This window comes from Cherax quadricarinatus, chromosome 44 (genome assembly GCF_038502225.1).
Source record: "Cherax quadricarinatus isolate ZL_2023a chromosome 44, ASM3850222v1, whole genome shotgun sequence".
Lineage (NCBI taxonomy): Eukaryota > Metazoa > Arthropoda > Malacostraca > Decapoda > Parastacidae > Cherax > Cherax quadricarinatus.
The window spans coordinates 6,854,387-6,965,880 of NC_091335.1; the positions used below are offsets into that span (position 1 = coordinate 6,854,387).

Genomic DNA, 111,494 nt, shown 5'->3' on the forward strand with positions numbered 1-111,494 from the left:
ATCAGTATCAAGGACCCTCCCCTAAGATTAAGTGGAAATGTTAGTTTGATGTTAGTTTGAACAAACTTTACATGCAAAACATCTATAGTAGAGTGCAGGTACCTCAATGTCTGGAGAGGGTTTCGGGGGTCAATGCCCCCTGCGGCCCGGTCTGTGACCAGGCCTCGTCGTGGATCAGGGCCTGATCAACCAGGCTGTTGCTGCTAGTTGCATGCAGACCGACGCACGAACCACAGCCCGGCTGGTCAGGTACTGATTTCAGGCGCTTGTCAAGCTCCCTCCTGAAGACAGCCAGGAGTCTATTGGTAATCCCCCTTATGTATGCTGAGAAGCAGTTGAACTGTCTTGGCCCCCTGACACTTACTGTGTTGTCTCAGTGTACTCGTGGCTCCCCTGATTTTCATTGGGGGAATGATTTCGTGTACTAAATTGGGATACATGATAATATATACTTGGAAAATCCAAGTATATATTATCATGTATCTTTCTCGCCTGAGTTCCAGGGAATACAGATCAAGGGACTTTAACCATTCCCAATAATTTAGGTGTTTTATCGTACTTATTCCGTGCCGTGAAAGTTCTCTGTATATTCTCCAGGTCTGAAATTTCGCCTGCCTTGAAAGAGGCAGTTAATATACAGCAATATTCCAGCCAAGAGAAAACTGTATTGTTACAGTATAGTGCAGGTACTGTATTGTTACGGTATAGTGAAGGTATTGTAGTATAGTGCAGGTACTGTATTGTTACAGTATAGCGAAGGCATTGTATTGTTACAGTATAGTGCAGGTACTGTATTGTTACAGTATAGTGCGGGTACTGTATTGTTACAGTATAGTGCAGGTACTGTATTGTTACAGTATAGTGCAGGTACTGTATTACAGTATAGTGCAGGTACTGTATTGTTACAGTATAGTGCAGGTACTGTATTGTTACAGTATAGTGCAGGTACTGTATTGTTACAGTACAGTGCAGGTACTGTATTGTTACAGTATAGTGAAGGTATTGTATTGTTACAGTATAGTGCAGGTACTGTAGTATAGTGTAGGTACTGTAGTATAGTGCAGGTACTGTAGTATAGTGCAGGTACTGTAGTATAGTGCAGATACTGTAGTATAGTGCAGGTACTGTAGTATAGTGCAGGTACTGTAGTATAGTGCAGATACTGTAGTATAGTGCAGGTACTGTAGTATAGTGCAGATACTGCAGTATAGTGCAGATACTGTAGTATAGTGCAGGTACTGTAGTATAGTGCAGATACTGTAGTATAGTGCAGGTACTGTAGTATAGTGCAGGTACTGTAGTATAGTGGAGGTACTGTAGTATAGTGCAGATACTGTAGTATAGTGCAGATACTGTAGTATAGTGCAGATACTGTAGTATAGTGCAGGTACTGTAGTATAGTGCAGGTACTGTAGTATAGTGCAGATACTGTAGTATAGTGCAGATACTGTAGTATAGTGCAGATACTGTAGTATAGTGCAGATACTGTAGTATAGTGCAGGTACTGTAGTATAGTGCAGGTACTGTAGTATAGTGCAGGTACTGTAGTATAGTGCAGGTACTGTAGTATAGTGCAGGTACTGTAGTATAGTGCAGGTACTGTAGTATAGTGCAGATACTGTAGTATAGTGCAGGTACTGTAGTATAGTGCAGGTACTGTAGTATAGTGCAGGTACTGTAGTATAGTGCAGGTACTGTAGTATAGTGCAGGTACTGTAGTATAGTGCAGGTACTGTAGTATAGTGGAGGTACTGTAGTATAGTGCAGGTACTGTAGTATAGTGGAGGTACTGTAGTATAGTGCAGGTACTGTAGTATAGTGCAGATACTGTAGTATAGTGCAGATACTGTAGTATAGTGCAGATACTGTAGTATAGTGCAGGTACTGTAGTATAGTGCAGGTACTGTAGTATAGTGCAGATACTGTAGTATAGTACAGGTACTGTAGTATAGTGCAGATACTGCAGTATAGTGCAGATACTGTAGTATAGTGCAGATACTGTAGTATAGTGCAGATACTGTAGTATAGTGCAGATACTGTAGTATAGTGCAGGTACTGTAGTATACTGCAGATACTGTAGTATAGTGCAGGTACTGTAGTATAGTGCAGATACTGTAGTATAGTGCAGGTACTGTAGTATAGTGCAGGCACTGTAGTATAGTGCAGGTACTGTAGTATAGTGCAGGTACTGTAGTATAGTGCAGGTACTGTAGTATAGTGCAGGTACTGTAGTATAGTGCAGGTACTGTAGTATAGTGCAGGTACTGTAGTATAGTGCAGATACTGTAGTAGTGCAGGTACTGTAGTATAGTGCAGGTACTGTAGTATAGTGCAGGTACTGTAGTATAGTGGAGGTACTGTAGTATAGTGCAGATACTGTAGTATAGTGCAGGTACTGTACTATAGTGCAGATACTGTAGTATAGTGCAGGTACTGTAGTATAGTGCAGGTACTGTAGTATAGTGCAGGTACTGTATTACAGTATAGTGCAGGTACTGTATTGTTACAGTATAGTGCAGGTACTGTATTGTTACAGTATAGTGCAGGTACTGTATTGTTACAGTACAGTGCAAGTACTGTATTGTTACAGTATAGTGAAGGTATTGTATTGTTACAGTATAGTGCAGGTACTGTAGTATAGTGCAGATACTGTAGTATAGTGGAGGTACTGTAGAATAGTGCAGATACTGTAGTATAGTGGAGGTACTGTAGTATAGTGCAGATACTGTAGTATAGTGCAGATACTGTAGTATAGTGCAGATACTGTAGTATAGTGCAGATACTGTAGTATAGTGCAGATACTGTAGTATAGTGGAGGTACTGTAGTATAGTGCAGATACTGTAGTATAGTGCAGATACTGTAGTATAGTGCAGATACTGTAGTATAGTGGAGGTACTGTAGTATAGTGCAGATACTGTAGTATAGTGCAGATACTGTAGTATAGTGCAGGTACTGTAGTATAGTGCAGATACTGTAGTATAGTGCAGGTACTGTAGTATAGTGCAGATACTGTAGTATAGTGCAGATACTGTATAGTGCAGGTACTGGAGTATAGTGCAGGTACTGTAGTATAGTGCAGGTACTGTAGTATAGTGGAGGTACTGTAGTATAGTGGAGGTACTGTAGTATAGTGAAGGTACTGTAGTATAGTGCAGATACTGTAGTATAGTGGAGGTACTGTAGTATAGTGAAGGTACTGTAGTATAGTGCAGGTACTGTAGTATAGTGCAGATACTGTAGTATAGTGGAGGTACTGTAGTATAGTGAAGGTACTGTAGTATAGTGAAGGTACTGTAGTATAGTGCAGATACTGTAGTATAGTGCAGGTACTGTAGTATAGTGCAGATACTGTAGTATAGTGCAGGTACTGTAGTATAGTGCAGGTACTGTAGTATAGTGCAGGTACTGTAGTATAGTGAAGGTACTGTAGTATAGTGCAGATACTGTAGTATAGTGCAGATACTGTAGTATAGTGCAGATACTGTAGTATAGTGAAGGTACTGTAGTATAGTGCAGATACTGCAGTATAGTGCAGATACTGTAGTATAGTGCAGATACTGTAGTATAGTGCAGGTACTGTAGTATAGTGCAGGTACTGTAGTATAGTGAAGGTACTGTAGTATAGTGCAGGTACTGTAGTATAGTGCAGGTACTGTAGTATAGTGCAGATACTGTAGTATAGTGCAGATACTGTAGTATAGTGCAGGTACTGTAGTATAGTGCAGGTACCGTAGTATAGTGCAGGTACTGTAGTATAGTGAAGGTACTGTAGTATAGTGCAGATACTGCAGTATAGTGCAGATACTGTAGCATAGTGCAGATACTGTAGTACAGTGCAGGTACTGTAGTATAGTGCAGGTACTGTAGTATAGTGCAGGTACTGTAGTATAGTGCAGGTACTGTAGTATAGTGCAGGTACTGTAGTATAGTGAAGGTACTGTAGTATAGTGCAGGTACTGTAGTATAGTGCAGGTACTGTAGTATAGTGCAGATACTGTAGTATAGTGCAGATACTGTAGTATAGTGCAGGTACTGTAGTATAGTGCAGGTACTGTAGTATAGTGCAGGTACTGTAGTATAGTGAAGGTACTGTAGTATAGTGCAGATACTGCAGTATAGTGCAGATACTGTAGCATAGTGCAGATACTGTAGTACAGTGCAGGTACTGTAGTATAGTGCAGGTACTGTAGTATAGTGCAGGTACTGTAGTATAGTGCAGGTACTGTAGTATAGTGAAGGTACTGTAGTATAGTGCAGATACTGTAGTATAGTGCAGATACTGTAGTATAGTGCAGATACTGTAGTATAGTGAAGGTACTGTAGTATAGTGCAGATACTGCAGTATAGTGCAGATACTGTAGTATAGTGCAGATACTGTAGTATAGTGCAGGTACTGTAGTATAGTGCAGGTACTGTAGTATAGTGAAGGTACTGTAGTATAGTGCAGGTACTGTAGTATAGTGCAGGTACTGTAGTATAGTGCAGATACTGTAGTATAGTGCAGGTACTGTAGTATTGTGAAGGTACTGTAGTATAGTGCAGATACTGCAGTATAGTGCAGATACTGTAGTATAGTGCAGATACTGTAGTATAGTGCAGGTACTGTAGTATAGTGCAGATACTGTAGTATAGTTCAGGTACTGTAGTATAGTGCAGGTACTGTAGTATAGTGCAGGTACTGTAGTATAGTGAAGGTACTGTAGTATAGTGCAGATACTGTAGTATAGTGCAGATACTGTATAGTGCAGGTACTGTAGTATAGTGCAGGTACTGTAGTATAGTGCAGGTACTGTAGTATAGTGCAGGTACTGTAGTATAGTGCAGATACTGTAGTATAGTGCAGGTACTGTAGTATAGTGCAGGTACTGTAGTATAGTGCAGATACTGTAGTATAGTGCAGGTACTGTAGTATAGTGCAGATACTGTAGTATAGTGCAGATACTGTATAGTGCAGGTACTGTAGTATAGTGCAGGTACTGTAGTATAGTGCAGGTACTGTAGTATAGTGGAGGTACTGTAGTATAGTGGAGGTACTGTAGTATAGTGAAGGTACTGTAGTATAGTGCAGATACTGTAGTATAGTGGAGGTACTGTAGTATAGTGAAGGTACTGTAGTATAGTGCAGGTACTGTAGTATAGTGCAGATACTGTAGTATAGTGGAGGTACTGTAGTATAGTGAAGGTACTGTAGTATAGTGAAGGTACTGTAGTATAGTGCAGATACTGTAGTATAGTGCAGGTACTGTAGTATAGTGCAGATACTGTAGTATAGTGCAGGTACTGTAGTATAGTGCAGGTACTGTAGTATAGTGCCGGTACTGTAGTATAGTGAAGGTACTGTAGTATAGTGCAGATACTGTAGTATAGTGCAGATACTGTAGTATAGTGCAGATACTGTAGTATAGTGAAGGTACTGTAGTATAGTGCAGATACTGCAGTATAGTGCAGATACTGTAGTATAGTGCAGATACTGTAGTATAGTGCAGGTACTGTAGTATAGTGCAGGTACTGTAGTATAGTGAAGGTACTGTAGTATAGTGCAGGTACTGTAGTATAGTGCAGGTACTGTAGTATAGTGCAGATACTGTAGTATAGTGCAGGTACTGTAGTATAGTGAAGGTACTGTAGTATAATGCAGATACTGCAGTATAGTGCAGATACTGTAGTATAGTGCAGATACTGTAGTATAGTGCAGGTACTGTAGTATAGTGCAGATACTGTAGTACAGTGCAGGTACTGTAGTAGAGTGCAGGTACTGTAGTATAGTGCAGATACTGTAGTATAGTGCAGGTACTGTAGTATAGTGCAGGTACTGTAGTATAGTGCAGGTACTGTAGTATAGTGCAGATACTGTAGTATAGTGCAGGTACTGTAGTATAGTGCAGGTACTGTAGTATAGTGAAGGTACTGTAGTATAGTGCAGATACTGTAGTATAGTGCAGATACTGTAGTATAGTGCAGATACTGTAGTATAGTGAAGGTACTGTAGTATAGTGCAGATACTGTAGTATAGTGCAGATACTGTAGTATAGTGCAGATACTGTAGTATAGTGCAGATACTGTAGTATAGTGAAGGTACTGTAGTATAGTACAGGTACTGTAGTATAGTGCAGATACTGTAGTATAGTGCAGATACTGTAGTATAGTGAAGGTACTGTAGTATAGTGCAGATACTGCAGTATAGTGCAGATACTGTATAGTGCAGATACTGTAGTATAGTGCAGGTACTGTAGTATAGTGCAGGTACTGTAGTATAGTGAAGATACTGTAGTATAGTGCAGGTACTGTAGTATAGTGCAGGTACTTTAGTATAGTGCAGATACTGTAGTATAGTGCAGATACTGTAGTATAGTGCAGATACTGTAGTATAGTGCAGGTACTGCAGTATAGTGCAGGTACTGTAATATAGTGCAGGTACTGTAGTATAGTGCAGGTACTGTAGTATAGTGCAGGTACTGTAGTATAGTGAAGGTACTGTAGTATAGTGCAGATACTGCAGTATAGTGCAGATACTGTAGTATAGTGCAGATACTGTAGTATAGTGCAGGTACTGTAGTATAGTGCAGATACTGTAGTATAGTGCAGGTACTGTAGTATAGTGCAGGTACTGTAGTATAGTGCAGGTACTGTAGTATAGTGAAGGTACTGTAGTATAGTGCAGATACTGTAGTATAGTGCAGATACTGTATAGTGCAGGTACTGTAGTATAGTGCAGGTACTGTAGTATAGTGCAGGTACTGTAGTATAGTGCAGGTACTGTAGTATAGTGCAGATACTGTAGTATAGTGCAGGTACTGTAGTATAGTGCAGATACTGTAGTATAGTGCAGATACTGTAGTATAGTGCAGGTACTGTGGTATAGTGCAGATACTGTAGTATAGTGAAGGTACTGTAGTATAGTGCAGATACTGTAGTATAGTGAAGGTACTGTAGTATATTGCAGGTACTGTAGTATAGTGAAGGTACTGTAGTATAGTGCAGATACTGTAGTATAGTGCAGATACTGTAGTATAGTGCAGATACTGTAGTATAGTGCAGATACTAGTATAGTAGGTACTGTAGTATAGTGCAGATACTGCAGTATAGTGCAGATACTGTAGTATAGTGCCGATACTGTAGTATAGTGCAGGTACTGTAGTATAGTGCAGATACTGTAGTATAGTGCAAATACTGTAGTATAGTGCAGGTACTGTAGTATAGTGCAGGTACTGTAGTATAGTGCAGGTACTGTAGTATAGTGCAGGTACTGTAGTATAGTGCAGATACTGCAGTATAGTGCAGATACTGTAGTATAGTGCAGGTACTGTAGTATAGTGCAGGTACTGTAGTATAGTGCAGGTACTGTAGTATAGTGCAGATACTGCAGTATAGTGCAGATACTGTAGTATAGTGCAGATACTATAGTATAGTGCAGGTACTGTAGTATAGTGCAGATACTGTAGTATAGTGCAGGTACTGTAGTATAGTGCAGGTACTGTAGTATAGTGCAGATACTGTAGTATAGTGCAGATACTGTAGTATAGTGCAGATACTGTAGTATAGTGCAGGTACTGCAGTATAGTGCATGTACTGTAATATAGTGCAGGTACTGTAGTATAGTGCAGGTACTGTAGTATAGTGCAGATACTGTAGTATAGTGCAGATACTGTAGTATAGTGCAGATACTGTAGTATAGTGCAGGTACTGTAGTATAGTGCAGGTACTGTAGTATAGTGCAGGTACTGTATTATAATGCAGATACTGTAGTATAGTGCAGGTACTGTAGTATAGTGCAGATACTGTAGTATAGTGCAGGTACTGTAGTATAGTGGAGGTACTGTAGTATAGTGCAGATACTGTAGTATAGTGCAGGTACTGTAGTATAGTGCAGATACTGTAGTATAGTGCAGGTACTGTAGTATAGTGCAGGTTCTGTAGTATAGTGCAGATACTGTAGTATCGTGCAGATACTGTAGTATAGTGCAGGTACTGTAGTATAGTGCAGGTTCTGTAGTATAGTGCAGATACTGTAATATAGTGCAGGTACTGTAGTATAGTGCAGATACTGTAGTATAGTGCAGGTACTGTAGTATAGTGCAGATACTGTAGTATAGTGCAGATACTGTAGTATAGTGCAGGTACTGTAGTATAGTGCAGATACTGTAGTATAGTGCAGGTACTGTAGTATAGTGCAGATACTGTAGTATAGTGCAGATACTGTATAGTGCAGGTACTGTAGTATAGTGCAGGTACTGTAGTATAGTGGAGGTACTGTAGTATAGTGGAGGTACTGTAGTATAGTGGAGGTACTGTAGTATAGTGAAGGTACTGTAGTATAGTGCAGATACTGTAGTATAGTGGAGGTACTGTAGTATAGTGAAGGTACTGTAGTATAGTGCAGGTACTGTAGTATAGTGCAGATACTGTAGTATAGTGGAGGTACTGTAGTATAGTGAAGGTACTGTAGTATAGTGAAGGTACTGTAGTATAGTGCAGATACTGTAGTATAGTGCAGGTACTGTAGTATAGTGCAGATACTGTAGTATAGTGCAGGTACTGTAGTATAGTGCAGGTACTGTAGTATAGTGCAGGTACTGTAGTATAGTGAAGGTACTGTAGTATAGTGCAGATACTGTAGTATAGTGCAGATACTGTAGTATAGTGCAGATACTGTAGTATAGTGAAGGTACTGTAGTATAGTGCAGATACTGCAGTATAGTGCAGATACTGTAGTATAGTGCAGATACTGTAGTATAGTGCAGGTACTGTAGTATAGTGCAGGTACTGTAGTATAGTGAAGGTACTGTAGTATAGTGCAGGTACTGTAGTATAGTGCAGGTACTGTAGTATAGTGCAGATACTGTAGTATAGTGCAGGTACTGTAGTATAGTGAAGGTACTGTAGTATAATGCAGATACTGCAGTATAGTGCAGATACTGTAGTATAGTGCAGATACTGTAGTATAGTGCAGGTACTGTAGTATAGTGCAGATACTGTAGTATAGTGCAGGTACTGTAGTATAGTGCAGGTACTGTAGTATAGTGCAGATACTGTAGTATAGTGCAGGTACTGTAGTATAGTGCAGGTACTGTAGTATAGTGCAGGTACTGTAGTATAGTGAAGGTACTGTAGTATAGTGCAGATACTGTAGTATAGTGCAGATACTGTGGTATAGTGCAGATACTGTAGTATAGTGAAGGTACTGTAGTATAGTGCAGATACTGTAGTATAGTGCAGATACTGTAGTATAGTGCAGATACTGTAGTATAGTGCAGATACTGTAGTATAGTGAAGGTACTGTAGTATAGTGCAGGTACTGTAGTATAGTGCAGATACTGTAGTATAGTGCAGATACTGTAGTATAGTGAAGGTACTGTAGTATAGTGCAGATATTGCAGTATAGTGCATATACTGTATAGTGCAGATACTGTAGTATAGTGCAGGTACTGTAGTATAGTGCAGGTACTGTAGTATAGTGAAGGTACTGTAGTATAGTGCAGGTACTGTAGTATAGTGCAGGTACTGTAGTATAGTGCAGATACTGTAGTATAGTGCAGATACTGTAGTATAGTGCAGATACTGTAGTATAGTGCAGGTACTGCAGTATAGTGCAGGTACTGTAATATAGTGCAGGTACTGTAGTATAGTGCAGGTACTGTAGTATAGTGCAGGTACTGTAGTATAGTGAAGGTACTGTAGTATAGTGCAGATACTGTAGTATAGTGCAGGTACTGTAGTATAGTGCAGGTACTGTAGTATAGTGCAGGTACTGTAGTATAGTGAAGGTACTGTAGTATAGTGCAGATACTGTAGTATAGTGCAGATACTGTAGTATAGTGCAGGTACTGTAGTATAGTGCAGATACTGTAGTATAGTGCAGGTACTGTAGTATAGTGCAGGTACTGTAGTATAGTGCAGGTACTGTAGTATAGTGCAGGTACTGTAGTATAGTGCAGATACTGTAGTATAGTGAAGGTACTGTAGTATAGTGCAGATACTGTAGTATAGTGCAGGTACTGTAGTATAGTGCAGGTACTGTAGTATAGTGCAGGTACTGTAGTATAGTGAAGGTACTGTAGTATAGTGCAGATACTGTAGTATAGTGCAGATACTGTATAGTGCAGGTACTGTAGTATAGTGCAGGTACTGTAGTATAGTGCAGGTACTGTAGTATAGTGCAGATACTGTAGTATAGTGCAGGTACTGTAGTATAGTGCAGATACTGTAGTATAGTGCAGATACTGTAGTATAGTGCAGGTACTGTAGTATAGTGCAGATACTGTAGTATAGTGAAGGTACTGTAGTATAGTGCAGATACTGTAGTATAGTGAAGGTACTGTAGTATATTGCAGGTACTGTAGTATAGTGAAGGTACTGTAGTATAGTGCAGATACTGTAGTATAGTGCAGATACTGTATAGTGCAGATACTGTAGTATAGTGAAGGTACTGTAGTATAGTGCAGATACTGCAGTATAGTGCAGATACTGTAGTATAGTGCAGATACTGTAGTATAGTGCAGGTACTGTAGTATAGTGCAGATACTGTAGTATAGTGCAAATACTGTAGTATAGTGCAGGTACTGTAGTATAGTGCAGGTACTGTAGTATAGTGCAGATACTGCAGTATAGTGCAGATACTGTAGTATAGTGCAGGTACTGTAGTATAGTGCAGGTACTGTAGTATAGTGCAGGTACTGTAGTATAGTGCAGATACTGCAGTATAGTGCAGATACTGTAGTATAGTGCAGATACTGTAGTATAGTGCAGGTACTGTAGTATAGTGCAGATACTGTAGTATAGTGCAGGTACTGTAGTATAGTGCAGGTACTGTAGTATAGTGCAGATACTGTAGTATAGTGCAGATACTGTAGTATAGTGCAGATACTGTAGTATAGTGCAGGTACTGCAGTATAGTGCATGTACTGTAATATAGTGCAGGTACTGTAGTATAGTGCAGGTACTGTAGTATAGTGCAGATACTGTAGTATAGTGCAGATACTGTAGTATAGTGCAGATACTGTAGTATAGTGCAGGTACTGTAGTATAGTGCAGGTACTGTAGTATAGTGCAGGTACTGTAGTATAGTGCAGATACTGTAGTATAGTGCAGGTACTGTAGTATAGTGGAGGTACTGTAGTATAGTGCAGATACTGTAGTATAGTGCAGGTACTGTAGTATAGTGCAGATACTGTAGTATAGTGCAGGTACTGTAGTATAGTGCAGGTACTGTAGTATAGTGCAGATACCGCACATGTGCTGTATTCTTTTCAAGATTGATGGACTGACCACACTGACTCAAGGCTGAGGGACTGATTACCTGAAACTCCTCCTGTTCTTCACCATTCTCCTTTGTATGGACTGATGAAGCCACTGTGTGGCGAAACGTTTCCTTATTAAAGATACCCAAGTGCTGCACATGTGTCTAATTTATCAATTTGTCGGTTCTCTGAACCATTCATCTACAGGTACTGTATAGTTACAGGTACTGTAGTTACAGTATTGTACAGGTACTGTATAGTTACAGTATTGTACAGGTACTGTATAGTTACAGTATAGTACAGGTACTGTATAGTTACAGTATAGTACAGGTACTGTATAGTTATAGTATTGTACAGGTACTGTATAGTTACAGTATAGTACAGGTACTGTATAGTTACAGTATTGTACAGGTACTGTATAGTTACAGTATTGTACAGGTACTGTATAGTTACAGTATTGTACAGGTACTGTATAGTTACAGTATTGTACAGGTACTGTATAGTTACAGTATTGTACAGGTACTGTACAGTTACAGTATTGTACAGGTACTGTATAGTTACAGTATTGTACAGGTACTGTATAGTTACAGTATTGTACAGGTACTGTACAGTTACAGTATTGTACAGGTACTGTATAGTTACAGTATAGTACAGGTACTGTATAGTTACAGTATTGTACAGGTACTGTACAGTTACAGTATTGTACAGGTACTGTATAGTTACAGTATTGTACAGGTACTGTATAGTTACAGTATTGTACAGGTACTGTATAGTTACAGTATAGTACAGGTACTGTATAGTTACAGTATTGTACAGGTACTGTACAGTTACAGTATTGTACAGGTACTGTATAGTTACAGTATTGTACAGGTACTGTACAGTTACAGTATTGTACAGGTACTGTATACAGTATTGTACAGGTACTGTATAGTTACAGTATTGTACAGGTACTGTATAGTTACAGTATTGTACAGGTACTGTATAGTTACAGTATTGTACAGGTACTGTATAGTTACAGTATTGTACAGGTACTGTATAGTTACAGTATTGTACAGGTACTGTATAGTTACAGTATTGTACAGGTACTGTATAGTTACAGTATTGTACAGGTACTGTATAGTTACAGTATTGTACAGGTACTGTATAGTTACAGTATTGTACAAGTACTGTATAGTTACAGTATTGTTCAGGTACTGTATAGTTACAGTATTGTACAGGTACTGTATAGTTACAGTATTGTACAGATACTGTACAGTTACAGTATAGTACAGGTACTGTACAGTTACAGTATTGTACAGGTACTGTACAGTTACAGTATTGTACAGGTACTGTACAGTTACAGTATAGTACAGGTACTGTATAGTTACAGTATTGTACAGGTACTGTATAGTTACAGTATAGTACAGGTACTGTATAGTTACAGTATTGTACAGGTACTGTATAGTTACAGTATAGTACAGGTACTGTATAGTTACAGTATAGTACAGGTACTGTATAGTTACAGTATTGTACAGGTACTGTATAGTTACAGTATAGTACAGGTACTGTATAGTTACAGTATTGTACAGGTACTGTATAGTTACAGTATAGTACAGGTACTGTATAGTTACAGTATTGTACAGGTACTGTATAGTTACAGTATAGTACAGGTACTGTATAGTTACAGTATTGTACCGGTACTGTATAGTTACAGTATTGTACAGGTACTGTATAGTTACAGTATAGCACAGATAATGTATAGTCTGGACCATCTCCCTCCCTCCCCCCCCCAAAAAAAAATTATTAAATATATTATTTTTAACATTTTAATGGTTATTTCTTTTTATTAAAAGCTTATATTATTGTTATGTTCATGGGGAAGCACTAAACACGTAAGGGTCGTAGAGCATCAGGAGGATGGAAGGCAATCTACTTCAATCCAAGGAAATAATGTTATCAAATTGAAGTGTAAACACTAAAGTATCATACAGCCCAAGGAAATAGAGAGTAGCTCCAATTTTTTGGTTCGAGAGCCGTTCACCGACATCAAGGCATCTCTCTCTTAAGGAACCACATGTTTACACCAAGCACTCCAAACTTATGCAGTATTTTTTTTATCTTAAGTCATCTCCTGCCAAGGCAGAGTGACCCAAAGGAGACACATTCACCATCATTCATTCAATAGCTGTTTTTCCAGAAGTGTGCCAGCATCTCAATCAGATTACCCTCCAACTGTCACATTTCCACCAATCCTTCCGAGTGTAGCCACTGCCCTTCCTACCTCCAAGACTCAAGTTCAGCTAACTGGTTTCACTAAATCCCTTTCATGTTATCTTACACTCCAACAGCACCTCCATTAAACAACCACATGTCTCCATTCACTCCTATCTTAACATGCTTACACAAGCCTGCTGGATGCTCAAGCCACTAAAACTCAAAGCCTCCTTTAAAACTCTGCTCAGTTGTTTGTTGATCAATGTACATATACAGTTGTATAGTTCGAAAATACAATAATAGGAATTATACAGCACCTTGGGGAATGGGAGGCAATCAGATTCAATCCAAGGAAAAGGAAATCTCCAATTCTTTGGATCAAGAGCCCTTCACTAGCATGAGGTGTCTAACCTGAAGGTTGACAATGACATGTTCTACTTAACTAGCAAAACAAATTGATCTCAAGCCTTCAATGTACTCCTGACATGTGCTCACCCGAGTAACTTCTCCCTTCCCTTAAGAAGTACTGACTGTACTGAAGGCATCTCACTACCTCTAAAACATGTTGCCTCATTATGAGGAAAACAGTATACAAGGTGCAGGTACTGCAGATAGATTATGTGTATATTTACTCTCTGAACTCTACTTGCCTGTACAGTGGACCCCCGCATAACGATTACCTCCGAATGCGACCAATTATGTAAGTGTATTTATGTAAGTGCGTTTGTACGTGTATGTTTGGGGGTCTGAAATGGACTAATCTACTTCACAATATTCCTTATGGGAATAAATTCGGTCAGTACTGGCACCTGAACATACTTATGGAGTGAAAAAATATCGTTAACCGGGGGTCCACTGTACACTATCGTGTTCTGCTGGACTGACAGGAGCTATGACTTGACCCCTGCAACCACGTATAGGTGAGCACACCGGAGGTCAAACACTGTTATCTTAAGACTAAATTTATTTTGCAAAATACCATATTTTTATAACACCCAACAGGTGATACTCACTGCACAATGCATGTTACATTTTCTAAGCTGAGTACATTCTCAGTTTGTTTAAAATAACACGTGATAAATTAGATTACCCTAGATTCAAAGAATAGCAGAAATGTGAATTTAAATATGTTGGCCCAAGTCTTGACAAAAAACAAACTGCATACAAGAGGCTGATCATATATATATAAATTATACATATTGCTACCTTTATACCTTCATGTTCATGTTAAAGATAAAAATTACATCAAAATTATTTATTTCCTATGAAAATTAACAAATAAAGGTTTATCTCAATATGTCCAATGTAACAAATGTCTTATTAACTCTATATAGAGAAAAGAACACAACAAAGTTGAAAAAAATATCAATAAAAAGGCCAAATTTATATTACAGAAAGTGTCAAGCGCTGAGTAATGTATACACGAAGAGCTGTAGTTGAGATGCTTGAGTTGAGATTACAGTGTTACTTGTACACAATGATATAATGATGGTGTGGCTCATGTAGGAACTCAAGATATACTTGTACACAATGACATTATGATAGTGTGGCTCCAGTGGACCATATACAGTGCCACCACCCCAATAAACCTCTCTTTAAAACAGAATTTATTGTGTTTCACATAACACAGGCAATGTCAGATGTAACAGGTCGAGCAACATGCTCTGTCTGTCAGTAGAAAACAATATCTGCCTCACACGTGACTTTTTTGACTCGCTTGAAAAAGCTTTTGATGTACTGCTCGGCTGCATCTTCATCTGTAAAAATCAAAAGAAAAAATTAAGAGTATGTGCAAATTTTGAAGGCATGAGTACTCTTGGAGTCATCTGTGTGTGCACATGTACATGGCTAATTCATCAGTATGAATGAAATTGAGAAAAAAGAGCACTTGGGAGGGATTAAATTGCAGGAAAGGATTAGACTGCAGGGAAAGATTAGACTGCAGAGAAGGATTAGATTGCAGGGAAGGATTAGACTGCAGGGAAGGATTAGATTACAGGGAAGGATTAGACTGTAGGGAAAGATTAGACTGCAAGGAAGGATTAGATTAGATTGCCATTAAGGATTAGACTGCAGGGAAGGATTAGATTGCAGGGAAGGATTAGACTGTAGGGGTTCTTAACCTTTTTTACCCCAATGGATTTCCCCATGTGTCCCCATACCCCCTTTGCCAGACTGTGAAATAATAATCACTACCAGCACCAGTCCTACTGACTTCAAAAGATGTCAAATTTTTATATGGACAGCTAGCAACAGAACAGCTGAAGGTTTGTTCTAATCTAACAACTTTTTTTAAAACAGTTCAGAGATGGAGTCCATCTCCCCATTATTTGATTTCTATACCCCCTCCAAGGGGTATGGATACCCCAGGTAAGAACCCCTGGATTAGAGGAAAAAACAGACAGAACACAGGGATTTTAAGAATGTAGGGATTTTAAAATATGAACTGAGAAAGAATCAATCAGTGTTAAGAATAGTAAAGAGAGAAAAACAAAGGGAAACTTCTTGGGCTTTAATGGAGATCAAGGGGACACAATAAGGTGGATTGTAATGCTGTTCAAAATAGTTTAGTTTTTATGAGACTCTGTCACTGCCCAAATTTCTTAGCCTGGGTAGGGAAGGTACTTGGTCATGATAGAAAAGACTGAAATAAAAAGTTAAATGTATTCCCAGGGTTACCTTCACTTTCAACCTTCACTTTCAAAATACCTTCCCCACTCAGTAGTATCACAGGTAACAGCACTGTAGCACATGGCTAAGCAGTACAAAGTAATGATACATTAAAAACTGATTTTAAAGCAACATTAGCTTGACTTTCTCCATAGGGAAGTGGAAAAGAATGCTTCCTCCTTAAGCCATGCATATCATAAGAGGGGATTAAAATGCCAGAAAAGGGGGGGGTAGTAATTCCTTATACTGTATAAATTACTATATATAAAAAGAAACTTTTTTTCCTTTTAGGTCACCCTGCCTTGGTGGGATACAGCCAGCGAGATAAAAAAAAGTTATCTTGACTTACCTCTGCCAAGCTCCAACTGTGCAACATTGTGCGATATCTGCCTTGCCAGTGACTTAAAAAGGTCCTTCCCACTTATGTTATTATTCTTGTAATGTGGCATGAGATGTTTGACTACCCAGTCAGCTATCTGCTTTCTGTCTGCAAGCGATGGTGCTTCCTTTGTGTTGGGTGATGGTAGTGATCTCGAAGAGGTTTTGGATTCAGAGTCATTTTTGGAAGATGGTAAATTGAGTGATTTATTTGTCATTCTTAGAGTACTTTGTGGCATATTAGATATATCAGTAATTTTTTGTTTTTCTACTGTTTGGTGGATGGAGCTTCTGTAATCCTCTGTAAACAGATTTTCCATCTTACTGACTCTCCTTCTCTCATTGTCTTCACTCATTTTTCTTTCCTTATAAATCTTATCCTCATTTTGCTTCATGTATTTATCTGACTCCATCCATGGTTCCTTTGAGATCTTATGTGATCTCTCACAGTTTCTTTCTTTATCTTTTCTTAGTTTTACAGACTCCTTCTCACACCTCTCCAAATCTCTCCTTGATTTTTCTGAATCTCTTCTAGGTTTATCTAAATTCCATTCTGATTTTTCTGAATCCACAGTAGGTTTCTCTGCATGTCCCTCTAATTTTTCTGAATGCATTTCTAATTTCTCTGAACCACTCTGAATATTTTTGGAATGTCTTTGCTTGTCAGACTCCTTGTTGTGTTTCTCTGAGCTGCTTCCTGACCTCTCTAAATGTCTCTTAGAACTACCTGACTTCTCTTTTTTCTCATATAATCCATCATTCTTTCTTGAACCTTCCTCCAATAATCTATCTTTATTCATACTCTTATTAACACACTCAGTCTGTTTTTGCTTACTTGGAGAACTGACTGAACCTTTACTGTCAGTACAAATTCTTTCTTCTCTTTCTTTGTGCTTTTTTTCATTTTCTTTTGAGCTATCCTCTGATTTGTGTTTTCCTCTGTTTTGTCTGTTATGCTCATTGTGCTTGTCTTTTTTGGTAGGTCTATCATTAACTGTGTCACTGAACTCCATGTGGTAACTATTATCACTATGTTTGAGCTTCCCTTCACTTTTCTCTTTCCTTTCAGAGCTTTTGTCATAGTTAACACAATTACTCTGCCAGTTGTCCAGAACATATTTGCCTTTATCTTTCTCCCCCTGTACGTAAGGTATAGCCACATTTTTAGCCCCCGTGCAACCTTCCTTAGTGTCCTGATTAGAAGGTTCAATTTCGTTCATTTCACATGTATCACCAAATAAATCAATCATCTTTACATTTTTACTTAATTTACATTTCTTGCTCTTTGATCTATTTTCAGATTTTTCAATGGTTGGCCTCCATTCCTTTCTTTCTAAACTCAATCTGACAGCAGCAATACAGGAGAGCGAAGATCCAGAAGGTGGAATATCACTGGAGGAATCAAACGATAATTTTGCTGTGTGTGTTGATTGGCTGTCTTTACACACTGGTTCCCTTATCTCACATTTTACTTTTTCTCGAGAAAACACACTAACATTATCACTTTCCCCAAACATACATCCTGTGCTCTGATTCTCTTTAACTGCAGAAAAATTCCTTGGATATTCGTGCACATCCCCTATATCAACAGAACCTGCTTTATCTTCCGACACATTAACATAATTTTCTTCAGCATTACTACTGCATATTTCAGATGCCAAACTCATCCCATGACACATATTCTTGGCAGAATTTTCATGTCTCTCATTTTCAAAATTCATTTTTCTCTTCCTATCATTTTCTTTTGAGGAGGATACAGTTTTAGATTCTATGACTGAATGTTCACTATCACTACTATCACATTTATTATCACATTCAGCAACTGTTTTAACAAGAGGCAATTCACCTGAGTCTGCTGCTTTATTCTCACAGTGATTATCACTATGTTTGTCATCTTTATCTTCATAACTATCACACTCTAAATCAGACCAAGACACTTCCTCCAAATCAAATTCTTGATTTTCCTCGGGATCATAGTTACTGCCAGCATCAGATACACCATCTTCTGTGGCCATTACATCTAGTTCATTATCCTCATTGTTCTTTATTTCTCCTTTGGCTTCATTTCCACCCTCTTCCCCATCTGATTCACTGTCTGATAGCTGATGATCAACTTTATTACTGTTCTTAGGCTTGCCACTCTTAATAAAATAGGAACTCAGGGAGGTTTGATGGTTTGGCGAACGCTTGAGAGCAAAACCACGTCTGGTGCTTAAACTCGATGGCTCTTTCTTCTTCACTTTACATTTCTCCTCCATCACCTGACTTGCAGTTTTGAATCCCAGGCTCGCAGCTTTCCGGTTCTTGATGTCATTTTCAATCTGCTTAGCTAACTGGCCAAGACTCAGCTTTGGCTCGTGTTCAGCCAACTCACAACGCAAAATTAATGAACTTGTGTCTTTCCTGATGCCCATCATCTGAAATGTAATATTGTGGAGTGAGACAAATTACTGTATAACAAATTCTAAGGTAATTATACACCAATTATTCAAGTGTGCTAACTGATCACAGAAGTAGTAAGGATGCACACAAAAAAATTATAAAGGGTAAATAATATGTTCTTAACTGATACTGTATGTACATTCTGGGACCCATCACACTGTTTACATATTAAATAAAATGCTTATATATTATTTTATGTGACACTGCAACATAAAAATATACTGTATAAACAACAAAAAGGTAAACAAAGAAACTATGCTATTACATACACTGTACATACCTGTGATCAGTGTCAATGTTTTCCTGTCTTTCATAGTTTGACCTGATGCTAGAATAATTAGTATTTAAACTGATATAAAGTCTGAAAAAAGTATAATAAGTAATATCTTGAGCCAAAAGTATGAAAGAGTAATACCATACATGAGAAATATAAGGCCACAAACCAGTGACATCATGCCTTTACGATACATCATTAAGACATTGGTGGAGGTGAAGATGCTGTACTCCAGCTTCACCGCAACATCTTCAATATCGGATTCTTTTAATCTGTTCAAAACTGGACTCGAGTCACCACACGCTTCATAGTTCTTAACAAGTGCTTGAAACACCATCTGAAGGTAACTCTCTCTCGTCTGAAGGAAAAAAAAAAACACATGAACACTATTCTTACGCAGCACATGAAAATTTTAGTATACAAATGATCATTAGATGATCATTCCAGCGCCAAACAAAAAAATACAAATGGCATATTAGCATATTCCAAAAGACTTAGTATACAGTGGCTGAGATGTTGTGAACGGTAAGATACGTTATTTAAATATTCAGTGTATACTTTGGAATGTCTTCTATACTCTACAGTATCACATTTGAAAACAATTATTATTATCTCAACCGCTCAAAAATCAATCTGAAATTAATTTATTTTTATCACTATAAGTAGAAAAATCTTATGGAGTCCAAAGTCTCAAATTCTGCCAAGTGTTTTAGTCTACTGATAAATATGATCTGTATGTTCAGTACAATCACAAACAGACAATCTTAACAATGCATAACATGGGAGGGAAATCTTTAGCTCTAGATCTTTCACACTCTTGTGCATCGTCAGGAGCTATGCAATGTTGCAAGATAGCAACAAATAGGAGGGAAAATTCTCTGAGGCAAGACAGAAGGTATCAATGGGAGCCCATGACACAGCATGCTGTGTCATGGGCTGCCATTGATACCTTCTGCCATTCCTCAGATAATTTCCCCTCCTATCTATTGCTGTCTTGCAACACTGCATAACTCCTGATGACACACGAGTGCGAAAGATCTATAGCTAAACATTTCCCTCCCATGTAGCTTGTTCTGCATGCTCTACTGTTACAAACGCAGGAAAGAGACAATTGTGGAAGTGGTTGATTGAGCACTTCGGCGCTGCTGCCAGACAGGAGTACCCAGTGTAACGTCATCGCACTTTATGTCGAGGCTGATGAACCAACCTCACATAGTGTGTCCACTACTGCTCACTGAGTCTGACAGCCTCAGTTACCTGATGGCCTCATACAGTGTGTTCACTACAGCTCACTGAGTCTGACGGCCTCAGAATTATCTGACGGCCGCATTCGGTGCACTCACAACATAGTGTGTTCTGCACAGCACTGAGAGTGAAGACCTCATACCTAGTGAGTTTAGCACGGCTTCACAGCTTGACTTTGCTGATAACGTCTCCTGCTGACAACGAATGTTTCCTGCTGGGAACTTGGACTTAGTTTCTTGATGGCAATGACTGGACTTAGTTTGCTGCTGGGAATGACTGGACTTCGTTCCTGATGGCATCGAATAACTTAGTTCCTGTTGACTATGATTGGACAGTTTTCTGATGGCAGCGACTGGACTTAGTCAGCTGGCCTCCACAACGGTGTTGGTGACAGACACTGCAAGTTGTCTTGTGTACACGTTGTGTTATAATGCGGAGATAAGGGTGTCTTGTGGACACGGTAGCGAAAGAGTGTAGATTTACACGGAGATAAGGGTGTCTTGTGGACACGGTAGCGAAAGAGTGTAGATTTACACGGAGATAAGGGTGTTATGTGAACACGGTAGCGAAAGAGTGTAGATTTACACGGAGATAAGGGTGTCATGTAGACACGGTAGCAAAGGTGTGCAGATGTACACGGTGACAAGGGTGTCATGTGGACATGGTAGCGAAGGTGTGTAGATTTACACGGGGACAAGGGTGTCATGTGGACATGGTAGCGAAGGTGTGTAGATTTACACGGGGACAAGGGTGTCATGTGGACACAGTTAAGATGGTGTTATAACGCTGAGAAAGGTATCGTGTGACACTGTTATAAAGGTGTCGTGTGTCGTAGTTGACACGGGCGTGTCTGTAACATTGTAGTCAATTACATGTCAGTTGTGACACGGGTGAAATTGTAGTAATGTAATGTCAGTAACGGATAGTCATGTTTGTGATACGGTGCTTTGTAATGTGATAATTCTTGTCGTGTTTATGATATGGTAATATGATAATTCTAGTCGTGTATCTGATATTTTAATGTGATAATGAAACCAAACAATACACTTTGTCGTCTATAATGTTTGTTGTTTATAATGCTCTTATTTTATAATTTACTAGTAAAGATTAAAAATATTATGTGTATTTTTGTACTCCCGGACAAATATTCTCATTACAGTTTGGTTGATCTGCTAAGAATAATATCGTAATTAACAAGCTAGTTGAAGCTTTAATTATCCAGATTGTAATATTGTAATATCTACATATATATCAAGTACAGTGGACCCTGCATAACGATCACCTCTGAATGCGACCAATTATGTAAGTGTATTTATGTAAGTGCGTTTGTACGTGTATGTTTGGGGGTCTGAAATGGACTAATCTACTTCACAATATTCCTTATGGGAATAAATTCGGTCAGTACTGGCACCTGAACATACTTCTGGAGTGAAAAAATATCGTTAACCGGGGGTCCACTGTATATTCAATTTAGAAAAGAGAGACGGACATAATCCAGCTTACCGAAACGTTAAGCCCTGCGATCTTTGATGAAAATTCTGCATTTGTGAGTTTTGATCGCTGAGCTCGTTCATTCTCTTCTTTTTCTAACTTTTCTTTTTCTTTCTGTTCTTTCTGACGTTTGCTGTAAGAGGAGGAAGATGTGGAAGGTGCTTTACCACGGCGAAGAGCTAACTGTTGCTTTATGAAAGCTGTCCGCTGCTTCTTAGCTTCTTGCTCAGCCGCTTGACCCCTGTCTCCCCTGTCTCCAGTCTGATCATAATCATTTTGTTCTCTGGAACAACACAATATTATACATTAGTGTTATTGTATAACTAGTTAATGGTCCAAGTTGGACCGAAATGTCATCATAAGTTTCCTACATGAGACGTGTCGTAAGAGGCAACTAAAATGCCACAAGCAAAGGGCTAGTAACCCCTTCTCCTGTACAAATTACTAAATGTAAAAAGAAGAAACAAAAGCATTTCTTCTTTTACAGGTAACCTTGCCTTGGTGGGAGATGGACAGTGTTAAAACAAAAAAAAATAGCTCACTTGTTGATCCTAGTCTTCTTGCTCTCTGGAACATACAGTGCAACACCTTATCTTAATTAAAAAAACTATCAACTAGTTACAAGTGGCCTCCACAAGACACCTAAAAACATTAATCATCTAAAGTCATATAATTTTAATTACAGAGTGAATAAGGCCTTTACAAAGCCTTGGCCTGAACTACACCATTGAGTAATTATGCTGCCCATTTCTAGTCTGCCTGAAATACATATGCATGTTAGTGGCTATCTTTGTGCTTAACAATATTTTATTAAAAGTAAACTACACATTGTATACTACACAAAGAAATAAAGTTGTTTGTTTTGTTCATATTATACGTATTTATATTATAAAGTGTCTCAAATAACAGTGCTTTTAATTTATACTTTGGTAAGCAATGTAAAATACCATGTAAAATACAAACATGTGTGCATCTACATATTTTTTTTTTTTTTTTCAACAAGTCGGCCGTCTCCCACCGAGGCAGGGAGACCCAAAAAAGAAAGAAAATCCCCAAAAAGAAAATACTTTCATCTACATATACTGTCAATAATTATTATTTATATCTGCAGTAACTAGTAGGTAGTAGGTTGGTAGACAGCAACCACCCAGGGAGGTACTACCGTCCTGCCAAGTGTGTGTAAAACGAAAGCCTTTAATTATTTTACATGATGGTAGGATTGCTGATGTCCATTTTTCTGTCTCATAAACATGCAAGGTTTCAGGTATGTCTTGCTACTTCTACATACACTTAGGTCACACTACACATACATGTACAAGCATATATATACACACCCCTCTGGGTTTTCTTCTATTTTCTTACTAGTTCTTGTTCTTGTTTATTTCCTCTTACCTCCATGGGGAAGTGGAACAGAATTCTTCCTCCGTAAGCCATGCGTGTTGTAAGAGGCAACTAAAATGCCAGGAGCAAGGGGCTAGTAACCCCTTCTCCTGTATATATTACTAAATGTAAAGGGAGAAACTTTCGTTTTTCCTTTTGGGCCACCCCGCCTCGGTGGGATACGGCCGGTGTGTTGAAAGAAAGAAGAAGAAAGATCTGCAGTAACTGCCATTTAATTTAACTCTTAAGTCTAACTGGCCACCTATTTAAGCTGAGGGACTGATCACCTCAAAATTGCTTCTCTACATCTTCTAGTGTCTCCAATATTGCAAGCACCTTCATATTTGTCTGACAAAGTCTAATGCGTAGGTAAAGCATCTTGTCAATAAGAATAACTATGTCTTGCATGTGTGTTTACATAGTTAACATTGGTTATGTTATTTATCTTACCTTTTCAACCCTCTTCTTCCTCCACCATACAAGTCAGGGTCTTCATAACCGTCCTCAAATGCAGCTGCTGCTTGAAATCTGTAGCTAGTTTTACGCACCAGTGAATCATTCCATTCGACTACTTTTTTCTGTGTTAACTGAGGATTGGTGCAGTAATCACAGTGCTTCTTACAATCTGGTTTATCATCACCGAAGTACAGAGCAAAGGAATGGTGTCGGCAGCTACCAAAAAAAGAGGTCGCATTTCACATGGTGGAATATAGATCATACGTATGCATTTTAAGTGATTTAGTAAGACACTGCAAAGTTAACTGGCTGATCTAAGTTAGGCCCATTTTCAGATGACTTAAATACCCCAATGACAGTAGATTAATGCACCACAGTAAAGTTATACAATATTAAAATCACAAACAGGATATTGTATATATACAGTTTCTATTACAAGGTTATTTAACTTTTATGCATATCACTTACATACAACACCATTACAATTTATATTCTTATAAGTCAATAACATTTAAACATCCCTGTATACAAATTTCATATTAAAATGGTATACAATGTCAACAAGTAAGACATGTGCAACACTCTGGAATCTGTTGCAACAATTTGTTTGTACAGGAGGCATCTTCAGTCAAAAACAAGCAATTATAACACTGGAAACAGTAGAAGTGAAGAGATAATTTTAAAGTGATCAGTCCCTCAGCCTTTCATAGAAGGTATTGACCAAACTAAAGAACCTACCATAGAAGGTATTGACCAAACTAAAGAACCTACCATAGAAGGTATTGACCAAACTAAAGAACCTACCATAGAAGGTATTGACCAAACTAAAGAACCTACCATAGAAGGTATTGACCAAACTAAAGAACCTACCATAGAAGGTATTGACCAAACTAAAGAACTGACCAACCTTCTATCAAGATTGAGGGACTGATCATCTCAAAATTATCTCTTTACTTCTACTAAATTCATTTCTTCAAGTCCTCAGAAAACCAAATAAGCAAATAAAAATTCTATAATGTAATAATGTTAAATAATGAAAACAATTGTGGCATGATCTACCACACACCTGTTGTGTGGTAAATAGGTAAATAAACAATATACACAAAGTATAATATACACAAGTGTCAAATACAAAGAGGGTACTTACAGTGGAGCTTCACAAAACTTGACAACTGTCTCGAAGCTTTTTATTGCAGTCTTGGCCTGCTCCTCCTTTTTGGGCTTGCCAGATTTCTTAGCCTTCAACTCGTCCTAAACACACATTACGATGAGACCACGTTAAGAACGGCATCCTAGATTTTCACCCACCCACATCTCAAATTAGCACATTCATAAGGAAACACTAAACCTGTATGTGTCTTACAACACTTGAGGAATGGCAGAGGTAGAGGTAACCAGGTTTGATCTGAGGAAAGGGAGGATAATTCTCTTTTCCTAAGGGGAGTTTCACGAACCTTTCACCAGCAACATGACATCATATACATCATATACATCACAAAGTATATTTGGCATTTAGTAAATACAAAAAAAAGTAATTCATGTATTTACTAATTTTTTAACAAGGACACCACAAACATTTTCATGGCCTGTGCCATCTCAGCTTCAATGGAGCACAAGTGGAAAAAACTAAAATTACTAAATACAGTGGACCCCCAGTTAACGATATTATTTCATTCCAGAAGTATGTTCAGGTGCCATTACTGAACGAATTTGTTCCCATAAGGAATATTGTGAATTAGATTAGTCCATTTCAGACCCCCAAACATACACGTACAAACGCACTTACATAAATACACTTACATAACTGGTCGCATTGGGAGCTGATCGTTAAGCGGGGGTCCACTGTATAATGAATGGAAGATAAAAGACATTTATGTGAATAAGGTGCCTTCATTATCAAGTGAATAAGGCAAAAGTACCATTAAAAAGTGACTTGCACTTGCCCTATGATAAAGTATCATCAGTAAGAAGTGATCTCTGAAAGTTCACAGAAAAATTAATATTATATAATCTTGCCTTGGATTATGGCCAAGAGGGCTAAACAGAAAAAATGAAAAAGTACATAATATGCAGTACGTATATTTTACTCAATAAATGAACAGATGTTGCTTATGAATGAGGGGTACAAACAATTATGGTGATGAAAGACTGGATATCAGATTGAAAGAAGGGAGTATGAAAGAAGTGAATGCATTCAGATACTTGAGAGTGGAAATGTCAGTGGATGGGTATATGAAAGATGAGGTGAACTATAAAACTGATGAGGGGAAATAGGTGAGTGGTGCACTGAGGAGTTCCTTCACTGAGGCACTGTGGAGAAAGAACATTATCCATGGAGACAAAAAGGGGAATGTATGAAAGTGTAGTTTTATCAACATTCTTACATGGGTATGAAATATGGGTTGTGAATGTTGCAGCAAGGAGGGAGCTGGTGGCAATGAAGATGTCATGTCTGAGGGCAATGTGTGGTGTAAATATTATGCAGAGAATTAGTAGCTTAGAGATTAGGAGGTGTGGGGTTACTAAAAGTATTATCCAGAAAGCGGAGGAGGGATTGTTGAGGTGGTTACGACATTCAGAGAGAATGTAGCAAAATAGGATGACTTGGAGAGTGTATAAATTTGTAATGGAGGAGAGGCAGGGTAGGGACCACCCTACAAAAGATTGGATGGAGAGGGTAAAAGAGGTTTTGTGTGTGAGGGGCTTGGACATCCAGCAGGTGTGTATAAGCATGTTAGACAGAAGTGGAGGCAAATGATTTTAAGGACTTGACATGCTGTTGGAGTGCAAGCAAGGTGACATTTTGTGAAGGGATTCAGGGAGTTCAGCAAGCTGGACTTGAGTCCTGGAGGTGGGATGTACAGTGCCTGTACTCTACTCTAAGAGATGGGGGGGGGGATATTTGCAGTCTAGAGTGGCATCTGAACTGCAGTAGTGGCACACCTCCCACCTACCTCGGTAGGAGATGGCCAGTGTGTTTAAAAGAAAAGGTATCTTACTTGTCTCAAGAGGAATGACACAGTATCCCTTTCTTTTTTGCTGTAGTATATTCTACACCTGGAAGGTTTTCCATCACGTCCAGCTCGACCAGACTCTTGGTAATATCCTGCCATAGACTGAGGGACACTCCAATGAGCTACAAACCTGTCATTGCATTGCATATTAAGCTTTGAAATGTGCTCTTTTAAGGAAATTATTTCTTTATTTTGCAGATAATACAAATACAGCATAAAAAATTAACAATGTACAATGAGAACATATTTTTTATAATTCATGTTTTCTCTAAAATTTCACTAAAATCCTTTCCAACCATTATTATATACTATACTCTTTTAAATAAAAATCAACTTGATAAATTAGGCACATGTGCAACACTTGGGTATCTATACTGAGGAAATGTTTTGTCACACAGTGGCTTCATCAGTCCATACAAAGGAGAATGGTGAAGATCAGGAGGTGTTTGAGGTAATCAGTCCCTCAGCCTTGAGTCGATGTAGTCAGTCCATTATTCCATCATTCTTTTCAAGACTGATGGACTGACTACATCGACTCAAGGCTGAGGGACTGATTACCTCAAACACCTGTTCTTCACTATTCTCCTTTGTATGGACTGATGAAGCCACTGTGTGACAAAACGTTTCCTCAATATAGATACCCAAGTGTTGTACATGTCTCTCTGAACCATTCATCTACAAAAATTAACTTCTTAATTATTTACTGTGAGATGAGAATAGTTTGCAACTTGTGGCTAACCTGACTGAAGCTTTGTCAACTCCCATACCAAAAGATACAGTTGCTGTAATGATAGGCACTTTCCCATCCATCCATTCTTCTTGTACTTCAGCTCGCTCTCGGTTCTTCAAACCTGCGAGAATAATGAAATACAAAATGATTGTCCACCAACTAAATTAAGAAATTCTTCCATACAGTATAGTAATACCAAACATAATGTAGATAAATGGTTCAGAGAACCAACAAGTTGACAAATTAAGACATATATAGCTTCATCAGTCTAATACAAAGAAGAGTACTGAAGATCAGAAGGAGTTTGAGGTAATTGGTCCCTCAGTTTAGAGTCGATATAATCCTTCTGGTCACCACTCTTCTTTGTATCAGACTGATGAAGCCACTGTGTGAGAAAACATTTCATCAATAAAGATACCCAAGTGTTGCACATGTGTCTAATTTATCAACCAAACATAAGGTAGCAATCTGTAATTCTCTGATTTCCCCAGTTCACATTATTATATTTAATGGGAAGTGCTAAACCCACAGAGGTCACAAAGTACCTAGGAAATGGGAGTTGTAATCATTATTTAATTTAATTCCTTGAATCAAAAGCCTGTCACCAGCATTAAGCAATTGCCTTCCCTCTTGAAGGCTTCATGGCTCACAATCATATCAGATATTACTGGATAAAGAAAACTGTACAGGAGTAAATAAAAATCATCTGTAACACCTGTATATCAATCAATTTATTTTTTAACAAGCTGGCCATCTCCCACCGAGGCAAGGAGACCCAAAAAAAGAAAAAAATTCACCATCATTCACTATCACTGTATTGCCAGAGTCACACCAATACTATAGCTCAGATACCCCTCCAAATTGCAATTATCCCCACCCATACTTCAAAGTGCAGGCACTGACCCTCCCAACTCCAGGGCTCAAGTCCAGCTAACCAGTTTTTTCTGGAATTAAATTTACCAGAGTATACAAAGCTCAAATTACAGCAGTCTTGTCATCGCACCTATTAGTACCTTGTATGTAATGGGTAAATTATTATTATTATCACACTGGCCGATTCCCACCAAGGCAGGGTGGCCCGAAAAAGAAAAACTTTCACCATCATTCACTCCATCACTGTCTTGCCAGAAGGATGCTTTACACTACAGTTTTTAAACTGCAACATTAACACCCCTCCTTCAGAGTGCAGGCACTGTACTGGAGTCCTGGAGATGGGAAATGGGCAAAGTAGACAAAAATTACCTGCATGGTAAGCCTTGGTAGGAATACCTTTCTTGGACAGCTGGTTGGCCAGTTCTGTTGTTGCATCTCTTGTGCGGCAGTAAATAATTCCACACCCAGAGTTTTCCTGTTGAAAGACTTGTTTTCAAACTGTAAATAGCTCCAGTGCTTTCTGGTAATATTAAATTATAAAAAATATAGTTACAATACTCCATTATCCTCAATAAGTACAGAAGCTCTACAAAAAAAAAAAAATACACTGAGAAAATAAATGCATTACTAACTTCCTAGTCACTTGTACAGCATTCTGAATATGTAATCAAGTATAAAAGACAATGCATATCAAGTGAATAACAAAAAAAAGGCACAATACCGTGACTGGAAAGATACACAAATAACCCGCACATAAAAGAGAGAAACTTACGACGACGTTTCGGTCCGACTTGGACCATTTAAGGACTTGACATGCTGTTGGAGTACAAGCAAGGTGACATTTTGTGAAGGGATTCAGGGACCATTTACAAAGTCACAGTGTGACTTTGTAAATGGTCCAAGTCGGATCGAAACGTCATCATAAGCTTCTCTCTTTTATGTGCGGGTTATCTGTGTATATATCAAGTGAACCTGCAAACTCTGATATACAGAGAACATGTTCCCGACAGAATATTGCTCATACATTGTAACTCTTTAATATCTTTTATCTGCAGTACTTCCTGCCTTGAAACTGTAATAAGCTAGAGATCTGTGAAAGGTAGTTATTTGAGTACAAACATCCACAATGCTGTTTTATGCAATTCTCTCAAATTTTGTGATTCTAGCTAAAAAAAAACCTTCATATCCTGGTTTACCTTTCTTGTTAATTTCATTATTTAATTTTTTTTGCAACCTTCAATCTTGATTTTTAACACTCTAGCCGTCTCCCACCAAGATAAAGTGACCCGACAAAGAAGAAAACACTTCCACTCTCATTTATTCAATCATTGTCTTGTCAGAAGGAAACTGACCTCACTATTCTTATTACCTTCCAAACCACACCATTCCCACTCCACCTCAAGAGTGCAGACACTGTACTTCCAACCTCCAGGACTCAGATCCAGGTTCCCTGAATGCTACCTTGCTCACACTCCAACAGCAAGTCAATTAAAAAACCACTTGCCTCCACACTCCTATCTAACACTCTCACAATCCTGTTGGATGTCCAAGCCCCTAGCACTCAAAACCGCCTTTATACCCCCCAACTTTTCCTAGGACAATTCCTACCCCTCTTTCCCTCCATCCCTACAGAAACAATACAGCACCTATAGAATGGGAGGTAACCAGGTTTTATTCAAAGAACAGAAGGGTAACTATTTCCCTGGATCAAGAGCCCTTTCAACATTAAGGCACTTTTCCTTGAAGGGCTTTGAATCCTAGCCTTTCCTCCTTCACAAAAAATTTCCTATTCCTCTTTTACTTGACCAAGAAGCTATAACTTACCAATTAATAACACTTACTGTTCTATTTTTGTCCCAATCACTTCCTAGGGATTTATTAACAAAATCTTTCAACTCTTCAAACGGGTCGTCCAGGGCATCCTTAAACTGCACATCGTAAAACAAGTTTGATCGGAAACAAGATGACTTGAACTTTGCAACTGGTTTCTTGAGTTTCAACTGAAGATATATATCATCAACAACCTGAAGATTTCATAAATAAGAGTCACTGTGTTAAAAGAATGTGACAGTTATCAAAAGTGAATATTTCAAAACAAAAGCAGAGGTAAAAAAAAAATTAACTCTCTAATTTATTTTGTTCCATTTCTCTGGGATTTTTATCAGGTTCTTAAGAAAAGCAATAAGTATGATTGCATGTATATGTATGTATGTATTAATGCATAATTTCATGTATATGTACTATATGTACCTATATATGCGTGAATATACGTACATGTGTGCATCTTCTTCTTTCTTTCAACACACCGGCCGTATCCCACCGAGGCGGGGTGGCCCAAAAGGAAAAACGAAAGTTTCTCCTTTTACATTTAGTAATAGTATATACAGGAGAAGGGGTTACTAGCCCCTTGCTCCCAGCATTTTAGTCGCCTCTTACAACACGCATGGCTTACGGAGGAAGAATTCTGTTCCACTTCCCCATGGAGGTAAGAGGAAATAAACAAGAACAAGAACTAGAAAGAAAACAGGAGAAAACCCAGAGGGGTATATGTATGTATGTATATATATATATATGTATGTATATATATATATATATATATATATATATATATATATATATATATATATATATATATAGTATATATAATATATATCATATATATATATATATATATATATATATATATATATATATATATATATATATAGATATATATATATATATATAAATGTAGTGTTAGAGTGTTCAGCAGAAGTTTGTGGTTACAGGAAAGTGGGTGCAGGAGGGAAGAGGAGCGATTGGTGGAATGATGATGTAAAGAGAGTAGTAAGGGAGAAAAAGTTAGCATATGAGAAGTTTTTACAAAGTAGAAGTGATGCAAGGAGGGAAGAGTATATGGAGAAAAAGAGAGAGGTTAAGAGAGTGGTGAAGCAATGTAAAAAGAGAGCAAATGAGAGAGTGGGTGAGATGTTATCAACAAATTTTGTTGAAAATAAGAAAAAGTTTTGGAGTGAGATTAACAAGTTAAGAAAGCCTAGAGAACAAATGGATTTGTCAGTTAAAAATAGGAGAGGAGAGTTATTAAATGGAGAGTTAGAGGTATTGGGAAGATGGAGGGAATATTTTGAGGAATTGTTAAATGTTGATGAAGATAGGGAAGCTGTGATTTCGTGTATAGGGCAAGGAAGAATAACATCTTGTAGGAGTGAGGAAGAGCCAGTTGTGAGTGTGGGGGAAGTTCGTGAGGCAGTAGGTAAAATGAAAGGGGGTAAGGCAGCCGGGATTGATGGGATAAAGATAGAAATGTTAAAAGCAGGTGGGGATATAGTTTTGGAGTGGTTGGTGCAATTATTTAATAAATGTATGGAAGAGGGTAAGGTACCTAGGGATTGGCAGAGAGCATGCATAGTTCCTTTGTATAAAGGCAAAGGGGATAAAAGAGAGTGCAAAAATTATAGGGGGATAAGTCTGTTGAGTGTACCTGGTAAAGTGTATGGTAGAGTTATAATTGAAAGAATTAAGAGTAAGACGGAGAATAGGATAGCAGATGAACAAGGAGGCTTTAGGAAAGGTAGGGGGTGTGTGGACCAGGTGTTTACAGTGAAACATATAAGTGAACAGTATTTAGATAAGGCTAAAGAGGTCTTTGTGGCATTTATGGATTTGGAAAAGGCGTATGACAGGGTGGATAGGGGGGCAATGTGGCAGATGTTGCAAGTGTATGGTGTAGGAGGTAGGTTACTGAAAGCAGTGAAGAGTTTTTACGAGGATAGTGAGGCTCAAGTTAGAGTATGTAGGAAAGAGGGAAATTTTTTCCCAGTAAAAGTAGGCCTTAGACAAGGATGTGTGATGTCACCGTGGTTGTTTAATATATTTATAGATGGGGTTGTAAGAGAAGTAAATGCGAGGGTCTTGGCAAGAGGCGTGGAGTTAAAAGATAAAGAATCACACACAAAGTGGGAGTTGTCACAGCTGCTCTTTGCTGATGACACTGTGCTCTTGGGAGATTCTGAAGAGAAGCTGCAGAGATTGGTGGATGAATTTGGTAGGGTGTGCAAAAGAAGAAAATTAAAGGTGAATACAGGAAAGAGTAAGGTTATGAGGATAACAAAAAGATTAGGTGATGAAAGATTGAATATCAGATTGGAGGGAGAGAGTATGGAGGAGGTGAATGTATTCAGATATTTGGGAGTGGACGTGTCAGCGGATGGGTCTATGAAAGATGAGGTGAATCATAGAATTGATGAGGGAAAAAGAGTGAGTGGTGCACTTAGGAGTCTGTGGAGACAAAGAACTTTGTCCTTGGAGGCAAAGAGGGGAATGTATGAGAGTATAGTTTTACCAACGCTCTTATATGGGTGTGAAGCATGGGTGATGAATGTTGCAGCGAGGAGAAGGCTGGAGGCAGTGGAGATGTCATGTCTGAGGGCAATGTGTGGTGTGAATATAATGCAGAGAATTCGTAGTTTGGAAGTTAGGAGGAGGTGCGGGATTACCAAAACTGTTGTCCAGAGGGCTGAGGAAGGGTTGTTGAGGTGGTTCGGACACGTAGAGAGAATGGAGCGAAACAGAGTGACTTCAAGAGTGTATCAGTCTGTAGTGGAAGGAAGGCGGGGTAGGGGTCGGCCTAGGAAGGGTTGGAGGGAGGGGGTAAAGGAGGTTTTGTGTGCGAGGGGCTTGGACTTCCAGCAGGCATGCGTGAGCGTGTTTGATAGGAGTGAATGGAGACAAATGGTTTTTAATACTTGACGTGCTGTTGGAGTGTGAGCAAAGTAACATTTATGAAGGGATTCAGGGAAACCGGCAGGCCGGACTTGAGTCCTGGAGATGGGAAGTACAGTGCCTGCACTCTGAAGGAGGGGTGTTAATGTTGCAGTTTAAAAACTGTAGTGTAAAGCACCCTTCTGGCAAGACAGTGATGGAGTGAATGATGGTGAAAGTTTTTCTTTTTCGGGCCACCCTGCCTTGGTGGGAATCGGCCAGTGTGATAATAATAATAAAAAAAAAATATATATATATATATATATATATATTTATATATATATATATATATATATATATATATATATATATATATATATATATATACACAGTGGACCCCCGCATAACGATGGCATCACATAGCGATTAATCCGCATACCGCTTGCTTTAATCGCAAAATTTTTGCCGCGCATACCGATTAAAAACTCGCTCACCGATTTTCGTCCGAGACCCGTCCAATGTGCGCCCTCAGCCAGCCTCACATGTGCCGCCCGTGCCATTGTTTACCAGCCAGCCTCCGCGGTAACATCCAAGCATACACTCGGAATATTTCGTATTATTACAGTGTTTTCGGTGCTGTTTCTGGAAAATAAGTGACCATGGGCCCCAAGAAAGCTTCTAGTGCCAACTGTACACCAATAAGGGTGAGAATTCCAATAGAAATGAAGAAAGAGATCATTGATAAGTATGAAAGTGGGGTGCGTATCGCCGACCTAGTCAAGTTGTACAAGAAACCCCAATCAACCATCGCTACTATTGTGGGCACCAGAAAGACAATCAAGGAAGCTGTTCTTGCCAAAGGTTTAACTGTGTTTTCGAAACAAAGATCGCAAGTGATGGAAGATGTTGAGAGACTCTTATTGGTGTGGATAAATGAAAAACAGCTAGCAGGAGATAGCGTCTCTCAAGCGATCATATGTGAAAAGGCTAGGAAGTTGCATGAGGATTTAATTAAAAAAATGCCTGCAACTAGTGATGATGTGAGTGAATTTAAGGCCAGCAAAGGTTGGTTTGAGAGATTTAAGAAGCGTAGTGGCATCCATAGTGTGATAAGGCATGGTGAGGCTGCCAGTTCGGACCACAAAGCGGCTGAAAAATATGTGCAGGAATTCAAGGAGTACACAGACAGTGAAGGACTGAAACCTGAACAAGTGTTTAATTGTGATGAAACAGGCCTGTTCTGGAAGAAAATGCCAAGCAGGACCTACATTACTCAGGAGGAAAAGGCACTCCCAGGACATAAGCCTATGAAAGGCTTACTTTGTTGATGTGTGCCAATGCTAGTGGTGATTGCAAAGTTAAGCCTTTATTAGTGTATCACTCTGAAACTCCCAGAGCGTTCAGGCAAAAGAATGTCCTCAAGGATAATTTGTGTGTGCTGTGGAGGGCAAACAGTAAGGCATGGGTCACTAGGGACTTTTTCTATAACTGGTTACACCATGCATTTGCCCCCAATGTGAAAGATTACCTAACTGAAAAGAAATTAGACCTTAAGTGCCTCCTGGTGTTAGACAATGCCCCTGGTCATCCTACAGACGTGGCAGAGCGACTTTATGGGGACATGAGCTTCATTAAGGTGAAGTTTTTGCCTCCTAATACCACTCCTCTCCTGCAGCCCATGGACCAGCAGGTTACTGCAAACTTCAAAAAACTGTACACAAAAGCTCTGTTTGAAAGGTGCTTTGTAGTGACCTCAGAAACTCAACTGACTCTAAGAGAGTTTTGGAGAGAGCACTTTAATATCCTCAATTGTGTAAACCTTATAGGTAAGGCTTGGGAGGGAGTGACTAAGAAGACCTTGAACTCTGCTTGGAAGAAACTGTGGCCAGAATGTGTAGACAAAAGGGATTTTGAAGGGTTTGAGGCTAACCCTGAGAGGATTATTCCAGTTGAGGAATCCATTGTGGCATTGGGAAAGTCCTTGGGGTTGGAGGTTAGTGGGGAGGATGTGGAAGAGTTGGTGGAGGAGGACAATGAAGAACTAACCACTGATGAGCTGATAGATCAACTTCAACAGCAAGAGGCCAGACCTGAGGAAACTGGTTCAGAGGAGGGGAGAGAGAAATTGAAGAAGTTGCCTACTACAAAGATAAAGGAAATCTGTGCAAAGTGGCTTGAAGTGCAAACCTTCATGGATGAAAATCACCCTCACACAGCTATTGCAAGCCCTGCTGGTGATTATTACACTGACAATGTTGTGAAACACTTTAGGGAAGTCATAAAGGAACGAGAGGTACAGGCCACTATGGACAGATATGTTGTGCGAAAGAAGTCCAGTGACTCTGAAGCTGGTCCTAGTGGCATTAAAAGAAGAAGGGAAGTAACCCCAGAAAAGGACTTGCCACCTCAAGTCTTAATGGAAGGGGATTCCCCTTCTAAACACTAACACTCTCTCTCCCCTCCTCCCATCCCATCAATCATCACCAGATCTTCAATAAAAGTAAGTGTCATGTAAGTGTGCATGCCTTTTTCAGTTTGTGTGTATTAAAATTAACATTTCATGTGGTAAAAAAAAATTTTTTTCATACTTTTGGGTGTCTTGCACGGATTAATTTTATTTCCATTATTTCTTATGGGGAAAATTCATTCACATACCGATTATTTCGCATAACAATTACTCCTCTTGCACGGATTAAAATCGTTATGCGGGGGTCCACTGTATATATATATGGAGAAGTGGAACAGAATTCTTCCTCTGTAAGCCATGCGTGTCGTAAGAGGCGACTAAAATGCCGGGAGCAAGGGGCTAGTAACCCCTTCTCCTGTATATACTATTACTAAATGTAAAAGGAGAAACTTTCGTTTTTCCTTTTGGGCCACCCCGCCTCGGTGGGAGACAGCCGACTTGTTGGAAAAAAATAAATAAATAAATAAAAAATGTATGTGTAGTGTGACCTAAGTGTGAGTAGAAGTAGCAAGACATACCTGAAACCTTGCATGTGTATGAGACAGAAAAATGGACACCAGCAATCCTACCATCATGTAAAACAATTACAGGCTTACATTTTACACTCACTTGGCAGGACGGTAGTACCTCCCTGGGCGGTTGCTGTCTACCAACCTACTACCTAGAATATGTGTGCATACATGCACGAATACACACTCTGAATCACAAGACTGCTGAGGTTATGCTGCCTCTCACTCAAGACTTACCCTAGCTGTGGCAGTAGCAGTTAAGGCTACCCAGGGAATTGATGGAATCTGGCTCCTCAAGCACCCCAGACGCAGAAAATCAGGTCGGAAATCGTGGCCCCACTGACTTACACAATGGGCCTCATCCACCACAAAGTATGAGAGTTTTTTATACTTGTACAGGCGATCAAGGAGTCCCTGGAAAAATAATTGCACTACTTGATTACAGTGCACTTTACATTTTATAAGGAAGGTAATGTTAAAGTTGTATACTATTTGGATTCACATAAAATACTGACTTAAACAAAATGTTGAAAAATAAGACACTGGCCATTTAGATATGCAGGACACAACAGTATTAGATGTGCTGCATGATTCTGATAACCTGGCCTTTTTTATCAGGGAACACCCATCCATGAGATGACCATGGATGAATCTGGTATTTTATGACTGTATATACCTTTGATGATTTCTGAGAGATTTTCTACTCCCAGAGCCTAGCCATAGGGTAGGCTCACCTGGTGCTTTCCTTGTCAACCAGGCTGTTGCTGCTGGTGGCCTGCTGACCCACATATTCATCACAGCCTGGTTGGTCTGACCAGTCTCCCATCAACACCAATGGTGCAAGGACAGAAAAATAGCCTGTTGGTCATTAATGAGAACTAACGAAGTTGTCAATAAGTATGAAACACTTATATAAACATCATAATCCAAAAGAGAGTGACTGCATGATAGACATATCAGGTCACAAACTCCTGAACAGGCAAAAATCAATAATTACCCAAAATATTTAATGACTATTAACCCAGCATAAGACAACTATTTTGTGTCTACTACAAGCAATAGAGGATGATAATAAGAAACAGACATTGTAGCAATATGGATGATAGATGTAGGCACAGTATTAGAAGATTAAATGTAAAAATTTGCAAACACATGCAGTAACAGAAAATAATAAAATAAAGGTTTATTTCTTTGTAAAGGTTACAATGTGTAATTACAGTTTTGGTTTGCTAAGTATAAAGAAACCCACTATCATGCCGAGGCATTTCGGGCAGACTAATCTTAATACATAGTAACTTTACTTAAAACTAGACAAGACAGTAGCGGTTAAATGTATTACAAGTATATTTAATCTTAATATTAATGCAAGGTAGTCAAGGTGGAAGTTTATAAGAATAATAATCTTGAAGTTGCACATAATAAAAACAATATTACAAATAATGGTTCAGGTAGTAATATTTCATGGACTGGCAGAGGTTTAAAAGTCTAGAAGTAACATAACTAATTAGCAGTTGTTTTAGTTGATTTGGTTAGTATTGAGAGATAAGACGATTTTTTTTAGCAAAGTCCTAAATTTATAAGTAGTCAGGGGATAATCTACCAGTTCCGGTAGCGAGTTCCAGATCTTTGGGCCCTTTATGTGCATAGCGTTTTTGCACAGTGAGAGACTGACACAAGGGATGTTGAAGAGTGCCTTATGCCTTGTATTGTGACTGTGCATTCTGTTGTAACTATCAAGGAGTAGTTTAAGTGGAGGGTTTGGAGTGGAATTTAATGTTCTGCATATGTAGTAGGCACAATAATATGAGCGTATGTCTCATATATTTAGCAAGTTCAGTCTTTTGAAAAATGGTGAGGTGTGTTGTCTAGCACAGGAGTGAGTAATCATCCGCACAGCAGGTTTCTATTGGCTTATTAGAGGTTTAAGGATTAGGGGAAGTATGTAAAAATAAGTTTAACAGTTTAATGTTGCAGTTTAAAAACTGTAGTGTAAAGCACCCTTCTGGCAAGACAGTGATGGAGTGAATGATGGTGAAAGTTTTTCTTTTTCGGGCCACCCTGCCTTGGTGGGAATCGGCCAGTGTGATAATAATAATAATAAAAAAAGTTTAACAATAGCCTAGTTGCAATATCATTTTTTTCTCCTTTGAAATTAATTATGTACCCATCTCAATATAATGGTACATTATGACTAGTAATGTGCATACATCACTATTACCAGAATTAATACACCGACTGATCTCAGTCATTCACTGACAAAGCTGTAGAGACAAACCTGATGCTCATTATGAGTCTTGCTATTTAAAATAAGAGAATATGACCAAATATCAGTAACAAGAAGAATCATGTCAACTACCTACTTTGAAAAAATTAGTTGATGCTTGTTCTGGTGTGATGTACAGTAGCCGTGTGTTAGGTGTCATGCATGACAGATCTGCCAGCACTCTCTTACGTTCCTTGCTTGTCATCTTAGAGTTGATGGACTCGGCAACAATGTGTAGCTTCTGGAGGTGTTCCAACTGATCCTATAAGAAATTCACTGTGCAGTACAACATTACAAGTCGACATTCTTCTACATATTACAAAATATGAATAATCACTGGGTCACCACACAGACAAGACCAGGGCTGGGACTATGCAAGTGAACTGAATAGGAATTCACAAAAAGTACTGCAGGTAGCCTTGATAAATATCCAAAGGGAAACCCTAAGTTTTAGAATAAAGACAGTGTCTTCTTCCTAAAGCTCTCCATCCTTAACTAGCATTCGTAATTTTCAGCAAAATAAATATTATAGTCATTACCAACAGTTGGCCTCACTTTCTTGGGCTCCACATTTTTCGTTGAATCACTGTTTCCCAAGGCCCTTTCTAAACTTTCTTCTCCACTTTTTTCTGAATGGAGAGTAATTAATTCACATTACCAGTGAGCCCAATTGCATTTTTACTTTCAACATAACTGGGCAAATATCTAGTGACTGAATGACTGTAATAACGAGTGTCATCCTGTGACAGGCACACTACTCTCGTAGCCAGGCTGTGCCTGGGAAGAATCACATAAAATTATTATTATTATAATCAAAAAGAAGCGCTAAGCCACAAGGGCTATACAGCGCTGCAGGGTAGGGAAGGAAGCGAGGGTATTGGGCGGCAGAAGGGAGGAGGGATGATCAGTAGGTTACAGAAAACAGCGGGGCAGGGGATAGTATGGGGGAAGAGGGTAGCAAGAGATTGAGGTAGAAAGGGCAGAAGGTATCAGAATTTGTGAAGTAAGTCAGTTGTTGTCAAAAAGTCAATGAGAGAGTCCGAATGAAAGGTGGGTCCATCAGCGAGAAGGGAAGGTAAAGAGAGAGCAGTGGAGCGAAGACGACGACGGAGGTAAATTCTGCATGCTCGTTGATAAAGTGGGCAGTCCAACAGAATGTGGCTGACTGACAATGGAGCCTGGCAATTCTCGCAGAGAGGAGCAGGGCACCTCTCCATGAGATATCCATGAGTAAGACGAGTATGGCCAATGCGAAGACAGGAGAGAGTAGTCTCCCAACCTCGACACTGGTGATAAGAAGACGGCCAGTAACCTATACTCGGTTTAATAGATTGAAGTTTGTTACCGAGCATAGTAGACCAATGTTGTTGCCAATGGGTGTGAAGGTGGGAAGATATTGCAGCAAATTAGTCCGTAAATGGAATACCTCTATATGAAACTGGTAGGTCATGCACTGCTGACTGTGCAGCAGTGTCTGCCTGCTCATTGCCCTGTACGTCAACATGACCAGGGACCCAACAAAAAACAATATCTTTATGCTTGGTAAAGATGCGGCATAGCCAAAGTTGGATACGGAGGACTAAGGGGTGAGGTGTATCAAATTTCTGTATAGCCTGTAAAGCACTAAGGGAGTCTGAGACAACCACAAATGATGACACAGGCATAGATGGAATACGGATAAGTGCTGCAAGGATGGCATACAATTCAGCAGTAAAAATACTAGCCGAAGATAGTAAATGCCCTCGTACGACGCTGTCCGGAAACACTGCTGCGAATCCTACGCCGTCAGAAGACTTAGAGCCATCTGTGTACACAGCAATGGCATGAGAATGAAAGTGGAAGTGGTCAAGAAAAAGAGAGCGGGAAGCGACCGTAGACAGTTGAGCTTTCAAGCAAGGGAGAGAGAAAGAACAGACTCGAACAGCTGGAACTTCCCAGGGGGGTAGGGAAAAGTGAGATGCTACATGAACATAGAAAGGTGGTAACTGAAGAGAAGACAAGAGCGAATGAAGGCGAAGAGAGAAGGGACAGAGTAAACAGGGGCGGCGAACAAATAAAGAATGTCTACTAATATCAGTGACCATTCTATAAATAGAAGGATTGCGGAGATCATGAGAGCGTACATAGTAGCGAAGGCAATGGGCATCATGGCGATCGGATAAGGATGGAACGTTCGCTTCTGCATAGATGCTCTCAACAGGGGAAGAGCGAAAAGCACCAAGGCATAAACGTAATCCTTGGTGATGAATGGGGTTAAGGCTAGAGAGAGTAGCAGGAGATGCCGCTGAATAGATCTGGTCACCATAATCAAGTTTCGATAAAATGAGGGTGGAATGTAGGCGAAGGAGGGTTCGACGATCAGCTCCTCATGAAAGATGAGCAAGGGTTTTAAGAAGGTTCAGCCGGCTGTGACAAGTTGCCTTCAGAGAGGTAATGTGAGGTTTCCAGGATAACCTATGGTCAAAGAGGAGGCCCAGAAACTTGACTGTATCACGTTCAGGGATACGGGAGCCATAGAGGTACAAAGGATGATCGGAGATGACAGAGCGTCTAGTAAAAGTAATTTGGTGGGTTTTAATGCTGGAAAATTTAAACCCATGTGTGGTGGCCCAATTGGAAACACGGTCGACCGCATGCTGGAGAGAAACTGTAATGAGGTAACAGTCAGCGCCTGTATAGGCAATAGCGAAGTCAACAACATAGAGTGATGACCAAATATTGGATGGAAGACTAGAGGCCAAATCATTAATAGCAAGGAGAAAAAGTGTTGTGCTCAGAACACATCCCTGGGGGAAACCTTCAGCTTGGATAAAGTCCGGGAAGAGCACATTATTAACCCGAACACGGAAATATCTATCAGTTAAAAAGTTCTTAAGGAAGGATGGTAGATTGCCTTGGAGGCCTAAGGAGTGGGCTTGGGCCAAAATATTATACCTCCAAGTTGTGTCACATGCCTTCTCAAGATCAAAAAATATGGCAATAACTGAGTGGTTATTCGCAAAGGCATTATGAACATACGTATCCAAGCCTAGTAAGGGGTCTATGGTAGAACGTCCCTTACGAAATCCATATTGACGAGTGGAGAGACTGTTGTGTGTCTCTAAATACCACACTAAACGTCTATTTACCAGGCGTTCCATCACTTTGCAAACTGCACTGGTAAGAGCAATGGGACGATAGTGGGAGGCTTCATGTCCCGTAGTGCCTGGTTTGCGGAAAGGGAGAACAATGGCAGATTTCCACACCTGTGGAAAAACTCCTTGTGACCAAATAAGATTGAAAAGGCGTAATAGGACTGCAAGGGCTGACTGATGTAAATGTTGTAGCATACGAATATGAATGTCGTCAGGCCCAGCTGTCGATGATCGGCAAGCTGAGGGTGTTGCCACTAGTTCTTGAAGTGTAAAAGGCACATTATACTGTTCTTCTCGGAAAGAAGAATAGTCCAAGGGTGCTAACTCTCTGGCAGACTTCAAGGAAAGAAACGAGGGGCATAGATGGAGCCCCTGAGAAATACAGACCAGATGATTGCCAGTTTCATTGGCAACATCTAGTGGGTTTGCTATATCAACACCGGCAACCCGCAGAACAGGAGCCAGGTCAGGAGAATATTTACCACTCAAGTTTTCGTACTTTTTTCCAGACTGCACTCATAGAGGAAGCAGAGGTGATGGTGGAGACATAATCTCGCCAGCAAGTGCGTTTAGCATCACGGATGACACGGCAAGCGATCGCACGCTTCTGCTTAAAATCAGGAAGTCTCTCAGTGGTTCTACTGTACCGGTACCTGCCCCATGCAGCGTGTTTCAAATGTACTGCACGAGCACAAGCAGGAGACCACCAAGGCACGCACTTCTGAGAATGCCTGCCCGAAGTTTGGGGTATAGAATGAGAAGCTGCGGTTAAAACGGAGGACGAGAAGAGGTGTAAAAGCTCATCAATGGAGGACGAAGAAGGAACCTCACTAAAAACAGTTAGTTGTGAGTAAAGGTTCCAATTTGCCTGATCAAATTGCCAGCGTGGGATATGAAGAGGTGGTGACTATGAAGGGGAAGTAAGAATGATTGCGAAATGATCGCTGTCATGTAAATCCGGGAGAACAGACCAGGTGAAGTTTAATGCGGCGGAGGAAGAGCAGACTGAGAGATCGATGCAAGAGAGGGTGTGAGTCCGAGGATCAAAATGGGTGTGAGTACCTGTATTTAAAACATGGAGGGGATGGGTGGCAAGAAAAGCCTCTAACTGAATGCCACGGGAATCACAGTGAGATCCCCCCCAGAGGAAATGATGGGCATTAAAATCGCCAAGTAACAGAATCGGTGGTGGTAATGACGAAACAAGAAAGGCAATATCCGGAATAGATAGTGCCCGAGAAGGAAAGAGATCTAAAGAACAGAGCGTATACCACCTATGCAAGTGGATACAGCCTGCTGTGTAATGCAGCGAAGTACAAACAAATAGCTGATGGTCCGGAATATCAGTGCATAGAAGAAGGGCACTTTCATTAAAGGTCCCATCAGGAAAAGGATCTGAAGAATACAATAAATTATAGCCTGAGATGGGAGAGATAATGGCAGAGTGTAATTTTGGTTCCTGTAAGCAAACACCAACAGGGAAAAACTGGGAGAGTAACATCTGAAGCTCACCCCGATTACCCCTGAGGCCGCGTATATTCCACTGTAAATAGGCCATGATTGGCAATGATAAAGATACTTGAAATCCGCAGGTAAGGGTTCCTACGGACTAGAGGGGTTAGAAAAGTCCACATGCGGAGGCAGCGGAAAACGTTCAAGCAGTGAAGGAACAGTGCGCTGTGAAGAAAGGAGTTGCACAGACGGAGGAGAGGAGAGAGAAGGAACAGAGGGTGGATCAGTGTCCATTGAGGGTTTGGTCTTTGCAATATATTCAGAGATTGCTTCAAGTGTTTCGGAATTCAGAGACGTCATATGGGAGACAATATTGGAGATGGTAGGGGGAGGATGAGTAAAGATTGGAACTGTAATGGACTGTACCAAGGTAGCGGGGGGCGAGAGGGTGGAGGGAACTGGAGAAGAAGCGTAGAAGGGGACAGAAGAGGCAGAAACCTGGGAGGTGGCAGAAGAGGAAGAAACTTGGGAGGGAACAGGGGAGGTAGGTATAGTACGAGGAGGAGGGTGAACCTCTACACTTGTAACAGAGCCAGTGAGAGGGGAAGAACCCAGTACAGAGACAGGAAAGGTAAAATGAGGAGGTGGAAGAAGGGAAGGAGGGGTTAAAGGACCTTTTTTTGACTTCTGAGAAGTAGAGAGACGATTGGGAGGAGGGGTCGTACGAGGTCTCGTCGATACTGAGGCTTGTGAGGGAGAACACAAAGAAGTGAGAACAGACTGAGGCGTTGAAGTAGGGATGTCTGAGCCTAGGACAGCAAAAGAATTAGATACAGGAGTGACTATGGGAGAGGTAACCACAGAGGAGGCTGCAGATGGGACCCCAGAAGTGGGGGGACGTTTTGAAACACGGGAATAAGAAACACGAGGTAGTCTCCCTTGGAGGCAGAGATGAGAAACTGCCATGGCATAAGGGAGACCTTCTGCCTCTTTGAGGTAACGGATTTCCTGCTCATTTAAGTAGACTTGGCAACGGCGAGAGTACGAAGGGTGAGCCTCATGACAATTAAGGCAAGAGGGAGGTCGATTGCAAGACGTATTAGAATGGTCATCGGCACTACAGACTGGGCATTCGGCTATGGATCTGCAATATTTCGCTGGATGGCCAAATCGACAGCAATTTCTACACTGTTGCGGTGTAGGGATCACCTTTCGAACTTGTAACCGATGTCCTGCTACATAAACTGAGGATGGGAGTTCATGGCTGTCAAAAGTTAAACGAGCCACATTGCTAGGGTATCGTCTCCGCCCGTGGGCAGGAAGAACATAAGTGTCTACCTTGAGGATTGGGAGATCTTGGAGTTCCAGCTGTTCAAGAATGTCATTGCCACATGTCTGGAAATTTTGCTGAACTATGGTATGGAGCAGAATGACGGTACCACTACAAGAATTGAGGGAATGATGTTTTTCAATAGTGACAGGAACAGTATCTATATGGGAAAGAAGAGAAAGATCATGAGCTTGGGTAGCATTCTGTACAGTGATGATGCGCGTACCACTCTTAAGAGCATGAAAAGAAATATCTTTACCAACATGGCGTAGGAGTGCCTTGCCAATACTGTGGTCGGAAAGATAGGCGGTAGAGGAAGTCAGTCATAAAGTGAAGAATTTAGTCCATTGTGCAGTCCGAAACTGAGCGTGGAGAGGGAGTGCAGGACGTGTCTATCTTTTCTGAGAAGAACGAGAAGGTGGAGAAGTATCATCAGCAGGTAATTGTCGTTGGCGTTTAGGCGTGGGACCAGAGTTGGTCCGATGTGGAACGGGCCGGCGATTCGAAAATTGCCGCACCGTAGAGGGAGAGGCCGGAAGCATAGTCAAAGGAGAGCGGAGGTCAGATAAATCAAAGGAGTCAGTCGAGACCTCAGTACCTGAAGCGGGTGAGGAAACAGCACCGGCAAGAGGTACAGAGGCATGAGGAGTGTCCGAAGAGTGGTCCAAAGACGAGACGGGGTCAGAACGGGGTGCGGTATCAAGAAGGGGCCCGGGGGTAGCAGGTTCATGGACTAGGGCTGCCATGGTTAGGTTACTTCTTTCTTTTTGTTTTTAAGAAAAAAAAAGAAAGAAGAAAAGAAAATAAAAATAAAAAAGAATAAAAAAAAGGGGGGACCAGGGAGGGATAGTTCCTAGGAGGAATGAAAGGGCCAGAATTCTCCCTCCGTGCCCAAGAGTTCCTCAGCACTGCAAGTAGCGAAGATGTAGCATGGAACCCGTGTCATACCCTACCCATCATGCCAGTAAACCAGCAATCCGGGATAGCAACCTCACATCTGCCGAGCTACCTCAGTGGACAAAAGAGAGGGCGGCTGGATATCCGCCACAAAGCATACCTCCTTCGGCCACCACCCCCGGAATCTGAAAGGTGGCTTCCAGAGATACACCCGTCGCCCGAAAGACACCCAAAGCCACTCTCCGGGATATCCGGATTCCACGGCAAACTACGCCACCGCCAAGAACCTCAACGGAATGGGATGGACCCCGGTACCCTTTCCCCTACCTAGGAACTAGCGCACCTGTGGGAAAAATCCCAAAGGCCAAAAAGAGGAAGGGCAAAAGGGAGGGGTGGGGAGGGGGAGGAGGAAAGGGAAAAGGGGAGGATGGGGAGGATGGGATAGGGAAGGGGGGATTGGGGGGTAATTAGAATCACATTAAAGTAGGTACTACATACCTTGATGAGAGCAATAAGTGGTGACACAACGATGGCCACCTGACCCTGTGCCATGACTGCTGGCAACTGGTAACACAAGGACTTGCCCGACCCCGTTGGCATTGAAACAAATACATCTTGATTACCTGAAAATGTGACCAGAAATATAAACTTTGAAATACAGTGGACCCCCGCATAACGATCACCTCCCAATGCGACAAATTATGTAAGTGTATTTATGTAAGTGCGTTTGTACGTGTATGTTTGGGGGTCTGAAATGGACTAATCTACTTCACAATATTCCTTATGGGAACAAATTCGGTCAGTACTGGCACCTGAACATACTTCTGGAATGAAAAAATATCGTTAACCGGGGGTCCACTGTACTCTAAAACAAGATTCATAAACAGATACATTATTATATTTTAATATTTTTATTTGTTGCAGTTTTATACTGGTAGTGTAAGTGCACCTCTGGCAAGACAGTGATGGAGTGAATGATGATGAAAGGTTTTCTTTTTCGGGCCACCCTGCCTTGGTGGGAGACGGCCGACATGTTAACAATAAATAAAAAATTTTATTTGTGTAAACAAAGTACCACAGTTACAGCTGGACTGAACAAGTCTTTTTTTTTTTTTTATCACACTGGCCGATTCCCACCAAGGCAGGGTGGCCCGAAAAAGAAAAACTTTCACCATCATTCACTCCATCACTGTCTTGCCAGAAAGGTGCTTTACACTACAGTTTTAAAACTGCAACATTAACACCCCTCCTTCAGAGTGCAGGCACTGTACTTCCCATCTCCAGGACTCAAGTCCGGCCTGCCGGTTTCCCTGAACCCCTTCATAAATGTTACTTTGCTCACGCTCCAACAGCACGTCAAGTATTAAAAACCATTTGTCTCCATTCACTCCTATCAAACACGCTCACGCATGCCTGCTGGAAGTCCAAGCCCCTCGCACACAAAACCTCCTTTACCCCCTCCCTCCAACCCTTCCTAGGCTGACCCCTACCCCGCCTTCCTTCCACTACAGACTGATACACTCTTGAAGTTATTCTGTTTCGCTCCATTCTCTCCACATGTCCGAACCACCTCAACAACCCTTCCTCAGCCCTCTGGACAACAGTTTTGGTAATCCCGCACCTCCTCCTAACTTCCAAACTACGAATTCTCTGCATTATATTCACACCACACATTGCTCTCAGACATGACATCTCCACTGCCTCCAGCCTTCTCCTCGCTGCAACATTCATCACCCATGCTTCACACCCATATAAGAGCATTGGTAAAACTATACTCTCATACATTCCCCTCTTTGCCTCCAAGGACAAAGTTCTTTGTCTCCACAGACTCCTAAGTGCACCACTCACCCTTTTCCCCTCATCAATTCTATGATTCACCTCATCTTTCATAGACCCATCCGCTGACACGTCCACTCCCAAATATCTGAATACATTCACCTCCTCCATACTCTCTCCCTCCAATCTGATATCCAATCTTTCATCACCTAATCTTTTTGTTATCCTCATAACCTTACTCTTTTCTGTATTCACTTTCAATTTTCTTCTTTTGCACACCCTACCAAATTCATCCACCAATCTCTGCAACTTCTCTTCAGAATCTCCAAAGAGCACAGTGTCATCAGCAAAGAGCAACTGTGACAACTCCCACTTTATGTGTGATTCTTTATCTTTTAACTCCACGCCTCTTGCCAAGACCCTCGCATTTACTTCTCTTACAACCCCATCTATAAATATATTAAACAGCCACGGTGACATCACACATCCTTGTCTAAGGCCTACTTTTACTGGGAAATAATTTCCCTCTTTCCTACATACTCTAACTTGAGCCTCACTATCCTCGTAAAAACTCTTCACTGCTTTCAGTAACCTACCTCCTACACCATACACCTGCAACATCTGCCACATTGCCCCCCTATCCACCCTGTCATACGCCTTTTCCAAATCCATAAATGCAACAAAGACCTCTTTAGCCTTATCTAAATACTGTTCACTTATATGTTTCACTGTAAACACCTGGTCCACACACCCCCTACCTTTCCTAAAGCCTCCTTCTTCATCTGCTATCCTATTCTCCGTCTTACTCTTAATTCTTTCAATAATAACTCTACCATACACTTTGCCAGGTATACTCAACAGACTTATCCCCCTATAATTTTTGCACTCTCTTTTATCCCCTTTGCCTTTATACAAAGGAACTATGCATGCTCTCTGTGGTAGGGGACCTGAATGCTAAAGTAGGAGAAACTTTTAGAGAGGGTGTGGTAGGTAAGTTTGCTGTGCCAGGTGTAAATGATAATGGGAGCCCTTTGATTGAACTTTGTATAGAAAGGGGTTTAGTTATAGGTAATACATATTTTAAGAAAAAGAGGATAAATAAGTACACAAGATATGATGTAGGGCAAAATGACAGTAGTTTGTTGGATTATGTATTGGTAGATAAAAGACTGTTGAGTAGACTTCAGGATGTACATGTTTATAGAGGGGCCACAGATATATCAGATCACTTTCTAGTTGTAGCTACACTGAGAGTAAAAGGTAGATGGGATGCAAGGAGAATAGAAGCATCAGGGAAGAGAGAGGTGAAGGTTTATAAACTAAAAGAGGAGGCAGTTAGGGTAAGATATAAACAGCTATTGGAGGATAGATGGGCTAATGAGAGCATAGGCAATGGGGTCGAAGAGGTATGGGGTAGGTTAAAAAATGTAGTGTTAGAGTGTTCAGCAGAAGTTTGTGGTTACAGGAAAGTAGGTGCAGGAGGGAAGAGGAGCGATTGGTGGAATGATGATGTGAAGAGAGTAGTAAGGGAGAAAAAGTTAGCATATGAGAAGTTTTTACAAAGTAGAAGTGATGCAAGGAGGGAAGAGTATATGGAGAAAAAGAGAGAGGTTAAGAGAGTGGTGAAGCAATGTAAAAAGAGAGCAAATGAGAGAGTGGGTGAGATGTTATCAACAAATTTTGTTGAAAATAAGAAAAAGTTTTGGAGTGAGATTAACAAGTTAAGAAAGCCTAGAGAACAAATGGATTTGTCAGTTAAAAATAGGAGAGGAGAGTTATTAAATGGAGAGTTAGAGGTATTGGGAAGATGGAGGGAATATTTTGAGGAATTGTTAAATGTTGATGAAGATAGGGAAGCTGTGATTTCGTGTATAGGGCAAGGAGGAACAACATCTTGTAGGAGTGAGGAAGAGCCAGTTGTGAGTGTGGGGAAAGTTCGTGAGGCAGTAGGTAAAATGAAAGGGGGTAAGGCAGCCGGGATTGATGGGATAAAGATAGAAATGTTAAAAGCAGGTGGGGATATAGTTTTGGAGTGGTTGGTGCAATTATTTAATAAATGTATGGAAGAGGGTAAGGTACCTAGGGATTGGCAGAGAGCACTGAACAAGTCACAGCCTTATATTATGAGGATTAGAGGTAACTCTGATTTTCATTTATAACCTGTCAAACATTTATCACCAATGTAATATGACCAAAACAGGATTTTTTTCATGCTTACATTTTTCATTGGTAAAATATAGCAAAAGACAAACTCATCTTATTTTTAACATTTTATTTCATTATTATTATTGTTGTGGGAAACATTAAACCTGGGGAATGGATGGCACTCAGGTTTGATCCAATGAAACCAAGGGCAGATCCAAATCCTTGGATCAAGAACCCCTCACTAACATCAAGGCATCTTCCTTGAGGAGTGGAACTTCAGCAACCTTCTAAGATATGCATGATAAGTGAATAATAAATGAAAGTAGGAATTATGGTAATAAGATTAACTGAATATTTTCACATTTATGAGACAAACCAAAAATCAAATCCAGCTGCCAGTATAAAACATTAAACCAATGTTTTACTACACCCCTTTTCCTGTACAGATTACTAAAAATAAGAAGAAAACAGTGATTGTGTGTGAGTGAGATGAAAGTGTTGAATGATGATGAAAGTATTTTCTTTTTTGGGGATTTTCTTTCTTTTTGGGTCACCCTGCCTCAGTGGGAGACGGCCGACTTTTTAAAAAAAAAAAAAATCGTCAAGTATACCTAGAGAGAGTTTCAGGGGTCAATGCCCCCGTGGCTCGGTCAATGACCAGGCCTCATGGTGGATCAGGGTCTGATCAACCAGGCTGTTACTGTTGGCTGCACATAGACTGATGTATGAACCAAAAATTGGCTGGTTAGGTACTGATTTCAGGTAACAACCTCAGCAGTAGCTGAGACTGAAGAACTCAAATATTATTATTACTAGTTATTATTTTTATTATACACAGGTGCTGTATGATCCATATGGGTCATGACCCATATGCATCATACAGCAGCTGGGAAATGGGAGACAATCAGCTCTGATTCAAGCATGGGGAAGGAATGCAAATTCTTTGGATCAAGAGCCCTTCACTGGCACGAAGGGATCTCCCTCGAGGGATAAAGGGTACATAAGTAAGTTTATTCAGGTACACATAAATAGTTACATAAATTAGTCATACATACCAGCGTATGTGTCATTCTACATAATATAAACATACGTAAATATGTATGACAATTTATATTATTAATGTGTACCTGTACCAAAATAAATTTACTTAAGTTCCACAATATGTCGTGTGTCAGACAACTCAATCCCTGACAAATATTTTTTTAATCATGAGTAAGAGGTAGGAATCACACAGCTAAACTTATAGGGTTCATACAACGCCTGGGAGAACACAATTATTATTATTATTATAATCAAGGGGGAAGCGCTAAACCCGGAGGATTATACAGCGCCTAGGGGGGGGTGGATGTGGAAGGCATTCAGGCTTAATTCGGGGAACTGGAGCACAGATCCAATTCCCTAAATCAAGAGCCCCTCACCAACATCAAGGAACCTTCCTTGAGGGGGGGGATAACACAAGACATTCAGGTTTGATCCAAGGACCGTGAGAATAAGTCACCTTGGACAACAGCCTCAACAGCTCTCCTCTGCAAGTCACTCCTGAAGGTGTCATGTCTGAAGTACTTAGTGAGACATGACAACACCTCATCCCTGTCATGACCTGACCTCGAACACATATTGCATACTTCTTTTTTCTTTTTCTTTGTTGGGTTTATCAGGGCCACTGACAGCAAAAGCCGTATCGAACCCGACTTCTCGGGTCCGGAGCTGATGTGGACGAATCTTGTTACTATAATTCTCGATGGTACTAGGAAAAATTGTTGCCCAAGGCTGGGTGATGAGAGAAAAGGAATAAAAGTTCCTTTGTAAACAGAGACAGAAACTTAAGTTTCCAATAAGATCCGGTGGACACCCTCGCCAAGCCCCAGCAGAGCGGGACACCTACACTCCCACCTGAGTTCAGTAACCGGCTTCCCACTTAAGACCGTTAAAGAATTTTCCGCAGAGCGGAAAAAATGGAGCTGACTACAGTAAGCCGATAAATAAGTGAACAGGTGCCTCTCTTGTAGAGTGCCCGGGAGGCAAAATAGATGAGGACAAGCCTCCCAGAGTGAACGGTGGAAATTTGTTACTGATACACAGGCGAGAGAGACGTCCACACCCGACGAAGGCTGCCAAAGTCCTCTACTCTTTCTTTCTCCCGTCTTGTTTGTAGTTTATTAAGGTCCTCTGGAGCTGAGTCGTTCTTCTTGTTGGATTTATCAGGCCACTTACACTATGAGCCGTATCCAGCCAGAATTTGTTTTCTACTCTGATGAAGATTTAATTTCCTCGTGTTTACCATATCTGAGTAATTGAAATTTCTCATCGTTGAACTTCATATTGTTTTCTGCAGCCCACTGAAAGATTTGGTTGATGTCCGCCTGGAGCCTTGCAGTGTCTGCAATGGAAAACACTGTCATGCAGATTCGGGAGTCAGCTGCAAAGGAAGAGGCGGTGCTGTGGCTGACATCCTTGTCTATGTCAGATATGAGGATGAGGAATAAGATGGGAGCGAGTACTGTGCCTTGTGGAACAGAGCTTTTCACCGTAGCTGCCTCGGACTTTACTCTGTTGACTACTACTCTCTGTGTTCTGTTAGTGAGGAAATTATAGATCCATCGACCGACTTTTCCTGTTATTCCTTTAGCACGCATTTTGTGCGCTATTACGCCATGGTCACACTTGTCGAAGGCTTTTGCAAAGTCTGTATATATTACATCTGCATTCTTTTTGCCTTCTAGTGCATCTAGGACCTTGTCGTAGTGATCCAATAGTTGAGACAGACAGGAGCGACCTGTTCTAAACCCATGTTGCCCTGGGTTGTGTAACTGATGGGTTTCTAGATGGGTGGTGATCTTGCTTCTTAGGACCCTTTCAAAGATTTTTATAATATGGGATGTTAGTGCTATCGGTCTGTAGTTCTTTGTTGTTGCTTTACTTCCCCCTTTGTGGAGTGGGGCTATATCTGTTGTTTTTAGTAACTGTGGGACAACCCCCGTGTCCATGCTCCCTCTCCATAGGATGGTAAAGGCTTCTTGCAGTTCTTGATGAACACGGAGTTCCATGAGTTTGGCCCTGGGGCAGAGTGCATGGGCATGTCATTTATTGCCTGTTCGAAGCCATTTGGCGTCAGGATAACATCGGATAGGCTTGTGTTAACTAAATTCTGTGGCTCTCTCATAAAAAATTCATTTTGATCTTCGACTCTCAGTCTGGTTAGCGGCTTCCTAAAAACTGAGTCATATTGGGACTTGAGTAGCTCACTCATTTCCTTGCTGTCATCTGTGTAGGACCCATCTTGTTTAAGTAGAGGCCCAATACTGGACGTTGTTCTCGACTTTGATTTGGCATAGGAGAAGAAATACTTTGGGTTTCTTTCGATTTCATTTATGGCTTTAGTTCTTCCCGCGATTCCTGACTCCTATAATATTCCTTTAGCTTAAGTTCGATGCTTGCTATTTCTCTGACCAGTGTCTCCCTACGCATTTCAGATATATTGATCTCTTTTAGCCGCTCTGTTATTCTTTTCCGTCGCCTGTAAAGGGAGCGCCTGTCTCTTTCTGTTTTACATCTACTCCTCCGTTTTCTTAGAGGAATAAGTCTTGTGCATACATCGAGTACCACCAAGTTAATCTGTTCTAGGCATAAGTTGGGGTCTGTGTTGCTTAGTATATCTTCCCAGCTTATATCGGTTAGGATTTGGTTTACTTGGTCCCACTTTATGTTTTTGTTATTGAAGTTGAATTTGGTGAATGCACCCTCGTGACTAATCTCATTATGTCGGTCTGGGGCTCCACGCATACATGTCTGAACCTCAATTATGTTGTGATCTGAGTATATTGTTTTTGATATGGTGACATTTCTTATCAGATCATCATTGTTAGTGAATATGAGGTCTAGTGTATTCTCCAGTCTAGTAAGCTCTATTATTTGCTGGTTTAAACTGAATTTTGTGCAGAGATTTAAAAGCTTGTGTGAGTGTGAGTTTTCATCAGAGCTGCCTCCTGGTGTTATTACTGCAACAGTATTATTTGCTATATTCACCCTGAACTGTGTACCTCTTCAGTACAGGAAAGACTGTGCTATAACTTAAATTGCCAGGCATACCATCTAAAGGGGACAAAAAGATACAAAACATCCAGGCCATGGGAAAACCTGGGTAGCCACAGCCACTCAAGAGGGAGAGGTTTTTTAGTGCCAGGAAGGAAAAAAAACTGGCAGGAAATGGCAGAAATCGTACACCAAATCCAGTCATTCCTGGAGTGGAACCACAGTCGATGGCCTCCACTCCAAACCAACAGATGCAGATACTAATGCCGGAAAAAAATCCCCCCCCCCCAGTACCAACAATACCACCAGTCCGATAACATTCTTCTTTGCAAATATACAGGGTCTAAAGTTAGTTTATTATGCACCCCATACCCATCCTGTGGGCGGTAGTCAAAAGATTACAGGTCTAAAGCCAGCAACAAACAACAAAATACCTTTCATCCGTGGACTGCTTGCAGAGGCAAAGGCAATGTTCGCGGCTTTCACTGAGACCCACATAAAGGATCACTTGGACAACGAAATATGGATCCCAGGTTACAACCTATACAGATGTGACAGAGTGAACAGGCAAGAGGGGGGGGGGTTGGCCTGTACATTGCAGAGTCACTTGTTTGCACAGAACTGCTTAATGCCTCAAATGATGTAGTGGAAGTTTTAGCAGTAAAGGTCGAGAACCAAAACCTAGTCATTGTGGTAGTCTACAAGCCTCCGGATGCAACATCCCAGCAATTCCAGGAACAGCTGTTAAAAATTGACCACTGTCTGGGAAATCTTCCAGCTCCTGCACCCAACATCTTGCTCCTGGGGGATTTCAACTTAAGGCACCTAAAATTACCTGGAGTTTACCTGGAGAGAGTTCCGGGGGTCAACGCCCCCGCGGCCCGGTCTGTGACCAGGCCTCCTGGTGTATCAGAGCCTGATCAACCAGGCTGTTGCTGCTGGCTGCACGCAAACCAACGTACGAGCCACAGCCCGGCTGATCAGGAACTGACTTTAGGTGCTTGTCCAGTGCCAGCTTGAAGACTGCCAGGGGTCTGTTGGTAATCCCCCTTATGTGTGCTGGGAGGCAGTTGAACAGTCTCGGGCCCCTGACACTTATTGTATGGTCTCTTAACGTACTAGTGACACCCCTGCTTTTCATTGGGGGGATGGTGCATCGTCTGCCAAGTCTTTTGCTTTCGTAGTGAGTGATTTTCGTGTGCAAGTTCGGTACTAGTCCCTCTAGGATTTTCCAGGTGTATATAATCATGTATCTCTCCCTCCTGCGTTCCAGGGAATACAGGTTTAGGAACCTCAAGCGCTCCCAGTAATTGAGGTGTTTTATCTCCGTTATGCGCGCCGTGAAAGTTCTCTGTACATTTTCTAGGTCGGCAATTTCACCTGCCTTGAAAGGTGCTGTTAGTGTGCAGCAATATTCCAGCCTAGATAGAACAAGTGACCTGAAGAGTGTCATCATGGGCTTGGCCTCATTAGAAGGGGAAACAGCCAGATCTCTGGACATTAGGATCGCAGAACACAAAAATGCTTGCAGAAATGATGACCGCAGAAACGCATGTGTTCAACACAGGGACGATGTTGGACACCTCATGAAATTCAATGAAGCTAAATTAGTTATTAAAGAAGACGACTTAAGACGGAGAAAATGCATTGAAGCTGCACTAATCACTGTCAGTAACACTATAAAGCAAAAATCCGGTAGTTACAGTATTTCAAAATTACTAATCAAGAGGATATTACCCATCCTGGTTTAGTTAGTTTAATATGTTTATTATGCACCCCATACCCATTCTGTGGGCGGTAGTTAAAAGATTACAGAGGTATATAATGGGTCCAGGGACCGGGCCTCAAAGTTTTGATGGCTGACCAAGTTACAGAGGTAATGAATTCACAATTTACAAAGGTAATGAACTCCAGGTAGGTCTAGTCACAATCATGACAAGTTACAAAGGTATTAACAGATTATAGAGGTACACGATGGGTCCAGGGACTGGGCCCCAAAGTTTTGATGGCTGAACTAGGTACAAGGTAATGAACTCACAAGTTACAAAGGTAATGAATACTGTAAGAATGGTTACTTGCGTTTATACATGGCTACAATCATGAACAAATTTTAGAGTAATGAGCAATTCACACTTCCACACCCGGTCACAACTGTAGTGAGTTATTGGTGCAAATATTGATTGTTGAGTCACACACACACACACACACACACACACACACACACACAAACACACACACACACACACACACACACACACACACACACACACACACCAGTCTGGAACCCACACCTGGTCAAGCACGTCAAGAAGTTAGAGAAAGTACAAAGGTTTGCAACAAGGCTAGTCCCAGAGCTCAAGGGAATGTCGTACGAGGAAAGGTTAAGGGAAATCGGACTGACGACACTGGAGGACAGAAGGGTCAGGGGAGACATGATAACGACATACAAGATACTGCGGGGAATAGACAAGGTGGACAGAGATAGGATGTTCCAGAGAGGGGACACAGGGACAAGGGGTCACAACTGGAAGCTGAAGACTCAGACGAGTCACAGGGACGTTAGGAAGTATTTCTTCAGTCATAGAGTTGTCAGCAAGTGGAATAGCCTAGCAAGTGAAGTAGTGGAGGCAGGAACCATACATAGTTTTAAGAAGAGGTATGACAAAGCTCAGGAAGCAGAGAGAGAGAGGATCCAGTAGCGATCAGTGAAGAGGCGGGGCCAGGAGCTGAGTCTCGACCCCTGCAACCACAATTAGGTGAGTACAATTAGGTGAGTACACACACACACACACACACACACACACACACACACACACACACCCACGCACACACACACACACACACACACACACACACACACACACACACACACACACACACACACACACACACACACAAGTATTTCTTCAGTCATAGAGTTGTAAGGCAGTGGAATAGCCTAGAAAATGACGTAGTGGAGGCAGGAACCATACACAGTTTTAAGACGAGGTTTGATAAAGCTCATGGAGCGGGGAGAGAGAGGGTCTAGTAGCAACCGGTGAAGAGGCGGGGCCAGGAGCTAGGACTCGACCCCTGCAACCACAAATAGGTGAGTACAAATAGGTGAGTACACACACACACACACACACACACACACACACACACATAAACACATCCTGGGAACTGCTGTTACATGATGTCAGCAGGTCCCTCTCTAAAATCACCTCCTTAGTTTCACTACTACTACTACTACCACCTCTACCCACGCGTCACTTCACCTGACTCCTGCCACTATATATATGCGTTTTTCTTAGTTTTCTCTGTATTAAGACTGAAGAAGCCACTCGTGGCGAAACGTTTCCTTTAATAAATGTCCTGAACTGTACATAAGTGTCTTTTTTTCCCCAATGGAAATAAGTCACTCTGTCTGACTTTTTTGGGTTATCCCAGGTTCTCTACACATATGCTGCTATGTATGATAATTCTATGTAACTGTATTTGTGTATACCTGAATAAACTTACTTACTTACTTATTCCACATCTTGTCGGTATCACCATACCATTTCCTCAATGTAAGCTGTCATTGGCCTTTATAAACCCAACAAGACGAAGGAGAAGGACGCTGGTCTGTTATTTCTGTCATTTATTGCATTTCCAGGTAATTGGGCGATAACTTGTTTATTACATTTAAATTTAGACATTACGCAGTATTGTTATTAATAGTTATTTGTTAAAAATAAGAGTCATTAGACGTGCTGATATAACTATCATCTTGGCCCAGAGGCGAGTGCTGGATACAACAATTGGTGTTGGTGAATAAGTAAGTTTGTAATAAAGTTGGTAGAATTACCGACAATATGTAATGGCTTGATAAAGCTCCTGGAGAGCGAAACGTTGCCACAATAAATGTCACATTAGTTGCACTTGTGTCCTTTTACTTTACAATAAGTAAGTTTATTCAGGTATACACAAATAGTTACATAGAATTATCATACATAGCAGCATGTGTGTAGAGAACCTGGGATAACCCAAAAAAGTCAGACAGAGTGACTTATTTCCATTGGGGTCCTTTTACCTTATTATTATAATATAAAGGTTATAATGTTTTCTTATTCTACAATGAAGATAACATCTTATTATCATACTAAAAAGACTATCTACTACACGAGGGTCATTAAGACTATCTACTATCTACTAATACATTAAGACTATCTACAATACGAGGGTCATTACTAGGAATAAGGTAAAATTTACACGTATGTTAGCTAAAAAATAGAAAATCATTCCCCTCCCTTTCTGTAGCTACATTCATCAGACACTTTTTGGCACTCTTCTTGAACTGGTTCATGCTATGACTGGCTTTGACATGTGCGGGTAGTCTGTTCCATTCCTTTATTGCTGTACAATAAAAGGTGTTTGACGCCTGGCCACTGACTGTGGGTACTACAAAGTTGTGCTCTCTCCCCCTAGTACTATGATTGCTTTGGTTCCCAACCTTGACAAAATTGACAGCAAGATATTCTGGACATTGTTTGTGAGCAATTTTATAAACATGATTTAGCTTCAGTTGTTTTACTCTGTCTTCAACATTCAGCATATCCAACTGCTGTAATTCATCCTGGCCTACATGTTCTCTTGGTCCCAGCCCCAGGATGAATCTTACGATTTTGTTCTGGGTGATTTGCAGTCTATCTTTCAGTTTTTTTGTCAAGGCAGAGTACCAAGAAGAGCAAGCGTAATCCATATGGCATTGTATAAGGGCTAGACATAGGGTCCTGCGAGCCTCAGTAGGTAGACACTGTGCTTGTCTATACAGGAACTTCAGTCTGGCATTCGCTTTCTTTACTACACTGTTCCCTATCAATTCTCCTGACATGCATGGGTCAAAGGGGATTCCCAAATATTTTACTGATGAAACCAAAGTGATGGGCTCCCCATTACATTGAACATTAAAATTATTTACCCTTCTCAGTTTATGTTTCGTGCCAAAGAGAATGGCTTCAGTTTTCCCTAGGTGTAATGATAGTTTGTTGTCTACTAACCATTTGCTGCAGGACTCCAGTTCCAGTGTTAAAACATTAGCAATATCTTGTGGGTCTTTACCTGACACTAACAGAGCACTGTCATCTGCATACAGTAGGAGTTTGCACTTGACACTGATAGGCATATCATTGACATAACATAAGAATAATAAGGGACCCAGAATACTACCTTGGGGAACTCCACATGTTATCGGCAGGGGTTCTGATTCTGTTTTATGATTTTGACTATTTGTCTCCTGTTGCTAAGGTAGGACTTAAACCAGTCTACAGAACCTATACCGATAGCTTGAAGTTTATTACATAATATATTGTGGTTGACAGTATCGAAGGCCTTTTGCAGGTCTAAGGTTACCATACCTATGAGGTTCCCCTTTGACATTTCAGTTCTCAGGTAATCCATCAGATTAATAAGGGAGGTGTCGGTTGAGTAGGATCTTCTAAAGCCCGATTGATAGCTATGGAGAATGTTGTTGTCATTAAGGTACTTAACTACTTGAGAATACACCACCCTCTCTAGAATTTTAGATATTATACTGAGTATACTAACAGGTCTATAGTTGCTTACATCAGACCTACTATTTTTCTTGAAGATAGGAGTAACTCTGGCCTCCTTGAACCCCTCCGGTACGGTATTAGTGGTGATTGATAGATTTATTATGTGAGCAATAGGGATTGACAGTTCAGAAGCACCATCTTTTAGGAACTTAGACGGGATGTTATCAGGGTCTGTGCTCTTAGTTGGGTTTAACCTGCTTAGTTCTTTTTGAATAAAGTTATGAGATACACTTACTAGTTGACAACTGTTTGGGGTTACCCCTTTATTGGTATAGTATGTTTGAAACTTATCAGAGTCTGTGTTAAAGGTATTTGATGCAGCTGGTAGTTTACTTACTAGTGTTGATGCAACAGATGTGTAGTATGAATTAAAGCAATTTGCCACCTTAGATGTTTCGTGGCATACCTCATTATCGATAGTGAGTACTATGTTAGACCTATCTACTGGCTTATGGCTATACCCCAACTGTTTTAGTTGTTGCCAGAGCTTTCTGGGGTTATGCTTATACTCTTCAATTTTTGAGCAGTAGTGCTTTGCCTTTGCTCCTTTTATAAGTCTCTGTACTCTGTTCCTCACCTTTTGGAATTCATTTAGTGCTGCAATATCCTGTCTGTTTGCTTTAAATCTTTTTAGCAGCTGGTCTCTGAATTTCATATTATCTAATATGTATCTCAGTATTCATCCAGGGTTCAGTTCTTCGTTTAATCCTAACCTCTTTAACTGGTGCAATATTATTAAGAATGGTAGTGAACATTGTTTTGAATTTTTCCCAGGCATCGTTTACGTCCGTGCAACTTGTTATCTCTGACCAGTCACAATTGTGTAGCCTATTTACCAGTGTTTCTTTACTGTAGTTTCTAGTTGACCTCATTTTTATTGTCCTGTGTAGGCCTATCCTATCCCTAGTGATTTTCCTGGTGCAGTAAATAATGAAATGATCACTAAGACCTATGGTAATGACGCCTGACTGACTAATGTTCTCAGAGCGGTTACAAAGTATGTGGTCAATTAGGGTGGCTGAGAACTGTGTGATCCGGGTTGGAGTATTAATTAGTTGAGTGTAACTATTTAATCCTAGAATTTGCTTATACCTTTTGCATAGCCCTTTATTTTGCTGCTGAAAACAGATATTGAAGTCGCCTAGTATTATTGTCTCGCAATTGTTTTCAACTCCAGACAAGACTCTGGAAAAGTCTTCTAAGAACTGGTCCTGGGTAGGAGGGCAGTAACTAGTTCCTACTAAGATGGGTTTGGTCTTAGGAAGCAGCATTTCAAACCATAGAATATCCAGTTTATTGTTATTTAAATCAGGTCTTGGGTTGTAAGCTAAGTCATTTCTAATGTAGGCACATACTCCACCACCCTTTCTGTTCCTATCTAAGCGTTTTATATTGTAACCATCTATTTTGACCTCGTCGTCAGTCACCGTATCATCCAACCAAGATTCAGAGATGGTTATAACTGCCGCCCTAATTTTGTTAGCTAGAATCCTAATCTCTGCCAATTTAGGAAGAAGTGATCTTGCATTGACATGAATAAAGTGAAGGCCTGTTTTCATAAAACAATCATAATCATCAGTATATGGCAATGGGTCATTTGTATTAAAATTAGGTAAATCAATGTCATCACTGCTAAAGGGTAACGGTGCCAAAGTGCATTTGTTACACACAAAATGAATTCTGGCACCGTTGCTATAATTGTACATACATCCATCATGCACCCACCCCTTACACATTTTACATAAGGTGCCTTTTCTGTTTTTCATGCGTACTTTAGTACAGTGTATGCACCTGTTTGGTAGTGTTTGAGATAATAATGGCTGTATTGTCTCACATTGACCTATGTATGCATTACATATAGAGTTAAGGTTATCATTCCTAGCTACTAGACCGTCATTATCACCGTCATTTATCTGTCTGTTTTGCCTCTGCACAATAGTTTGAGGTCTTGGATTAATTTGGATATCACCACTTAAGAGCGCTACAATAAGAGCTGTGTGCCACTGTTTTTGTTTGGGTATGCGGTGTTGCCATACCTTGCGGCGATAGTGACATTTACTTTTCTGGTAGGATGGCAACTGTTGGGCTTTTACTGTCCAGGGCGCTGTTACTCCATTCACCTTTTCCAGCCCCCATGACTGATTTCTTTCTTCATGGAATTGAAGAAGAAATATAAATATAATTATGGCAGCCTGTACCCCCCTAATGCCTGCCATTTTCACTCTTTGCTCTTTTACTCATATACAATAATATTTATTTCTCTTTTCCAGTCCCTAGTACACTTACTATCTGCTTTAGCAATCACCACTGAATTACTAGTAAAATTTCCTCTTCAAAACCCTCTTCACTGCTCACTTTTCCCCTAACTTCACAAAACCCTTACAGTTAACCCCTTATTACACACTCCCCTTCCCATCTCACTTCACAGTCTGGCTTCACCAATTAACTTCTAACTCCTTTCCATTCTGGTAGATCAGAAAGGTTTAATCCATGGTTTTATCCTTCCAAATCCCCCTCAATTCCATTTATCGGGGGTTGTGTGGTGTTGTTGTCTGCTGACCTGTTCTGCTGACTCAGCCATTTTTAAAACACTGAGGGGAGTAACGCCACCTACAACCTGACTTTCCTTGAGTTTATAGATATAATTGGCATTTTCTGCTATAATTCTCTCACTGTACACTGGTCAGCTGAATATAGGTCAGCTATTAAAACATTAACCTTGACTGTTTAACTATTCACTTCTTTCCCACGACTGGCATTGAGGGATATCCGACCTATAACCTTGGAGTTTTGTACTGTTGATTTGATGATGTCTCCTGTGTTTCCCTCTCGTTAGCACTGGTACAGGTGATATGATGGCGGTACAGATATGATGCTACTGTCAACAGATGAACTTCAGTAAAGATGAGAATTTCACTTCGCTAGTTGTACGTCTGGCAGTAGCGGCTGTTTGGATGCCGGTCAGCCATGTTTAAATGCTCAATTCTTTCCCTCGTTTGGCACTTTAGAAAAAAGTCCTACAGACCTGTCATTTCCTTGGAGATTTAGTTGATCAGGTTTTCTGCCATGTTGTCTTCCCGTTAAACACTGGTGCAGTTGATATGGAGGTCAGTTATTTCATTGTAGTGGAAAACGTCTCATGTCTGGTTCACGTCTGGCAGCAGGTCTGGTACTTGAATGCCGGTCCCTCTTTTGTCATATTTAGTCCATTTCGTTGTCGTCACCGTCAGTTTTTATGTCACTATAGGTTCCTTGCATGTTGTTACAGCAGTACTTGCAAATTTGGCCATCACTGGAGTTCGGATAGGCCCAGGGGACGGCAAGAAGAGCTTTTGATCCATGGTATGTGAGCTAGTCTCTCCTCCCTTGCGTCATACCCGAATGGAGGATAATTAAGTTTGATCCCAAGAAGGGGAAGGTAGCTCTAACTCCTTGGATCAAAGGCTACTTATTAGGATATTTGTGTAGTCTAAGTCAGGTTCATGTAAATTCTAAGGATTTGCTACTTTTTAATAAACTCTTCGTTTTGCTGGTATTCTAATTGTACATTTGACAAAAATAATAAATGCAGAGGGGCATGTGCTGCTACATAATCATTTACTGAATTATTTCTAATTTTCTTATTCCACTTCAGGCAGCAGTTAAAGCATCATGACCACTGCAGCACGGCCAACATTTGAACCTGCCAAAGGTGGTATGGGTCGGGGAGAGCGTGATCTGAGCGCCTTGTCCAAACAATACTCTGCTCGTGATCTTCCCTCTCATACACGACTCAAGTATCGAGACCATGGGCAGTCAACAACTGAGGAGCTCCGCAGCCGTGACTTCCGCCGGGAATTGGAGGACCGCGAACGCGCAGTGAGAGACAAACGCACTAGTGGAAGTGGCAGTGGTAGCAGCAGCAGCAGCAGCAGCAATGCCCTGAGAGAATCAGGAGTTTCATCATCATCATCATCATCAAAAAAACCACGATTGGATCAGATTGCTCCAGCCAATTTGGATGCTGATGATCCACAAGATGATGATGATGATGCATCTGATTCTGACGATTCTGATGATGAAGCTGTGCTGTTTGCTGAGCTGGAGCGTATCCGAAGAGAACGTGCAGAAGAGGAGACGAGAAAACAACAGGAACGTCAGGAACAGGAAGAACGTATCAGAATGGAGAACATCATTTCTGGTAACCCTTTACTGAATCTTGCTGCTGCCTCAAAATCTGACATGAAAGTAAAAAGGCGTTGGGATGATGATGTTGTATTCAAGAATTGTGCTGCATCAGAACCTGACAAGACAGAAAAAGCATTCATTAATGACTCCTTGCGGTCTGAATTTCATAAGCGTTTTATGGAGAAATATGTTAAATAATGTTATTTTTTATATGTTCTTGTACCTTCAGAATTACAATTTAAATGTAAGCAACCTTTTTATTTCAAGTTAGACCACAAAGCTTTTAGTAGTGAGAGTATTGCCCTCAGGAATATTGTATTTGGTTTTTTATATAGTGATTGTGTGAAGATCTGTACTATTCTTGGTTCTTCAGTGAGCAGTGTATGCATAATTCATGATAGAAACTTTATTGTGCTTCTGATCTAATACTGTACAGGTAGTGATATGTATTTTGTACCTACAGCATATACATACTGTACAAATGTATATCAGTACAGTATATACAGTAATGTATCTACAAATATAAACACATTTAACATTGCATTGGTGGTAGGTGTACTGAAATTGTTAAATTCATGTACTATACTGTATAAAATAAATTTAAGTTTTAAGACCTTTTGTATTGTGTTGTGTCAATGCTTGCTTTACACTTCTATAAAATGACTATTGGGGACTATCGATAGTTACATTAACGATAAGGGAGAATTAGGTTTCCACATTAGTGTCATGATGTGAGGTGGTCATACACTATCTGCAGAATAGGATACAATCATCCAATCCAATGTAATGAATGACAGATCCAATTCCTTGGATAAAGTATCCCACTGTATGATGCTTTATGAATCCTATGAGTTTAGTATTCTCCATGAATGTAATAGTAATAATGGATAACAGAGGTTCACTTTTAAGTGCTGGCAACAGCCTTTACCAACATTTAGGTAACTCTTTCCTTGGATAAAACCAGACTGCCTCCCCATTCTTAAACACCACGTGACTCCCATGGGGTTAGAGCTTCCCACAGTAATGTGTCTGCATTTTATTCAAGTATCTGATGACTAAAACATTCCTGGTGGGACAAGGTAAGATAGGCATGTTTCTATACAGGTGTGGTCTGTGTTCAGCTAACAGTAAATAAGTTGAGTGCTACACCTGGGTGTTCCTCAGAGAAAGGTTTCTTGATGCTAGTGGGGGGCTCTTGATCCAAGGAACTGGACTTTTTTTTTTCTTTCCGTGGATTGAACTTGATTATCTCCCAGACCCCCCAGGCACTATTACTCCTACCCGTTCAGTACTTCTCCCCAAATATAGTACAGTAGTCCCCCCCCCCCATATCTGTGAGGGATACTTTCCAAAACCTACTGTGTGTACCTGAAACTTTTAGTAGCGAACCCTGTAAGCCATTTTTTGTTTACATACATACCTATGATAAAGTTTAAATGACAAATTATGCAGAATAACTGAAAAATTAGTACAGTAGGGCCCCACTTATATGGCAGGTTAGGTTCCAGGCTATCGCTGGGAAGCAGATATCGCTGGAAATCAGGACACCATTTTTTTCCACTTATAAATGCATATAAATGCCAGACAACAAGTTGACACTAACTTATATTAAGTTAGTAATAGAACTAGGCATTAAAAAACACAATAAAAAGTAAAATACATACACAGTACATTCATTACTTACCTTAAAATATTTGTAGTCTCATTTATGTAGGGTGAGAAGTGAGTGGTATTTATTTGTAGGAAGTCAGTGTAGGTAGCCAGTAGGTGTAGCCCGCCTGGGCTACATCTACTGGCTACCTACACTGCGGCCCGGAGCCATATTATTACCATCAACACACCTTGTTCACTAAATTTAATCGTTTCTAACAACTACCTTCAGATGCCATCATAAATGAAGGGAAAAGTAATGAATAATTCATGCTGAGAACTGCAAACAAAAGCGGAGTGTTAAGGGGAGTGACTAGGCCAAACACAGATTCATGCACGTTTTCTCTGGTGCTGGACCCCTCAAGGAAGGTTCCTTGATGTTGGTGAGGGGCTCTTGATTTAGGGAATTGGATCCGTGCTCCAGTTCCCCAAATTAAGCCTGAATGCCTTCCACATCCCCCCCAGGCGCTGTATAATCCTCTGGGTTTAGCGCTTCCCCCTTGATTATAATAATAATAATCTGGTGCTGGACCAGAGAAAACGTAATGTTTTCCCTCCGCCTGGCTAGCACACCTCCATAGCATATAAACATGAGAAGGGTTGCCATATAGAGAGTTTTGGTCATAATTTTAAATTGCTGTATTAGCGGAATGCCGTAAGGCAAAACGCCATGAAGTGGGGCCCTACTGTACTTTTTCACTGATGGGAAGTACTTCACGGCTTCTCTTCGGCTTTAACCCTTAAACGGTCCAAATAGATCGACGTTCAAATCCGTAGTGCTCCAAAAGTAGATCTATGTTTTTTTTACATATTTTCAAATATAACAAAAAAAAAAATGTAGATAAAAGTTTTTTACACATTTTCAAATGTAAAAAAAAAAAAAGATGATGTACATTTCTTTACATATTTTCAAATGTTGAAAAAACGTATATATACATTTGGACCGTTTAAGGGTTAAAGAACTGCCGTCATCACTACTTTTGCATTTTGTTGTCATTATTCAAGAAAATTAAGGGTTATTTTCAGGCTACCGTAAACCGTGGATAACTGAAACAGCAGAAGCCAAATCCGTGGATACGGGGTTTCCACTGTAATAATTTACATTATAAAACCACATACTGCATAATTTTTATACTTCCCTGCACAGTATATGGCTCTTATAAAAATAAAAGTTTAGTATTTAACTGAACCTAAATAAAATTCAACAAAGGAAATAAAACTGATTTAATCCTGCATATATTTATTTTATAAAATAATGTTCAATATAAAACAATCCATATAATAACTGCTGAAAAAAGTAACAAGGTTCAACTATTCATATCATACTCATTAATAAAATATTTTGCTGACATTTAGCAAGTCACAAGTCTCTATTATTATTATTGTAGATTGATGAGAAGTGTTAAACTCACATGGGTCATATATAGTGCCTTGGAAAATGGGAAGCAATTGTATTTTTATCAAGGAAGAGGACAGGTCCAGTTCCTTGAATCAAGGTGCTGTATGACCCCTTACAGGTTTAGTGCTTCCCCACAGATATAATAAAGTCAGCCAAGAACAGTACAGCCTCTCCTCACTTAACGACAGAGTTCCGTTCCTAAGACCACATCAGTAAACAAATTCGTCACTAAGTGAGGAGCATACTATAATGGTAGTGGGTTTGTGTCGACCATCTTTGATACTGTTTTAATGTCACCTTTGCACCATTTATAACATTTCTGTTATATTTTTAAATGTTTATACAGTAGTGCACTGTATACTGTAATAAACAGAATAGAGGAAATCAGCTCTAATATACATTATTTAGGTATGCATACTGGTCAGAGAGCCTGACTCACGAAATCGTAATGACACGATTGCAAACAAACCATACCACTGGCGGGATTGAACCCGCGGTCAGAGAGTCTCAAAACTCCAGACCGTCGCATTAGCCACTGGACCAGCTGGTCCAGTGGCTAACGCGACGGTCTGGAGTTAGTTAGTTAGTTAAAGATTAGCCGGTATTCTCCCGGCCCGGGCCTGGAGTTTTGAGACTCTCTGACCGCGGGTTCAATCCCGCCCGTGGTATGGTCAGAGAGCCCATTGTAAGTCCGAGTCATCGTTAAACGAGTAAGTCGTTAAGCGAGGAAAGGCTGTATTAAAAAAAAGTGGGTTGATTGCACTATGTATAATATATTAAATTTTGGCAAAATTTATGCATTTTATATAATATTTTAAATTACATAAAAAATCACTTGTACTGTACTACAACAGTTCTGTGTAACAATATATTTTTCCTCTTTTTCTTTTTTGGATCACCTAGGCATGGTGACCCAAAAAAGAAATAAACACTTTCACCATCATTCACACGCAATCACTGTCTTCACAGAGGTGCACAGATATGAAAGTTCAGATGTCACTCCAAACAGCAAATATTTTTCATCTACTAGCATAAATTTATCTATCATCAATTTAAGCACTAAATCCAAAAGGCTCAAACAGTCATGAGAAGGGATGTGGGAGATTAGGAATGAGCAAAGAGTAGGGATGTGTGAGGGGCAGGGGTGTACAAAGGTGGGGGTTGGTTGAGATAAGGGAATGTACAAAAACTAAACTTGAAGTCAAAGTTGGTGCATAAGTTTAGTTTGTTAAAATAAAAGTTAGTGTGTGTCTCCATTAATGATGGAACTTTCAGCTATTTGCATAAAACAGTTCAAACCTGAAAAGGAGTAATGATTTCAACTTTACATTTATAATCTGCAAAGGAAACTGGTTAGTCTTTGATGGGGTTACTTGACTTCAGTTGCTCGTAGTGTAGTAATGGTATTTTTTCTTATGATGAATATCAATGCACTTTTCTGAGTACCAGTGTCACTGTGAGGACTGTCACAGGCTTGCTTTGTCCACTTCTCTCTGGTCCCACCTGTACTGCAGACTAATAACAATAATAATAATAATTCTCCATGGGAAAGTGGAGCAGAATTCGTCCTTCGTAAGCCATGCATGTTGTAAGAGGCAACTAAAATGCTGGGAGCAAGGAGTTAGTAACTCCTGTATAAATTACTATATTTAAAAAGTAAAACTTGTTTTTCTTTTTAGGTCACCCTGCCTCGGTGGGATATGGCCGGGTTGTTCGAAAAAATAACAATCAAAGTGCTAAACCAGAAGGGGTCATATAGCACTGCAGGGTGGGATGTGCTAAAGAAGGAATATTTAGAGGTTAGAGACAAATGTGAGGTAGGAGTGTGCAAGTGGTAGAGCTAAAGGGAAAATGTAATCAAAGTTGGTGCAATAAGTTAGTTTCTGTTAAAAACTCAGAGGGAATCTGCATCAGAAGTGGAATTTTCAGCGAGCAGGTCGGGTAGAGTAAGTGTGTTTGGCAGTAGAGGCGTCAGAAGTGAATTCTGCGTGCCCATTCAAGGGCAAAAAAATAGCTGACTATTTGAATACCCCACTGAAGGCATCATATACATATTGGTAATACACACACTACTTCATGAAATCACATAATAGCATCCCAAATTTGGATAGTGAACAAATGGATGTAACAGTTATCCTAATTATAAGAGTACATAACAGCCTGGTTGATCAGGCCCTTATCCACCATGAGGCCTGGTCACAGACCAGGCTGAGGGGGCATTGACCCCCAAAACCCCCTCCAGATATACATATTTTCTTACAAAAATATAATTCTATCCGAAACAGAATTAACAGAATACATGCTTTTATAGTGACCACTAAAATAACAGTTATTACTAAGCCATCAACCTTTCAAAATATAAAAGTACCTTGAAGCTGAAAGTCTCGATCAAAGGAATTGGGCCTATCTTTCCCTTCCTTGAATCAAACCTGATTACCTCCCATTCCTCATTCCTGCTGCATGCTGAATAGCCCATACAGGTTAGCATATTAGCAGCTAAAATATACAGTACCAACATTTCTAAAAATTTTGGTGCTATCGCCACAAATTTGTTGTGATCATTCTCAAAATGATAATGATAGCAGCAAATTAAATATAATATATGAATGCATATTTTAATTGATTATGTAGTATTGTAAACCCTCGATTTATCAGATAACAGGGAAAAGCAAGTGGCTGGTAATGAAGATTGATGAGATTGTTTTGCATTGCATAACAACGGACAATTCTGTAACCAATGCACTTTGTCCAATGTTTCCGAATCAAATGATCTGACAGATTTTGTCTCGATTTTCCTAAGCTCGTTAAATCAAGGTTTTACTCTGACTTTTTCGAATATATTTCTGTTAAGAGCACTGAATAACCAATAGGTTATAGTGCCATTTCAAATATTACAAAGCAAGACATCAAACAAATAGCCCTTTTACACAATTTCTATTTAACTGAAACATTACTTTTCTGAACTATCCTTTAGCCTTGCCCTTATATCCTGTGTTACATATTACAAATAACAATTCACACTAAAAGTAAACAGATCATTTTATCACTTGCCACTGCTTAAGATATTTATTTCCATAAACTAAATACAAACCATTATGTCTTAACATTGCTTAAAACATGTATTTCAATACCCACTACTGGAAACCTTTCATACATACAGAGTGTATGTTTGTGGCTAAAGGTAAACTATCACTTGTAAAATTTCTGGTCACAGTAGATTCCAACTTCTTTGGTTTAAATGACTAAAATAGTATATCCAAAACATTAATATGTTGACCTTTAAGGGAGATAGTTATCTGCCTTGATGCTGGTGAAGGGCTCATGATCCAAGAAACTGGAGCTACCCTCCCCTTCCTTGGACAAAAATTGATTACCTCCCATTCCTCAGGTCATTTATGGCACCTATGGGGTTCAGAGCTTCCCCATGAATACCATCATTATTATTTAATTTGTAAAGCTGCACTTCTAACTTTATACACCTAATTTATTAGCTGAGTGCCTTCCCCAGCACAATTATCCAGCAGATTACACAGGACCTCAGAGTACAAACTTAACTGTAGAACCAGCAGTCTTGGCTCCATAGTGACCAGCCCAGAATGCACTATCCTTTCCTACGTTGGTATATGTAATTCTTTTTAGTCCCTTTGGATAATCCACCAATGTTCTTTCCATCTGAAGAGAGATAAATAACAGACTATGAAGGCAAACAGTTCGTCATAAAATTCTGCAGTGTATGATGCAGTACAGCACTGATAGAATATAAAATACTATCTGTTGAGGAAAATGGTTAGATTGTGGGACTTTTTTGTATGAATATAATAATAATAATTTTTTTTCAACAAACTGGCTGTATCCCACCAAGGTAGGGTGACCAAAAAAGAAAAGCAAGTTTTTCTTTTTAAATTTAGCAATAATAATAAAAATACTTCTAGTTCATTAACCCTTTCAGTGTCCGTCCTATAGATCTATGGCTATGAAGCCAGGGTCCAAGCTTTAGATCTACGCCATGAGCTCGGCTCACTCAGATAACCTGTGAGCAGTAAATTTGGATCTAGATATGATAGAATACCTATATGTGGTAAGTGTGCACCACATAAATCCTGCAGCACGCAGTGCATAATGAGAGAGAAAAAATTGCAACCATAATTTTGGATTAAAACCGATTTTGCAGTGCTTTTTCACATGTTTTTTTACAGTTGTATTCGTGATTTCTTGATCTCATTTGATAGAATCGAAGATATGTCACAGAAATAGAGATGATTCTGATTGGTTTTAGTACTGAAAATGGCTTGAAACTGAGCTCAAAGTAGCGGAAATGTTCAATTTTTGCCGATGCTCAAGGATAAACATATGACGTCACGCATCTAATACGCATCAGCTGGTGGGTCTAATATACGTTCATGAATGTGCTGATATTATTTATATAATTATTACAACATTGCATAAGAGTAAATCTTCTATTTTTTTGGTGTGAATAAAAATTCATTATGTGAATAAAAAATCAAAATGGAATTCATTTGTAAAGCCTGAAAACATAACTAATGAACAGAGGAAATGTTAGTTTAGTGCTAGGAATGCCTGCATTGTTTATTCTGGACCCTATTTTGAAATTGGAATATTTTGAACTTTGTGTTAAATTGGCCAAATTACCAATTTCCAATCACTTTATTGGGTAGTTGAAACAGTTGAATGGGCGATTTTTTGTGCTCAATCGATAAAATAGAAGTAATACTAGTGAAATAGCTAAGAATTTGGTTGGCTGGAAAATTGTAATTGGCCTAAAACGGGAGTCAAAGTCGGCAAAATTGCCTATCTGTCAATATCGCTGACACATCAAATTTCGTGAGAGTGTAACTTCGTAAATTTTCTATCAAATTTCATACTTTTTGTTTTATTGCCTTCAGAAAAAGATTCTCTACCATTTCATAAGAAAAACAACAAATTTTTTTGAAAATTCTTGAACCCTGGCTGTCACTCTGAGATTTGGCCTCTGGACCCTAAAAGGGTTAAGCTTTATGCTGTACTAGGCTATAATGCTTTCCATATTTGAACTCAATTAGGGTCTGGGATATATTATGGAAAACTAAATATTAGTAATATACAAACCATACCACGGGCGAGATTGAACCCGCAGTCAGAGTCTCAAAACTCCAGACCGTTGCATTAGCCACTGCACCAGCTAACATGACGGTCTGGAGTTTTGAGACTCTCTGACCGCGGGTTCAATCCCGCCCGTGGTATGGTTTGTTTGCAATCATGTCATTACGATTTCGTGAGTCATAGTAATATACAATCCAGTGGATTATGGTAGGTGCTCAATTATCCAAAGTAAAGAGGACAGGCATGGCTATAAATAATTTAAACTGCAATGTTTGATTAATATGATACTGTATACTTTCAACAAGGTAAAATGGTGAAAGTTAGAATGTAATTAGTTGTATATTGTGTATTGATTGGGATGTGCATTATAAGTTTAGCATTTTGATGTCACATTAGTTGCACTTGTGTCCTTTTACTTTACATATTGTCGGTAATTCTACCAACTTTATTACGATGTAAAGTTGTGGAGAAATTTTCTCCAACCCCCCAGGGGCATCAATCCCCCTCTCAGGGGGCAGCAACCCCCATCCTTGGGGAAGCTAAGACCCTTCTCTCTACCTTCCCACACTGTAGAGCAGGAGTGAGGATGAGAAAGGTCACAACTTGTACTTTTTTCACTAGCAGCTATCAAGAAGTACAGGTCATGACTCCTCCTCATCCTGACTCCTGCTATACAGTGTGGTAGAGAGAGGGGTCTTAGCTCCCCAAGGGGGGTTGCTGCCCTCTCAGAAGGAAATTGATGTCGTCCCTGGGGATTGGAGAAAATTTCTCCACATAAATTTTGGTAATTTACCTTGTACCAATGACTATTAATTACATTCTCCTCCTGTGAGGACCAGTGCATCTTAACCTGCTGTATGCTTTCCAAACCTTCCAAACTAACAACGATGTTACTCCTGGAATGGCAGTCCCATCTTGCACTCACCCTAAAAAAAAAAAAAAAAAAAAAAGTACAGCAAATTAAATAATAAAATTAACATACAAGACAGGAAGGAATAATGGAAATATGCAACAGAAGCACATCATCCTACAACACTTCATTACAAGGTGATTCAATATATTTGAGAGGTTCAGCTCTAGCAATAACAGAACAAATATTATTAATAGCACAGAACCAGTGTGATAAGATGAACAGTAACTATATGGCTAACATCAGTAGAAAATTAATACAAGAACAATTATTAACTGAAAAATTTAAGAATAATGAATTATTAAAGATATAAAAAAATGGAATATTTGAAAAATGAAGCCCCTTAATGCTGTTGAAAGGATCTCAATCTATGTAACTGAAGCTACCTTTTAAGGGAGGTGTGCCATGGTGCCAGTAAAGGGCTCTTGATTCAATGATTTTGAATTATCCTTTCTTTTCAGTCCCCAGGGGCTGTGTGACTCCTACAAGTTTAATGCTTCCCCATTAATACAATACTTCCCTTCTCGATTCAAATTTGATTACCTCCCTTTCCTAGATACTATATGACCTCAGAGATAGAGCAGTTTCTCACTCCATTCCCTGGCACTGCATGACTCCAGGTTAATCTCTTTCCTCAAACAGTATTCCACATACAGTTCTTAGAGTAGTACAAAGGACATATCTGCAATAAACTGAAATTCTAAAGCATTCCTTCATTCAACTCTCTTGTGGCTGCCATCTCTATGCAAGTGATGGTCAAAATCACATCAGACTGAATCTGCCTTCCATCAAAGGTATTACAGGTGAGTCAGCAATTACAAACTACAATCCACTGTTGGTGGTATGGCCATCTAGCTAAGTACTGTTGATCAATTACTGGCTGCCCTATTTGAAGCTCTACCTCACTGCCTTAATTATTCAAGGAAATAAATTACCTACTGTATGCCAGGAAAAGCCTCATCTTCAAACATAATATTTAAGGTTATCTATGAGAGAGGGCAGGCATATCTTCTAAGATACGAAGGTATGCCAGTGAATGTATGAATCTGTAATGTATCAAAGATCTGCTAAGCTTCCAATGGAGTCACTCTACTTGTTTTCTGCTACTACTGTCAAGTGTCTTTATTGTGTTCCTCTACTCTCATCTGTCACCCTCCACCATTCTATAATGATGTCTGGGAGATGGAAATATTAGAAAGCATAACTGCTTTTACAGAGAATACTGGTACAATACCCACTTGCACACATGAACAATCTCCAGAAAAGAAGCAGAGCAATCTGCCTCCCTCTCCTTTGTAATGATGCACTGTATACTGAATCAGTTTTAGCAGTGAACACAAAAATAAAAATAATAATAATAGTCATAACACCAACAACTACTCCATCACACAGGAGAAATGTGAATTTAGTTTGAGCTATTAAACTTACCACTCTGAAATATGAATGGCTGGTTTCAAAATATCAACAACATGGGGATCAAAGCCAATACTCTCCAGGTTAATAACCTGTAACCTTGAGCAGATCCCATATGATGTGACAAAGCAATGTTGAGTAGGTAGGCCAGCCTCTGCAGGTATTGGGTCAGTGCCAACAGGATGATCCTCCACTATCATACCATCTCCTCCATGTTTTACTTTCCAGTGGTTCAATTTTTCTGTTAACATTAATCAAGATCCTAACATAAATGCTCTCATTTATATACAGTACTGTACTTTATATTTCATGAGCTAGTATATAAACACAATGAATGAGACAACTCACTGACAATTTCTTCATTAGGTTTAGTGTCTATAAAGAATACTGTATTAACCATGTGGTTAAATACATGACAGCATAATATCACAGATAGTTCACAAAGGAACATGCAAAGTAGAGAAAATTTGTCTGATAACATTTTTCTGAGCTAGTGCTGATAACAATAGCAGTGTTATTAGTCAGGATATGCAAATGCAACACAGTCCTATCAGAAAACAAAAAAAACTACTTGGGATTGCTACAAATCAACTACTGACAGAGTAGAGCAGACAAACAAGGACACAAGACTTAGTAAGTCAGTTTTAAGAAATATTTGGATTAATAAAAAATGCATCTTACCTCTTCCACTTGGATTGCAGATGAGATTAGTGTTGAGGGGCAAGTAACCACCAGATATTCCTTGAAGAATACGTAGAACCTGAGCTTCATCTGCTTCCTCCAGAAGCCTCTGTTTAGTAGCTGCAGGTAATCTGAAGCCTTCCCGTAACACTCTGCATAATCAAGGGTATTTCAAAATGTATGAAATGTCGCATAAATTTCTAACAATTAATACTGTATCCATTTTTTAAATAAAATTGGTTTTGCTTTGTTTGCAGCCTGTATTCTGTTCTCATAAAATGAAATGCATTAATTTTATTAAACCCAAATAAGTAAAATTTACACAGGACACCAATTTGGTTTAAGGAATCTTGATCTTTCCAAAAAATTACTAAATAAATTGACTTGCTGATTTAAGGCATCAATAGCAAGAATTTTAAAACCTGTCATTCCCATTTTTGTGCACTTCATATTTATGATATGTATCCAAGATATATACCAAAATACACTAGTATAGTTGCATTTTGGTCCATCTTCAACAGCAATGCAATGAACTCTTACTTTGTGAACCAGAAGTGGTGTTCTGTAAGCAAGTTGTGCCAGTACGGACAGACGCGTGTGACTGACGTTACCAGATCCTTGACTGGTACATAAAGAAAGATTTTATACATAACTTCTTGAGGAAGAGTATTACCACAGATTTCGATCCCATTACCTGAAATTAAACAGATACTGAATATCAATTAAGTTGTTCACCTATTATCTGCTACAATGAGGAAAGATGATCTATATTTTTGTTGTTACAGTACTGGATAATACAGTGGACCCCCGCTTAACGATCACCTCCAAATGCGACCAATTATGTAAGTGTATTTATGTAAGTGCGTTTGTACGTGTATGTTTGGGGGTCTGAAATGGACTAATCTACTTCACAATATTCCTTATGGGAAAAAATTCGTTCAGTACTGGCACCTGAACATACTTCTGGAGTGAAAAAAGTTCGTTAACCGGGGGTCCACTGTATATGAAAAGTAACACAGTACTTTGCAAAGGAAATACAGTACTTAAAAATTTTAACTACATACATGTGTGTATTGTTAGAGAACGTAATTTTCATGCGAAAGCATATTTTTTCCCATTAAAATCTTTGGCTTATTAAGGTCTCCATTTGTCAAACACAAATTATTCATAAAAGCAAGTTTAAATACAAAAATAACTGAATCACTGTAGAGAGATAAATTAAACATGTGAAGTAATATATGGAAGATGAAATTTAATGCTGGAAATTGCCATGAAATGGAAATGGTCACAGATGCTAGAAAAAATAGGCCTCAAGTAGCAAATATCCTGCAATAATATGGAAAGAAAATACAGTACTTGGTATACATGTAAATTATATTTATTACCAAAGAACACACACGTATAGCAGGAGGAACCTATGCATTACTGGCAAATTTTAAGATTTCTTGAAATTATATAGATGAAGAAATGTTAAAAGAATTTGTTGGAAACTACAGTATACATTTGTATTATGGTGTCTACACACAAATAAATATGCACAGTCAAGGTATAAAAGCTAAAAGAAGAGTAACAAATTGGGCACCATAATTAAAGAACATACCCAATATTAAACACTGGGAATGGTGTGAAAACTATGTGATAAAGAGCCTACCTTCTGTAGTAGTACCAGAGCCTGACGTATTGCCCATTGTATTCTGGAAAATAATTAGTAATAGTTCATGATAATTTATAAATTTTAGTGAAAAATTAGCTTTATTTGCACTAAAACCTTTTAAAAAATCTTTTAATCAAATGCACTCAATAAACTGACCACCAATGCAGTAGCCCTATGCTGCTCAGTTAACCCAAATATTGTTTATTATCCACTAGTTAGCCAGACAACATTTACGTATTAGTAATTTTTGCATATAATATAAAAGCTGTAAGTGTGTACTCTAAGTTTATTTAGGAACAGGTACACATAAGTACAATTATCATACAAGTCTAAATTACTTAAGATAACCCCAAAAAAAAGGTCAGGCAGAGTAACTTATTTCCCATGGGGTTAATCAAGTGGTTAATCAAGTGATTCTATGCCTCTTCTAAACAATTCCTTTAATAAAAAAAACAGCATTATCTGATACATATAAGAATTAGACAGTTCAGCAGATTCATGACATAATATTAACTGGGAAATTGCCTCAATTATATACAGTATAAAACAAATCATATGTACAAGTGTAAAATACTACTTGTACATCTATGGTTACACTATCAAATAATTTAAGCCACTCATTACTGAGATCTTATCCTAAATTAAATCTGCATTGTATACTAGTATTTTATATTGCCAATAACATGTGTGCCCTAAAGACTAGTAAAGATAAAATGCTAATTATATAGTATCCAAAAGTCTAAATAAAAAAAATTTATTAACACCCACACAGACCAAAATGCACAAAGTAACTCGAAATCCTTAAGCAAATACCTAACTACATAACATTATAATGAACATCAAAATGGTATACAATACCAACAGGTTGGTAGGTAAGACACATAGGCAACAGTTAGGCAACTTTATTCCGAAACGTTTCACCTACACAGTAGGCTTCTTCAGTCAAATACAGAAAGTAGGCAGGAACAGTAGAATTGTGAAGACGATGTAATCAGTCCATCACCCTCAAAAATCAGTCCAACCTCAAATTCTACGACTTCAAGGGTGATGGACTGATTACATCGTCTTCACAATTCTACTGTTCCTGCCTACTTTCTGTATTTGACTGAAGAAGCCTACTGTGTAGGTGAAACGTTTCGGAATAAAGTTGCCTAACTGTTCCCTATGTGTCTTACCTACCAACATTATAATGAAAATGAGATATGTTGAAAATGGTGTAAAATACCTACAATTTGATGAATAAGAAACATGTACCAACAGTTGTTTATTATTGAAACAATAAAGATCCACCAGGAGGCCTGGTTACAGACCGGGCTGTGGGGGCGTTGACCCCCTGAAACTCTCTCCAGGTCTCCAGGTAAACACAACTGTTGCACATGTGTCTTACTCATGGAAAATGAGATGTGTATCATTGTGTAAAATATAAATATACAGCAATACAATAACTATAGAGTAATAGAATTGCTTCTTGATGGGTGTGTAAGAGTGACAACTTATGCTCCAGAAAGTTCCTATATATGTAGAATATTCCAGGCAATAAACATTATTTATATGAATTTAAGATCATTAATGTATATAAGTAAGTTTATGTAAGTGCAGACAAACAAATAGTTACACAAATTATCATACACATATATGTAAATTGTCAAGGATAGCCCAAAAAAAAGTCAAACTTGATAAAAGCCATAAAGCATGAACTAATAAGATATTCAATTCTCTTGTAGTCATTGTAACTCTTGTAGTCATTGTAACTCTTGTAGTCATTGTAACTCTTGTAGTCATTATAACTCTTGTAGTCATTGTAACTCTTGTAGTCATTGTAACTCTTGTAGTCATTGTAACTCTTGTAGTCATTGTAACTCTTGTAGTCATTGTAACTCTTGTAGTCATTGTAACTCTTGTAGTCATTGTAACTCTTGTAGTCATTATAACTCTTGTAGTCATTATAACTCTTGTAGTCATTATAACTCTTGTAGTCATTATAACTCTTGTAGTCATTGTAACTCTTGTAGTCATTGTAACTCTTGTAGTCATTGTAACTCTTGTAGTCATTATAACTCTTGTAGTCATTATAACTCTTGTAGTCATTATAACTCTTGTAGTCATTATAACTCTTGTAGTCATTGTAACTCTTGTAGTCATTATAACTCTTGTAGTCATTGTAACTCTTGTAGTCATTGTAACTCTTGTAGTCATTGTAACTCTTGTAGTCATTATAACTCTTGTAGTCATTATAACTCTTGTAGTCATTGTAACTCTTGTAGTCATTGTAACTCTTGTAGTCATTGTAACTCTTGTAGTCATTGTAACTCTTGTAGTCATTATAACTCTTGTAGTCATTGTAACTCTTGTAGTCATTATAACTCTTGTAGTCATTATAACTCTTGTAGTCATTGTAACTCTTGTAGTCATTGTAACTCTTGTAGTCATTGTAACTCTTGTAGTCATTATAACTCTTGTAGTCATTATAACTCTTGTAGTCATTATAACTCTTGTAGTCATTATAACTCTTGTAGTCATTATAACTCTTGTAGTCATTGTAACTCTTGTAGTCATTGTAACTCTTGTAGTCATTATAACTCTTGTAGTCATTATAACTCTTGTAGTCATTATAACTCTTGTAGTCATTATAACTCTTGTAGTCATTATAACTCTTGTAGTCATTATAACTCTTGTAGTCATTATAACTCTTGTAGTCATTGTAACTCTTGTAGTCATTGTAACTCTTGTAGTCATTATAACTCTTGTAGTCATTATAACTCTTGTAGTCATTATAACTCTTGTAGTCATTGTAACTCTTGTAGTCATTGTAACTCTTGTAGTCATTATAACTCTTGTAGTCATTATAACTCTTGTAGTCATTATAACTCTTGTAGTCATTGTAACTCTTGTAGTCATTATAACTCTTGTAGTTATTGTAACTCTTGTAGTCATTGTAACTCTTGTAGTCATTGTAACTCTTGTAGTCATTATAACTCTTGTAGTCATTATAACTCTTGTAGTCATTATAACTCCTAAGTTTATACTTACACTCTCCCAAGAGACTATGTAGAAAATTACTCACATTGTTATTGTCTTATTACTCTTGAGTTATTAATCTTAAGTTAGTCTTAAGTTTGCATGAAATGCTCTGCATATTAAGTGACTTTCTGTATGCACACCTAAATATCATTCACCTTTGTACAAACATTATATCATGCTCAAATAAAGTATCATTATTATTAAAGTGACTTATTTCCATTGGGGTCCTTGTAATATCTTATTATTTAAATCTTAAAGGTTAAAAAAGCTATGTAACACAACTGTGTGAAAATCAACTACAATGACAGGAGATATACTATTAATATTACTATCATAACTAAGCGCTAAACCCACAAGAATCAGGGAGATATACTAAGAATAAGGAAAACTGAGTTATTTGCATTTGATATTATCCAAAATTGAACAATGAAACAAAAGTGAACAGGAATCCATTTGTAAATAAAACTAGAAGTTCCCAAATAGACCCCAATCGAAATAAATCACTGACTTTTTTTTGGGTTATCCTGGGTAGTCTACATGTATGCTGCTATGTATAATAATTTATTTAACTATTTGTGTGTCTGTGTTACTGGACTGGTGTGGGTGGCATCCTGGGGGACAAGACTGAGGACCCCAATGGAAATAAGACAGACAGTCCTCAATAACACACTGACTTTCTTGGGTTATCCTGGGGTTAAAAAATCCGAACAAAATCTTATCTTACCTGAATAAACTTACTGACAATCCCCAGCAGGTCGTGGTGCCACACTGGACCAGAGTTCAGTGACCGGCTATAAGTCCACAACCGTTAAAAAGTTACCCACAGAGCGGAAAAAAAATGGTGGTTAAAATTAAGCCGATGATAGATGCCACTCCTACATTGTGCCCGGCGGTAAGTTTATTTAGGCACAGCTACACAAGTATAATTATTGTACATAATGTAAATTATCTAGGATAACCCAAAACAGTCAAAGTGGCTTGTTTCTACTGGAGTTCCTGAAAAACAAGTGAACCTTACCAGGGGAAAAAATGAGGCCTACCAAGCCAGGAAGATCAGGAGAAATTTTCCACTAATGTTCAGGCGAGAGAAAAAAAAACGTCCACACTCAAAGAAAACTGATACAGTAGTCCACTTACTGCTGATTCTTACTGTTGTTCAGAGTGTTGTTGTCGAGAATGTTAGAGTGGCACCAGAGTGTGCAAGTGACTCACATCTGAGACGGGAAATACGTCCGGCACAGGTTCAGTAGTGTTAGTTTAATATATTAATTACGTACCCCATACCCATCCTGTGGGTGGCAGGTTACAAAGGTACATAATGGGTCCAAGGACTGGGACCCAAAGTTTTGATAGCTGAGCAAGTTTATTCAGGTATATACAAACAGTTACATAGATTATCATACATAGCAGCATGTGTAGAGAAGCTGAGATAACAAAAAAAAATTCAGTGAAAGTGACATTTCCCGGTACGACTGGAAAACGTTAGAACATGTTTCCGTAAGACACCTGCTGCCCTTGTTCACCCATCAGTATAAATAGGTACCTGGTTGTTAGTGGACTGGTGTGGGTCGCATCCTGGAGACAAAACTGACCTAATTTACGGGAAATACTCAGCATAACAAGCAACTTTCTATATAGTAGTCCCCTCAAGGAAGGTTCCTTGATGTTGGTGAGGGGCTCTTGATTTAGGGAATTGGATCAGTGCTCCAGTTCCCCGAATTAAGCCTGAATGCCTTCCACCTCCCCACCCCCCAGGCTTTGTATAATCCTCCGGGTTTAGCGCTTCCCCCTTGATTATAATAATAATCTATATAGTAGTACGTCACTGATGTCAGCTATGGTGTGTATACCTTGTACATGTACTGAATCAAGATATTATTTCCATTGGAACAGGTCAGGGGTTACAACATAGCAGTGACATCGCTGCCAGAAATAGTCATGAATGCTAGTGGTTTTCTTTGTGTTTTACAATACTTTATATGTCAACTACAGTTTGTATACTACACATAAAAATTTTGATTGATCTCAATGTTTATTCTGATCAGCGGTTATAACTTTAGTAGTGGTTGTAGTATTATATAATCAAAGAAATCGCTAAACCGACAAGGGTTATACAACGCTGGAGTTTACCTGGAGAGAGTTTCGGGGGTCAACGCCCCCGCGGCCCGGTCTGTGACCAGGCCTCATGGTGGATCAGAGCCTGATCAACCAGGCTGTTACTGCTGGCTGCACGCAAACCAACGTACGAGCCACAGCCCGGCTGGTCAGGTACCGACTTTAGGTGCTTGTCCAGTGCCAGCTTGAAGACTGCCAGGGGTCTATTGGTAATCCCCCTTATGTATGCTGGGAGGCAGTTGAACAGTCTCGGGCCCCTGACACTTTTTGTATGGTCTCTTAACGTGCTAGTGACACCTCTGCTTTTCATTGGGGGGATGTTGCATCGTCTGCCAAGTCTTTTGCTTTCGTAGTGAGTGATTTTCGTGTGCAAGTTCGGTACTAGTCCCTCTAGGATTTTCCAGGTGTATATAATCATGTATCTCTCCCGCCTGCGTTCCATGGAATACAGGTTCAGGAACTTCAAGCGCTCCCAGTAATTGAGGTGTTTTATCTCATTGAAAGGTTTGGTTGATGTCCGCCTGGAGCCTTGCAGTGTCTGCAATGGAAGACACTGTCATGCAGATTCGGGTGTCATCTACAAAGGAAGACACGGTGCTGTGCTGCTGACATCCTTGTCTATGTCAGATATGAGGATGAGAAACAAGATGGGAGCGAGTACTGTGCCTTGCGGAACAGAGCTTTTCACCGTAGCCGCCTCAGACTTTACTCTGTTGACTACTACTCTTTGTGTTCTATTTGTAATGAAATTATAAATGCATCTACCAACTTTTCCTGTTATTCCTTTTGCACGCATTTTGTGCGCTATTACTCCATGGTCACACTTGTCGAAGGCTTTTGCAAAGTCTGTGTATATTACATCTGCATTCTTTTTGTCTTCTAGTGCATCTAGGACCTTGTCGTAGTGATCCAGTAGTTGGGACAGACAGGAGCGACCTGCTCTAAACCCATGTTGCTCTGGGTTGTGTAATTGATGGGTATCTAGATGGGGGAAATAATCTCCAACAGACTCAACTATTACATGGAGTTCAACCACCAATTCTCTGAAAGGCAGTTCGGCTTCAGGTCCCACCGCAGCACTCAGCATGCCATAAACATCATCTATGATGCTGTGGCCAGCCTGAAGAAGCAAGGGAACCTGGCCCTCATCGCCACCAGGGACGTTCACAAGGCCTTCGACAGCCTTTGGCACGACGGTCTCATTTACAAACTCGTAGACCTCCCTGATCACAACTGGACCTTTCTCAGGCTCATCTACAACTTAACAGGAAGAAAAATCATCCCCACCTTCCACGGAGCAGAAGCAACCCCCTTCACACCAACAGCAGGAGTACCCCAAGGCTCCTGCCTCAGCCCCGTCCTCTTCAACATATACGTCAATGACTTCCCCCAACCTGAACATACCGACACCATCATCACCCAATTCGCAGACGATGTCATCCATGTTGTCTCCTCCACCCCTACAGCTGGTGCAAACAAGCATAGGAGAGCAATCGAGAAAATGAATGAAGAACTAAATAGAACTGCCAGGTGGGAGAAAAAATGGAGAATCACAACCAACCCTGACAAAGTCCTCATCAGCACCGTTGGGTGCTTACCATCAACCATAGAAGGAAAAGGGGGCATTTCCATCAGAGGTACCCGTATTGCTATAACAAACCCAAACAAGATCCTAGGATACGAGATCGGCAGATTACTCAACTCTACAACCCACGTAACCAAAAAAGTAAACCTAGCGAAAGCCCGCCTTGGCCAACTTTATCGATTCAAAGCAGGCCCTCCCCACATCAAACTTCACCTGTACAAGATGATGATCAGACCTCTGCTAGAATACCCCTGCGTACCCATGTCGATCACAACCAAAACCAACATGCTCAAACTCCAAAGAGTCCAAAACAAAGCCCTCCACTTCATCACGAACACTAGACTCAGAGACAATCCGATCAGAGGACCTACACATACAACAGAGAATCCCTGCAATCAACGTCCGATTAGACAAACTTACTAAGAGACAACTATATGACATGCAGGAATTCTACGTGCCTGACAGAGAGAATCCCCCCCAACCAGTGAACACAACCGACTATACCATCACCACCCCTCCCCACAGATCCCAAAGAATGACCCTCCAACAAAGAGTTCGACGCTTTATCCACAAGGAGAACTTCCCTCATCCCAATATCTTAAACGACCTCCCCGCAGAAGAAGAATGGATACCACCAGAACCATTCTATGTCCAGTAACACAGACAAGCCCTCCCCATCTCCGGGTGACCCACCTCTATCAACCAACACCTCACAACTGACCTCGTTACATCTACTACTACAATACAGCAGGACACCACCTCAGTCACTGCCTTGCTGGCCGACCCCAGGTGAGCAACCAACCTCCATCGAATGCCCAGCAACCTTCGCCTGCAGCTGCGCCTCCTGACCAACCTCTTGCGAAAAAAAAAAGCAAGCAATTCTATGCAGTATGCATCCTTCCAATTCAATGACGCAGTGGTATAACACAATATAGCATTGCGCATATTCACATTACACCAAAGTGGATAGGCCACTACCCTTTTTTATCCCCACCTACCCCTCCTCCCTCCCCAACCTTTCCCAAACTTCCATCCTTACCCATCCTTCTTCCCCCACTCCCCTCTTACCAAAGCTCTGGTCAGAACCTCGAACCTCGATTGGTGGCGATCTTCCTTCTTAGGACCCTTTCAAAGATTTTTATGATATGGGATGTTAGTGCTATCGGTCTGTAGTTCTTTGCTATTGCTTTACTGCCCCCTTTGTGGAGTAGGGCTATGTCTGTTGTTTTTAGTAACTGTGGGACGACCCCAGTGTCCATGCCCCCTCTCCATAGGATAGGGGCTTCTTGCAGTTCTTAATGAACACGGAGTTCCATGAGTCTGGCCCTGGGGCAGAGTGTATGGGCATGTCATTTGTCGCCTTTATGTTCTCGTTATTGAAGTTGAATTTGGTGAAGGCTCCCTCGTGACTAATCTCATTATGTCGGTCTGGGGCTCCGCGCATACATGTCTGAACCTCAATTATGTTGTGATCTGAGTATATTGTTTTTGATATGGTGGCATTTCGTATCAGATCATCATTGTTAGAGAAGATGAGGTCCAGTGTATTCTCCAATCTAGTAGGCTCTATTATTTGCTGGTTTAAGTTGAATTTTGTGGAGAGATTTAAAAGCTCGTGTGTGTGTGTGAGTTCTCGTCTGAGCTGCCTCCTGGTGTTATCACTGCAACATTATTTGCTATATTCCTCCATTTTAGGTGCCTTAAGTTGAAATCCCCCAGGAGCAAGATGTTGGGGGCAGGAGCTGGAAGATTTTTCAGACAGTAGTCAATTTTCAACAGCTGTTCCTGGAATTGTTGGGACGTTGCATCCGGAGGCTTGTAGACTGCAACAGTGACTAGATTTTGGTTCTCGATCTTTACTGCTAAAACTTCAACTACATCATTTGATGCATTAAACAGTTCTGTGCAAATAAGTGACTCTGCGATATACAGGCCAACCCCCCCCCCCACCCTTTTTGTCTGTTCACTCTGTCGCATCTGTATAGGTTGTAACCTGGGATCCATATTTCATTGTCCAAGTGATCTTTTATGTGGGTCTCTGTGAAAGCCGCAAACATTGCATTTGCCTTTGCAAGCAGTCCACGGATGAAACGTATTTTGTTGTTCGTTGCTGGCTTTAGACCCTGTATATTTGCAAAGAAGAATGTCATCGGATTGGTGGTACTGGGGGGAGGGGCCTTTTTTTTCTGGCGCTAATATCTGTATCTGTTGATTTGGAGTGGAGGCCATCGACTGTGATTCCACTCCAGAAATGACTGGATTTGGTGTACGATTTCTACCATTTCCTGCCAGTTTTTTTTTTCCTTCCTGACACTAAAAAATCTCTCCCTCTTGAGTGGCTGTGGCTACCCAAGTTTTCCCATGGTCTGGATGTTTTGTATCTTTTTGTCCCCTTTAGATGGTGTGCCTGGCAATTTAAGTTATAGCCCTGTCTTTCCTATACTGAAGAGGGACACATTTCAAGGTGAAAAAGCTTACAGGAAGGGAGTTTGCATTTTCCTGTTGTCATATGGGCACGGCATTTTCTAGGGTGGTCAAAGTTGCACGTCCCATCTGTTTTTCCAGATATCCCATGCCTGCAGATATCAAGTGCATAATATTCGCACAGGCTTGGTTTCGGTTTGCCTTGGATGTTTGTGACTGTATTCCCTGTTGGTGCACGTTTTCCTGTCTCATTCCTATCCTCACTAGTACTAACAGTGGAGCTCTCACCAGTTGTTTCTGGTAATATATCCTCACTATTACTAGTGGAGTCCCCTTGTTTGCTATCTTCTGTGGTATTACTAGCCTGTAATATTGGTTTTATCTTGTCCTTGAATACACTTGTTTCCCCACTACAGCTCCTGTCTCCCTCGAGGCCACTAATATGCATTCTTCCATGAATACAGTTACTGTCTGCCAGGACAGCACCTCCAGCCTCACAGTAACTGTCTACCAGGATAGCACCTCCAGCCTTACAGTTCCTGGCTACCTGGCCAGCACCTCCAGTCATACAGTTACTGTCAGCCAGGACAGCATCCGCACCAAGGGCGATAGCACCATCCAGTGGGGAAACTTTATTTTCCCATCTGTTATAGAATGCTACCAGATTTTCTATGAAGGCTGCTTTGATGTTATCCTCTTTTAATACCAATGTGATTTTAGTCCACAGATTGATCTCATTTGGACATACCCAAAAACACTTCCCTGATTTAATACCTCTTGTAGATAATTCTTGGATATCTGCACAGGGGGCGTGAGCCCAATTTCCACAAAGGTTGCATATAATCCATATGGAAATCTGCTTGGTTGATTTACTGTAATTCTACTAATAACCTCTTGAATATTCTACCAATTACCTCCTTAAAGTGAAGATCTGGCTATTTGTACTTCTGTTTCTATTTGTACTTGTATATTTGGACAAGCTTACCGCTCTAAGTTACTGCTTTAGTAGTTATTGTTTGTGTGTTTGATAAGGGCGCCTAAAACCCCATCTGTTTATAGTCCCTTTATAGTCCGCTGAGTTGTGACTGTAAATCACCGGTTACAGCTTCAGCAGTACTCACCTAACTGTGGTTGCAGGGGTCGAGATTCAGCTCCTGGCCCTGCCTTTTCACTGGTCGCTACTAGGTCCTCTCTCTCCCTGCTCCATGAGCTTTATCATACCTCATCTTAAAACTATGTATGGTTCCTGCCTCCACTACTAAAGTCAGTTCCTGATCAGCCGGGCTGTGGCTCGTACGTTGGTTTGCGTGCAGCCAGCAGCAACAGCCTGGTTGATCAGGCTCTGATCCACCAGGAGGCCTGGTCACAGACCGGGCCGCGGGGGCGTTGACCCCCGGAACTCTCTCCAGGTAAACTACATCACTTGCCAGACTATTCCACTTCCTGACAACTCTATGACTGAAGAAATACTTCCTAACATCGCTTTGACTCATCTGAATCTTTAACTTCCAATTGTGACCCCTTGTTTCTGTGTCCCATCTGTAGATCACCAGTTACAGCTTTAGCAGTGATTGTAGATCAGTAGTTACAGCTTTAGAAGTGATTGTAGATCAGTAATTACAGCCTTAGCAGTGATTGTAGATCAGCGGTTACAGCTTTAGCAGTGATTGTAGGTTAGTAGTTACAGCTTTAGAAGTGATTGTAGATCAGTAATTACAGCCTTAGCAGTGATTGTAGATCAGCGGTTACAGCTTTAGCAGTGATTGTAGGTTAGTAGTTACAGCTTTAGCAGTGATTGTAGATCAGTAATTACAGCCTTAGCAGTGATTGTAGATCAGCGGTTACAGCTTTAGCAGTGATTGTAGGTTAGTAGTTACAGCTTTAGCAGTAATTGTAGATCAGTAGTTACAGCTTTAGCAGTGATTGTAGATCAGTAGTTACAGCTTTAGCAGTGATTGTAGATCAGTAGTTACAGCTTTAGCAGTGATTGTAGATCAGCGGTTACAGCTTTAGCAGTGATTGTAGATCAGTAGTTACAGCTTTAGTAGTAAGATAATTAAAAAATATAAAGTGCGAGTTTTTCCTTTCTAGGGTCACATAATTACCTGCCAGTCCCCAGATGCAGTATGACACCCACGGGTCTAGCGCTTCCTTAGGAATATAATAATATTATTTTTTTTCTACAAGTACATGAGATAGCTTATACAGACCATAGTTTTTTAAAGGGGGAAGCGCTAAACCCATAGGGTTTAGCGTGGGGGGTGATGGAAGATATTCAGGCTTAATTCAGGGAACTGGAGCACAGATCCAGTTCCCTAGATCAAGAGCTCTTCACCAGCATCAAGGACAGACCATAGCTGACATCAGTAACATACTATATAGAAAGCCCCTCGTTATATAGAGCATTTCCCGCAGGTTAGGTTAAGTTTGTCCCCAGGATGCGACCCACACCAGTCCACTAACACCCAGGTACCTACTTAGTGCTAGGACTCAGTGGTTCCCAAACTTTTTCAGCTTGTTACCCAATTTAACATGCCACATAAAGCATGTTACCCCTTTCACAAACTGTTGTTATTATTGATATATATGGCTAAACGTGAACGTATACAGCCTCGCATACTCTGCTAATCCTAGCAAAACCATTGAAAACGTAAGAACCACACATACATTATATATAAAATTAATAATAGCTACAAATTCACAGTAACAGTGGGTAAATACTAACTATATACTGCACAGGGCAGTACACATACATACCAGCTTATGTCTACCTCGGCTGATGCTCACAGATAAACTGACAGTGTGAAATAGAGGCAGCCTCAGGAAGTGAGTGACGCGTACTGGACAGGTCGATCTGGGCTACTGAGTGACTTTTGTCCTGAAGCATACTTGTCAAAATACTTTTGGGTTTCCACACACTTAGCTATATATTTCTTCTTTTCTAATACTGTATATTAGTTTTTGATGTTTATTGTTATTTGGTTTAACTTTATTACTTACTTATAATAGGTTTACTTTACAACTTTATATACTAAGACAAAGTTAACAATAATCCTCATACCGGGTATCGCATTGTTTTCTTGATTTTCAGAATTCATAACTTTTTTTCTGTCACCCCTCCATTACCCCCCAAAAATGGTTAAATTACCCCCAGGGGGTAATTTACCCCCAGTTTGGGAACCACTGTAGCTAGGTGAACAGGTACAGCAAGTGTCTTGAGGAAACATGCCATCTAATGTTTCCACCCGTGTAATAATAAAGTGTGGAAGCCAGCTGGAGCAGTCATCACCTACCGAACCTGTCACTAGACTAACTCAGTAACACCCACCTGAGGAAGGTAAACACTGCCGTACTATGGAAGCTATCCATTGCAAAGTTTCGCTCAATTTCACCTGGCACAAATATCCACCATGAAGCCTGGTCACAGACCGGACCGCGGGGGCGATGACCCCCGAAACCTTCTCCAGGTATAACTTGTGCTGATTGTCATTTTGGGAGACAGCACAAATGATACAATATATTTATTGTAGGACGTGCGGTATACATAGCCAATAATCTGTTAGTATTGATGATCCTGTCCAGTCACAACGAATGTAAATAATGACGAATGGAATGTAAGCAAAGGCGCGCCAGTCCCTTATCTACCGCTGGAGGAGAAAGATATATATATATATATATATATATATATATATATATATATATATATATATATATATATATATATATATATATATATATGTGTGTGTGTGTGTGTGTGTGTGTGTGTGTGTGTGTGTGTGTGTGTGTGTGTGTGTGTGTCGTGCCGAATATGTAAAACTGGTCAGTTAGCAAGAACTCATTTAAAATTAAGTCCTTTCTGAAATTTTCTCTTATAAGTTTAAAGATAGATTTTTTTCATTAATGTTGATGTAAAAATTTATAATTTTGCACCAAAAGAGTCTTAGAAAACTTACCTAACCTTATTATAACAAGAACAATTTATTTTAGCCTAACCCAACTAAATATATTTTAGATTTGTTTACAGTAATTTAATACTAAACAAACACAGTGAAATATATATTTTTCGTTAGGTTCAGAATGATTTTGGCGAAATTATTGCATACACAAATTTTCGCTTGTCCAATATGGCAAGATGAGCGTTGCTATTTAAGCCAAGATCGCAAATTCTGCCTATTCGGCACGACACACACACACACACACACATATATATATATATATATATATATATATATATATATATATACAAACACTGATCTCTGGCTGAAGGAGACTCGAACCTACGAACCTTAGGACAAGGTACGCAGTGCTTTACCAATCTACCCACACTGGACAATACCTTACAGCTTTTCATCTCATCCCCTGCATGCATGAGATGAAAAGCTGTAAGCCTTCTCCCTGAAAGCTGGCTGCCTTGGATCAAACGTGTAGCGCAAGCTACACGCCAAGGTATTGTCCAGTGTGGGTAGATTGGTAAAGCACTGCGTACCTTGTCCTAAGGTTCGTAGGTTCGAGTCTCCTTCAGCCAGAGATCAGTGTTTGTGTGTGTGTGTATATATATATATATATATATATATATATATATATATATATATATATATATATATATATGCTTCTAAACTGTTGTATTCTGAGCACCTCTGCAAAAGCAGTGATAATGTGTGAGTGTGGTGAAAGTGTTGAATGATGAAAGTATTTTCTTTTCGGGGATTTTCTTTCTTTTTTGGGTCACCCTGCCTCGGTGGGAGACGGCCGACTTGTTGAAAAAAATATATATATATATATATATATATATATATATAAAATAATTAAGAGTAAGACGGAGAATAGGATAGCAGATGAACAAGGAGGCTTTAGGAAAGGTAGGGGGTGTGTGGCCCAGGTGTTTACAGTGAAACATATAAGTTAACAGTATTTAGATAAGGCTAAAGAGGTTTTTGTGGCATTTATGGATTTGGAAAAGACGTATGACAGGGTGGATAGGGGGGCAATGTGGCAGATGTTGTAGGTGTATGGTATAGGAGGTAGGTCACTGAAAGCAGTGAAGAGTTTTTACGAGGATAGTGAGGCTCAGGTTAGAGTATGTAAGAGAGAGAGATTATTTCCCAGTAAAAGTAGGCCTTACACAAGGATGTGTGACGTCACCGTGGTTGTTCAATATATTTATAGATGGGGTTGCAAGAGAAGTGAATGCTAGGGTCTTGGCAAGAAGTATGGGGTTAAAAGGTAAAGAATCAAACACAAAGTGGGAGTTGTCACAGCTGCTCTTTGCTGATGACACTGTGCTCTTGAGAGATTCTGAAGAGAAGTTGCAGACGTTGGTGGATGAATTTGGTTGGGTATGTAAAAGAAGAAAATTAAAAGTGAATATAGGAAAGAGTAAGGTTATGAGAATAACAAAAAGATTAGGTGATGAAAGATTGGATATTAGATTGGAGGGAGAGAGTATGGAGGAGGTGAATGTATTCAGATATTTGGGAGTGGACGTGCCAGCGGATGGGTCTATGAAAGATGAGGTGAATCATAGAACTGATGAGGGGAAAAGGGTGAGCGGTGCACTTAGGAGTCTGTGGAGACAAAGAACTTTGTCCTTGGAGGCAAAGAGGGGAATGTAGGAGAGTATAGTTTTACCAACGCTCTTATATGGGTGTGAAGCATGGGTGATGAATGTTGCAGCGAGGAGAAGGCTGGAGGCAGTGGAGATGTCATGTCTGAGAGCAATGTGTGGTGTGAATATAATGCAGAGAATTCGTAGTTTGGAAGTTAGGAGGAGGTGCGGGATTGCCAAAACTGTTGTCCAGAGGGCTGAGGAAGGGTTGTTGAGGTGGTTCGGACATGTAGAGAGAATGGAGCGAAACAGAATAACTTCAAGAGTGTATCAGTCTGTAGCGGAAGGAAGGCGGGGTAGGGGTCAGCCTAGGAAAGGTTGGAGGGAGGGGGTAAAGGAGGTTTTGTGTGCGAGGGGCTTGGACTTCCAGCGGGCATGCGTGAGCGTGTTTGATAGGAGTGAATGGAGACAAATGGTTTTTAATACTTGACGTGCTGTTGGAGTGTAAGCAAGGCAACATTTATGAAGGGACTCAGGGAAACCGGCAGGCCGGACTTGAGTCCTGGAGATGGGAAGTACAGTGTCTACACTCTGAAGGACGGGTGTTAATGTTGCAGTTTAAAAACTGTAGTGTAAAACACCCTTCTGGCAAGACAGTGATGGAGTGAATGATGGTGAAAGTTTTTCTTTTTCGGGCCACCCTGCCTTGGTGGGAATCGGCCAGTGTGTTAATAATAAAAAAATAATATATATATTATATATATATATATATATATATATATATATATATATATATATATATATATATATATATATATATATAAACACGTCGGCCGTTTCCCACCAAAGCAGGATGACCGAAAAAGAAAAAAAATCATCATCACTCATACATAATCACTGTCTTTTCAGAGGCTCTCAGATACGACAGTTTAGAAGTCCCTCCAAACAGCCAGTATCTCAAACCTCTCCCATAAAGTGCAGACATTGCACTTCCCACTTCCAGGACTCAAGTCCGGCTAACCGGTTTCCCTGAATTCCTTCATAAAATATTTCCCTAGTGGCCACACCATATATACAGTGAAAGGTGTATTTCTCTCAGTTCATATATGTTGAAAATATGCATTAATTTCTAATTTAGGGATTCGATTATTAAATAAATTTATTCGGGTACAATCACACTTTGAATGATTATTATAATTATAATCAAGGGAAAGCGCTAAACCCGTAGGATTATGCAGCTTTGAATGATTTCAATTGGCCTACAAAATATGTAAATTCCTTAGGATAAGCTTAAAAAGGCAGACTAATGTGTAAATTACCTAGGATAACCCAAAAAAGTCATAGTAATGTGTAAATTAAGTAGGATGAGAAAAATGTCAGTGTGGTATATTTTTTGGCTAGCGATGAAGAGGTTATGTATAACTTTAATGACCTTGGTGTAGGTGATAGACTTTGAATCTCATTAATTAACCAGCTCCATCTTTTCAAGTGGATTAAAGACTCGATCGCTAGAGCAGTCAGCTCACACGGTGAGGTCCGGAGTTCGAATCTCTGGTACGGCTGGAAAACATTAGGACGCGTTTCCATAAGACACCTGCTGTCCATGTTCACCCATCAGTAAAAAATAGGTACCTGGGTGTTAGTGGACCGGTGTGGGTCGCATCCTGGGGACAAAACTGATTAATTTGCCCGAAATGTTCAGCATAACAAGCGGCTTTCTATATAGTAGTATGTCACTGATGTCAGCTATGGTCTGTATACCTTGTACATGTACTGGTAGTAATAAAGTTATTATTATTATTATTATTATTATAAGTGTAAGAGACGTTTTCCCAGTGTTGTGTAGCAGCTGTTGTTACAGGTGATGGCAGCAGCAGCAACAGCAGCACTCTGCTGGTGACCATTGTGGAGGGTGTACGTGTGCCGCTCCCTTCCTCCTCCTCAGTTACATGCTCTCTGGAAAGTGCACAGAAAAAACAGTGAAATGGACCAGACACGAAAACCTCGGCCACCAAACCCGCGTGACACAGCAGGCTGCATCAGCAAGGCGGTGTTCTGGTGAGTGTTAAGTCTGATCTTGGGTGTGAGAGAAGAAAATCGATGGTTTAGTAAGGGCAATGCTCAGGCTGAGGCCAGAGGTGTTCCCTGGTGATGCAATACATCATTTCTCGCACTCAGGCTGGCCTTGTCTTCCACTATTGTTTTAATAGTCTTGGTAGATATTTTCAATCCTTTATTCGTACTCTTAATAAAATATTGGTGTTATGTATTCTCTCCTGCCTTAATTATCTGGATTTGACCTTTCTTACTTTTCATTATATATGCCCTTGATGCTGACAGAAGGCTGAGGCTTAATTACGTACAGGTACAATTAGTGTAAATTACCTAGGAGCTATCCTCCCCTTGGATGAAACCTAGTTACCTTAAGGGTTTAGTGCTTCCTCGTATATTTACATACCGTTTTTATGTTAGTGTTGCTTATGGAAAGGATGTGGATCTGTTATTACGATTATAGAGAGGATGTTTGGTGTCGTGTTTACAGCTGTAACTGACAGTTTTATAGTCCTGTACTAGACAGTATTACAGTGCTGCGGTGGGTACAGTTACTCCCTATACTTGTTTAGCGCTTTAATTTTATAACGAGTATGATTGCACTTCTTGCAATGGGCATGATTGCACTTCTTGCAATGGGCATGATTGCACTTCTTGCAATGGGCACGATTGCACTTGCAATGGGCACGATTGCACTTCTTGCAATGGGCACGATTGCACTTGCAATGGGCACGATTGCACTTCTTGCAATGGGCACGATTGCACTTCTTGCAATGGGCACGATTGCACTTCTTGCAGTGGGCACGATTACAGATCTTGCAGCGGGTATGACTGAAGCTTTTGGGCAGCATCGCACAGCTTGTAAACTGGAAACATCACACATCTTGTAAATGGGCAGGATTACAAAGAAAATGATAGGATGGATAATGAGAACGTTCAAAACAAGAGATGCCAAGCCAATGATGATCCTTTTCAAATCACTTTTTATCTCTAGGCTGGAATACTGCTGTACATTAACATCTCCGTTCAAAGCAGGTGAAATTGCAGATCTAGAGAGTGTACAGAGATCCTTTACTGCGCATATAAGTTCTGTCAAGCACCTTAACTACTGGGAACGCTTGGAAGAACTTGACTTGTACTCGCTGGAACGCAGGCGATAGAGATGTATAATAATCTACACTTGGAAAATGCTAGAAGGAATGGTCCCGAATCTGCACACACAAATCACTCCCTACGGAAATAAAAGACTGGGCAGGCGGTGCAAAATACCCTCGACGAAAAGTAGGGGCACCATTGGTACACTAAGAAAACACCGTAAGTGTCCGGGGTCCAAGACTGTTCAACAGCCTCCCACCATGCATAAGGGGAATTACTAATAAGCTTCTGGTTGCCTTCAAGAGGGAGCTGGACAGATACCTAAAGTCGGTGCCGGATCAACCGGGCTGTGCTTCCTACGTTGGACTACGTGCGGCCAGCAGTAACAGCCTGGTTGATCAAGCCCTGATCCACCGGGAGGCCTGGTCGTAGACCGGGCCGCAGGGGCGTTGATCCCCGGAATACCCTCTAGGTAGGTAGACTGGTGGTAGGCTATCTGGTGCGTTCAACAGCACAGTAATGTGAGGAACTTTAGCTATGCTTTTAAAAATGTTAAATCATATGTCACACTTGTATACATTTGATCTTAGGACTACCTAAATAAAGTTGTTAAACCCAAGTAAAGATCATTTAAATATTTTGTTTGATAATGATATATTACCTATCCTTGTAGCCATAATTGACGCCATTGGATAAAAGGATTCATTATTTTACATTATATTGCTTGAATTCTTTTTTTTAGATACTTAGACACCTTGAAGGTCGTTTAGTTTTTAAGTAAATTGGACACTATGAGGCAAGAATACTTAAATCCCTAAAATAGGGATTTAAGTAAACCTAGTATATATACACTCAAGAGACGTAAGCCTCTGGTCGACCCAATGTTGTCCTCTCAAGGTTATGTCAAGAAGATAAATGCGTTGTTGCTTTTACATTGGATTGGTTAGGTATCGTCTTAATACACAGACAAGTTATATATTTCGGAATCTTTTCAGACAATTCATGACCCCTTTTAACACTTACAATATTAGAAGAGATGGGTATCTGTGAGGGCACAGGAGCAGGAGAGGTTCTCAAGTTTTTGCAGTTCACGTCTCAACTAGGTTTCAAAATGATGAAGCTTCCCCAAACATTTGTTATATTTTTAGTTTCTCAGTTTAAACGTATTTTTATTACATTACTTCACAATTCAAACTAAAAGTGAGAGAAAAGAAAACGCAAAATGGAATTAAGTTTTTCTATCGTATGGAACATACAATGGGTAATATTAAACCATTTTTGTACTCGCATATACTTATTACTTTACTAAATTTCATTAATAGGGAGTGGTTAGCAACGAAAATATATCATTGTTTGGCTTCTTTGCATTACCATGGATTAATCTTGTTAATTCATCATGACTTTTATGCGTGTGATAATGTGTTTAATGCAAACTTTGTATCAACATCCGGGGTACCAGACTATTCAGCACCTTACAAGAAGGTAATATAAGAATGGAGGAACATATTAAGCTGACTGGCCCATGCAAGGCAGGTTCTCTAAACCAACTATTCCCACCCACCCATTTGTCCAACCTTTTCCCCCCCAAAAATATCCGAAACGCTGCCGGAGAAAATGTAGAGGTCTTCGAGGAAAATGTTAAGGCATCTCGACCATGTGTCCAGGCTGTGATGGCTATATGGGCCTGCAGGGCACTAACAGCAACAGCCTGAGTGACCAGGCAAGAATCATAGTTTGGCCAAGGGCCGGGCTTCGGGAGTAGCAAAACTCTAAAATCATCAAAGGTATATAAAAACAGGTAGAAATTCAGAAATATTGCGTAAAACATGTATTCAGCCTGTATAAACCTTCCTTTGTGTTCGCTTGCTGGTCTGCAATTCTAAAAATGGTGTAAGTAAAGTCTAGTTAGCAGATATGTTATTCAATGGATCAGCATATTTCTGAAGGCCCTGGCGAGGAGAGGATACCATTGGTTTGTTTTAACTTGCTTAAAATGCAGCCAGTTTCTTTGCGGTGCATCACTAGTCTGTCCAAAAACTTTCAAGATATTTAATAGGATAATTTATTTTATTTCATTCTAACGATTTTAAATCTCCAGAACATTAAATGACCACTGGGTCAGTGTTTTGGAATCTCGTCATTCCAATGACGACGACTTTATAATTTGCTATACGTTCAGTTCGAATGTGGTGTGATTTACCCAGGTCTGGCATATTATGGTACCATTAGATAAGGGCTAAGCTGTCACTCATTCAATTTAAGGCGAATTTGAAATTTGTGGTCAGAACGTTCTACCCACGACTGAAATATCCAGATTTAGATTTCTGGGTGGTTGGAACGTATGAGAAAGTGCTCTTACCTGCTGCCCTTGCTCACCTAACAGGGAAAAAATACAACTGCTAGTAAACAGAGTCGTATTTAGGGAAGGGAGGGGTGGGTCCCAAAATGTGAGAAACTCAGCCTATTAGACGTTGGTATAGTTCAAAAAATGTTAGTATTAAGAGAAGTCTAGACCTGCTGGAAGTATTAGTGTTGAGTAAAAGGCATATGTGATGTTCTGTCTGATAATTTAAAAAAATGTGTAATTTGGTTTTACTAGGCCTTCCTGGGGGATGTAAGAGTTCTTCTATTTTTCTTTATGGAAATAGTTAACTGACACGGTGACACTGCTGCTTATAGTGTGGGAAGAGCATAGTCATGCTCCTGGTTGAACTATCTTCTCAGCATTGTTCTATATTTAGATTGTGTATAATCATTCTCTTAGATATTCGTGGTGAAGTTGAGATTTGTATGGTAATTCGTAACACATCAGCGTTGAACGAAGTTTAGCGTATAGCTTAAGTATACATGAGAAACAAGCCTCGTTAAAATAACAGTGCGGGTGTTGTTCCATATGGTTAGGTTGCACTGACTGCCTGAACTATGTGTACCTTGATCTTACATCTCTAAATTGTCATAACTTTTATTTAGTATATATAAAAATTTGCTTAAATACACCGTGTTTGTTTTGCTCTCAAGATCAGAGATTCGGCAAGGGTGAATCGTGCGCCCGACAGCAGCATAGTTGGCATGGTTTCCTGGCACTCTGTATGACTTGGTGGTGGCGATTTATTTTTATTAGTTTTATATTGGTTATGACATAATAGATTTAACTTGTTTATGTAGTTGATTTCTTCAATAGACATTTTGAACAATAATTAGACAAAATAGACCGTGGGAGGGTTTAATTGACTGCTATAGAAATATAAAATGATAAATTGTAACTAAATCCTTTATTGTCAACTAAAGTTTACACTTATTGTTAGTTACATTTAATATTTTTAACAGTTGCGATTACTTAATAAAGTTTAAAAATAGAGAGTCATTGAGGGAAATAATGAGACAGTGTTTCTTGCCACCAGTCCAAGGTTGTTAATTATAACTAGTACAATGTACTGCTGTGTTCAGGAACTCTTGCCAGTTATAGGGCGACTATATAATAAGCATTTCTTTAATTTTATCCGGCGAACACTTTTAATATGATCTGAATTAACATAAAGAAGGAACACTGCAGCAGGCCTACTGGCCCATGCAAGGCAGGTCCATGTCACCCTCCCCCCCGGCTTAGACCAATGACCCACCTAGTCAGGTCACATCCGTTGAAGGAAGGAGCATGACATCAGACCTAGTAGCACAAGCTAGTCAGGTCCAACTCACACCCACCCACACTCACTCGTGTATTTATCTAACCTAATTTTACTTTCCTCTTAAAATGGGAGTGTAAATGCGACATTGCATCAATGAATCCCTGGTGTTTGCCACTATTTGCTCTAGTTGGCACTCGGTTGAACTGGTGCTCCCACAAGGTATTAATAAGTGCTCCCAGATTTTTTAATAGTGCGCACACTGAGTGCACAGACCCATTCTTTCATGTCTAGGCGACTCGAGCCTATTTTGCCAAATTTGAAGGAAATGGAAAATAAAACGTTGCTCTACGTTTGGAGCGCTAGGCGTGCGGACGCAGATCTAAGTTTCGGGCTCTAGGCGTGCGGACGCAGATCTACGTTTGGACAGTTGAAGGATTAACCTCAATACTGCTTTTTACAACTTTTTTTTGCTTTTATTTCTTTATCCTTCTTTGGATCCATGATGGTTTATTAGCTCAGAAATTTCTACTAATTGAGAACGAGTAGTAACCTTGGCCTTGGTGTCTGCGAATGTCATTGATGCAGTGGTGCTATTCTCAGACTACTGTCAGCATAGTTGCTGATCCCCTACATGTGTTGTATAGCTTATCTGAGTATCCTAGTTAGCACCATCCATATGTTTTACATACACGATCCCTTGCTAGGCCTAGTGACTAGCATGTGTGACGTCACATGACGCTGTTGTGAGCCCTTCGCGCCTGGGATCCTTCTCAGTTCCCGTTAGACCTACTAAGCAGCTACAGGCAGGCTGGGCCTCCCTCTTCCACACACTGCAATGTGTGTTACCATCCAACAAGCGTGTTAACTTTAACCATCATATCTCCTACGAACCCCCACTACACTACCTATTTTTATAATTAGCGTAATAATATCTTTATTTACTACCAGTACATGTACATGGTATACAGACCATAGCTGACATCAATGACATATTGCTATCAAGAAAGCCGCTTGTTATGCTGAGCATTTCGGATGAATTAGGTCAGTGTCCCAGGATGCGACCCACACCAGTCGACTAACACCCAGGTACCCATTGTACTGATGGGTGAACATAGACAACAGGTGTAAAGAAACACGCCAAATGTTTCTACCCTGGCTGAGAATCGAACCCAGACCGTAGTACTGTATTAATTTCATCGTTACTAACATCAAAGTAGGCTATCGGCAGGCGCCCTTTAACCAATCAGCATTTTCAGAGCTTCGTTTTAAAACTTTGTATTTTTAGCGTTAAACACTTAAGGTGGTAAATTAGTGTCAACAATGACAACTGCGAGCTAGTGCGGTTTTTGATTGCGACTCTGAACACAGACTAGTATGTAACTTATTGCCTCTGGCTTAAACACACTTCAGAAAACACTAGGACATAATAGAGAAAATGTTTCGGTCCTGGGACCGAAGTGATCAAGGTCCTATGATTGAAAAGTTTCCTAATTAATGTCCTAGTGTTTGCTTACGTCTTTCTAAACCAATTTGTCTGTAACTATTACCAAGGTTTATACCTTTGTCTCGTCTGTGGCGAGTTTCCTCTGGTTTTAGTTTCATTCGCCATGTGGTTAAAATAATGGAGCAATACAGACGCACATTATATGGAGCATGAATGATATCAGTGGAGCATGAATGAGAATATCAGTGGAGCATGAATGAGAATATCAGTGGAGCATGAATGAGAATATCAGTGGAGCATGAATGAGAATATCAGTGGAGCATGAATGAGAATATCAGTGGAGCATGAATGAGAATATCAGTGGAGCATGAATGAGAATATCAGTGGAGCATGAATGAGAATATCAGTGGAGCATGAATGAGTATCAGTGGAGCATGAATGAGTATCAGTGGAGCATGAATGAGAATATCAGTGGAGCATGAATGAGTATCAGTGGAGCATGAATGAGTATGTCAGTGGAGCATGAATGAGTACAGATCAAGGTAAGAGTGGGTGGAAATGTGGCCCAACTTGCGTTTTGTTGACATATTGTTTGTGTTAATTATTTTATGATCTGTTCTGTTTGTGGTTAGATTATTATATATGAATAATAATCTTGATACAAATGCATACATAATACAGCTTGTACAGACGTCGGTGACATCAGTGACACACTATAGATAAGTCCCTTGTTATGCAGAGAATTTCGGGCAATTTGGGTTAATTTTGTCCACAGGATGCGACCCACACCAGCCGGCTAACACCCAGGTACCTACTTACTGCTATGTGAACAAGGACAGCAGGTGTGGCTTAAGGAAACACGCCCTAATGTTTCCAACCGTACCGGGGATCGCACCACGGACCTCAGTGTGTGTGAGCTGAGTAAGCTACCAACCTAGCTACAGGACGGGACACCGTGCAGCCCTAACATCTAAGTCATTCCACAAAAGGAGTGGAGGCTGAGTTCTTCGTGAACGATCTTGCTCAAGGTATTGCCAGATGCCTCTACCCTTTAGTGGCTAACTAAAGAAAGTGTAAAGGCTACCAAGAAATTGGCTAAAATGAAAATAAGTAACACACACACACACACACACACACACACACACACACACACACACACACACACACACACACACACACACACACACACACACACACACACACACACACTCACACTCAGGAGGAGAGTGGTCGAACACCTGGAAAGGAACAAGATTATAAATGAAAACCAGCATGGGTTCATGGAAGGCAAATCTTGTATCACAAACCTCCTGGAGTTTTATGACAAGGTAACAGAAGTAAGACACGAGAGAGAGGGTTGGGTAGATTGCGTTTTCCTAGACTGCAGGAAGGCCTTTGACACAGTTCCCCACAAGAGATTAGTGCAGAAGCTGGAGGATCAGGCACACGTAAAAGGAAGGGCACTGCAATGGATAAGGGAATACCTGACAGGGAGGCAGCAACGAGTCATGGTACGTGAAGAGGTATCACAGTGGGCGCCTGTTACGAGCGGGGTCCCACAGGGGTCAGTTCTAGGACCAGTGCTATTTTTGATATATGTGAACGACATGATGGAAGGAATAGACTCTGAAGTGTCCCTGTTCGCAGATGACGTGAAGTTGATGAGAAGAATTAAATCGGACGAGGATGAGGCAGGACTGCAAAGAGACCTGGACAGGCTGGACATGTGGTCCAGTAACTGGCTCCTCGAATTCAATCCAGCCAAATGCAAAGTCATGAAGATTGGGGAGGGGCAAAGAAGACCGCAGACAGAATATAGGCTAGGTGGACAAAGACTACAGACCTCACTCAGGGAGAAAGACCTTGGGGTGACCATAACACCGAGCACATCACCGGAGGCACACATCAACCAAATAACCGCTGCAGCATACGGGCGCCTGGCAAACCTGAGAATAGCGTTCCGATACCTTAATAAGGAATCGTTCAAGACACTGTACACTGTGTATGTTAGACCCATACTGGAGTATGCAGCACCAGTCTGGAACCCACACCTGGTCAAGCACGTCAAGAAGTTAGAGAAAGTACAAAGGTTTGCAACAAGGCTAGTCCCAGAGCTCAAGGGAATGTCGTACGAGGAAAGGTTAAGGGAAATCGGACTGACGACACTGGAGGACAGAAGGGTCAGGGGAGACATGATAACGACATACAAGATACTGCGGGGAATAGACAAGGTGGACAGAGATAGGATGTTCCAGAGAGGGGACACAGGGACAAGGGGTCACAACTGGAAGCTGAAGACTCAGACGAGTCACAGGGACGTTAGGAAGTATTTCTTCAGTCATAGAGTTGTCAGCAAGTGGAATAGCCTAGCAAGTGAAGTAGTGGAGGCAGGAACCATACATAGTTTTAAGAAGAGGTATGACAAAGCTCAGGAAGCAGAGAGAGAGAGGATCCAGTAGCGATCAGTGAAGAGGCGGGGCCAGGAGCTGAGTCTCGACCCCTGCAACCACAATTAGGTGAGTACAATTAGGTGAGTACTCTCACACTCACACACTCACACTCGTGGAGGAGCCACACGGTTTGAGCTCGTGTTTTGGTGGTAATTTCTGACTGTACCATAAGGAATAGTGTGGGATATAGGCGTGTGCACGCATAAGAGTGAATATAATCACTTAAGCCCCGAAAAAAGGAAATATAAGTGATCACAGAAAAGCAATTTAGTAAATAGTGACACTTACTGTGTGGGGGCCGTTGGAAGGAAGGTGAACGGTTGTGTCAGCCCTAAATAGTGTTGCCATAATAACGCAGTGGGGTATTTGAAGAATAAGTGCGACTCAAGATCAGGGCCCCTCAAGGAAGGTTCCTTGATGTTGGTGAGGGGCTCTTGATTTAGGGAATTGGATCTGTACTCCAGTTCCCCAAATTAAGCCTGAATGCCTTCCACATCCCCCCCTAGGCGCTGTATAATCCTCCGGGTTTAGCGCTTCCCCTTGATTATAATAATAATCAAGATCAGGGAGATAAGAGATATGTATAGATGTGTCAGTAAATACAGTGAGTGAGTGAAAAAAAAAAATAGATGAGCTAGAGACTACAGTGCCTACAGGAAGTTAGTGGAAAAATTACCGAGAAGCATCAAGCATTTTCAACTACTGGGACCCAGGAGGACGACAACGTTACTCCACTGCCAGCCACACGTAATATTCACCTAGTTTGAGTTTCATGGGGTCAGCACCAGTCTCTAGCTGGAAATTGGGGGTCACTCTCCTCGAGCTATCAGAATTAGAATAAGCAGCATTTACTGGCATTTAATAGAATTTATTGAGGTTTAGGAGAGTTAAGCAGTTAATGATAGATATGTACATATGCAGAAACAAGCTAAAGTACATAGAAAGCAGTATCGCAGCCAGGAGGATTTGGACCCACGTTAGATGCTGTTCACAAGTGAGACTTATCTCCTAACATGAGATCTAAACTACTCCGCTACAGATGTCTCAGAACGTTAGGTAGCATGCTTGACTGTAAGTCACGTTTCTTAACGTTACTTGAGGTTCACTGGTGTGTTCCGCGTTAGGAAGAAACATGGCTTGCAGTCAAGGAGGCCATATATACCTTTTGATGAGTTCCGTCACGTTTCGAGCCACTCATGGACGGCGTCGAACGTGGGTAAAAATGGCTGCAATTAGTGTGTGCGTGTGCGCGCGCCCGCACCTATTTGTGGTTGCAGGGGTCGATTCATAGCTGTGTATGTGTGTGTAATTCCCATACTCGATCTCTGAACAATTTGCCGATTTTCAATCCCTATGATTTCCTTTCAGCTGTTCTGTTGCTAGCTGTCCATATGTAAAGTAAGACCAAGCTGATGCCATTTTTTGAAGATCATACTGTAAAGTAAAAGGACACAAGTGCAGCTAATGTGATACTTCATTGTGGCAACGTTTCGCTCTCCAGGAGCTTTGTCAAGCTTGACAAAGCTCCTGGAGAGGGAAACATTGCCACAATAAAATGTCACATTAGTTGCACTTGTGTCCTTTTACTTTACATATTGTTGGTAATTCTACCAACTTTATTACAAGATCATACTGGTACTTAATAGGACTGGTGAAGATGATTTCCACAGTCAGGCAAGGTTAAGAGCTTCTGCTTTAACCCGTAACATACAAGGCATCGTCTTCCATGTTATGTGCAGTATTGTGGTCGCTTATCACACAACCAAAACATCAGGGCAGACGTTAGCAGGAAGAGTTATCTGTGCTTGTGAGCACACGATTCTTGTGCTGGATGCATAGTCCAAAAGTTATCCTACATCCTCAGCACATTTCAGGGCTGTGCCGTCTTTGAAGTATACATACCGTCTTACCACGGTACAACCCTCCTGGGATGTGACCCACAACGGTCAGTTGACACCTAGGTGTAGTAGCTGCTAGGTGAACGTGATTAACAGGTGTGAAGTAACATGACCAACATCTCCGCTCACTACCACTGAGCCACCAATCTCTTGGCTTGGCGCTCACATATCCTAACAATGGACGTGTAATCTACCATGACAAATAAGTCGTGTCATGTATTGAAACAATGGTAATTTAGCCCTGAGACAGATGCAGGAGAAAATGCGTAAAAATGTAGCAGTCTCATATTTCAACACCATAGAAGAGAGCCCAGGGGACGTGGACAGTCACACTTCTTGCGGTATTTGCTACTGGGTGGAGCCTAACTTTTGAACTTGATGTAACAAGGTCAGTGAATCATGTAACTCACCTCGCCATCCCTCAGTGTGATCCTCCTCCTCTCCCGCTGCGACGAGTTGTATCAGCTGATATTTCAGTGTTGCGATCTTACTGCTCGTAAAGTTTGTTTGGAGCGACATTATGGTATTAATGCCACCACCAACGAATGTCATAACAAAATATTCACGAGCTGTAATATGATCACAACCAGTGTTGGGTGATTTCCACCTTCTAATGTTTTCACTGACTAAATACACTAGTTTCGAACACCTCCCAACTCGAACAGTTATGTAAGTGTATTTTTGTAAGTGCTTTTGTAAGTGTACTTTTGGGGGCCTGAAAAGGACTAATCTAATTTACATTATTCCTTATGGGAATACATTCGTTCGGTATCGGCACTTGAACAGCTTTCTGGAACGAATTAAGCTCGTAATTCGATGTGCCACTTTGTTCCCCAGCTGAACTTTGTTTACTACACAAGTAATAGCTTGTTCCCCTTGTTTTTTATCCACCATTACCACTGAATTTCTTAGTTGTGTGATGAATGGTGGTGGTCTTGCTAGAGTACCTGTCTTGTCAGGCTTGAACTCTCTTCAAGAATGCACTAATAATAACCTGTCTTACCGGTAATAATAACCAATACATTCATTCACTGCCCACTACACTTTTAAACAGTGACGTATTATAAAATTATCATTGCTTCCTTATAGTAATTACCTCCAGGTAGGTTATGTTGTGCCAGCAATATTGCCTCCAACACAGCGTCAGATAATGTTACTCTCTATCATTGATAAATTAACACATGTGCAACTCTTGGGTGTCTTAATATATCAACGTGTCGGTTCTCTGAACCATTCGTCTACAACTCTATTATATAATTTGTCTAGCTTGCTATAGCCTTCGTTCCAGCCCCAGGGAAACGTACCTGAAGCTGCTACAGTGTTACATGTCCATATATCTAACCAGTGAGCTCTCCCCCTCCCCCAACAAATTAATTATATTTTCTCTTGTTTAGCAAGTTGACACATTATCCCCAGCACTTGAGGACGGGCTCACACCGGCTCTCGTTTCCAGTGTTCCTCACGTAATTTTCTTTACTTTCCATCATTCTCTATTTCTTTTTCCATACATTTACATGATGACAGTAATCTTCTCCCTGAACACCGTCAGACGGTGCCGCTCCATTCTCACTCCCTGCCACTTGCTCTACACCTCCCTAAAACGTTCGTTTCATGTAACATGATCTACACCCGCCTTCCTTCACACGTTCTCACCATGTACTTCGTTTTCTTTATTATACTAATACAATACAAACAAGTAAACACAAATGCTTCGTGTATACAGTAGGCTTCTTCAGTCGAATACGAAGGTGAAGATGTGAGGTGAAGATGTCATCAATCCATCAGACTTAAAAAGTTTTCAGGTGATCAGTCTCAGCCTTGCGAAGTGTTAGGCTCCACAGTTTGAACACTGTTCAAAAGTATGGAGCTGAACACTTTGTCAAGTGGGTTTTCGATAATGTGTATGGGTAAAAATACTCACGTAGGCTGGTAGTACGTATAATATATAACGAAGTATGGGAAGCGCCAACAGCCGACCTGCCTCTCTCTGCTCCCTATCTTCGACTGACTCACAAGTGCCTACAGGGTGAGGGGTGTTTGAAATCCTGCTATGGTAAGCAGCAATATGAATAATCAGTCAGATTCACGCAGACGGTTGGTAGTGAGTCATCTACTGGTACACTGGTTACTGGTAACTGGTTACTAGGAACTGGTTACTAGGAACTGGTTACTAGGAACTGGTACTACTACTGAGAACTTCTCTCAAGACTGACGGACTGACATCCATACCTCACCACTGCTGCTGTTGTCTCCATATTTAGTTCTGTATTTGGTAAAAGGACACATGTGCAACTGACGTGACATTTTGCTGCTACAACATTTCGCTCTCTAGGAGCTCTGTCAAACCGATACTCTAACAAGTTGACAAAGTTCATAATAATTATAGCATTATTTCTACAAGTACACGATACAACTTGTACAGACCATAGCTAACATCAGTGACATACTGTATAGCCCCTGGTTATGCAGAGCATTTCGGGCAACTTAGGTCAATTTTGTCCCTCAGGATGCGACCCACACCTGTCTGACACCCAGGTACCTATTTGCTGCTAGGTGAACATGGATAGAAGGTGTAAGGAAACATACTCAATGTATCCACCAGTACCGGGGATCGAACCACGGACACTCAATGTGCGAGCTGAGTGCGCTACCATCCCAGCTATGGAACACCGTGGCCGCAATAAAATATCACATTAGTTACACCTGTTCTTTTACCAAACATGTTGTGGATAACTCTACCACTGTTATTACAACACCTGCATTCGACTGAAGAAACACACTGTTTCAGCATTAAATTTCTAACTGTTGACTATGTGTTGCTCATTTGTTTTTCGCGTCCTCCCTCGGGCGTTGCACATCCCTGTTCCCTCTGTGAACTCGTTCTGTGCCTCCTCCAGCTGTGCCCTCAGCTCGGCACTTTTTTCTTTCAACGTTCAGTGAACCCATTATAGCTTCAGTAATGTTAGTTAGCCAGAATGGAGTCTGTCTCTGAGACGTTCTCGTATCTCTTGGTCTCCCATCTCTCGTGTTCTCTCCATATCTTTTCGCTTCCGCATCTCAGTCCATCTTTCTTACTGTCTCTCACCGTCTGTGTCACTATAGATTTCTCAATGTGTCTCGTATTCTTCCATCTCTCCATGTGTCCCTTCATTTTATCTCCCTGGTACTGAGGTATCAGGACCACAAACTTCAGGGCTCCGGTCACCGATACCCAGAAGACCTCATAAGCGGACACAAACACAAGTACTCCCATTGTAGATCATTCTCACACCACAACCATGGATAGTGGTACGCACCTCAACGTTTTCTCTTTACTTGAGTCATCTCTGCCACATGTATGGTCAATATGCTCTGTAAATATCGCTATTAGCATTACTGTTATTTAAATCTACTATTATTACTGTTATTAGTTACTACTATTGCTACTATCACCACCTCGTTGCCAGACGAGGTATCGTTGCTGTATTTTATTGTTTTTGTAAGATAACTTCCGGCAGACTTACAGATTTTACGAAGTTCTCGACGTAAATTTCCGAAGAGATTTAGTGTAATTAAATAAAAATTAAACTATAAAGACCTCCACCAAGTGGAAGTCAAGCAGACTGTGATGGCTGTCCAGCGGGCTGCCTGCAGCAACAGCCTGGTTGACCAGGCAAGCACCAGACAAGCTTGCCACAGGGCTGGGTTGTGGGTATAGGAAAACTAAGAAGCTATCAAAAGCATAGTAAAGGTATGGTGTCTTAATGCGTCTGGCAGTGAATTACACTGAAGTGTGTACGTGTATTTTTAGGTGACCTTGTGGTGCCAGGTGTCTGGAGTCTCTAGATAGTGTAACTTGGCACCCATGTCTTCCCCTCCCGTCAGTGTTGGCACCCATGTCTTCCCCTCCCCTCAGTGTTGGCACCCATGTCTTCCCCTTCCCTCAGTGTTGGCACCAATGTCTTCCCCTTCCCTCAGTGTTGGCACCCATGTCTTCCCCTCAGTGTTGGCACCCATGTCTTCCCCTTCCCTCAGTGTTGGCACCCATGTCTTCCCCTTCCCTCAGTGTTGGCACCCATGTCTTCCCCTTCCCTCAGTGTTGGCACCCATGTCTTCCCCTTCCCTCAGTGTTGGCACCCATGTCTTCCCCTTCCCTCAGTGTTGGCACCCATGTCTTCCCCTTCCCTCAGTGTTGGCACCCATGTCTTCCCCTCAGTGTTGGCACCCATGTCTTCCCCTCAGTGTTGGCACCCATGTCTCCCCCTCAGTGTTGGCACCCATGTCTCCCCCTCAGTGTTGGCATCCATGTCTCCCCCCTCAGTGTTGGCACCCATGTCTCCCCCCTCAGTGTTGGCACCCATGTCTCCCCCCTCAGTGTTGGCACCCATGTCTCCCCCTCAGTGTTGGCACCCATGTCTCCCCCCCTCAGTGTTGGCACCCATGTCTCCCCCCCTCAGTGTTGGCACCCATGTCTCCCCCCTCAGTATTGGCACCCATGTCTCCCCCCCTCAGTGTTGGCACCCATGTCTCCCCCCTCAGTGTTGGCACCCATGTCTCCCCCCCCTCAGTGTTGGCACCCATGTCTCCCCCCCTCAGTGTTGGCACCCATGTCTCCCCCCCTCAGTGTTGGCACCCATGTCTCCCCCCCTCAGTGTTGGCACCCATGTCTTCCCCTTCCCTCAGTGTTGGCACCCATGTCTTCCCCTTCCCTCAGTGTTGGCACCCATGTCTTCCCCTCCCGTCAGTGTTGGCACCCATGTCTTCCCCTCAGTGTTGGCACCCATGTCTCCCCCCTCAGTGTTGGCACCCATGTCTCCCCCCTCAGTGTTGGCACCCATGTCTCCCCCCTCAGTGTTGGCACCCATGTCTCCCCCCCTCAGTGTTGGCACCCATGTCTCCCCCCTCAGTGTTGGCACCCATGTCTCCCCCCTCAGTGTTGGCACCCATGTCTCCCCCCTCAGTGTTGGCACCCATGTCTCCCTCTCAGTAGTAGTACCAGTTACCAGTTACCAGTAACCAGTTACCAGTAACCAGTGTACCAGTAGACGATTCACTACCAACCGTCTGTGTGAATCATTGACTGTATTCATAATGCTGCTGACCATAGCAGGATTTCAAACACCCTCACCCGTAGGCACTATGAGTCAGTAAAGATAGGGAGCAGAGAGAGGCAGGTCGGCTGTTGGCGCTTTCCATACTTCGTTATATATTATACGTACTACCAGCCTACATGAGTATTCTTACCCTATCCACGTATCGAAAACCCACATGACAAATGGTGGCAGCGGTGGGATTCGAACCCACGCCTCCGAAGAGACTGGTGCTGCTGACTTCCCAGATGAAGTCAAGCGTTTGTTGACTCTGTTGAACAAACGTCGTAAAGCCATTGCCTTACCAGGTGAGAAGATGGGTATAACGAACTTATTGTCCCATCGTATTCTACTTGAACCTGGTACTAGACCTATCTATATACCTGCGTACAGAATGCCTCATTCACAAGTTGCTGTCGCAGAAGAATTGATCAATCAAATGCTTGATGGAGTTATTGAACCTAGCAATTCACCTTGGAATGTGCCCTTGATCCTAGTACCTAAGAAGGATGGTACTTGGCGCCCAGTGGTTGACTTTAGGAAGTTAAATGCGAAAACTATTCCAGATCGCTTCCCACTCCCTGTACTGGGTGATCTTTTACGTAACATTGGAGATAAAGTCTTTTCAACCCTGGATTTGTTACAAGGGTTTTGGCAAGTCCCTCTTCACGAGGACAGCCAAGAGCTAACTGCATTCTCCACTCCTACAGGTCATTATCACTTCCTCCGTATGGTGTTTGGATTACGATCCTCCCCATCACGTTCTCAAGGCTCATGACTAATATCTTTAGAGGTCTCATAGGTAATGCACTTATGGTGTACTTAGATGACATAATCGTCATGTCTAAAGACGTGGATACACACTTGAAAAGACTTGATATAGTACTTGGTAAGCTTGAAGAAGCCAATTTAAAGATCAAACTGTCTAAATGTCAATTTTTCAGATCAGAAATTAAGTTTCTTGGTCACGTAGTCACTCCTAGAGGGGTTACGACTGACCAAAGTAAAGTAACTGCAGTACTAAATTTTCCAACTCCCAAAACTGCTGATGCTGTAAGATCCTTTGTGGGCTTAGCAGGTTTTTATAGATCTTTCATTGCCAATTTTTCTTCCATAGCTGCTTCTCTAACTGAGTTGCTTAAGAAAGATGCTCCTTTTGTTTGGACCTTCCGTCAAGAAAGAGCATTCCAAACTCTAAAAGAAAAACTAACATCTGCTCCAATTTTGAAATTTCCAGATTTTTCTAAGCCCTTCTATCTGACAACTGATGCTAATTCTATTGGCATAGGTGCCGTACTAGCTCAGAAGACCGATGGCAAGTACAATGCAGTTGCATTTGCTAGCCGAGTCCTTACGAAGGCTGAACGTAATTATACAGTAACTGAGCAAGAAGCTTTAGCAATAGTATGGTCTTTAAAGCACTTCTGAGACATTATTTATCAGTACTCTGTCCATGTCTTGACAGACCACGCTCCACTGATACCTTTATTCCAGAACAAACAACCTACTGGAAGGTTAGCCAGATGGACCTTGACTATCCAAGAGATCAATCCCACCTTTGAACACTTACCTGGCAAGTCAAATGTAGCCGCAGATGCCTTATCACGACATGTTAGTATAGTAACTGCAGACCCTCCATTTAGTGCTGAAGATGTAAAGAATGCTCAATGAACAGATCCCATGTGGTCTGGTGTGATTTGATTCCTGCTTCAGGAAGATCTTATTCTGACTGCGAAGCCACCAGCACCCATCAGTGACTTTGTCATGAACCAAGAATTACTGTATCGAACAGCCGAGTTGGGTACTCCTAGCAGAAGAGTATACCAGTTAGTAATTCCACAGTCACTAGTGAATGTAGCCTTACAGCTAGTTCACGATGTACCAGGTGTTGCGCACCCTGGTATGGATCGTTCAGTAAAACAAGCCAGATTGAAATACTTTTGGCCTCGTATGGCAACTGATATTTCTGAGTATGTTAAGAAATGTAGTGTCTGCATGCAACATAAAGGTAATGCTAATGGTCCTAATCCAATCCAAGTGTATCCAACTACTAGCGAACCGTGGGAAAGAGTTGCACTAGATTTGTTAACTAATTTCCAATGTTCCCTCCAGGGCAACAAACATCTGTGTGTTATGGTAGACCATTTCACCAGATATTGTGAGTTAGTTCCTATTGCAGATAAGACTGCCGAGACAGTAGCTAAAGCGTTTAAAGAACACATTATCTGCAGGCATACCACCCCTAAGTCCCTAGTAACAGATAATGGAGGTGAATTCTGTAATGAGATTCTTGAAAATTTGTGCACCTTGTACAAGATCTCTAAATCCACCATTGTTCCTCATCATCCTGCCAGCAATGGGTTAGCGGAACGTACCAATAAGAAAGTACTTGATGTCTTGAGAGCCACTATCAATCCCAACAGTGAAACTTGGGATGAAGTTATACCTGATGTGCAGTGTGCTATAAATTCTGCTTACAATGTTTCTATAGGTGACACTCCACATTATGCATTGTATGGTGTAGATAAACGTTTGCCTTATGAGTTGCTATATTCTAATCCGAAACCAAATTACAACCCTGATGATTTCATAGCATCTCGTACCAGCTTAGCTCAAAGTGTTTTTAGAAGAATCCGTGAAACACTTCATAAATCAACAGCAGAATTTACAAGAGTCGCAAACACTCGAGCAAAGCCATCCAAAATCAAAGTAGGTTAGAGAGTTATGCTGACTAACTTTAACAAAACGTCTGCAATGCCTAAGCTTGATCAAAAGTTTGTTGGTCCTTATCGAGTAGTTGAACATATCACTGGTTATAAGTATAAGGTTAGAGAAATTAGTACTGGTCAATATAAAGAATCACATTTAGATCATATGAAGTTAGTATGTGATGATAATGATGTTCCAACCCAGACTAATGTGACAGACTCTGACAATCCTCCTGATCCTGTACTCTCTACCTCTGATACTCAGTCAGACGATCAACCTGAATGTCGTTATTCCCTACGTACATGACAGGTATTGAGAAATCCTCAAGTATCATTTGTAACTACCAATTCAGATTTGCCTCAAATACAGCATGAGTTAGCCAGTGCTACAGAGTTTGATCCTCCCAGAGATGACACCCATTCTGCATATGTCAATCTCACCCTAGCAGAGTTGGGGTTAAATGTAAATAACCTGTATAGATGAATAATTACAGTATCAAATTATCAGTATTCAAGAATTTTTTTGTGTGTTCACATTCTCTCCGAATTCAGAGAATTAACAGTCTAGATTTGAGTGCACCGAATCTGCCTTTCTGTTAAACACTTCTTTCTTTGTATATATTCCTTCCTCAGAATCCGTAGATCACATGAATACAGATCGATTGATCAAATTTTTTTTATCACTTCTATTGTGTAATCTCAACGTTGAGTCTCTCATTCGATGAGTTGTGCTATATTATAGATTGTATTGCATTACAGTTTGTTACGTAAGCTTCCATTCCAATATTCTACTTATGTATGTTATAATGTTCAATTGTTGTG

At 40.5% G+C, this 111,494-nt stretch overlaps 3 protein-coding genes across 8 annotated transcripts; 1 reads left to right on the top strand and 2 right to left on the bottom strand.

Moving 5' to 3' along the window:
* Positions 1–14,360: 14,360 nt before the first annotated feature.
* Positions 14,361–51,211, bottom strand: LOC128697477 (uncharacterized). The gene is made up of 14 exons (XM_053789195.2): positions 50,557–51,211; positions 45,636–45,760; positions 38,422–38,586; positions 36,299–36,475; positions 30,226–30,408; positions 28,754–28,859; positions 27,521–27,632; positions 26,767–26,911; positions 24,915–25,018; positions 23,762–23,983; positions 21,944–22,214; positions 19,365–19,553; positions 16,451–18,896; positions 14,361–15,188 (listed from the first exon to the last, which is right to left on the bottom strand). Exons 1-14 carry the CDS (start codon positions 50,672–50,674, stop codon positions 15,103–15,105), a joined length of 4,449 nt encoding a protein of 1,482 aa, XP_053645170.2. The 5' UTR covers positions 50,675–51,211; the 3' UTR covers positions 14,361–15,102.
* A 5,368-nt stretch (positions 51,212–56,579) lies between these two features.
* Positions 56,580–63,446, top strand: c12.1 (spliceosome-associated protein CWC15). Its single transcript, XM_070094051.1, has 2 exons — positions 56,580–56,727; positions 62,301–63,446. The coding sequence occupies exon 2, from the start codon at positions 62,318–62,320 to the stop codon at positions 63,029–63,031; it is 714 nt and encodes a 237-aa protein (XP_069950152.1). The 5' UTR covers positions 56,580–56,727; positions 62,301–62,317; the 3' UTR covers positions 63,032–63,446.
* A 2,260-nt stretch (positions 63,447–65,706) lies between these two features.
* LOC128697479 (F-box only protein 27) lies at positions 65,707–79,917 on the bottom strand. Of its 6 annotated transcripts, none has more exons than XM_053789199.2 (7): positions 79,799–79,917; positions 75,638–75,680; positions 74,527–74,680; positions 73,987–74,138; positions 73,321–73,546; positions 71,776–71,908; positions 65,707–69,554 (listed from the first exon to the last, which is right to left on the bottom strand). In XM_053789199.2, the coding sequence occupies exons 2-7, from the start codon at positions 75,672–75,674 to the stop codon at positions 69,420–69,422; spliced, it is 837 nt and encodes a 278-aa protein (XP_053645174.2). In that variant the 5' UTR covers positions 75,675–75,680; positions 79,799–79,917; the 3' UTR covers positions 65,707–69,419. The 6 variants fall into 6 exon arrangements, with proteins under 6 accessions (XP_053645174.2, XP_053645177.2, XP_053645178.2 ...); XM_053789202.2 differs by having other exon boundaries at positions 79,812–79,898; XM_053789203.2 differs by lacking the exon at positions 79,799–79,917 and adding an exon at positions 79,702–79,784.
* Positions 79,918–111,494: the final 31,577 nt, after the last annotated feature.

Bases quoted from the DNA above. Each gene is read 5' to 3' on its own strand.
- LOC128697477 (XM_053789195.2), bottom strand. From the start codon at position 50,674: ATGTGTTCGAGGTCAGGTCATGACAGGGATGAGGTGTTGTCATGTCTC. The intron at 45,761-50,556 runs GTGACTTATTCT...TCACATTTTCAG, and splicing joins TGTTGAGGCTGTTGTCCAAG to GTAATCAAGATGTATTTGTT. The intron at 23,984-24,914 runs GTAAGTACCCTC...TTTTTTTGGTAG, and splicing joins AAGTTTTGTGAAGCTCCACT to CTGCCGACACCATTCCTTTG.
- c12.1 (XM_070094051.1), top strand. From the start codon at position 62,318: ATGACCACTGCAGCACGGCCAACATTTGAACCTGCCAAAGGTGGTATG.
- LOC128697479 (XM_053789198.2), bottom strand. From the start codon at position 77,052: ATGATACACATCTCATTTTCCATGAGTAAGACACATGTGCAACAGTTG. The intron at 74,681-75,637 runs GTAGGCTCTTTA...GTTTAATTTCAG, and splicing joins CTCTGGTACTACTACAGAAG to GTAATGGGATCGAAATCTGT. The intron at 69,555-71,775 runs GTAAATTACCAA...ATCTCTCTTCAG, and splicing joins TTAATAGTCATTGGTACAAG to ATGGAAAGAACATTGGTGGA.